Source organism: Gouania willdenowi, chromosome 6 (assembly GCF_900634775.1).
Source record: "Gouania willdenowi chromosome 6, fGouWil2.1, whole genome shotgun sequence".
Lineage (NCBI taxonomy): Eukaryota > Metazoa > Chordata > Actinopteri > Blenniiformes > Gobiesocidae > Gouania > Gouania willdenowi.
The window spans coordinates 55,493,935-55,608,597 of record NC_041049.1 but is presented as its reverse complement, the minus strand read 5'-3'; the positions used below and the strand labels follow the sequence as shown (position 1 = coordinate 55,608,597).

Sequence of the window (114,663 nt, the reverse complement as noted above, 5' to 3'; positions counted from 1 at the left end):
CAACATAGGTTCTATTACAGCATGTGTAGAGTTGAGTGACAAAAGCAGAAGCTGATCTACAGTATCTCACCAAACTGAGTACACCCCTCCCATTTCTGCAAATATTTAATGATATCTTTTCATCGGACAACACTGAATAAATGACACTTTGATACAATGGAAATTAGTCAGTGTACAGCTTGTATAACAGTGTAAATTTACTGTCCCCTCACAATAACTCAACACACAGCCATGAATGTCTAACCGCTGGCAACAAAAGTGAGTACACCCCTAAGGGTAAATGTCCACATTGGGCAAGAAGATGAGTGCACGTGCTCAGCGTCTTATCCAGAGGTTGTCTTTGGGAAATAGACGTATGAGTGCTGCCAGCATTGCTGCAGAGGTTGAAGGGGTGGGGGGGTCAGCCTGTCAGTGCTCAGACCATACGCTGCACACTGCATCAAATTGGTCCGCATGGCTGTCGTCCCAGAAGGAAGCGTCTTCTAAAGATGATGCACAAGAAAGCCCGCAAACAGTTTGCTGAAGACAAGCAGGCTAAGAACATGGATTACTGGAACCATGTCCTGTGGTCTGATGAGTCCAAGATAAACTGATGTGGTTCAGATGGTGTCAAGCGTGTGTGGCGGCAACCAGTACAAAGACAAGTGTGGCTTGCCTACAAACAAGCACGGTGGTGGGAGTGTCATGGTCTGAGGCTGTATGAGTGCTGCTGGCACTGGGGAGCTACAGTTCATTGAGCAAACCATGAATGCCAACATGTACTGTGACATAGTTAAACAGAGCATGATCCCGTCCCTTCGACCCCAAACACACTTCCAAAGCAACCACTGCCTTGCTAAAGAAGCTGAGGTTAAAGATGATGAACTGGCTAAGCATGTCTCCAGACCTAAACCCTACGGAAGGTGGAGGAGCGCAAGGTCTCTAACATCCACCAGCTTCGTGATGCCGTTATGAAGGAGTGGAAGAGGATTCTAGTGACAATCTGTGAAGCTCTTGGGGAACTCCATGCCTAAGAGGGTTAAGGCAGTGGTGGAAAGTAATGGCGGCCACACCAATGTGGACATTTTCACTTAGGGGTGTACTCACTTTTGTTGCCAGCGATTTAGACATTAATGGCTGTGTGTTGAGTTATTGTGAGTAGACAGTACATTTACACTGTTATACAAGCTGTACACTGACTAATTTACATTGTATCAAAGTTTAATTTCTTTAGTGTTGTCCCATGAAAAGAGCTAAATAAATATTTGCAGAAATGGGAGGGGTGTACTGACTTTTGTGAGATACTGTATTTCTAAAATAGTATGAAATACATGGGTTTGTTATTTAATCATCTTTAACCATCATAACTTGGAGAATGTGCCGGTATCTCTTTTTCCATTTTCACTGATTGTAAAAATGCACGTAAGCTCATTTTAGTTATTCTCGAGAGCACGTGTCAAATCCATGGCCAGGAGGCCAAATCCGACCCTTTGGAGCATTCAATTCGCCCCGCAGGAGAAAGTAAAAATTACAGAGAAAACACAAATCATTGCGCAAATGAAACTCAACAATATTCACTCACAGTTTTCCCGGTGCTTATATCGCAGTCATTTTTCATGTTAAACTGTTGAAAAAACTCAAAATTCTTACAAAATCCTTCAATTTTCCTCAAATTATTACATAATATTTCCCTTAATTAAATAGAAATTGATCACAAAATCTAGGAAATGCAAAGTGAAGATCGTGTTGGGGACTGATATCTATCACTTAATGCTTGGATATTGTCAGTTTCTTACATATTTTGTATTTCATGTATACATACAGTAGAAGTGCAAGTTATGGCACAATTAGTCGTTTTCTCCCATAAAATATGCGGCCAACTTGAGATCAAACTGCTCTGTATTAGGCCTCTGAACTGAAATGAGATTGACACCCCTGCTCTCGAGTTAAAAAACAGGATAGATTGGGTGAAGCGATGATAATAATGATGGTCAGAGTTGTTGCTGATTGGCTTATGCAATATTGTAGTGTTAAGATTTGTGTCATGCCAATAGAAAAACCAAAGCCTGCATCCACCTCTTAAGAAAATGTAGAAACCTGTCACACTGCGCACAATAACTATAAATCTATTCACCTGAAGTGATGAAAATCGTGCACATCCAATGCGTCTGAATTCTAATACGTTGTTGTCGTTTGTCAGTGTCTGTAAATTTGAACATGCAGACATGTGAATGGAGGCGTCTCAACAATGTGTTTGGACTGTAAACCATGAAGAAAATGCACGGAAAAGCTGAATTACACAAATACATCTTATCAGGCACCAGATCATCTGAACCATCTCAAATAACCTTCGAAAACAATGTTTGATGCAATAAAGTGTAGTGAATGTAAAGCTATTCTTGAATATCCAGTATTAAGGCATTAACTTTAACTCATTAATAATAACTATACATCACGTGATCTAAATACCAAAAAGGGGCTCGGTAAGATGTTCTGAACACAATACTGTTTGGAATTAAAGGTGTGGCCAACACAAAATAACACAGGAAAACAACTAAATAACAAAAAACAAAAAAAAAAAAAAGTTGTTTGTTTAGGACTTCAAATTGCTTCTTCCAAACAGCAGGAAAAAGAACTTGAATTGTACTATGTCATAAAAAACCTGATTTAGGATTTATACTTCAAAATGCGTCCAAACATTTCCTCTTTAATAATGTGATGTCATCATCGTACAGCATGCATATAAAAAGGGAATTTGCTCATAACGTACATTCCAGGTATTCATACTGATTTCCAACAAGAACTTTTTGGTCATAATTCTATTGTTCTTTCTTTAGAGTCGTAATACATGCACGCATTTTTGCCCATTTCCCTGTTTCTGGAAAAGTTTGCAACATATCTTCAGTCTTGGCCACACCTGAAGCTGTGACATTTAACATTATGCACTTTCATCTGTGGTACTATGCAGTGTGTTTATGTGGCATATTGTGCATCTTGGTAGGCAACATGGCTTTGCAGGTGCATCTTTATATGACTGTCATGAATAAAGATCAAAACCTGGGTTTGGTGCCATCCTGAAACGTGGTCATGATACACAGCGATGGCTCACAAACCTTTCAGCTACAGTGTTGTGTTTTCTTTGTGACATCCAGTCAGACCCATAGAGGGTGTGTAATAGCTGAGGTGTCCTCAGTGTAGGATGGCCTTTGATCCAAACAACTGTTAAAAAGCTATGACCCACTTTGCTCTGATTGGCTCGGCATGAGTGTGACATTTCTAACCCCCAAATACTCTGTTCTGTTGACATTTCATCAAAACTCTGGTAAATGACGGCAGAGACCTTCACGGAGTACATTAAAGCAATTACATTGACCAATTTCAGAAGTTCAGTCCATGCTCACATGAAACTTTGTGGTAATATGATAGCTACTGCGCAGTAATGGTCGGGGCCAGGCAATTTTAGGCAAACATGGAGATGTTGCATGTAGCTGTGTCTTGAACTCACAATCTCATCATCTACAATGACTCCAAAATGTTCTTTTTTTAATGAACATTGAAAAAGTATTTAGCAAAAATTTGAAGGTACTGTATATGTTTACAGTACCGCTAACAGTCAAACATTTTGATGCACTGTAGGCTCAATTTTCCATAAATGAAAAATCTGTGTGGATGGTTAATGTAGGATGTGCTGTAGCAAGATTGGGGTCAATTGAGGAAACATTTTGGGCAGAGCTAGGTTTAATAGGTTTTACATGTAAAAAACAGAGTGCTAAACTTCATGAAGTAGGTTTAAATATACAAAAGTTTCTTCAGTATTGCGACTACATTTTGTTGAAAATTACAAATCTGTAGCACATATGGTTGATTATTTGTGAATTTTCAAAATTTAGAAATTTAGCGGCTTGCCGTAGCACCACCTTTTGGACAATTGGCCTGTTTGTGCAGCTGAGGTAATCTGAGTCACGGTCTGAGTTTACCTCCGTACTGAGATTCTCTTACAATCTCAGTACGTGACTGCTACATACTGAGATGTACCCGTGCTGGATTAGACATGCACAGAGATTGTTGTACTGATTCTAAAAAATGCTTAAAACATCACATCAGTCGACCATCAATTAAAAAAATAAACCAATGATAAAAATATAATTGTCATGATTAGATTTATATGAATACAACAGCTTATTAATGTAAAGTTACATTAGATTAACTGTTATTTATTGCAATGTTTATTATAATCATGTTTTTTTTTTTGGAGAATAAACTATTCCTATTTGTATTGAGAAATGGGAAATTAGTGAAAGGAAGAATACATTCTTAAAAAGTATATTATCCAAGAAAAGGAGCTCTTCAACATTAGCTTTGAAAATTAGCTTTGAAATTGAATTTTCAATCTCAGCACAACGGAAGAAACAAAACTCACAGCAGAACTAGCAAAATTTCATTTTCCGGTAGTGCGCATGCTCATAATCGATCTCAGGACGAGGTAAACTCAGACCGTGACACCAGGGTGGGACTGGGCTTTTGTGCAAAATTTGGTGATTGTTTGCATACAGGAATTACATGCAGGAGAACTATAGAGGTAAATTTGTGTCTTTATTATCAAACCCCAAAAAATATTTTCAAGAAGAAAAGTGTTCAAATGCAAAAAAATTCAATTTGAGACCCAAATAATTGCATTTGACTTATTTTTTGATTGAAGTAAAAACAATTATTAGTTGTTGTTTTTATTGAATAATAAAGACACAAATCTACCTTCATAGACAACAATTTTTTTTTTCCCCTCAAATTTTTTAAATAAAATTTTAAGTTCAGTGAAATAATCTTAGTTGTACAAACACAAGCTAGGAATTATTAGTCACCCAGTGTTTCAGCTCATCATAGTTTTTACTTTTAACAACTCACTATAACAACTCTCTGGTAGCATCAGCCTGCGAGACAAGATAAACTTCCCTTTCTTTTATTGAGAAGCTTTGAACGTCATTCTAATGCCAAACCAACAGGGGGCAGAGTGAGTCGTGGTCCTGCTTCTAATTTCACATCTTGGCAGTGGCAAACAAACATGTCATAAAATGTCCAGCTGCAATATGAGTGCTGTAAACTCTCACTTTCCACATCCTGCATCAGCAGAGCAAAAATGTATGGGGCCCTGATTGTAAAGTTGCGCATGCTAAAATAAACAGCAACATTTAGCAACAAACCATGTTTAAAAAACGTATGTGAATTTTTTTTAAAGTTACTTTTGACCAGATTTACAGCAATATTTGTGAATTTTGTGACGTTTTTTTCTTGTAAAAAAAAAAAAAAATCAATATTAAATCTAAATGTTAAATAATAAATCTAAATGTTAAATAATATAAATCTATATGCTAAATCTTAAATCTAAATGTCACGGGTGAAACAAAAACTTTTGCTTATGTGCAAATTAGCTTTTATGTTGGTACTATTGCGGAATTTGCATATTACCTTAATATTTAGTTTCACCCATAACATTTAACATGTAGATTCAATATTTGGATTTATCATTTCAATTCAGATTTACTATTTAGATTTACCAATTAGATTTATATATATATTTAATATTTAACATTTAGATTTAGACTTAACATTGACATACTTTTACGAGAAAATAAATGTAACAAATTTCACAAATGTGACGGTAAATCTGGTCAAAATTAACATGAATTAATGAATACATTTTTTTAAATGCGGTTTGTTGAAAAATGTTGCAAAAAGTTAATGTTCCTTCTAGCATGCGCAACTTTACAATCGACGCCCCATAAAAGTGAGGCGTGTTTCACTTTTTACCATCAGGTAAAAACACATGCTGTAAGCATTTCATTACAAACAAGTTTTCCCCATAAAATTCATATTTCTTTACATATACAATAGCTCTGTGTGTCTTTTTTTTTTTTTTTTTTTTTAAACATACTACATATAATAATAAACAGGCATTCTATCTTTCTAGAAAAAGTGTTGGTGGCAATAAAAAGTCTGTGATGGGTTTTCTCTTTTTGTTTTTACAAAGATTTACTTTTTTTGTTTTTCTTTCTTTTTTTTTTTACCAAAAAAAGACACTTGTTTAGTTTCCTGGGACCGACGTGCTTGCAGTAATGTGATTCTAACCAACCAATAGGAGCATTACACAAAGACACATAGGGTCAGAGTAAAGGCTGTGAATTATCCTGGTATTAAACCTGCTGTCTCTCAAGGTACTGTCAACAAAAACATAATCCTAAACACACTACAGCTAAAATAGATCCCATAGAAGGAGGGTGTAAAAGTTGGCTACATAAAACTATTCACTGTAAATAAAAAGCTCAGTTGAACAGGATGTGCATGGCGAGGGGAGGCAGAAGGAGAGTCTGTCTCTTGGTCCGTGATGTCAGTTTGTCTGTGGGTGATTTTTTACCCAAAGGATCAAATCTCTCTCTGGCTTCCTAAATTGAATTCTCCTGCTAATCTCTCTCCTCACTGTATCTCTCCTCTCCTGCTGCTGCCCTTTTAACTCATGCCGCCTGACTCACTCGCCGTTTTCCTCCCATCTATTATCCGCTCAAGTGATGTATCTGTAAACTCTTGATGGCTCCTTCTTCATCTCGTCCTGGCTGATGGTCACTTTCTAAAAGCAGTATTACTTTTTCAAATAGGATAATAATAATTAAAAAAAAAGCAGCTCAATTCGTCGATTCAAGCCTCCTCTTCTCCGTTGGAAACGGCCAGCCTGATGGCGACTGACAGGTGATCGGTAAGGCCGGCCAACTGCGTCACAAAGCTAAACTCCTCAATGTCCTGCAAGAACAGAAACAGATGTGCACATCAGACGTGCTGAAAATCCAACAAACACGTTCACAACAGTACCATCATATTTAATCTGAAAAAGAAAAGTCTGCTTCAGGGTTTGATGTTTTAACAAGTTTACCTTGTGGGAAGAGAAATGCTCCTAAAATACGGCTTTAACTGAGGCAAATGAAATATGAGTCGCCAAAAAACAACTAACATTAATACTCAATGTGTTTATCTGCTCCTCTAATTTTTCAATATGTACAGCTGGATTACACCATAGATGGGCAACTTTTACCACAGCAGGGGCAATACAAAGGTGATTGTCTGATCTAAGGTCCACAACTTTAAAATAATGAATATCAGAGCATTAATACAATGAAGAACTAAAAGGTTTGCGTATTTTTCATGTCATTATGCATGTTTTAGGAGTAATTAATGTGTATTTTTGTTGTCCTTGTTTGTATTTTTCTCTCATGTTATTTGTTGTTAGGGTGGTTTTGTGTGTTTTTGTTGTCTTTTAGGATTTTTTGAGTAATTTTTCTGTATTTTATGTGTTCTTAGAGTTATTTTGTGTATTTTTGTATGTTTTTAGATGCATTTTGTGCATTTTTGTGTATTTTTCTGTCATTTTGTTTTTTTTTGGAGTAATTTTGTACTTATGGGGCCGCTCAAACTTAGGCGTGTGGCCCCCGGGCCACTAGTTGTACATGTCTAAACTACAGTGACCTGTAGCTTTTTTCCTCTACTTTAACTGTGTATATGAAATTACTATACAATTTTTAGTTTCCGCAAGTTTTGTGTAATATCTCATAGCAAAAATCCCTTTATAGTATAAGCTTAAAAACATTGGCTAAATTAATTGTACTTTATTTATTTAATAAATTACTCCACTGAAAATTAAGATTTGTAACCTGTGTCGACAAAGATGAGATGTGGGTGCAAAAAGTAGCAGAAATGACTTTTTCAGAGAGTCCTCAGGAAGACTTTCATATGTTAAAATGAAATTGGGATCGTACGACGACCATCACTTGCTGTGAAGCGTCACTGAAGCCGTACCAGTTTCCAGTCTGGCTGCATCCCCTCGTCACTGTACAGGATGTAGTCGATTCGCCTTCCGTTGCCTTTCAGTGGGATCTTCCTTCCTTTGTGGCCGCTGGCCGGACACTGGCTCTTACTGGGAGGAAACACCAGGTACTCCTTCCTGCCCTCCTCATTCTCCATCAATCTGACGCACGCACGCACGCACGCACACACACACACACACACACACACACACACACACACACACACACACACACACACACACACACACACACAGAGAGAGAGAGAGAGAGAAGCATATAAGCCACATGTGACAAACTCGAGGCCCGGGGGCCAAATGCGGCCCCTTAGAACAGTGTTTCTCAAATGGGGTTACGGTATGGAATCGGAACAGTATCATAATGAATGAACTCTTGCATGGTTTTTCACGAATGCACATGCTTTGTTTCGTAGTTGTATTTCAGATTCACAAATGTACATGCTTTGTTTTGCAAGTATATATTTTATGAAAACTTGTAATATAAATCCACAGATAATGCAAATTGCTGAATGTGGATTTACAAACTGCTTGTGTGCTGTGAAACCTCTGTGTATTTGTGAGAGAAATGTGTGTGGTGACCTTTGAGACTGCACTGACATCGTGGGTCAATGAACGTCACCATTGGCTGATTAAAGTGATTGACAGATTCATCAGCCAATCAGTTGTGTTTGCTTTCAGCCAATCATATGGCTTCTTACATTTCCTCCACACTTTTAAACCAATTGCAGAGCTACTGATATTTGCGCATGCGCAGTGTGCAAACAAGAGTTTGCAAATCCACATTCAGCAATTTGCATTATCTGTGGATTTAAATTACAAGTTTTCATAAAATATATATTTGCAAAACAAAGCATATGCATTTGTGAATCTGAAATACAACTACGAAACAAAGCATGTGCATTCGTGAAAAACCATGCAAGAGTTCATTCATTATGATACTGTTCTGATTCCATAGTACGGCCCTACAGGGGGCACTTGAGAAAGGAGGAGAGGAAAATTAGTAAATTAAAGCATTAAAAATATGGGGTGTTATAATGTTTTATAATATTTATAAATGATGACCGCACTGAATATTACCAGCAACTCACAAAATGACAACAAAGACACACAAAATAAAAGAAAAATATACTGAATAATAAAAAGGACAGACAAACAACAACAAAATACACGAAATGACACCAAAAACACACATCAAGAAATAATTATACTTACGTTAACAGCAACACACAAAAGGACAACAAACACACACTAAATGAGCTAAAAATACACAAAGATCACTACAAAATTCACAAAAATAACAGAGAAACATACAAAATGACATCAAAAACACACACACTGAGATAGAATAATTTGAATAATACCAACAACACACAAAACGACAACAAAAATACAAATAATAAGAAAAAAACATACTGAATAATAAACAGAACAGTCAAATAACAACAACGTACACAAAATGACACCAAAAACACACAAAATGATGATGGAAATGATCTCGATTAGAAAAGAAACAACTTGAAAATACAAGGGTTAGTCTTGGTCCCACATCAGGAGGGAGATAAAAAATGATGAAATGATAAAAACTATAGAAATAAATCTATTCAGGAGGCAATAAATATTGTTTCATTCCATTTCTTTACAAAATAAGATAATTCAAAATGTGTTATCACTCATTCATTCCATAATTATGCTCTATAGTTGTTTTTAAATCGTTTTCTTAGTAAAATGTTGTAGTCGGACAAAGGGGGTACTTGGATTCAGAAATAAGAGAAAGGGGGTGCTTGAGCCAAAAAAGTTTGAGAACCACTGCTTTAGAAATCTAATTGGGCCCGCAGGGAAAAGTGAATATGACAGAGAAACCATCAATCGCTCTGTAAATAACCAAATAATTCAGTTGTAGAAAATTCAGTCCCTCCGAATACATGCATTCATATAACTCCACAATATTTGCTGGTGCTCGCTATTTTCCTGTGACTATATGACATGATGGCAGTAATATATGTTTTTAATCTCAAATTGTAATTTATTTTTATTTTTTTTCAAAACCCTGCCAATTTTTCCTCACATTTCTCATAAAATGAAATAAATATTGGTCAAAAGAAAATTGAAAGTGAAGTTCCTGCAGGGACTGATGTCTGTCACTTATTGCTTGGATATTGTCAGTTACATATTGTATTATTTATTTGTGAAAGTGAAAGGGGCACATTCATGTTCAACTTGGACCTAAAATCTGTGGCCCACTTGAGAGGAAACTGCTCCGTATTTGGCCCCTGAACTAAAACCAGTTTGACACCCCTGCCATGAGCTAAAGAAGTCTGGTAAATAGTGGCAGATGGAAATCTGGGATTTCTTCGACTCACTTTTGTAAACTTTCAGGGGAACTGAAGTCCTCATCATAAAGGCCACTGGGATCCAGCAGAGTTCCTGTTCAGAGACACACAGGTAAAAAAAAAAAAAAAAAAGATCAGATTATCGAGAGTCGCTGACTTCTGTTCTTGTAAATTAGTTTGTCTAATTATCTAAATTGTCCTTATATTATCTTTATTACAGTTCTCTGTTCTCGACCTGGAACCTTTTTTATTCCCATTTACAAATTCTTCATGTTGTGCATATTTCTTTATACTTAGAATTGCTCTAACACAGTTAAAACATCCCTTTATTGATTGACTTTTACTAATTCTCCTCTGCATGCTGAGCTTCTTGCATAGCAAAAGTACTACTTGCTGTCTGAGAACACTTGACATGTTTCAACTGAGTTAAACCTCCAAACCACAAATGCACTGCCATAAAATGGTTAGTAAAAATGGGCACTTAGAGATTGAGTATTAGAGTATGTGGGATGGATAATGTGCCTAAAAGCACTCAGAAGTTATGAGGATGGAGTTGAGAGTGAAGTCCTGTACATTCAGCTGCTTTAGCTTCATTTAGAGAGTAGGTGAAGAGTCTATCTGCATTAATGGCTGCTTAACGTGACCTCAGGTTATTTATTGTTTCCAACACATACAGTAAGAGGGGAAGAAAGGCAAATGTGTCTTCCTCCCAGGGCTGAGATCAATTACATTTTTCAGTTACAATTACATTTCCAATTACCCATGTTCAATTACAATTACGTTCTCAATTACCAAAGTTCAATTAGAATTAATCACAATTACTGAGCCTGAAATAAATCACCTAATAAAAGTGAACCTTCCTGTTGTGTTAGCCTTCTGCTAGCCTCTCTTATGGTAACGGGTTCTAAATCAGCTGTAAAATACACTAAAAACAAATATCTATCATCTGATTTATTTCCTATCTATTGGTTTCCTGGTTAGGCTTCATAATCAATGACAATATAGGTTTTAATATTTATGGCGTGGGCGTCAGAGCCTTTTTGTGTCAGTATAACCCTAGATTTCATTTTTTTTAAATTATAAAATGTGTGAAAGCTTGATATGAAACATATTTTAATAATTGTTAACTACATATGTGTAGAAATGCAACATGGTTTTCCAGTTTTGCATTAATTTATAATTGACCAGGTTTATAGAATTTTCACATCAATTACAATTAAGTAAATGATCCAAACTCAATTACAATTTTATTGTTATTACAACAGCAACAGATTTTTAAGATTACAGTTACAATTATAATTACGCCATAACTGTAATTAATTACCAATTACACGATTGCAATTCTAAATGAGCCCAACCCTGCTTCCTCCCATCACATCTTCTTTCATTCCCAACTTTTTACTGCAGCCTCTAGAAACTCACCACAGTGTCTGAGCTTGTTGGTTTGTGGTTCTTTGATCTGCCTTTGCAAACATGGTATAAGTAGAGATGAGTGAGTGATTAGCATCCCACAACCCTTTAACTCCCACAGGATGTAAATCATCCTTCTACAGAAGAGTATTAGGGCCACAGAATAAAAAAAACATTTGGAGGCTAAAAAAAAAAAGCGTCATGCACTTCACAAAGAAAGTCGAAAAACAAAGTCGAGATTTTCTTTTTTTTGGAGGTGAAAAAAAAAAAGTCGAAATTCAATGTCGACATTTTTTACGGGCTATTGAAAAATATCTGAGGTGAAAAAAAAAATGAATGCGAAGTCGAAATTAAGTCGAAAATCGATGTCAACTTTTTTTTTTCATTATGCTAACTGCTTGTAGAAAATGCCTACCAGGCAGTTTGAGGAACTGGTTAAACTATACTTTAGAATAATTACAGATGACTGTTACCTCAAAGTGCAAAAACTGCCACTCTGCTTACATGCTTACTCGTTAGTATGATGGTCAGTATCCCCACCTGTCACGAGGGAGACCGGGGTTAAATTTCCTGATGGGGAGATTACATCATTATTCGTCCTGTGCTTTTTACTATATTTATAGAACATGTCATTTGTTTGGATTAGCTTTCTAGGAACTAACAGTGATTCAGTCTGATTCAGTCTGCTGTGGTAATTATATTTTTGCAAATGCAATTTAAAAATCTGCAAATGTGACTTGTACCTGCAAGCTGACTGTAAAAAAATGGAGAAGATTTAGGATGTCCAATTGTGTCCTGGTTTACACAATCCTTCATGGATAGGACAATGGTAAATATAGTTTAACCAGTTTCTCAACAAGGCATTTCGTACAAACAGTTAGCATAATGAAAAAACAATGACATCGATTTTCGACTTTTTTCCTGAAGTGCATGAAATTTTTATTTATTTATTTTTATCTCCGAGGTTTTTTTCTTCTTCAGTGGCCCTAAAAAATCTCGACATTGATTTTCATCTTTTTTTTTTTTCCTCCAAAAAAAAAAATCTCGACTTTGATTTTCAACTTTTTTCTGAAGTGCATGAGGTTTTTTTTTTTTTTCCTCATTTTCCAAATGTCTTTTTTCTTCTGTGGCCCTAATACTCTTCCGTATCCTTCAAAGCTGTGCAGAGTAGAGAATTACTGAAGATTTATAATCTCTAACAACCAATAATGACTACCGGCAGACACAACGCTCCTCTTACATTTATTTTTTGGGTGTGGGTTTTTTGTTGTACAAATTTGATCTAATCCGATTTAGGATTTAGGAATTAGAATAATTAGCCAAAGTGCTGTTTCCTTCCTTCCTTGTCTCACTCATCCAACCCCTCCTCCAACAGCCTCACTGCTAAAGTTGCAGAGAGTCCTCCACTGCCCACCAGAGCAAACCAGTTTACATATTAAACAGGTATTATTTTACCCGTTTAGTTCCTGTCCAGCTATCCTGCAAACAAAGACAGCTGGTCTAATTAACATTAGACCCAAACCATGCAGTGTTTACATCACTAAAGCCCATGTTTCTGCTCAAAGTAAGCTGTATATGTTAGTTGAATCAGTGGACTCTCTCTGTTTCACTCCTGATTTAATTCAGTTCTGCTACTTAATTAGATCAGGAATACGATTACTTCACTTCCAGTGAATAGAGCTTCATTAAACTAGCCGATGCTAAATCAAAGAAATGGAAAGGCTGCAACTACGTTCACCTTTAAACCTCTGTAATCATGGGTGTGTATCGGTTCAGTAACACTTTATTTGAAGTTTTATATGTAAATGCTGACATTACGCTGTTATTATTATGGCATGATTATGTTATTAGCAATAATAAAGGTGGGAGTAAAGGATGGCTGTCAATAAATGTTGTTCGCATTAACCCTAACCCTTCGTTACCCTAACCCCTAACCCTACCAGGGTTGGGGTCAATTACATTTTTCTTTCTTTCTTTCAAGGGTCTTTTTATAAACAGTGTACAATGTACAATGAACTTATGTCGAGCTTTACATTATCTTTAATTTTACCCCAGACACATTAAACAAAACGACAACAAACAATAAATAAATATTTAAATAAAAAAAAAGGTGGGGTGGGGGGGCAAGTCAGCGGTTACTCAGATGCTGTAGTTGTAGACCTACAATTACATTTTTCAGTTACAATTTTGTTTTCAATTACCCATGTTCACTTATGATTACAGTGACTAGCATTAAATTACAAATATTTTTTATCCTCAGAAAGTCAATTACAATTATGTTCCCAATGACTAAATTTCAATTACAATTAATCACAATCGCTGAGTCTGAAATAAATAACCTAATAAAAGTGAATCTTCCTCTTGTGTTAGCTTTCTGTTAGCATCTTTTAGACAATGGCTCCTAAATCAGGTGTAAAATACACTAAAAACAAATATCTACCAACTAATGTATTTGCTATCTATTGATTACCTTTTTAGGCTTCCTAATCAATGAAAATATAGGTTTTAATATTTTTGGTGTGGACATCAGAGACTTTTGTGTGTCAGTATGACCCTCGATTTTTTTTTTTCAAATGATGAAATGTGGTAAATCTTGATATAAAACATATTTTAATAATTGTTGACTACATATGTGTAGAACTGTGCATAGAACTGTAACACGGTTCCCCAGTTTTACATTAAATTATAATTGACGATTTATATAGAATTTTCATGGCAATTACAATTACAAAGTCAATTATCTGAACCCATTTACAATTTCATTACGATAACAAGAGCAACAGATTTCTTAAACTGCATTTACAATTATAATTCATCATTTTCTGACTTTCTGTCCCCTGTATAGGATTTGACATCCCCTGCATGATAGAATATGACAGTGTGCCTTTAGCTTACAGCATATATTCAAATGTTCTATTCCATTTACAATTTAGACAACGACAAAAATTCTGTCTCCTATTTCCAACGGTAAGAATTCTACCGAGTAAAAAACCAACAAATCTATGGGACGCGGACTGAAAAGTTAGGCATATTAAAATAAACAGCAACTCCTTGCTATATTTTGCAACAAAACCTATGTTTAAAGAAACGTATGGAAATTTTTTCATGTTAATTTTGACCAGATTTACAGCAATGTTTGTGTAATTTGTGATATTTGATTTTCTCGTAAAATATAATGTCAACGTTAAATGTCAGTGTTAAATGTTACGTTTAAAGATAAATGTCAAATCTAGATGCTAAATGTAAACGTTCAATGTAAATGTTAAATCTAAATGTTAAATCTAAATGTTAAATGTTACGTTTAAACAGAAATGTCAAATCTAGATGTTAAATGTAAGCATTAAATCTAAATGTTAAATGTAAATGTTAAATCTAAATGTCACGGGTGAAACTAAAAATTTAGCAAATATGCAAATTTACCTCAAGTACCAAAAATAAAAGTTCATTTAGTTTTAACATTTAGTATTTAGATTTAAAATGTATATTTAAATTTAACATTTATATTTAATTGTTAAATTGTTAAATTAAAATAAACATTTAGGTTTAGATTTAACATCGACATTGTATTTTTACAAAAAAAGTAAATATCACAAATTTCACAAATATTGCTGTAAATCTGTTCAAAAGTAACATGAAAAAAATCACATAAGTTTTTAAACATTGTTTGTTGCTAAATGTGACAAAAAGTTGTTGTTTATTTTAGCATGCGCAACTTTACTATACAAATCCCAAACTGAGAGTGTGCAATAGTCGTCTGTGTCTCTGAAAAGCAGGGACTGCCCGCTTGTTTGTCTGTGTTTATGTCAGTGTGCGTGTAACGTGTATTGTTGTTACCCAGAGCCCATGGTTTGTCCTCCCCTGGCCCCAGGCGACATGGGTCCTTGTATTGAGTAAAAAGTGCATGCTGCTGCTCCAGCTTGTCCTCTGGAAAAACAAAAGCACACAAACCAACCATAAATGATCATAAACTCTTCTTGGAGGGGGTCACACAGTTAAAGCAGCCAGAGGTGGTGTGTGTCTCTGTGATAAACGATGAATAAAATGAAAGAACATGAACAGCAAAAAAAGACACCAGTGTACAGATATAAACATAAACATAAAAATGTGTTATAATCCGCTCATATGAATCCCAAAGAGAGAAACAAAACTGCTACTGCTTTAACTAATGTAGCCACTAGGGGACGGCAAATCACAAAATAAAATCTACTTTATCTATACGCAGTGGTTCCCAGTCTTTTTGTCCCATGTACCCATTTGTCAAATCCCCTCTTAGGGCTGGGGTCAATTACATTTTTCAGTCACAATTACATTTTCAATTACCCATGTTCAATTACAATTCAGTTATGATTACAGTGACCAGCATTTTTTCCAGTTACAATTATATAAAAATTCTTTTTTATCTTCAGAAAGTCAATTACAATTACATTCTCAATTATGAAAGTTCAATTACAATTAATCACAATTACTGAGCCTGAAATAAATAACCTAATAAAAGTGAACCTTCCTCTTGTGTTAGCTTTCTGTTAGCCTCTCTTATGGTAACGCTCCTAAATCAGCTGTAAAATACACTAAAAACAAATATCTATCATCTGATTTATTTCTTATCTACTGATTACCTTGTTAGGCTTCCTAATCAATGACAATATAAGTTTTAATATTTTTGGTGTGTGTATCTGAGCCTTTTTTGTGTCAGTATAACCCTTGATTTATATTTCTTTTGGTAAAATGTGGGAAATCTTGATATGAAACATATTTTAATAATTGTTAACTACACATGTGTAGAACAAAAAATTATTAAAATATAATTGACAATTTTTATAGAATCCTTTAGGCAATTACAATAAGAAAGTCAAATATCTAAAATCTATTTGAATTTAATTAGAATTACAAAAGCAACAGATTTTGAAAATTACATTTCCAATTATAATTACACCATTTTTGTGATTAATTATCAATTATGCGATTACAATTATAACTGACCCCAACCCTGTGTCCTCTTCATATCATAAGTACCCGCTCCATAATTTCATATGCTTTTTTATTTGTAAAACAGCGCGCTCTCCTAAACCCCTAACTGTGTAGCTAACATTAACGTAAGAATTAATCTACAAATTCAAAACAATGAATGGAATTTAACATGGAATTTACTGGGTTTTTTTGTTTTTTTTTTTAATACCATGCAACTTTTATGTTATTACTTCAATAATTAGTAAACATGGTCTCCTTTGTAAAATTAGTAAAAATATTTTCTCTGATTGTCAGAAGTGGGCAGCTGTGGCTACAATTGTAGTTTACCACCACTGTGTGTGGAGTGAAAGAATAATGCACATTAATGTAAAGCGCTTTGAGTGTCTATGAAAAGCGCTATATAAAATCCAATGCATTATTATTATTATTATTATTATAAAAATGGCCTCTACAGCATAAAATAATCCTGTTACATTAATTATTTTGTCAATGGAGAGCTCATCCAGAGGAGGCGGAAGGTGTAAAAGATAAAAGGGCGGGGCCTGCCAAATCATTATAAAGCCTGATGATCTGCCCCATCTTAGTTTTGTTTTTGTATTTGTGTTAACCTCGGTCTGTCTATTTTGTGTTAGTTGGTTTGGCCAAGCCAGTACATACTGTACGTCCATCCTCATGTTTCATTATTTTCAGTCAGTTTGTTTAGTTTATACCATGTTATGATGCTGTTATTTTCACTAATGGTATATTTTGTTGACCTCTTTTATAGGCCTAGATATTGAATTTATAGTTTATAATGTTTGCATTGCATTTGGTTTAAACAGAGCCTAAACTATTTTTCTTTAAACAAACTCCTATTTTCCTCATTGCTTCACTGCTTTGTCCCTGACAGCATACAGTAACTTGTTGGGGAAGTTGGTATACATTAGTGTTATGTGATAGTCTTGGTGTGTGAACTTATTTTAGACAAATAAAAGCCATAGATTATCATCAATAACCAATATCATTACTTAACTAGTCAGACACTCAGCACACTACATTTATATATAATTACCTTTTATTGCACATCATACTAATCATATTGATAATTAAATCACCATTACAGAATTTAAATTGTTTCCTTTCCGTACCAGCTTAGTCAGAGAGAGGAATTGTTATTTTTGTGTATTTGTTAATGATCTTGACTGTTTTCTGGTTAATACTGTGTATTTTCTATTGTCATTTTGTGTGTTTTTGTCACGTTTTTATATATGTTTCTGATTTTTTATTGTACTTTATGTATATTTCTGCAATTTTAAAAATTAATATTTTTTTTGTTCATTTACTTTGCCTCCAGTTGCCCATATCTGAGCTTAGCGGCTGCATTAGTTAGTCCTGAAATGTTGAATGTATTCTATTTATTTATCTTTATTTTTTATTTATTTTTGCAATAATGAGAATCAAAGAAGAAATTAATAGTAAAAAGAAAAAAAAGGTAACATGCTTGTATGAAATAACACAAAAAGGTTCATCTATAGTTGACAGTTGTAAAGACCCGTTAATGGCCCACGTCCTGGAGGCAAGAACAGGAAACGGCGCTGTCTAAAGCATAGATATATATATATAAACACTATGACACAAGCGGGATGCGCTAGCGTAGCTCAACGACGGCCATCGTACCTCAGACAACTGACGTTCTGACACGCTCTACGGTAGCTGTTGGAAGGTGAGTGATCAGCTTAAACAAAAATAACTCGATGAAATATTGACGGATTTACAAACTTTTTGCGTTATTACAAACCTTATTATACGTAAGTATGACATAGGATGCTTGTACATGTTGAAATTTCTGCTTGCCGTTAGAAAATTGGTTGAAAATTGAGCAAGTTAAGGTTATTTCTATAGTACATGCACCATTGGCATCGATGTAATGAGCAGGGCCAGCTGTCTGAGGTAAGACGTTGCTACGTCGCTCCCCATTGTCTAACAGCGCGGGTAAGTCATCTGTGATGGTTTGCCTCCAGGCTAAGCCCCGCCCCACAAAATACCTCACAATGTTTACAAACAATCAAAGGGTTTATACCTGAAGAGCAGTTGTCAAAGTTTAAATCTCCTAGGATGACATCGAAGGCCACCAGGTCTTCCAGCACTTTTTCCCCCTCGGGTGATTGAGATGTTGTTTGACGAAACTCGGCTCCCCACTGAAGCAGCAGGTCGAGCTGCTCACAACGTACCGAAGCGTCCCCTGTAACAGACGCCAAGATTCAGTCTGCGATTTATTCAAACATCATGCATGTGTTTGTTGATCTGATAAATTGTACAAGTCAATGCATTTTGTCTCTACAATACACAGATCAAAAAAAATGTGCAAACAGAAAATGTAACTCCTATGTTGGATATGCTGAACCTGTGAAGATCTTCTACAGCTAAGGACACTGTCACATACTAAAAAATGCTGCACGTACAAAAGTGTATCTGTAATTTACAGAGAAATGTTTTTTTTTTTTAATCTTGTTTTGGTCTGTCTATGCTCCATCACAGATTTCCTCCATCTTCTTTCTTGTGAACTTTAAACCCTGCTTCATGCGTCAGCATAATTTACTGCTCATTATTCCTCCTTATGTGAACTTTTAGGAAAGTAAAATGTTGGATCTGCACTTAAACACCAACTATAAACTAGTACAGGGGTTATCAACCTTGGGGTTGGGACCCCATTTGGGATCACGAGACACTGGGAGGGGATTCGCCAAATGCCTGCAAGAAACTAAGGAGATTTTTTGAACAATTTGAGCTAATTTGTGCTTATTTTCTGCAACTACGCCAAACTTGCCATATTTTAACCTATTCTTTGAATAGTTTTGCTTCTTTAAATGCATTCAAAGAGTAACTAAACCCCTGCTTTCTCCTGACCTGCCTCTAGGAGGGAAATTAAAAAAAATGCCTTGATAAGGGGTGGGGCTATTGGAGCAGTTAAGACATGCCCAGTCTATACTATAAAATCTCCAATGAACAATCTATGCTGTGTTAACTAGCTACTCATTACTTAATATACCTTTCTATTCACTCTTCTCTCAATCCAACCTACTCACCACAGATTGTAGAGCCCACAAGTGCTAGTTTTTGGAAAAGGGGCGGGGCTAACAGTGGTTTTTTTATGGTAAGATGGTCCCAAAATGTCACATGATCTTGTTCTCAGCCAATATCAAAAATCAATTGTAATCCATAGAGCACAGTCACTCACAAAATATGCCAAATTGAAATACTTTGACTAAATGTTGAGAGTTGGACCAGGATCAATCAACAGCATTACTTCATACCCTAATACATTTATATTCAGCAGGAAAAAGGGGATTAGTTACTCTTTAAAATCCAATTTCACCACCTTTTCCACAATTTGTGGCCATTTTTATGACCCATTTTCATTCTGTATGTTTACATCTTTAAGATGACTAGATATAATGTATCAAATCATAAAAAACTTCCTAGATAACAGTGGATATTATTCATATGAATGAATAAATGTGGTTATTACAGATTCATAGAACAATGGACCATCATTTTGCTGACTTTACAGATGGGCCCCAAAATGGTCTCCCCTGTATTCCCCCTTATAGATGGCCCTGTCTCCACATGTCTATTCTTCAATGTTCTTGTCTGTGTTCAACCACCTTCAGGTACAGTGTACTCTGGAATCTTTATTTTGGGGGTCGCGGGCTGAAAAGGTTGAGAACCACTGCACGTGCACAAACTTGAACATCGTTAATCAAACCCAGAAGCTTAACTAAGTTTATTCTAACCTTTACTAAAATTAGTAATATAATATTTAGTCATTTATCTGGGGCTGCATTGCCTTCTCAGCATTTGTGCCGTCCATCAGCCGCTGCCTGTAAATCCAACAAATTGCTACTGGAGGAGAGGAGAGAAGAGGTGAGCGTAGAGAGGGAGAGAAGCGATGGACGAGAGCTTGCTCGAAAAATAACAGCTGAATAGTGAAGAGTGTGAGAAACAAAGAGGTGTCAAAATATCGACGGGCGAGTGGGCGGCTTTGGCTGTGATTACTCTCGGCTGCGGTACATGTGAAATATAGTTTTGTTGTTATTCTCTCTTTTTGTGTTACTGGATAGAGACGAATCAATTGTGGGGGTGGGGGTGAGTTTGCTGTACACAAGCTTTGATACAGTATGTGTGAGGAGCCGTGTCTATTTAGAGCTGAGTATTACATTGTGTGTGCGCTTGTAACATAACTCATTTTTATTTTATGGTATTCATTTTGAGTCCATCAAATGCAATGAGCATTAAACCTTGGCTTTAGACACATTTTCTGAGAATGAATCAGCATTAACGTTCCTTGTTTGGTAACATGCTACTTACTAGATTTAAGCAAACCATTATAATTTGACGATGATAACATTCATAAGGTTTACGCCCTGTCACGGAGTGAGCCGTGACGCTCACACAATAACCACAGTTAGTTACTGACCTCAGCATCTATGCAGGGAAAGGCCTACCAGCATATGTGTTTGTTGGTTAGCAGCAAACTCACCACCATGGTCACAGGAGCACTTCCATTTTCAGGAAACCAGAGGGACTAACCCAACTCATGTAAATAGGGGTGTTTGGTGGGCTGGTGTTGGGTCAAACCATTTGTACAGGGGTGTTTGTGTAATTTTTGTTTGTTATGGATTTTAAAAACATTTAAGGTGAATTAATTTACATGAAGTTATTCTGTATGATTGAGTAATTAAGGTTTGTTGTTTTGTGTGTTGCTTGTATGATTATTTGGTTTGTTATTAAGTTAATTGATTTTAGATGGGGTTTGGTTTGTCTGTGGGAGGAGTTACAGTTAGAGGCTGCCTATAAAGGGAGCACAGCCTCAGTTGCTAGAGAGGACCCTGAGTGAGCAGACCTGTTAAAACTGATGGCAACAAACAGAGGGTAAAGTCCATGTTCAGGATTTGCAAAAATATAGCCTGGCATCTCAATGCCCTTTTCTTTTTGTTTTGCTCAAGTTTTTGGTTTTCTGTTTTGGGGGTTTCACTGTAAATATATTGCACCTGACAAGGAAGAAAAATAAATAGAAAAAGCTTGAAACGTATTTCTACTCTCGAGTCTGTCTGTCCCCTCCTCTGCCGGTCATCCTTACCACATTTGGTGTCAGAAGTGGGATGAAGGAGGTGGACTGAAGAAGGACAGGCAATAATAGAGAGAAAAAAAAAAAAAAAAAAATGGAGACCAGGAAGAAAATACCTGAAGAGAGCGCTGCTGAGGTGACAGAGGTCAGTGGGCAACCAACTGCAGGTGAAGCACTTAGTCACCTTGGAAAAATGTTTGAGTCTTTCATGGAGGTCCAGCGAGCCAGAGATGAGCGGATGGAGAAGGAGTCAACCAGACAAGCCAAGCAGTTCCAGGTTCTCAACCATCAGGTGGTTCAGCTACAATTGGACTTGGAAGCGACCAGAGAGAGAGCAAGGACACCTCAACCACCTCCATCCCGCCCCACAACGCCAGAGCCGCCAGCAGTTAACCCCAGGGGTCGGGCCTACGAGCTAAAGATGGCCAAGCTTGAGGACTCTGACAATATTGAGCACTACTTGACCACTTATGAGCGCCTCGCAGGGGTGTATGAGTGGCCGAAGGAAGAGTGGGCCATTCACTTGATTCCGCTGCTGACAGGCAAAGCACGCAGTGCATTTGTGGCTATGGACCCAGACAACACAACAGATTATGACCTGCTCAAAGAAGCTGTGCTGAAAAAGTACGAAATAAACTCAGAGACTTATCGCCTACAGTTCCGTGCCATGGAGACCAGCCCAACAGAGACACCGCAAGAACTTTACATTCGCCACAAAGACCTCTTCTGCAAATGGACCAGGTTCGAGCAGTGCACTAAAGAAGGCCTGATGGAGAAGATGGTGCTGGAACAGTATCTGCGTGTCCTCTATCCTGAATTAAAGATCTGGGTGAAAGAGCACAGTCCAGCGACAGCAGCAGAGGCAGCCAAGCTGGTGGAAAACTTTGTGGCGGCGCACAGGGGCCCAAGGACCTATCGCTACGCTGGGGTGATCGACAAGCAGGCCTGGGGTAAGTCTGATGGTGTTGGTAGGGATGGCTCTGATGCTAGATTTAGTCATAAAAGCAAAGCTCCACCCCCCTCCCTGAACAGGCCCAAACCCTTAGTCTGTTTTGAGTGTGGCAGGGAAGGTCACAAGAGTCCAGCTTGCCCTCTTCGAAAGTCAAAATATAGTAATCTCTGCTATGTGCCCAGCCCCTCCCCACCCCTAAAAATCTGCCAATTTAAAGATCCCATCATCACCATAGAACTTAATGGTAAACCAGTTACAGCCCTCATAGACACAGGATGTTCTCAGTCATTGGTTGAAGCAGAGATAATTTCTCCCAAGGAATGTAATTTTGGTGAAACTGTTGAAGTTTGCTGTGTGCATGGTGATAGGACAGAGTACGATACGGCAGATGTGTATGTGAGAGTTAGTGACCAGACCTTTCTTCTAAGAGTGGGAGTGGTGCCAAAGTTACCCTATCCAGTGCTGTTAGGGCAAGACTTTCCCTTATTACCAGAGCTGGTGGGTAACACAGCTTGGTGTGGTGTAGTTACCAGAGCCCAAGCTAAAACAGAACAGCAATCACACCTCTCAGAATTGCCTTACTTTGAGGCTGATGTCCCGGTTGAGTCTAGACAGCCAAGAGAGACGCGTTGTGAGAAGCGCAGGAAGGATGTTGGTGAGATGATAGAGCATGCCAACATGCAGCCAAACACTGATGCGACACACCCAGAAATAACTGACATAGAGTTAGTGTTCAGTACAGACTTAGCAGAGGAACAACGTCAGGATGCCACACTTGTCCCTTGCTTTAAGAGAACTGCAGATACTTCAGATAATTATTCTTTGCTGGGCAGGGATAAATATGTAGTGGAGAACAATCTTTTATATCGGAAGAGTGAAGAAGGTCTCCAACTGATTGTTCCTAAAAAGAATAGACAGGAAGTTTTAGAACTTGGACACTCAATCCCATGGGCGGGCCATCTAGCTTGCATGAAGACTTTACAAAGAATCAGCAAGAGGTTCCATTGGCCAGGCCTGTATGAGGATGTTAAAAACTTTTGCAAGTCTTGTCCCAAATGCCAGAAGACAGGTGGGAAAGCTCTTGCTCCAGCCCCTTTGATTCCCCTACCAGTTTTAGACACTCCATTTGAGAGAATTGGGGTGGACATAGTGGGTCCCTTGGAGAGGAGTAAGGCGGGGAATAGATTTATTTTGGTAATTTGTGATTATGCCACGAGATACCCAGAGACTTTCCCCTTACGTGACATAACGGCAAAACATGTTGCCACTGCTATGCTCCAGTTCTTTTCAAGAGTGGGTATTCCCCGGGAGGTGTTAACGGATCAAGGCCCAAACTTCATGAGTCGCACTCTCAGGCAGGTTTACAACCTCTTAGGTATCAAACGCATCAGAACGACCCCATACCACCCACAGACCGACGGACTTGTCGAAAGGTTCAATCAGACTCTGATCAGCATGCTCAAGAAGTTTGTTTCAGAGAATGCTAAAGACTGGGACCAGTGGTTGCCATACCTGATGTTTGCATACAGAGAAGTTCCGCAGGCATCCACAGGCTTCTCACCGTTTGAGCTCCTGTACGCACATCATGTTCGTGGGCCACTGGACGTCCTCAGAGAATCTTGGGAGGGAGAGATGCCGAACAAGATGGATGTCATCTCCTTTGTGATGAAGATGAGGGAGAAGCTCTCAACAGCAGCAGGACTGGCACAGCAGAACCTGCGGGAGGCCCAGAAGAAGCAGCAGTCTTGGTACGACCGTGCAGCCCGTTCCCGCACATTCCAGCCAGGTGATCGAGTGCTGCTGTTGCTGCCCAGCTCTGACAACAAATTACTTGCAAAATGGCAGGGTCCGTACGTCGTATCAAGGAAAATGGGGCCAGTGACTTATGAAATTGATATGCCTGATCGTCGGAAGCAGCACCAGGTGTTCCATGTCAACATGCTGAAGGTGTGGAACGACAGACCGGAGCCTGCAGCCACATCAGTAGCAATGCTTATCCGGGCGGTCCAGGAAGAGGATGATTGCAGTGAGCAGTACCTGCCGGGCCAGGAAGGGAGGACGGAGCTAGACCTGAGTCACCTGCCAGATGCTCAGCGGAGTGAGCTTCACAACATCCTGCCTGATGATCTCTTCATGGAGCGGCCAGGAAGGACAACGCTGGTGGAGCACCGCGTTGTGCTGACGGACCGGGGGCCAGTTCGACAGCCATGCTACAGAGTTCCTGAACGTCTTCTTCCAATATTGAAGGGGGAACTCGACATGATGCAGGAGTTGGGGGTAATTGAGCCCTCGAGTAGTGAGTGGAGCAGTCCCATCATTCTGGTCCCAAAAAAGGATGGAGGCCTGCGCTTTTGCCTGGACTTCAGGAAGGTCAACACCCAGGCAAAGTTTGACCCCTACCCCATGCCGAGGGTGGATGATCTGGTTGAGCGCCTCGGCAAAGCAAAGTACCTGAGCACGCTGGACTTATGCAAAGGGTACTGGCAGGTGCCATTAGCGGAGGACAGTAAAGAGCTGACTGCTTTTAGGACACCATTTGGGCATTTCCAGTTCACTGTACTTCCTTTTGGATTGCATGGGGCACCCGCTACCTTCCAGCGGTTAATGGACAGAGTCCTCAGGGGGACGGAGGGCTTTGCAGCTGCCTACTTGGATGATATTGTTGTGTACAGTACCAGCTGGGAGGAACATTTACGTCACCTCGGTCATATCCTGTCTTTGATAAAAGAGGCAGGCCTGACCATTCACCCCAATAAGTGCACCTTGGCAAAGGAAGAGACTTCTTACCTCGGCTACATATTGGGTCGGGGTGTCAAGTGGGCAAGGTGGAAGCCATCATGTCTGCAGAGCGACCTACCACCAAGAAGCAGGTACGCTCGTTTTTGGGGTTGGTGGGTTGGTATAGACGCTTCATCCCAAACTTTTCAGAAGTAGCACTGGTACTGACTGAACTGACACGGAAGAAGCAGCCCAACAAGGTTATTTGGACTGAGGACTGTGAAACAGCCTTTTGGGCCCTAAAAAACTCTTTATGCCAGGAGCCGGTGCTGATCAGTCCCAACTTTGATGAGACATTTACACTTCAGACGGATGCATCAGAGCGAGGCTTGGGCGCTGTGCTGCTGCAGGTGAGCCATGGACAGCTACGCCCTGTGGCTTATATTAGTCGCAAACTCCTACCAAGGGAGTGTAACTACTCCACCATTGAGAAGGAGTGCCTGGCAATCAAGTGGTCCTTGGACTCTTTCAGGTATTACCTGATGGGTCGTAAGTTTGTATTGGAAACGGACCACAAGGCACTGTCATGGTTGGGGCGTATGAGAGACACAAATGCACGTATAACCAGGTGGTTCTTGGCTATACAGCCTTTTGACTTTCAGGTGTTGTACCGTTCTGGGAAATTGAATTGCACTGCAGACTTTCTCTCCAGAGTGCCACAGGGGGCATCTCGAGAAGGGGGGGGAAATGTCACGGAGTGAGCCGTGACGCTCACACAATAACCACAGTTAGTTACTGACCTCAGCATCTATGCAGGGAAAGGCCTACCAGCATATGTGTTTGTTGGTTAGCAGCAAACTCACCACCATGGTCACAGGAGCACTTCCATTTTCAGGAAACCAGAGGGACTAACCCAACTCATGTAAATAGGGGTGTTTGGTGGGCTGGTGTTGGGTCAAACCATTTGTACAGGGGTGTTTGTGTAATTTTTGTTTGTTATGGATTTTAAAAACATTTAAGGTGAATTAATTTACATGAAGTTATTCTGTATGATTGAGTAATTAAGGTTTGTTGTTTTGTGTGTTGCTTGTATGATTATTTGGTTTGTTATTAAGTTAATTGATTTTAGATGGGGTTTGGTTTGTCTGTGGGAGGAGTTACAGTTAGAGGCTGCCTATAAAGGGAGCACAGCCTCAGTTGCTAGAGAGGACCCTGAGTGAGCAGACCTGTTAAAACTGATGGCAACAAACAGAGGGTAAAGTCCATGTTCAGGATTTGCAAAAATATAGCCTGGCATCTCAATGCCCTTTTCTTTTTGTTTTGCTCAAGTTTTTGGTTTTCTGTTTTGGGGGTTTCACTGTAAATATATTGCACCTGACAAGGAAGAAAAATAAAAAGAAAAAGCTTGAAACGTATTTCTACTCTCGAGTCTGTCTGTCCCCTCCTCTGCCGGTCATCCTTACCACACGCCCGTTAAAATAAAGCAGAATGACCTGCTGAATCATACGTACTGTACATTGAATGGAATATCTGTGTGTTTATGTATTAGCCTGTGATGGAAAGGTGCATTGACTGTGGTACCCTCAGCATTTTTCCTTCTGTTGGTTCCATGGTCAATTCGTGAAGCAGATTGGAAAATCATCATCAACCACTGGGTTGTAGACTCACCTTTTTATGACAAAATGTATAGACTCTGGATCAGGGTTAATTGGGGTCAATTACATTTTTCTGTTACAATTACGTTTTCAATTACCCATGTTCAATTACAATTCGATTACAATTATTGACCAGCATTTTCTCTAATTACAATTTATTTTTATCCTCAGAATGTCAATTACAAATATGTTCTCAATTACTAAAGTTCAATTACATTTCATCACAATTACTGAGCCTGAAATAAATAATAAAACAAACGTTAACCTTTCTCTTGTGTTAACACAAAAGATGTATTTCTCACAAATATTGTTCACAAATCTGTCTAAATCTGTGTTAGTGAGCACTTCTCCTTTGCAGAGATAATCCATCCCACCTAACAGCTATGGCACATCAAGATGCCAATTAGACAGCATGATTATTGCACAGGTGTGCCTTAGGCTGGCCACAATAAAAGGCCACTCTATAAATGTTCAGTTTAATTAGCCAGCACAATGCCACAGATGTCGCAAGTTCTGAGGGAGCGTGCAATTGGCATACTGACTGCAGGAATGTCCACCAGAGCTGTTGCCCCGTTAATTGAATGTTCATTTCTCTACCATAAGCCATCTCCAAAGGCATTTCAGAGAATTTGGCAGTACATCCAACCGGCCTCACAACCGCAGACCACGTGTAATCACACCAGACCAGGACATCCACATCCAGCATGTTCACCTACATGATTGACTGAGACCAGCCACCCGGACAGCTGCTGCAACAATCGGTTTGCATAACCAAAGAATTTCTACACAAACTGTCAGAAACCATCTCAGGGATGCTCATCTGCATGCTCATCGTCCTCATCGGGGTCGAGGTCTGACTGCAGTTCATCGTCGTAACCAACTTCATTCGACAAAGGAGAGAGGCGCGTAACTGCAAAGAAGCACTTAATTCCAGACGGGAGCACAGGGTCCTTAAACAATATGTGTGCTGTAACATCCAGTAAATACTGACTCAGCAGAATTGTTTCACACATACATCATTAAACATGAGAACACTAAAAAAACAAAAAATAACTAAAGTGGAAGCACAATGCCATCATGCTCTAACACTAATTTCTTGTACAATGTACAAATCTATATAGATAAAGTAAAAATCCAAATCCCTGATTGTTGCTCTTTACTTTGGCCTTCTGTAATAATGAAGAACTCTTCTTAGAAGCCTAGAATTTCTAGCATCATCATACTCAGGGTAACACCAAAGCAGCTTGATAAGTGTCAGACGTATGTCAGTGATGTGTCAGACATTGCTGTGTTGATAGACAAGCAAGCAGCAAGGCCGTTGTAGCATTGTGCAGTTCATTTATAAACTTGTGCTGTTTGCAACACAAAGCATTTTTTTTTTCAATGTACTATGCTACGCAATGTTTTCTCCCTCCCACTCAAGCTTTGTTGTCAAATTTTCCCCTCACCCCAATCGGCTTTAGGTTGAACATATCTTTAGAAACAACCCTGGCAATGCTAAATATAGACCTGTGAGACGTGTGGGCGAAGCCCAGAATAGCCCAAGAAGAAAAGGGGGTGGGAGATTTGTCATGTGTAAAAAATGAGGATGGCATCAACCAGAGGTTTTAAATAGGACTATGACGCTTTAAACAGCTTGAGGCAGTCACCATGGTAACAGTAGGAGGAGGTGCACGGGGGCCTTTGTACGCCACTTTGTATCTGCACACAGAAGTGCTTGTGCACACTCTGCAGAGATTATGTAGGGCTGTGTGTCGCAAGGATATGAGAATAATACAACAATACACAAATGCATGAGTGTGTGTAGATATACACATACCTTCTATGGCATGGAGGTGTGTACAAGTGATGTATCCCACTACCCTCTGGTCCTGATGGGAGGTGCCCACATGAACCTGAAGAACAGAAAAAAACACTTTTGACTAAGACTTAACTTAACAAGATATGTTTGTAGAAGGAAATTAATATTATATACTATATCTCTGAATTAAATAATGGATTTTTACACCTCAAGAGTGCCTCAGATTTTGGCTGTCGCTGCTACATTGTATTGTTTTTTTTGACACACTGGAGAGGCAGACCACTGATTTCCTTCTTCAAACAACTTTTTTATCCACGTTCCGAAGAGCACCTGAGGAGCACTTCACATTGCCGTGTTGAAAACAGGACCCAGGACGCAGAGCTCACCCACCCGTGCTTTAAGATATATTTGTACTTTGTACATAAACCATGTGCAGCGTAAACAACAATTAAACTGTACACTGCAAGAAGAAATGGTATTGATCGCTGTGGGAGTAACAGTCATTCAAGCAGATATTCAATCACAACAGTGGAGGTGGGAATAGGACATAGGAAATACAATATTGATTGTTTTCATAAAATAATTGTCAGGGTTATATCATTTTGTCTATTAGGTTACAACAGCTCAATTACAAGACTCTTTTTTTCCCATTCTTAAGTCTGTAAACTCTTCATAAAGCATTTCAAATGTAATGGATAGTCACTGTAGGGTGAAGTTCACATCAAATTGACCAAGGTCACAGGAGCTGGAACGAGTGCATGCTACTCGTACTAGTCACATGCTATTTCTTTATGGTAAGCTTTGAGTCAAAATTCACTTCTCATCACCATCCCCAGCATCCTCAGCAATTAGATAGCAAGAATAATCTTAAAGGTTGAACATATCTTTAGATATGTTCAACCTTTGCTGACTTCTGAATTGGAGTCAGCAATCCAATTCAGAAAGATGTTTTCTTATACTTGGTGAAATTGTCCTTCTATGCTGAGAGCAGTCAACATATGTATTCAGAAAAAGAAACAAAAAGAATCAAACATCTGTAGCAGCTGCAATTCTGTAACAAGCTCACCAATCTCTGCCATTTGTTCCGAATGGAAAGACCCAATCAGATGCCTTCATGTTCCGATAAATATTGGGAGGAGATCAAACAAAGCTAGCTTTCCAACAATGTGGACTGCAACTTTAAGGCACCTGACTACACAATGAAACATTGAAAGCACGTTCCTAAAAGAATGAAGGCGTAAGTGTGGGATATAAAGAAGACCAGAATCTCATGAGCACAGGTCTGGGATGGAGTGTAGGGGTGGAGAAGAACAATTCTAGATTTGATTCTGGACTCGACCAGGAACTATTTGGGATGGATGAGAGGTATGATGTGCTGCCAGGGCTTGGTGTCAGTGACGACTTTAGCAGCTGAATTTTGCACATATTGAAGCCTGTCCCAGGCTTTTTTGGCAACCTTAAACAGGACTGTTACACAAGTGGAAGCAGGAGGAGATAAAAGTCAGCGTGCAGAGATGTAACAAAAGCTGAGAGATAAAAAATATTTAGAACACTAGCATTTTGAGGTGAGAAGCGGCAAACAGACAAATGATTAGGGTCTTTTTATTGCTGCTTTAGTGCTGAGCTGTAGGGTGATGTTTTCTACTGACTTTTCCTCAATGCTTTTATTTTTGAAACATGGAGTGCAGCGGTGGTTACTTCTTTTCACACAAACTGGATGAAATGTCAATAGATATGTTTAAAAAAGTTGAAATTGAAAAAGCGTTGTTGTGAAAATGGATTGTTATTATAAAAGTACATCCATGATGCGAAAGTTAAAAACAGTTGCCCACCATCATAGAACTGCAGGCCTAAGAGATTTTACCAACACAATAGCAAAAAAAAAAAAAATCCAGCTGTTACAATGGACAAAAACAGCTAGAAATCAATCACTTTCCATTACTTCTGCCTTAAAAACCCAAGTCTAGTTCTATGAATACTGCAGTCAAATTAACTAGTAAGAACTGTTAAGCATCAACAATGAAGTACACTTCGTAATCACAGGTTTATTTTCAAAAAGCTCTTCAGATTTGTAACTTTAAAGATAATCTTGACGGAAATAAAAAAAAAGTAAAACATGAAAAGTGGGAGGTAAATCACTTCATATAATCCCTGTGAGTTGCTAAAGGTGGGATTCATTCAACACATCCACACGTGACATACTATACATTTTTTAGTGCCTAGGTTTGACCTCGATCTCTCCTTTGCTGGTGCAGCAGACGGGGAGTAGAGCGTATATAACAAAAAGATTATTTGAAATTTAATAGGACACCTTCAACATCACAAGTGAAGAGTCCTTCAGCTGAACAGAGACGCTACGCAGAAGAAAATCAAGGCTGAAATCTGTGGCTCTGAAGAGCCGGTGGGTGGATGCCGACTGATGAAGAGGAGGACTAAAAGGGTTTCAGAGAAATAGAAACTGGTGATTGTGGAAGAAGAGCTGTCTGGGGGAAGCAGTGATACAGAAAACCAGCTAGGCTCAGAGAGTGTACAGCTCTATATGTAAAAGGAGTGTATGTCTAAAATATACCCTGCAATTTTATAGAGAGATGCAGACAGCACTACATTTCAGGATACTGCTGCTTTCTTCATGGTTTCACTTCCAATCTTTCCATTCTGGTAATATCCAGTGTGAGGACCCTTAGACCAGCCAACATCTGGTCAATTGATCTGTCACTCATGGTGCACAATAACTGCTTAATGTGGGTACATACATAAGGATTTTCTAAAACTGAAGAGACATTTTAATCTGTTACAGATTCTATCCAACCGCCAACCTTCCTCCAAATTAGAAATCTCACGTGATCAAACAAGCTCTAACGAGGTGATCTAATGCTCTTTAACTCCGCAACTCGGAACTCGAAATCTTTCAACCTCGTACTTGAAAAAGTTTGGAACGTCACATGAAGTTCAGAATCAGAATCAGAATCAGAATCATCTTTATTCGCCAAGTGTATGTTGTACACACGAGGAATTTGACTCGGTCAACTGTGCTCTCTCCAATAGTGAATGGAGCTCCAGCTCGTAAAGTCAGGGAAAATATCTAATAATATAGCGGTCAGCCATGTTTGAGACATTTCAACATGCTGCCGCTGAATCCAAAGAGTAAAATATTCAAAAATTTGGAAATTCAGAGATCAGAGTCACGAAAGACAGCATTGCGTGTTTCTCGTCAGCTCTTTTCTTGATTGGCTATATTCCGTTCTACATCACAAATTACGGGATCATGAGTCAGGAGTTGTTGGCTTTTTCTACACACAGGAGTTTCGGTCAAAAATATTGAACAGCTTTATTATAGATGAAGTTGGCGTCGACCAATTTCAGAGCCAATTTGCCGTTTGCCATCCTTGGTGAGGAAAGGGAAAATACGGACAAAAACAGCCCAATTTTGCTTAAGGACTGGTCTTTGTGTGGCAAACCAAGCCAAAATTAGCAAACTCAAAACACATTAAACTAAAACATCAAGACAAGGTTTGAAGTAAGTGTCTGCAGCTAGGAGATTGTAGCTGAGCTCTGCAACTACTGTAATAAACAAATACATATTTGAGTCAAAATGTAATGAAGAGAGGGAAACAGTTTGTTTGTTTTTATGCTTGCTAATGATGGAGACAGGTGAGATAGGCTGTTTACTGTTATCCGTGAGTATGTGGGTTCAAGCCCTGTGTGGGTTCCTCTTTTAGTCGGTCCCCGCTTTTAGGCTTCTAGTTCATGTTTTGATATCTTTCAGTCAGACTTACAGTATGTCTCTCTGTGCTTTCAAGTATTCCTGCTTGTGTCTTTACTCCCATTCTTGTCATTGTGTTTGTGTTGTGAGTGATTAGGCTCTCTCCTGTTTGGCACTCAGGTGTGCTTTATTCCTAATCAGCCTCTCTCACTATTTAGCTGACTGCTAGGACACAGAATGTTGGCTGTGTCATTAGCCTGTTAGCTAAGAACATAAAATTGAAGGCTGCAGTAAACACAGGATCACCAAGAACAAGTTGGTGGTCTGGGTCCTTTCAATGTAGTCACATTTAAATATCACAGCCTATTCATCTATTGTTACTCAGTAATCCAAATCCCTCCACAGTCACTAGCTTTCTGATTATTGTCTCATGTTTAATTGGACTGAAATCTCTGAGGAAAGTTTTGTTGAGCTTATGATGTGAAGAATAAATGCAGTTCTCCAGGCAGAAATTATCCTGTAAGATGATCTCTGCAAATTGAGTAACCTTTTTTAAATTGGAGCTGGAGTTTTTGTTGGGTCACGGAAATCATCACACCTATCTGTAGCTGTGTTTCCATTACCCTTGGGAATGCACAAAGTCTAAATAGCGCAACAAAAACTGATAATGGAAAAACCTTGATTCCGAAAAAACACTCAAATATTGCTAAAAAGTTTTTACGCTTTCATGAGGAGGAATATCAGACATTTCGATATTGAAACGTGTCACAAAAGCACTATGAAAACTATGAATTTTCGCAAATACGCATCACAAGACGTGACATACCTGGTCACATGACCACTTCTCTCTGAGGAAACATGGTTTGGTACATGATTTCACGGGGGTTACGAGGCTGCTGCCCAAAACAACCTTCAATGGAAACACGTTCAAAGCGCAATTATACTTTGTCGACATTTAGAAATATCGCTTTTATTTTGCGTAAATCTGTAATGAAAACCCAGCTTATCACGGAGATTTCCAGTGGCCTAAGTCCGAGAAGTTTATGGTAAAGCCGGTGCCTTTAATAGCTTTAATATGAAATATAAAGCTCTAGAATAATTTATGATTTTACTCTATAGCGTTTTTCAATCTGCTTCCTAATACAGCCTGATTTATTTATTTATTCAGTTTATTTCCGACATGGTTGCATTCACAGAAGTTTTGTTATTTCTTTTTTTTTGTTTTGTACATGTCGAAAAACGAGACATTAACAGCGGGTTGTTGAGCTGACTGTTTCCTTATCATTCATATTGTTTTCATATCAATAATCCTAATGAATGTCTATCTGTGACTCGTGCTCAGATACTTGCATGAAAGGTAAACATTTTCAAAGTGTATTCCTCTAGAAATCAAACTTTTGTGTGTATATGTCAGGTCGCTGAGAGTCCAGCAAACCCTAAACTGGATGTCGGAGGAAAGTAAAAATTATGTTTAATTTAACACTTAAACCGTTTATTGTTTGTCACTTTGTTTTTCTTTTTACCAGGTATAAGCATGATTTCTTTAATGGAATAAAATGGTGTTAAAAGCATAAGATGTCAAAACTAGTGCCATGTGCCCTTTAAATAAATCACAAATGCTACCCCTGAAACTAACTAAACAAAGTATTGATTTTTGAAGAATTAAACGTTTGTTGTCAACAGCTGTTGTTTTACCCTCTTGGTGATTTGTTGTTGAAATAGCAGGCTTGCTTTCTGCAATCGGTGCAAATATTTAATCAGCACACAAGACTGCAACTTTGCTTGGTGACTGGTATGCTAAATCAGTGGTTCCCAAACTTTTTGTGCCCGAGGCACACCAAAGGACAAGTAAAAATCTGAAGGCAAACAGAAAACTAGGTCTACTTTTATTACCTGAAACCATTTTACTTATGTTTATATCAATTATAGATATTACAATTTCAATTTTAATTTAACAAATTTTCTTCTCATATAGACAACTTAATTAACCCAGCAAATTCATTAAGCAAATTAATTACACAATGATGAAATCACATTTTAACAGTCCAGTCCTTATGAGCTCACCAGTAGCCCTTTTGGTTTCATTCCTATTCCCATGCGTATTGTGCAGTGCACATTTCTGGTGTTCTCAGCTCCGTTGTGCACAGCCAAAGGCTGGTGCGCTGCTTTTCCCCTGCATTCATAGGGTGACTTTCTCATCAGTGATTGCACAAAAAGTCCCATACTTCATAATCTGCTGTTCCTCTGAAAAGTATTTTATAAACATGGGTTGGCATATACTGTAGGTAAATTGATTGCCCCTTAATAACACAGATGTGAACCTGAGTCTGATTTCTGAAAAGGGAAAACACTTAAAGGTTCCAAAAACCATGGCACATTTTCCACACACCACAGGCTGCTATGCAAATAAATTTTTTTTGTTTTTGTTTGATCATTGCTGAATAAAACTCAGATTGCATCCCTTATTTTGATCTTTATCCTCATTTCTTGCCCTCCTTTCTTTTTCTGCCCCTCTTTCTATCTGCATACAGTTTGTATTAATATTTCAGGAGCTTATTTATGCATCAATAGGTGTGTGCACACCACAAAAACTGACACGAGGCCTGTGGGGGGATTCATTTGTGTGTATCTGTATGTGTGAGTGTGAGAGAGCTTTCACTCATGCATGAGCTTTCAGCGTATCTGGAACGTGGTCTGCACACGAGAAGAAATTTAGACTGAAGTTTTGTAAGGTAATGAAGGCTTGACTGAAAGCAGTCAAATGAAAGTAACCCTTCCTCGTTTCTTTTTAAACTATACAAAAACATTGAATTACAAGATAGAATTGTACAAATTTAAATTGTGTAATTAAAAACCTGCTCTAACGAACTGAATTTAAATTTACCATCTGATGTTGAGTGAGCTCAATTTTTTACTGTTATTGGACTGTTGTATACTGCTCAGTTGTGCCTTTTTTTGCTTTTAGTGTCTGGATAAAATCCCTAAGGCACTGAATAGGAGAGCCGTTAGAGTCAATAAATCAAGGTGACCTGGATTTTGACAAGAGGTCCTTTTGGTCATTAGGAGCCAGGGGTGGATTTGGGGAGAATTCTGCCACTGATTCCTATTCTATTTAATCTAGAATTGAGCCCGTCCCTGATTTTCAAGCCTAATCTGTAGTAATGGGCATAAAAACACACTCACACATGCACGTACACAGTTTTTCCATTCACTAAGCATGCAGTCTAAAATAATTATAATGAGGGGATACATTTTGAAACTGAAAAGCTTTAATTATGCAGCCAGCTCTGGCCAGCCCTTTCCTTTAGGGAAATATTATTTAATTAATAACTTCTCTCTCTCTCTCTCTCTCTCTCGCTCACCTGTCGAGCGTTGAACCTCATCTCTAGTGGGTTCAGAATTATGTTGCTGACAAACTGTCGCTTGCCGATAAAATACATCCATTGCGGAACATAAGATGTAAGTCAAAGGTGGCAAAAGTACTAGTCTTCAGTTCTCAAGTAAAAGTATCGATACTTGAATGAAAAAATGATAAAAGTAAAACTACTGAAGTTGCTCTCTTATTTGAGTAAAAGAAATAAAGTATATGCTACTAAATGTACTTAAGCAAAAAAGTAAAAATTAAAACAAATGTCCCTTCAATAATAAGACAGGAGTTTTAAAGCAGCAAATTCCATATCTTTTATTTTTTTTAAGAACTTGTAGAAAACTGGAAATATCTGTTGCCCTGGAGGATTTAGCACTCATTATAGATAAAATGTGTCAATAAAATGTTTCAAGAAGTGTGCCATGGTTTCAAAAAGCTCAAAAAATAAAAACAAAAATGAATAAAATACATCTAACATTATAAATATTATGGATGGACGATATTATCTGCTGACCAATAATATCGGCCCATATTAGACATAAAATGTGATTTCAGTTGACATCGGTATCAATTTTTCCACTGATAATAAAAAACAATATGTGCTGTTGCTTCAGACAACATGTTAAGAACAAATATGACCCTTTTTTAGTTACTAAAGTTGAACAACAATACATAATCATCAACATCCCTTGCCAGATTGGTTGTCATTAGAACCCACAACTTTTCAAAAATGTCCTAAATCTAAGAACTATCACATCAGAATATGAAATCTTAAATGCTTTCTAAGAAAAGCTGTTCTCTTTGAAGATACCTCGAACAGAGTAAAAAAACGGCACAAGGGCAGTAACTCCGGAAAAGATAATTGCGCGCTTCTCATTTTCAAACTCCATCAAGGTATGGATACCCTGAAGCCACACACCAAATTTGGTTATCCTGTCTTAAACAGTTTCTGAGAAAAGCTGTCCCCTTTAACTCAGACGGAAGGACAGAGCGCAAACCTACAGAATATCTTCCTTTCACACTTTGTGGCGAGGAATAATAATGATTCTTATTTTGCACAGATTATGATGTTTGTGGAATACATCATGTAGGGCATCACAACAAAAGTAGGCTGAACCTGTCATTTCCACGGAGATATGTGATCTATGTATATATCGGTATCAATTTATATCAGAAATTCAGTGTTGGACAATAATGGCAAAAAGCTAATATCGAACATCCCTAGTAAAGATATATTTTTTACTCTCGTTCCATCGGGCTACTGAAAGCTTTGATGAGATGGATTTAGCCCAAAGTCCTCGGTCAAATATAATGCATTGCCTGACATACTAAGATCATTTGAACTGCCAGACAAAAAGCCGACATATAATAGTAATGAAGAAATGTTGAAACAAGCTTAGTTTTCACTTCTCCTATCCCTATTAAATGCTATCTATACTTCAGTTGTGATCAACGCACATCTACCAGATAAATTACAAACAAAAAACTAAAAAGACTACAGAATAAAGGTCAATGCCTTGCAGTAACTCCATATCTTGTTTAAGTTTGATGAAATCAGATGTTGCGTAGGTGCCAAAGAAACCTGATCTATTGGAAAGTCCTTTTTACCACAGAGTTGGAAGAAGAAAATGATTCAGTGGACAGTGACAAGAGGGCAATACTGCTAAGGAAAAAGCGATGAACTGCAGAGGCATGAAAGCAGGCAGCTGTATGAGTCGTCATGCGGACAGCCTAAGTGCAGGAAAAACCTGAACAAGAGTGGGAAAACATAACAATGCTACTCTAAAACCTCTCTCAGGGCTGATGCTTTAACTGAAAAGGACACAGAACAAGTTTCATCAGCATCTCAAATGTCTGATTACACACTAATTGTGAGTCTCTACTTGTAGTTGAAGTAAGAGATGGAACCACCAGACTGTCATCAGGGAAATACAAAAAAGAAAGGTTAATCTGCTGAAAGACTGAAACAAACCTGTGAACTAAAAACCCAACTTATTAGAGCAAAATGATAAAGCAAGATTAACGTTTTTTTTTAAATTGAAAATTTGAATTTTAAATTTATAAAAGCAATAGATAAAAATCAAAAGTATGAGTGATTTACTAACTGGTTAGGTGTTTTTTTTAAATCCCTTTATAATGGTTTTGCTACAGTGATATTCATTCCTGTAGCCTCATTCAAAGGGCCATGATAGACGTTATACTTTGTCAGACTGTATGTGTAAAGCTAAATACACAAAATTTGTTCTCTGCTTTTAACCCCTCCCTGAGGAGCAGTGGGCAACCATGGTGTAGTGCCCGGGCGCAAAATCGATGCCGTAGACGCACGTAGCACTCTACGTAGGTGTAGACCCCTCCCCGTAACCTGACGTGCTCCTCTTAAAAATCCTGACTACATGTCGAGGCAAAGTGGAACATAAGGACTATGATTGGTCTTCAAACCTCAGTCCCTGTCACTGCCTTTTCTAGTCAACACCGCCATGTTTCAACTTTTTGCGGAGCGATACGAGAGTTGTTTCTACGGTGGATTGAGTCAAAGAGAGAACTGCGACATACTAAAAGTGCTAGAGTTTTATTATTTCCTTTCATGACTGCAGCACACATGAAGCACCACCAAATGGAGTCAATCACAGACAAAAGGTGTGTGTTTAGCGTTATTATCGTTACTCTGTGTTGTCTCTGTACCTACAGTGTGTTTGTGTGTGTGTTTTGTTAACAGTAAACAATAACTGACAAGCTGTGGAGGAGACAGAGGAGCAGACATGACGTTATGTTTAAAGCAATCTTTACAGCGGTGCCCCGCTCCCAACTCGTTGCATCCTGGGGCCATTGACCAAGTAATCTCGCTGCTCCCTCACCACTCTTCGACGGGGTTGGGATCCCCTCACCCCCTGCGTGACTGTGGCCAACCTCTGAGTCACGTTGGCAGGATAGCTTATACCAGGCTTTAGTGTTAATATAAGGGACTGATCAACATCCCACAGTGATGGTATATAGATAATCCAGTATATAGCTAATCCAAAGCGCAGTGTGCACGCTCACAATCAGTTCCATTTTTAGTAGCCGTTATAACGCCTCGTATCGCCGTTGATATGATCTGACGTGTTTATGACCAAATGCAATGCAGCAGTTGGACAAAACAGTGGACTATCATCTTAAATGAACTATTCCTGTGGTTAGAATAGGCGCGGATGACAAGAAAGAGACGTAGCAGCTCTAGTGAGCATTTGAAACAGATGACTGACTCTGCTGCCGATGTGATAAACATATCGTGGAGCAGCGTTTGTCGGAGTCACAATAAAAATAGCTGGATAAATAGCCATGTGTATTACTGTAATGTGCAATTTTTTGGCAGGAAACATCAACAAGAGTGTGTGGCTAGCAAAAGAAAATCACTATGGTATAAACCTGTGGCATGAAATCGGCGTCTACAGACACGCCCACTCATGCATATGCATGAAGGCCCTAAAAGGCCTGTTTTTAGAAGCATCATGAAAGTGACTTTTCAGAGTGCTAAAACTCCAGAGAACAGGTGAGTTTTGGAAAATAAACCTCAAGATGGAGATGGGTGTAAAATAGCATAATACTGGACCTTTAAAGCTTTATCAGTAAAAACAGAATGGTCTATATCCACTGATAGGATATGTTCGTCCAATGGTACTGTATCATCTGAATAAGCCTCTTACAGGCAACCTGTGTAAACGACTTTCAAATGGTTTGTTGTATTTTTGCATCCTCCTTTTTATCACCCCCCTCTAGCTTGTGTGCATTGGCTATTTACATTTAGACATAGACTTGCCAGTTGGCTCACAGCCATTCACTAGATCAGCGACACCTGAAACGACCCTTATATACACACACACACACACATACACACATGAAACAGGGGCAGCTTGTGAAGTTGCTGTGATACTCAGCAGGAAGGCCTGAGAGGATGAGACTGTCAGCCAGCAAGCAGTGATGGAGTGTGTCTTTATTAGATCTGTGATGTGAAAGGGCATGTAGGGACTCACAATAAATACAAGCAACACACCAACAAGTCTGGAATGAATCCAGAGTTACATCACCAGTGGTTGAATGCAGTTTATCCATCGTTCCTTCCTTTATATTTATCTTATTCAGAACAAGGCTGGAGTCAGGTCAATAGAACGCAGACGGCGCAGGTCATTTCCACTCCATCACAGTGTTAATAAGGTCATCACAATGTCAATAGCCCTTGTAAATATTAGCGTTACAGTGAAAAACAAACACTAAATAGAACATGCAGACTCGCAGAGGACTGTATTTTCATATTTTGATGCAAGAAATTAATTTGAGTACTCAGAGAAAACATACTGAGAACTTGTGCCTTTCCTATAGAAGCCCATTCCTTCCAATAATAATAATAATAATAAAAAAACTAGGAAACGTAAAATAATAATTTCTTTTTTCTTTTTTAATCTAGATACTAAGTCATAATTACAGTATTAAATACTAAGTAATAATTATGAGATGCTAAGTCATGACTATGAGACACTAAGTCATAAATATGATATAGTAAGTAATAATTATGAGATACTAAGTCATAATTATGAGATACTAAGTCATAAGTATGACATGCTAAGTCACAATTGTAAGATACAAAGTTATATCTATGAGATACTAAGTCAAAATTATGACCAGGGTTGGGGTGAATTATAATTGTAATCGCATAATTAATAATTAATTACAATTATGCCATAATTAAAACAGTAATTTGGAAAATCGGTTGCTGACGTAATTGTTATTAAATTGTAATTGAGTTTAGATAATTAGTGAGGATGCATTGGCATCCTCACTATTGTATTCGTTCCCCTTTATTATTATATGTTATTATTCTTCCGTCCACTCAAACTCGTCCCACAGTTTTCAACCAATTTCAACAATTGAGGTATCAAACTTTTCAGAAAATTCTGCACTTCTCTGCTATGTTCCAGCTTTTTCAAACTTTTCAACCTTTTTCAACCTATTTCAAATTTTTCAAACTTTCTCAAATTTTTCAAACTTTTTCAAAATTTTCAAACTTTTTCAACTTTTTAAAACTTTTTCAACCTTTTCAAACTTTTTCAACCTTTTTCAAACTTTTCAACCTTTTTCAACCTTTTTCAAACTTTTTCAACCTTTTTCAACCTTTTCAAACTTTTGAAACTTTTTCAACCATTTCAAACTTTTTCAAACTCTTAAACCTTTTTCAAACTTTTTCAACCTTTTCAAACTTTTTGAATGCTAAAACAATGCTATTGCTAAAGCTATGCCAATGCTAACCCGATGCTGATGCTAGCGCAATGCTAATGCTAGCACAATGCTAATGCTAGCACAATGCTAATGCTAGCGCAATTCAAATGTTAGCGCAACACTAGCGCAATGCTAATGCTTGCGCAATACTAATGCTAGTGCAATGCTAATGCTAGCACAATGACAATCTTAGCACAATGCTAATGCTAGCGCAATACTAATGCTAGCACAATGCTAATGTTAGCACAATGCTTATGTTAGCGCAATGCTAACGCAATGCGAACGCAATGCTAATGCTAGCGCAATGTTAATGCTAGCACAATGCTAATGTTAGCACAATGCTAATGCTAGCATAATGCTAATGCTAGCACAATGCCAATGCTAGCGCAATACTAATGCTAACGTAATGCTAATGCTAGCGAAATGCTAATGCTAGCGCAATGCTAATGTTAGCATGATGCTAATGCTAGCACAATGCTAATGCTAGCGCAATGCTAATGCTAGCGCAATGCTAATGCTACACAATGCTAAAGTTAGCGCAATGCTAATGCTAGCATAATGCTAATGCTAGTGCAATGCTAATGCTAGCACAATGCTAATATTAGCGTAATGCTAATTCTAGCACAATGCTAATGTTAGCGCAATGCTAATGCTAGCGCAATATTAATGCTAGCGCAATGTTAATGCTAACACAATCCTAATGTTAGCGTAATACTAGCGCAATGCTAATGCTAGCACAATGCTAATGTTAGCGCAATGATAATGCTAGCAAAATGCTAGCGCAATGTTAATGCTAGCACAATGTTAACGCTGACGCTAACGCAATGCTAACTTTTTCAAACTTTTCAACCTTTTTCAACCTTTTTCAACCCATTTCAACCTTTTCAAACTTTTTCTACTTTTTTCAAACTTTTTCAACCTTTTCAACCTTTTCAACCTTTTTCAACCTTTTTAACCTTTTTCACCTTTTTAAACCTTTTTCAAGCTTTCTCAGCCTTTTTCAACCTTTTCAATCTAACTGGTTTTAGCGATTGTTGCTAAGTTATTACAACGTTAAGGCTATTGCTAGCTTAATACTATGCTAATGTAGTGCGACGTGGGCCAGCACATGCATCCTCACTTGCATTTTCTTCCGGAAATGCAAAAATTCTAGTTTACTTTGTAATTGTAATTGCCAGGAAAATTCAATAAAAATTGTCAATTATAATTTAACACAAAACTGGGGAACCATGTTACAGTTCTATGTTCTACACATATGTAGTTAATAATACATAATTAAAATATGTGTCATATCAAGCTTTTCCTCATTTTACCATTTATGAAAAATATAAATCAAGGGATATATTGATACATAAAAGGCTCAGACACCCACACCAAAAAAATTAAAACCTACATTTTGGTTATATATATATGTATAAAGTGTGGGAGTGTTTAGTAATTACAGTTGTGTGGGCTTCCACCACAAAGACACATCTGTACCACAAACAGATAATAAGCCTTTTCACACTCATATTTCTAACCTAACAGCGTTTTTAATGTTATTCCAGAGGTCGTTAGTGTTTTAATAGTGTTTATATTATTAATATTACACAAATTAGGTGTCCAGGGTGTCCAGGGTTTTCCGCTGGTGCCGATTTCAGCCGATCCGAGCACTTTCAAAACCAATGGAAGTAGCTCAGGAGCAGTATGGAAGACAGTAGTCGGGGAGCCAATGTCTCAAAATTGGGTTGAACCTGACATGGTGTGCCAAACTTTTATTTGTGTTTTTTTTTCTGTTAACTTTAACCCTAAGGACCAATAATTGCAAGGTCTGCTCTGCTGGAAATATTGCAAAAAAAATTGTGGCCATTTAAGTGTATACACCCTGTAGTTTTATCAGAAAGATATGAAAATCAACTTTTTTTCCCTAAAATTCTCAGTGGGTTGGGTAGGCTGTCAATAAATGCATTCCAGATACAAAGAACACATGCGCTGACCACATCATCAGAAAAAATAACTTAAAATACATTTCTACATGATCAATTCAAGGCAAAAAAAACCTAGGCGTTTTCTCATCTTTTTCATTGGCAATCAACTATTCCACCAAGTTATGGCATCAGTCAATATGCCATTCTTTTCAACAAGCTGTATACTCATTCCACAGAAAAAATGGTAAAAATCCAAACAAAATCATTGGATCTGTGATGATTTAATTACCAACTGGTGATCAACAGACTCAGACCCTCAGAACTCTCAAAATTCTGAAAGACATTCTTGACATCTAACATGGTTGCTAAAGTCCACATTATTAAACATCATGGCGTCGGAATCTTTTTAATCTCATCATAACCCTGTTCTGCAAATGGTAATGTGTCACAAAAAAACACAATACAACAAAGTAACTTTCATTTTTTTATTGCTGAAGAAGACCAGTATTAAAATCAACTTTTGATTATGTATTTTCTGTATTTACTTTATTGTTGTTGTTGGTTTCTTTTTCTGACTTGTGTAGTTGTTTTAACAACTGTAAAGTATTTTAGAGTTTTTTAAAAGGGCTTATAAATAAAATGTATTATTATTATTGATGGGACAAGCGAGATTTCCAAGTGTGAAAAGGACAGTATGAGTTCTCACTGTGAAAAGGTAAATTTACGAGGTACGCCATTCACTAACCAGGTCCATGATTATTTTTATTAAGCTATTATTTTAATTAAATGTACAAATTAGAAGGAATTGCACAGCTGAAACAGTTTTAAAAGTCAGGAAAAACAGAATTAGCAGCTAACTCTGTCTTTCTGCCTCGGAGAACGTTACTACGTTTACGCAAAAATCTTTTCAAGAAATCAACGCTAAAATAATCAAAATCTCTGTCAGACTCGCTTCCTACACCATCAGCCAAGGCAAGTTTATCCCTGTTAACCTTTGACCTAATGCGGAATAACTGAACCAGTATGAGAGTGTGAAAAGGCTTATCGATAGACATGCATGGATGTGGGTGTAAGCAAGTGTGTAAAACAAGTAACTACAAGTAACGCTAACATTTGATAAAGATTTTGTGATAAAAGAGAAGATGAACAATGCGTAGTGGAAAATAAAAATTAAATCAATCAAATTTGATTGGCCTGCACCAAAAATCCCCAATATAAGCAGTCTATTCTCGACTCCGCTCCAGCACCTCCATTAAGATTTTTTTTTGCTTTTATATGATTTTTGAGGGTCTTCTAAATAATGTCATATATTTTTTAATTCCTAAATATGTAACAAATGAACCCGTTTTTGTAAAGCCTATTGCTACTGACACTTGTTTTCTGTTTCTGTAATATCACTTGAACAAGCCTTTTCTAACATTCCACACTGCAAAACAAGTCACTCAAACAAGGAATGATAGTCAGCAAGAGTAGGTATGAGAAAAAACTGACCCAGTTATTATCAACCAATGGGTTACATAAATTTAATATTAAGTTAAAGAATATTCTACAATTGTATAAAACGAGAGAGAAAAATTAGAAGACGGGGAGAAACATATGTTCTTGTGTATGTATGTATGCTTCGTGCTGATATCTATCTGAACAATATCGGTATCGACTAATAACCAAAGCTGCAATATCAGTATTGTATCGGAACTCTAAATTATTTTTTTTCCCCTTTAATTGTACAATGACTTTGAGTGTTTAGTTTTGCTTGTAGTCCAATCATCTACAATTATACTCATAGGGTTGCAATGGCAGTGTTGTGAATAAGGGAAAAGATCAACCCCATTCTTAATTCTCTGTACCTTCTTCTAAGCAAAAGCACCAAACTTTTGGAATACCACCCCATTCTCACACTCTGAAGAAGGTTTTCCAAACAAATTCTATGGCAACCTCAACAGTTATTTCATTTAATGACAATGCTCTATTTCATAAACATGTACATACGTATGCAGATTAAGACTAGCCCAAAACAGAAGAAAGACTTACTTAGAAAAAAAAGAGACATACCTTGGCAAAAATCACTCCCTTGGCTGCCAGTGCATCCTCTGATCTCCCATTAGGGTAGCACTCATATCTGGCATCCAATATCGGGTAGCGGCTGGCCAGCAAAAGCCCACTGTTAAGGAATTTGAACCTGGAGCAGCAACCCTTCCAACCATAGCGTCCAATGTCACTCAGAACATATGGAAAGTAGCGGTGCAGCTGCCGTCGCAGTCGTGTTGTTGCTCCGTGGTCAAATACCTCCTGCAGAGCCAGAAAATCCAAGTTGGCAGGGAAAAAAGCCGAGATCTCATGGTCGAATGTTTCATCTCCATGCCGGCGCTTTCGTCCAGGGCGCTTAAAAATGGATGTGCGGGGAACGTGCGAGAGGGTATTGTTTGAAGCGATATACGCCCCACCGTCACTTCCATGGTAACGTGTAAGAGACTCCCGTGAGGCAGTCATGCTGCCAGTGTCTACACAGACCTGATCCCCAGGTCGATGATTCCCAGTCTCAGCTTCCTCTTCCTGGGGGTCAGGCTCTGGAGCACTGATGCTGATTTGCACCCCTGAGGTATGAAGTGGACAGTCAACCGTTGGATTGGACTGCATCTCGTCCCCATGTTTGGGGCAGTCATGGTGAACAGGGCAACTTTGAGTAACTGAGGAATGCATTGGGCAGTCTGGAGTCTCACTAGAGGTGTGAACGGGGCAGTCTGAGCAGCTTTTTGGCCCTGCTTGATGAAGAGGACAGTCCGCTAATGAAGTGTCTGCTTTCTCATGGTGAACAGGGCACTCTGTGGATCTCTGGACTCCTGCACAGGAGTGAGCTGGGCAGTCTGTAGCACCTGTGGAGTGAATGGGGCATTCTGTCAGGGGTTCAGTTTCAGTTTCAGCCGGACCATTGGTAGTATGTGTCTGGTCGGGTCTCTGGTCCAGTGAAGAGGTGCGGCGGAAACCGGTTGCAAGGCTGCTGAATGATGTTGCACTAAAATGAAATAAACAAATAACAATAATAATGTGTTAACATGTTTACTCATAAAAAACAGTTCTGGCCACATTAGTTTCCTGTTTGTTGCCCGCACTGGAAAAGTCAGAGAAACCATGAATCATTGTGTAAAAAAAAAAATCTGAATTCTTTGACATATAGCAACTTTTTTTTTAACAGTAACGCAAATAGTTACTTTCCTTGGTAATGAGTTACTTTTATTATAAAGTAATTCAATTACTAACTCAGTTACTTTTTGGAACAAGTAGTGAGTAACTATAACTAATTACTTTTTTTAAAGTAACGTTCCCAACAATGCTTATTGCTTTGATATTATATACATATTTTATCATTTATTTATACGTGGAAGTGCAAACTAGAGGACAATGATTAAATTACTTTTTTTCCTGCCTAAAATCTGCCCACTAAAGATAACTGCTGCTGTACAATATTAATTTCTTATATTTCAAAAAATCTACACTGTAAATGCTCATATCAACATGTATACACAAGCAAATTTAGTGAAAAGGTGTACTATATATTTTATTATATATTATTTTCAGAGGGGCATCTCCTCACCTGATTGAAGTGTTTGTTGGTGAGTCGATGTAGATTTTAATCTGAGGTCGACTGGCACCATTGCGAATCCTCCTTCCCACCTCCATAGCTCGTCTTTGGGTGTCTGAGAGGTTGTTGAACCTGGCCAATGAGTCAGGCAGCAGACAGACATTTGCACTGCAGAAACAGAAGCTCCTGCCCTGTGGCCTCCATTCACCATACCCAGTACCAGCTTGTCCACCCTGGCTTTGCTCAGCCTGGTGCTTTTCAATTCTGAAAAAAAAAAAAAATCCAATTAAAAGTAAAAAGGTCTAGGCATCGTTTTATGGATTTTTTTTTCCTGAAGTAAGGGTTTACAAAGATTGTTTTTATGTTCCTTTGTTAACTTTCTATTTAAAGCAATGCACAAAGTGAATTGAGGAGAGTTTGAAAAGAAATGTTTAAAGAACTCAATTCAAAAAGGTAAAAAGAACAGGGCTTTGCCTAATGCGTGAAGTTTTATTGTGTGCAGTATTCATATGAGCATCGTGACTCTTTCAAATAATCAAAAAACTAGGAAAAACCTGTTGTTCTCATGTGTAATGTTTGTGTACATCTTACCAATATTTGTTGTTCAGGAGTATGTTTTTCTTTAATGTGAAATATTTCCAGTCTGAGCACTGTACCGAGTGTAAATCCTCTCTCTTTCTTATAATGTTGGTGAGTAATACCTTCAGAAAGCAACCAATCTGCTTTTCCTGTAAGAACTTCTGCTTGATTTGAACAGCGGATTATTTCATGCCTGATTGCTACCTTTTATTATCTTAAAATGTCTGTTTTCAGTAACAATTTATTGCCAGATAATCATAAGAAGGTGGTAGAAAATAAAGAGAGACTGTTGAATGAAATGGAATAGGATAGGCTCGGGAAGTATCAAGTAAGTATCACCCACTGATCATTCATTGCATCACCTCGATCATCATGAATCATGCAACAAATGCAACATTTACAGATTTATGGTGGTTGCCACTTGGGTGGGTGTTTGGATTTCAAGACGCCTGCAAAGAACTGGCTCAGCCTGGTAGATGGAAACTATTCACAGAACATACAGTCCTGAACAAACTCTTAAGACCAAGTTTAGATAAAACAAGTATTCTAATAATGTGCTGGTGGATCAAACCATCATGTTTACAAGGCAGTAAAGTCACACATGTTCCATAAATGTCAAAATATAAGCTTTAGAAATTAACTTGATTTAAATACGGTATTTTACCATGGCACATGAATAACTCCCAATTAATGCTAACTATATACCTTCCTTGAAAATAAACTGTTAAAGTATGAGTGGGAAGATTTTATGTATCAACTATTAATATGAAAGCAGTCCTGCCAACCAATGTGAGTAACTGTATAACATAAAAAACTGCCTGACATGAAACAAGAAACATATTCTTGTCATGTTCTCATAAAAGTCATAGGTTAATGATGCTCGAGCCACCTTTGTAGTTGCTACAGCTTTACCTCTCCATATTTAGATACATAAAGAGGCTAGTAAATAGAGACTCGTCTAAGAGTCTAAACAAGCATGGAAACCATAATGTACCACAGATCTTTATCACTTTACTTCACATTTTAAAATTACAATTACTCTTTCAATTATCCACGTTCAATTACAATTCAATTACGATTACAGTGCGAGGGATTTCCCCCAATTATAAAAATAATAATATTATTTTTTATCCCCTGAAAGTCAATTACAATTGTGTTCTCAATTATTAAAGTTAATTTGCAATTAATCACAAATACTGAGTATTTTTGTGTGGGCATCTGAGCCTTTTATGTGTCAGTATACCCCCCGATTTAAATATTTCTTAAAAACATGATATGAAATATATTTAATTGTTAACTATGTATGTGTAACATGGCCCCACAGTTTTGTGTTTAATGAAATTTTAATCACTGAAACAGTTGATTACTAATAGTTTTAATTGGATTTCCATGCCAATCACAATTACAAAGTCAATTATCTGAACTCAATTACAATTCAATTATGATTACAACAGCAACAGATTTTTTTAATTACAATTACAAATGTGATTATGTCATAATTGCAATTAGTTATCAATTATGCAATTACAATTATTTGAGCACTTACCTTTGGTAGGTGTACAGGTAGGGCTGCCGTACAGCCTGCACAGGAGCCCAGATGATGAAGCCAAGTAGGGCAAAAGGCAGGGAGGCGAGGAAGAGGGTAAGGTACAGCGGTGCTGAAATCAGGGCACACAGAGTGAGGAAGGAGCAGGGGTCCAGTGAGCGCTGACGCTTTTCCAGGGAGGTGGGAATGCATGATGCCAACATTCGGTCCAGAAGCCAGTAACAGGGAAAGACTAGGCTCCATGACAAACCGTCCAAGAAGTGCAGACAGGCACTGGAGTAAGGGGTGATGTGGAGGACCATCTCTTTCTTTCTTTTTCTCCGTTCTTTTTCTCTTTGTCTTTTTTCTATCTATTTTTGAACTCACACTATTCTCACTCCTACATTTAATTTCCAATACAAACTGGAAAATGGTACCAACGGTAACCCCCCTCCCCCCAAAAAAGATATGAAAGAGTGGAAAACAAAACTTTGAATCAAATGTAAATCCTCCCTGTGCCTTTGGAGAAAGGGACACTACATGGTTTGAACAAGTTCTGCCTTTGCTGAAATAAGGTGCTCCAAGCCTCACCACCACTCTCTTAGCAATTACACCCACCACAGGGGGGTTCAGAAGGTGTAGTCTGGAGGCAGGGGGTTGCCATGTTGGAAACTTGGTAGTTGATGATGGCTGTATGATTGGAAGGGCTCAAAAGGCCTGTGGAGGGGACATCCATCAAATATCACGACTTCCTCTGGACCTAGAGAAAGTGAGCAGATCAATAAAGAGAAGAAGGCAGAGAGTGTTATGGCCATTTTTATATTCATCATCATATCGTCAAATGTATGTTCATGTGTACAATGTGTCATGTTTTAATACATGATGACTCCATTACTCTTTACACTTTTGAACAGCTGAATCATGATTAAACAGTACAGATCGTATTGTACTCAGTGCAGCACAGAGTCTCTGCCAAGGCCAGAGTCTCTGCTCACATGCAGATATACACGAACGCACACACTATCAAGGAGAGATAAGAGTGGCGCCCGATCTTCCTCATAGTTATACACGTCTTCATCATTCTCCAACATTTCCACTGTGGGAGCATCTGACTCCCTCCCTTTCTGTCTCTCAGGGACCTTTTCTTATCTGTATAAAACCTTAAGCTGAAACTGTTAGAGGGAGCGGCTCTGCCTTCGGACGTCCGCCGGGACGGTCAATAATTTTTGTTCCATCTTTGTCCTTTTTTTACTTAGCTTATAATAAATCTTTTTTATAAAATCATCAATGCTCCGACTGGACTCCATCATTCAACCAGAGCAATAAATCATGTCTCCAAATGCGGTCAACCGCAAATTTAGCCGTAACAAGAGGTAATCAATGATGGAAGCAGGACACTGATCTAGACAAACTTTCTAAAAACTCATAATGTTGATTACATTAAAAATGGACAGGTGTAAAAATGTGTAGGCGCTGGCGTGTAAGGGGCATACTTTGTGTAGTTTGGCAGATAAGTGCATCGTAACTCACTCAGTGCCATTGCCGAGATAACTCGTCATTTCAAATCCAAACGCTCAGTGCCATTGAAGAGATAACTCGTCATTTGCGTTTTTTACTAGAAAAACCCTGGCAGAGGTCCCTCATCAATATCTAAGCTGTGGGGTGTTGTAGTGACCAACTGTGCCATGAAGATGGCAACAGTGCACCTTTAGATGAGAGATTAGCCACTGATGCTACCCAGCAAAGGAGGAAGGGGGGGATACAAAATACCCCCAGCCTGTGAGCCAGATAGCAAAATAATAGGTGACACGTAGGAGGTAGCAGCGCACCTTTGGATGGGATGAGAGATCATCCGTACTCAGCAGAGCTCAGAGGGGGAGGAGGAAAGGCGTTTACGTAACAGAAAATGGCGCTACATATGAAAAACGAACGAAACAAGCCAGAAACAAAAAAAATTTTTGATGAAAGTAGAGTCTTCAATATTTCAGAATCTGGTGTCAGATATCAGATAGTAGACAATATTCTGTGAGTTAAAGAAAGAAAATGTAAAACATTGTGGAGAACCTATTTCACTGAAATGAATAATGATGGGACTGATTCCATTTCAATAACATCTGGTTCAGGAAGCTCTAAACAAGCATTCTGACCTGCATGTAACCTCATATATTTGTAAATATAGCCTATCCTTTATTACGACATTATAGTGACTATGACACTAAATGTGATGAAAAAAAAATAAAAAATTAAAAACTAAAATAATGAACATGAAATGTTAAAAACAAAGACAAACATAGCCACGGAGATCTCTATCAAACTCAAAAAAATTGTGCATCTATACTATATCGTAGTACGATCTATGTTGTAACTGATTTATTTTCTGATTCTTTGGTCAACAACACTAAATAAACTGGTAATCCTTCTTTTAGAGGTCAATCAATTAAGAAAGTGTCTCTTCGTACGATTGCCGTATGGACAACACTTGGTGCGATTGGTACATTTACCGAAGTACACGTAGCTTCTTAGGGTTAGGTTATGGTTAGGGTTAGGTTATAACTAGGGAGGTAACGATTCACTCAACCCCCGATACGATTCGATTCACGATACTGGGTTCACGATACGATTCTCTCACGATTTATTTTACAAAATGGGACTGTAGACAAATGATGACTGAAAAATATTCCTTTCTTTTTTGGGGGAAAAAAATAGAAAATACTATACTATTTTCCTTTTATTTTTAATTGTCAAAAGAGTCCCTTGATAAACTATTCAAAACAATGCAATTTAACAAAAAATAAATCTTGAATGAAATAAATAAAGGAATAATACAAATGAAGAAGAAGCTTATTAATTTCAATTCTGGTTCTATAGTAAACAATACAAAACTGCATAATAGTTCTTTTTTTCTTTTTAAGTGCAACTGAAAATGTATTTTATGCCTTAACAATTGGACTTTAAAAGAAAAAAAACCGTCATTGCACTGATTTACGTCAGATATTTGTTTGGACCAGCAGAGGGCACTGGTAACCCAGTGGTCGGTTGGCATGCAGCTAATGTAGCAGTGAAGGAGAGATGCTATGCTAGCGGACAGAGCTAATAGAAAAACGTGACTTTTACAGATATTCATGTAATATTACAGATATTCTTTCGGTGCTAAAGGGGCAAGGAATAATTTATGAACATGTAACATTAACATGTAAGAGTAGAAGGCGGCCAATAGAAAATAGTAGCAGATTCCGCCCGCCGGTACACTGCTGGACAAGAGAAGGGATAAATATAGAGCGCCCTCTGCTGTTTAAAAACAGTACTGCGATTCAATTTTCAAAGCATCGATGTCAATCGTGATACCTATGAATCGATTTTTAACTGCCTTACGATTAATCGTTACATCCCTAGTTATAACCCTATATCGCAACAATTTTTAGGGTTACGTCTTAGTCACGTGACCTAGAATGCGGGGCGCTGTGTACGGATAGAATGTTGGTTAATTAATACGGCAACCGTATGGATTGCCACTGCCATCAAATAATACCATCGTCCACTCAACCAGTGGCTGCTGGTGAAGAGGGGGCGCTAGGGCGCTGCCCACCACTCACCACAATTGTTAAAGACAAAAAAAAAGGATAAAAATACTACAAAACAAATTCGTATCCGTATTTAGATCAGTGGCTGCTGGCCAATAGAGGGCGCTAGGGCGCTGCAGCACCACTGATTTGTTTTTGCTTTTCTTGTTTTGTGTGTCTTTTTGCCATATTTGATTTAAGTTGAACTGAACTGAATATTGTGCCTATGTAGACTTCCCATTATGTATCTATCTACTGTATAAAGCAAGAAATCTCTGTCTGTCTGTCTGTGTCTATGTGTTCCTCAAATATCTCTGCAGATCTGACTGCCATGAGACTTTCAACATAGCTGCTGCTTGGTTCAGGGTGTGCAACGTCGGATTTGTTTGGACTGCAATGATACTGTTAATAAATAATTTCATAAAATTGTCCACCGGGGTGGAACTACCACAGTCACGTGTGCGTGAGAGCAATCACTGGAGAGCTGGGACTGATGACATCATCACTGTAGAGGTAGGACTGATGAGACTTTGCTGGCTTTGACAAATAAAGTTAAGATGATTTCATGAAAAAGCTATTTAACCTCCCACTTTTCTATAGCAATACATACTTCCTACGGGCATGCACTAGTTTTCTTAATTCCTCATGAACCTGTTGCTATAATCCATAATGGATGAAAAAATAATTTAGGCGCTACTAGATTTCCCGATAGAAGATATAATGTGACTATTGGTGCACACACATACACGCACACGCACGCACACACACACACACACACACACACACACTGTATGAGCTGTGATTGATGGCTTTTTATCTTTTTGTTGTTGATGCTTACAGTAGGAAATCCTCAAACAATCTGAGCCTCTAAATGAGTTAAGTTTCTTCCTTTTCAACACTTCAATTTAATAATCATTGTGAGTTGTTTGTCTGGAGATATTTGAGAATGATAGGCACTGCAGCCAATTAGCATGATTAATACGGTGTATTTCAAATGGTTTCACCAAGTGTCGTGTGAGGTATATGAATAGTAATTAAAATATTAAAGAAAGCCCTGCGACCCTGAAAAAAGGAGCAAGCGAGTCAAAAAATGGATTGTTAATTAAAAAAAGAAGATGAAGTTTTGCTTCTTCAACTTTAACCGTTTGGCTGAGTTTATTATCACATATTTCAGTTTCAGTGGGAGAGAGGCACAAAAGAGACATTCAAAAACATCTCTACCTGTTGCTTGATTGTACATGTTTTATTTTCGAGATGAGTTCAATGGCTTCTCCAAGCATCAGTCCTCTGTCTTTTCATTTGGCCCACTACATGTTTACAAAGACTTAATAAAATATAGGAAAAATTACTCCGAATCTCTCAAAAACAGTTTCAGGTTGAAACATTAGTAAACACAATAACAATATGAATTTACATTAGGAATTATTATCAATAGTAGTAGCAAAAATTACTGACTGAAGGATCTTTTGTGATGGGTAATATGTTGTTGGCCGAACACCTCCACACATTATTGAACCCACAATGAGCATCCTGTTTTACATTACAGACAGATGAAAACTCACTGCTGGTGCTCAATCTGACGATGATCAGTACTTTACTCAGAGAGCAGCGTGGGAGTCATAATTAGGTGGAAACAATGACACTCCAAAGTAACCTTTTTGCTTATTTACATAGAAGATTGATGTGTGACACATTGTGGGGGATTGAAGCTGGTTTTCTTAATTATTTTCCACGTTTCAATCAATGTCTACTTTAGAAATATATCATGAACTATCAGCATTATTAGGGGTTCCAATTTTCAATTTCAAAACTTCCTCAAATATGTTTCAGGGTTAAGCATTTCCGCATCATTGTACACTTTTGTTTTTGTAACAGGAGGTATGACAGGTGGGGCGCGATAAGCAGGAGGACGTTTTCAATGTCATGCTAATCTTCTTAAAAACCTTTCTTCAGAAATTAAAAGAGCATTAGATTGTTAGACTGCATTAGATATGGACCGGGAACAAAATGTAACGTGGAACTAACATTCAAAAATAATTATTTACATCGGTATGTACTTCACATGGAGCAGAACAATAAACAAACTTTCATTAGCTGACTTAAAAAAATATTTCCTTTTGTGTCACAGATTGCAAACACTGATTCTTTATTTCCTGTATTTTTGACTACTGCACTTTCACATTCACTTTAGTTTTTGATTTTTGATTTATTATGAAAAATGTTACTTGTTCTCTGTTATGTCGATACATTTGAAAATGTGTTGTCAGGCTTATTTGTGGGGCCATAACCTGAGATTTTGAACAGGATTAGAGGCAGAATTGGAAAAAATGTCTGTTACACTTTCTAGACATTCAGTCACCCGTTTTCTTGTGAAAAAATAGCATGTAAATACATGGTGAGGCATTTCCGTGTGTAGTCAAGGCCCAATTTAAAAATTTTATAAGATCGCTTTTTCATCATCAAAGTACTCATTTCCTAACCATAATCTTTACTGACCTAAAAGCAAACAGGCTGCATTTTCCATTGGGCCACTTTTAAAAACAGTGACAATGTTGGTATTGAATGACTTATTATCCATTGCCAACATTCATATTCGCATCGTGTCAGCTCAGAAACTATGTTGTGCTGTTTTGTTTTTATAACCACTTCCAAAAATCAAAAGTCAAAATCAATGATGTCTGTCTGGATAAACAAAAACAAATACGTATACGTACACAGTGTAGAAAATCTATAGAATTGTATTTACAAGCTTGTTTGAAGCCAATCAGCAGCGTCTGTGTCCTCACACGCATGAGTGCAAAAAAAAACCCAGCACGGACAGCTTCTCTTGAATAACGCTCAGTTATCCCAGTGGGAAAATAATTTTGAAGAAGTCAACCTACGTACAACTTCTACAATACTTTTTAAAATGGGACACAAAACAAGCATAAAGGAACTACACAATATGAGTAGATCAATGCATAAGATCTCAATGATTAAACTACTCAGATAATTCAAACAATGACACTTTTCAGCAGAGGTGTAAAGAGTACTGATATATCATACTTAAGTAGATGTACTGTTACTTGATTGAAATTGTACAAGTACAAGTAAGTCAGACATAAAATACTCAAGTTAAAGGCACACCGCTGACTTTTTGACCTTTAGAGTTGACCCATATGAGTTATTTTAAATGATTCCTCAGGCCAATATACAGAGCTTGACAGTATCAATGTTCCGAGCGGGGGTCAACCCATTTACAGCCGGCACTATTTAATAAGAGCCTTAAAAGAGATGGATATAATGAAAAGAGTGAATGGACGGAGGCATAAACATGCAGACTTTCACACGGACTTATTAAACACACACAGACCTAGGTAAACGGAACAGGCTTCACCGGACGGGTGGCACTAGGACCCGGAGGCGGAGTAAATGCATTCCTGTACTGCATTCACAGGCTGTAATATCACCAAGTTTATAATTTTACCTGTTGTTAGAGCTACTATCTTTACCAGGGAGCAACTTTTTATTCACGGTGAGTGTTTTCCAGAGATTTACTGGGCTTTTTACTGGTGATTAGTTCCTATCTCCCTTCTGTTCCACCGGACCAAACTGAAAACTTAGCCAAACACACACACACACTGCAGCTGCATTCTGAACGCATCTTATACAAACCCCGCGTAAACAAACAGAGCAAGCCGTGGAAACAAACTAGTGTGGGCATTTAGGAATCGATAAAAAGGATCAAAATGCAAACATCTTCGTAACAGTTCTGGAACCGGACGTTAGGAACCAGTTCCTATTTGGAACCGGTTCTCGGTGCCCAACCCTAATCGTGAGTTCTTGTAATCTATTAATTTCCCCTTTGCTTTTCAGAGGAGAAGGAATTGAGTGACGAGTGACATAACACACACACACACACACACACGCACACACACACACACACACACACACACACGCGCACACGCACACACACACACACACACACACACACACACACACACACACACACACACACACACACACACACACACAGCCTGTAGGGATGTGTCTAGAGAAACAGTGACAGAAAAACCAAATAGATCTGGGAGGCAGTGAAGCTGTGCTGCACAAGATCAATCTCACTCTGTCCGTGTTGATGCACCATTCACATTTCACATTCACTCTCTCTCTCGTTTCTCTCAGCAATCATAGGCCAGTCATATCTCCCTGGATGCTCCAGGGAGGACTGTTGTCATGGTGACCCAGTCACATGTTCTTAGTAACTGTACTACTGAGTTATCACTGTACACACACACACACACACACACACAAATGAAGTTTTGTAAAATGCAAGCGTACAGGAGCGTGTCAGGTGTTTTTGCTGGTGTTTCATGGTCCAGTGAGAGCTGTATTTGATCAAATGTTTACCTTTTTTACATGTCTTTCAGTGAATGTCTGTTTTCTGAACAGTGAAGAATTGCATTTGCACATTTAATCAATGTGACACTGTTAGGACTGCGATTGGGCACCGGGGAACGCTGCAGTGCAAAGCTTCAAATCCCAGGAGCAATCAAGCTTCTCCATTAGATTGAGCTACTTGTCAATTTATATATAATCAGCTAGAGGAGAGACTCTTCACCGACTCTAGCAATGCACAAAAACACTATCAAACTATCAAAATCTCCTTTTTTTCTACAATAGGTGGTTGAGGAAAATGTGGTGAAGTACAGTCAACAAATATATCCATTTATCACAAAGTGGTGCTGCAGATGCTTCACCGAGGCATTGAGCCACTACAAACAACAGTCGGCCAATGATTGCACAGGCACAGCTCTACACACAGTCACACATCTATGCAAATGTACACACAGGCAGTGTCCATCCCAGCTCTGCTGTGCCAGATCTGAGCGTGTGTGAATGGCTGCCCTAATGGACAGTTTGGCAATTTCTTCCCATTATTGTAATACGTTGACTACCACCATGCTTTGCCTGTGGGAGATGTGAACGGCTTGTATTGCCCTATAATAGCTGTCAAATATTCACTCAGCTTTTACTGAGGCCATAGATAAGGATATGCACGAAGTCATTAGCCTAATTGAGAGGCTTAATTGTGCACATTAGTGCACTTTAAAGGTTACTTTTAAAACCATATTCTAGCTCGACTGTGACTCCACTTAGTTTCACCTTGAGCTTCATGCGCTGTCAAACGTAGGTGATTTAATAAAACAACATTTGGAGGGGATTAGAAAAGCAGAATAATTATGTTCTCTCATATAAGGAATAAAAAAGATTATACGTAAATCATTTATTTTATCAGTGTGTGAATCTTTAAGCAGTAATCACATATAGGATTTCAAAAAAACACTCAATCAAAAGGAGTGGGCTTTTATATTAGCTGTATAGTTGAATCTGTTGTTAATTTTGTTCACTAAATAATTTTCGTCGACTAAGTTCTTTTAAAGAGTAACTAAACCCTTGCTTTCTCCTGACCTGCCACTAGGAGGGAAATTCAAAAATGCCTTGATTATAGGCGGGGCACTTGGAGGAGTTAAAACAGTCTATACAAAATGGTAGGCTAGCATTTTTTGAAAAACTCTGTAAAGAATTAGAGATCACAAGACTTCAAATAGCCTTCACAAATTAAATTGCAAAATTTGAGCATTGCCTTTTATTGCAAGCTTTCATTAAATTAAAATAATGAGATTAATCTCTCTACTGTCATCACTTACATCTGTAGCATTTTCTGCATGTCAAATATACATTAGTATCTCAAGCTTCTGCGAGATCACACCCTGCTAGCTCGTGTCTGCTCTCCGATGTAATTGCGATGGTAATATACAGTAAGCAGAGCCATATAATACCATCACTGTGAGACACAATGGAATCAGGCAGTAATACGATCAGGACCTTCCGCTACCTGCTCTTGTGCAACTGCGCTGCTCTCATGACAACAAATGAACAGGGCATGGCTCAGGCACAGCAGGAGCAGTCACAGTAGGGCCTTTTAAACTTCTGAACATTTGGCATTAAGACGAGTATAAATATTAGATACAAAGAGAAAAGTACAACATGAAAGTGGAACCCTCTTCAAACAATCCACTCTTTCATCATCACAGGAACACAAAGTGAAAGTAAGGAAAATCATCTCTACAACAACCCTTTAACTGAATGACATTATAGCATTGCTGGACTCCTGACATTTTGTTTCATGTCACCCTTGCCTTCATGTCTCACTCTGGCTCTCTTCCAACAGTAAAAATGTCTTTTTCCCTATAAATGATCTCATAAACTGAACCTGTAGCCTGATCTCTGGATTTAACCAGTGCTAATTTTGACTTAATTTTAGTTTAAAATGCAACTTGTTTTAGTTAGAATTTTGTCATCAGAACTATTTCAGTTATAGTCCAGTTTTAGTCAACTAAATGACATTAAGATTTTAGTCAACTAAATCTGTTCCAGATATAATAAAAAGGTATAGTGAGTCTTTGCTACACTTTGACCAAGATAGAAGAGTGTTTGTGACTAAAGTGGGTTAAGGTTTATGTTAAAGTTTATATTAAAACCTTTTGCCGAACAAGCGTTGAAGGTAGAAGGCAAAAGGCTATAGTGCACAGACATATCAAGGAGGACCTGTGTGAGAAGATGAAGGTGTAAATCACGTTGTTCTTTTATTATTAACTCATGCATGCAGTTTTTAGTATCAACACTGCGATGGTGATTGCTGCCTTTATTGTACAGACGTGAACTTTGTACCTAATAAAAACTGAAACACAATCCACTTTGTGTTTTTTAATGTCTAACAGTTGCAAGTTGTCAAAACAACCAAACAACAATACTTTTTCTCTTGTTTCAGCAATGGGAATGTACAGTGTTCTATTTGTGTTCACCCCATGGGAAGCTGTGCTCCATCAAATACAAACAGCTATCTTTAGTATTCAAACAACATCTTAACCATTACCATTGAGCCGAACTGCATTAAAGTTACTACACAAAGAGTTTTTTGTCATTATCGAGAATGTGTGCCCCCCAGGCATGGTGCCATACATAAGGATGCTGCATGAAAACCCAAATTAGCACATTTGTTTAGCTGCATTGAAACAATACATGTGAAGGAAATTGACACCGACAAGCAGGAAGTAGGTTTGTCTTAATTCTTTGTAAGTTTAAAGTTGAAGCTACATTTTTAAGTTAAATTTAAAGCTGCGATTGAATTCCTATGTGCTGAGAGGAAAAACATTTTACTTGTCTAAACCAAACTGAGACAAAAGTTGCTCACGCAGAAGTTAATTTAAAGCCGCTGACAACTTAAAGGAAAAATAAAGAGGAGAAGACGGAAACTGTTCTCAGCAAACAGAGCAAATATCTTTTAAAAGCAAAAACACTGCAAAATGTCTGGAAGGTTTTATCCCTTAATCCATCCATCTGTACCCGTTTATTGCTGCCCTCAGGGTTGAAGGGTGTTTGTTCAGCTCACACTGGGCGTCTATTCAGTAAAACAAACAATAATAATTTCATTTCATGTGTTCACACGTTGAATTGGTATAGATTGGCACAACACTAAACTTTAGATTAAAGGACAGCAACGTTTACACTTTGCCTAATCCTGCTCGTGTAGAGGAGAGAGAAAGCGAGACCAATCGACCAGCAGCATGTTGAAACTGATTGCTTTTTTTTCCAAGTCGGCAGCAAGTTCCACTAAGTGATTCAGCAAGCAGCTTTAACAATAAAACATTTATCGAACAATTTCAGAGTTGCTATATTGGGCATGATACTCAAATACATTTTGATTACAAAAATGCAAGTTTATTGGGGATGTCAGTCCTTGCCCTCATCAGAGTTTGCCCAGATGTCAGATGTGTCATGTGACAGATAACTACTTTTTTTAAATGGTTATCAAAATTATCTCTTCTACCTTTTATGTTTAGGACAACATGTAAGAAGATATCAGAATAATCCTGAACTGTATTGAGACAAATGAATGTACTGGGGTGTCCTGATCCGATATTGATATGGGATATCGGTCCAATATAAGCCTGAAAGCGAATATCGAATTCAAATTTCCAATTTTTTTCTTATTTTCTTTATTTTTTCCCATCCCAATTAATTTTTTATTTGTTTTATTCAATTGTAGAATACTGTAAATATTATGTTGAACGTTAAAATGTATGTAACCAATTGGTTATTAATAAATGGGTCCGTTTTTGTCATACCTACTGTTGCTGACTATTGTTCTCTGTTTGAGTAATATTTTTATAAAAGTGTGTATGATTCATGCTGATATCAGATCTGAATCGGTGTTGGCCGATAGGCAAGGCTGTAATATCGGTATCATATCGGAAATGAAAATGTTGTCTCGGGACATCCCTAGAATGTACGGTAGACTAATCTGACTGTGTGGTTAACTTTACAAGAGGAAAAACTCAATCAAATGTGCAGTATTCTACTGCAAAGGTTTGCCTGTGGACCACTGAGAAAAAGACTTTCTCTGAGAACACAAATACAAATATTAGTACAGGAACAGCAGGATACTAAAAGACATGCTTTCATGCACCAATAAATAAGTAAATAAAGAATCCAAGTATCATGGTTATTTAAAATGACCTTTTCATTTTGTGCCTTGAGGGTTTGTTTTAATGGTGTCAATGTGCCGGAATGTTTGAATCGTTGTGTTTCTCTGTTATAATTTTTGGCCTGTTTGAGAGTTTTTAATATATCTTTCTGGTCATTAAGTGTCTCTTTAGTTTTATTGATTTTTGTTTTCATGTGTCGCATTATTTCCGCTTTGCTCTTAGTTTTTGTCTGAAATAATTTCAAACCTTTTCTGCAGCAAATTTAGAGGAAAATGATAAATGGCACTTTGAAAAGATTCTATAGGCTCCTTAGTGGAACCACTCAATAATCCATTAATTACTGTAGCATTGCTCCGCCTGTGCTACGTCTCTTTTAGCACAGCTGTCTCAACAGGAGTGCCCTGGGACTGAACTCTTGTTCAGCAGTATGTGGCCTTTGCGGATTGAATTGCACATGTTATGGTGGTGGAACTCAAGCAACCAGAAACAGCACGTTTGCCTTTCTGCATGCAGCTTCACAGCGAGTGTCAGCCTTGATATCTCCCATGACAACCAAACCCTCTTCCTGACCCACTTAATTTTTATCATGCGAGGAAGTGACAGCACTTCCTGACTGGTGCATAATGAAAGCCTCACATCTCTTGCCATGTCACTATTCATTTTGGCAGGCTCAGCGTAAATTTCATTACCATTTTGAATGAATGATGAATGAATGAATTCATTAATCTAAACTCAAAGTTTACACATAACCTCAAGATAAAAGATGTGAGATGACTTCAAAGAAAGATAAATAAGGAGCGTATAGTAGCAAACTGAAAAGCAAGCAGGAGCAAATTACCGTTGAAAAAGATGTATCTAAGATTTGAAGATGATAGCGGTGAAGGACGGGAGTCAGCTCCTGGTTGGGAGCTAATTTGTTTTAGTTGTTCAGCCACACATGCGTGGCTCCATCTGCTTGGAGTACAGAGGGGCGGGGCCACAGACACCAGACGGTAACGGTTAGATATTCAGCAATTCACGGTGGATGGAGGTGAGGAAAAAGAGTGAAAGAAAATGAAACATTCGGACACATTTCAATGTCATGGATGGATTGTAGCACACAGTTTAATTTCAGTTATACAAATAAAAGCTTTTTTTTAACAGATTTTTTGCAAATAACTTACAGATAATAGAAATTTCAGTGCTTTAAAAGTTTGAAATAGTAACTGTGGTGCTTAAAAAGCTCTCATTTCATTTGGTTTTATTTAGATATTTGTACATTTAAGTGTCTTTTCATGAGAAAGCTTCATATTCTGTGAGGCTTTAAATAAGAGAAATATTGTTGTGCTGCTTCTATTCATTTTCAGTTCAAATTAAAGTAAAATGTCATGTTATAGCCATACATCCCTCCATTATGTGGTCCTTCTGTGTCGCACCAAGCAACAAACTGAGGCACTCCCCCAAGGACCAGAGCAAAAAAAGTTTAATGTATCCCTGCCCATTGGTCAGTTGACTGTCATCGTCACAGAGAGGTTAAATGCTGCTATGGAAACAGTACAAAGTTCAAGCCACGGCAAACACATGTACATTAGGTGTTTGTTGAGAGAGCACAAAAGCAGGAAATTATCCGTGCATTTCATTCGTTGCAGTTTCCATGCTGTATGAATCTTATAGGAATAGTTCGCTTTTCTTTTAAACACTGCAATTACTGTAATGGGTTGTGTTAGAAAAAACCCAAACTACAGTATATAACACCAGGTAAAACTAATTGCTCAGAGGTTTCAAATAAACACAAGAGCCTCAGCCAATGAAACAAAAACACACAAAAACTTTAGGGCAGATTTTTCCTCATCCTAAGGCTTTACTGTAACAGCTTTACTTAGAGACATGCATTATTAATCAGAAAAAAATGTGATTATAACAATTTGTTCAAATAAAAAAAAAAGATTTGCTCTGTATATAAGACTCATGCACAGGATGAGCCACAAATTACAATGAGCTCCATCCTATTTATTGTTTTTCTATATTTAAATCAATTACAATCCTATGGATATTTATCCCTGGGCACTCGTAATAATTTTTCTGTTACGTAGGGAGAGAATGTTTTATTTTTTTATTTTTTTATTGGCAGCCATGCCAATAAAAAAGAAAATAAATTCACTTTAGAAATAACTGTAAATACCTGCTATCACGCACAGCAGGAAGATAAAACTTTAAAGTGCAATGGCCCAGCACTTCTTTGCCGGCTGGGACTTCTTCAGCACTAAAACTTTATAATTTTTATGTGCTTGCTTCATTTCCAAAACTGAATTCACATCATGGGAGGACCCGTGAAGTCATTTTGAATTATAAATGTGTCCAGTGAAAGCACAAAGAAATAAACATTAACATTAATCTTGAAGAAAAGATTGTGTTTTGCTAAAAGCAAAAGAATAACAAGTCCTTATGTCATGTCTGTTAAGTTTTGTGATTTATACAGTCAATGTTTTGGAGAGCAGAAAATGTTTACTGTAAAAGCAGGGAGGGTTATGTGGATATCAGACCCTTATGTCCTTTGTTTTAAATGACTGTATAGGTTTTTATTTCACTTTTATTATGTTTGGAGTTTGCAACCTTCCTATCACATCTTTTTGTCTATGGGTGGATTTGTAGGTTTCCTTAGTGTGCATTGGTTTTGTATTGGCACTCTGGTTTCCATGAGCTATAACGCCACATAGGGCATATACTGTATGTAGGTTACACACAAGGATTTTCTAAATCTGATTTTTAAAATGTATTTATTTATTTTATTTTTAGAGTATCACAGTGCATTAATGCATACTGTACATACATTTCACATCTGTATTCGTTGCTGTACATCTTGGTCAGGCAAATAACAGTTATGATTGTACTTTGTGTGAGTGCTCTGATATGAATATGTTCTGATAATCTCAACGTAGCACACCACACGCATTATAATTCTGTCCGAGCACCGAGCTTCTTCCAAGCCAAAACTCTCTCGTGATCAAACGAGATCAAACAACGTGACATAATGCTGCATTCAAAGCAACTCGGAACTCCTACTCCTGAATTTTTAAATTCTAATTTCTGAGTTGCCTGGAACACAGCATTACGGGTTTCTCAGTCAGTTTGCTTCTTTATTGGCTACATTCCATTCCAGGTCACAAATCACACTGTCATGAGTCGGGAGTCCTTGGCTTTTTTTAACAAGTTTAATATTTACAATTGCCGGCCCCGACCCATTTCAGGCCAGATCATTGGGACCACTTCCCTCTTAACACCCCTCAGGCCATAGGATAATATTATATGCTAATGTTATAGGACAATCTAATCTGACTTTTGCCATCCTTGGACAGAAAAGTGAAAACTAGAGACAAAAACAGCCCGATTATCTTTATGTGTGTACCCCGCTTACGAAAAAGGTCTGGAAGGTAATTAAATGTAATAATTTATTATTCAATAATTATTTTTCGTTAGTCTATCTTTTTCACATATCATAGCTTAAAATCTTCCAGGAAAAATTAATGAGATTATTAACAAAGACAGCTTTAATATTTTATTGCCTGACTTCCTCTGTGGTTTCTAAATGGGGCTCTAATATGAGAGTGGTGATGCTTTTAACAGCAGAGTGTTCTTGTGGGTAGTTCAAGTGTTGCATGTTGTAGACTGTTTAGGTTCATCCTCCATCTGTTCTTTTATGAATCACTGGCTACATGCTGTATATCATCCTAATAGAGTGGTAACGATTCACTCAACTCCCAATACAATTCAATTCACGATACTGAGTTCATGATACAATTCTCTCAAGATTTATTTTACAAAATGAGACTTTGGACAAATGATGACTAAAAAAATATTCATTTGTTTTTCTTCGAAAAAATAAAATAAAATATTGTACTATTTTCTTTTATCTTTTATTGTCAAAATAATCCCTTGATAAACTATAAACTATGCAAAACAATGCAATTTAATTAAAAATAAATCCTGAATGAAATAAATAAAGAAATAGTACAAATGAAGAAAAATTCTATTCATTTAAATTCTGGCTCTACAGCAAATCTCTACATCCTAATGTAGCAATTATTAAAACACAACCAGCAAAGTCAATGCTAAGAAATCTAAAATGAATTAAATAGAAAGAGTATTAGAGTGGAAGATAGAACATGAAATAAGTAACAGATGAACTGAAATGGGCTGGACTGGACATCTGGCACAGCGAGAAAATGCCAGGTTGGCTGACCATTTGGTGGCCTCTGTGGGTTGGGATTTTCAAAATAAATGAAAACCAGAGGAACAATATAAGTACAAACCTTTGACATGGTCTTACAAACAGGGCTTTAAATTAACACCCACCAACCCGCCAATTGCGGATAAAAATTTACTTTGGTGGGTAACATTGTAGCGTTACTAGCCATTTTGGCTGGTGAGGAACGAAACAAATACCAATGTGTCTGTTTGAATTGGCAGGCTGCAGAAATGATGCGACAAGTTATTATTGCCAGATTGGGCTGATTTCCGCCCAGAAATTTGAGGTTTTTTGTACGTGTTTAGATTTTAAAACGTAATGTATATCTGGCAACACTGCTGGTTGTACTAATCCTACATTTCCCATGAACACTATGTTGTGACAATTGACTACGTGCTTACGTTAGCGTGGTTGGTTTGGCATCAGAGAAGACAAATGGAAAGGAGCAAGACAAACAATAGGAGCTGAAATAATAATTCTCTACAGTACATGTCATTCTTAGTACTGATTACTTTTATTCTTTCTAACTTCAGTGTTCCAGGGATCTAATTTCCACCTGAGTTAAGTTTGTTGATTAAGTTATGAGAATATGCTTTATAAAAGCTTCACTTCTCCGGCACACCCAAAGTTCCATATTGCACCTTTTAGGCATTGTTACAACATTGTTTTTATATTAAATGTTTATATTTTTATCATTTCAATGTATTTCTGCAATCAACTAAGATAAAAAACTATTTAAAGAAACATGAACACTTCTATTCTGTGGCACTCATGACGGTTTATTTTTGCTGGAAAAAAATTTGGGACGTGGAAAATCTGGTTGGCTATTAACTTTAAGAATCTACAAGCCAAGCTGGCTGGTGATCTAAAAAGTTCATTTAAAGCCCTGGTTATAATGCAAAGGAGGTGTTCCTTTGCTTATTACCTGGTAATAAGATAAACCAAAGACTGCTTCTGAAGCAATGCACACGCTATCCATTCCCAAGGTGCTAACTAATTCAAAAAACACTCAAATGAAAGAAGATCAATGGAGAATATACTGTTATTGCTTTAACATCTATGTGCAACTCAAAGAGCTTGTGAGAGAGGCAGGCAGGGAAAGCCACAGGCCACAGGAGACCGACAAAAGGAGCTTAAAGATGGACAGGATGAAATAGCCAGCACGATGGCAGTAACTTTCGTTTGTACTGAAAGCTAGGGCTGGGCAAAAAATCGATTTATCGAATTTGTAGATAAAAACAATTTTTATTTAACAAATTCAAGTTATCTGATTTCTTAATCATAAAATTTAAGCTGCTGTGAAGTTGCTGTTGCACTTTTGCTTAAACCTGAGTTAAAGCTTGAAATTGTTGAATGACAGAACTTCATTTACTTTTTATTTTGGGATTGTTCTATGCATTTCAACTCTTAAGGACAATCACAGCAATAAAGTTGCACTTTTGACAATATATCTGATATCTGCAGTCATTTTTAAGTGCATTGGAAAAAAAAAAAGACAATCGAATCTAAACTTCAATTTTTCTTACTGAGCCTTACTGAAAGCATTAGGAATAAGGAGATATAACTTGTATACTCAGTGCAGGGTTGTGGTCAATTATAATTGTAATTGAAAATTCATTACAATAATGCTGTAAATGTGATTTTAAAAGTAAATTGTAATTTAATTCTGATAATTGACTTTGTAATTGTAATTGCCATGAAAATTTAACTGGGGAACCATGTTACAGTTATATGTACAGTTCTACAGATACTGTATGTAGTTAACAATTATCAAAATATGTTTCATTAGTTTTAACAGTCTTTTACTTAATGTTACACTTATTTAACTTTTTTTCTTTCTTTTGTGTTTGTTTAATGTTTATTCTTCTATTTGTGATATTTGCTTGAGCGGCTGTAACAAAAGCAATTTACCCCTGGGAAAATAAAGGAATTCTGATTCTGATATCAAGCTTTCTCACATTTTACCATTAAAAAAAAAAAAAAAAGAATAATCTAGCGATAGACACAAAAAAGACTCAGACGCCCACACCAAAAATATTAAAACCCATAATTCCATTAATTCAGAAGCCTAACAAGAGATGTTAACAGAAAGCTAACACAAGATGAAGGTTCACTTTCATTAGGTTATTTATTTCAGGCTCAGTAATTGTGATTAATTGTAGTAGTAGTATTTAAGAACGTAACTGTAATTCACTTTCTGAGGAAACAAAAATTGTTATTTAATTGTAAATGGAAAAAATGCTGGTCACTGTAATCATAATTGAATTGTAACTGAACTTGGATAATTGAAAATGTAACTGTAACTGAAAATTGTAATTGACCCCAACGCTGACTCAGTTTAATGAGTATGTCTATGCACAGTTATCTGATGTTAGATCTGCTCCATGACACACATGTCAGGATGTTCACTTGATTTAGTTTCAAGTTTAGTTTAGGTTTAAATTGCTTCTTATGGCTGCACGATGAATCATTTATAAATCATAACTGGAATGTTTTCATAAGAATCTTAAAAGAAACGAAAATAAATTGTTGAACTAAGGTCATCACGGTGCTGCTTTCTATTATGTCTCTCGGCTGAGCGTCTTTAATTTCGCATCCTACTGCAGTGTGTGAGCTCACCAGTTGGTGACTCATTCGGAAGTTGGTCACCAGCTGATTTTGACAGAATCAAATGCATCGTCCTAGACTATAAATGCAGCAAACTGAACTTTTCCTTGACAAAAATATTTTTAAACATCACTGTTTGGTTTGCAATGACATAAGGTACATTTATTTGTTAAACACAAAACATTTGTCAGTCGTCAGACAGGTTAAAAGGAACTACTCCAGACCAAAAATGATAAAGTCAATGTAAGCATGGCATGATGGGTACACGACATGCCTTTTTTTAAAAACTTAAATCCTTTTTTGTGTCCTCAACTGGTTCACAACAGCCACTAACAAATGAGAACTGGTTCACACCATTGATAGAAGAGTGGAATAAGTTAATAACCCCTTTGAAGATAACATTACTTTTAAGGTTGCAGGAAACAATATTATTTTAATCAGGCATTTTAATACATAGTGTAGGCCTCATAGATCAATATTTTGAAGATCATTTGCTAAAGAAAGTTGGTTGAAATTGCTTGAAAGTTTGTTTTGATCTCCACTGTAAACACACTCTTATTGACATTGTTGGTAAACTTTGACGCATTGCATTGTGGGAATTGGAGACGAATGCATAGAAGGTTTTTTAGCTCATTTTGAGGACAGTGCTTGACATTTGCTTGACACCATTTTTGTTCTAGTTTGTTCCCGGTATTCCCTGTAATATCAGCTCACTTCATGAGACATTCAATTTAAGCCGAATTTGGATCTTTTCGTGTAAGCCCGAAATAAACTTCCGCCATTGTTTTTACCACAGCTTTGAGTTTTGGGGATTAAAGGCAACAAATCAGGCTAAGAATGAAGTAAAAACACAAGACTTCACATAACAATGCAATGCGAGACGCTTTTCCAATAATGTTAATACAAGAGTGTTTACAGTGGAGATCAAAACACAATTCAGAGCGACAATTTCAACCTTTTAGACCTCTGTTGCTTGTGGCTCAAAAATTTGCAAATTCAATAAACCCACCATTTGTGAAAAGAACTTCTGAGTCAAAACAGTTGTCTTTGAATGAATGAGCAGCTATGTTAATATGAATGTAAAAATTGTCATGTGGATGTAGCATAAGGTATCATTGGAAGGAATACAAATGCTTGAAATACACGTTCCTTGAGTAAGACAGTCAGGAGATCGTATAGTTTCATAAAGGATTATGGATTAATTAAACTAAAAACAATATCGTCTCTGAATCAAAGACCCAATAGGCTTGGAAGTCCCTTTAATGAGTAAAACTAGGCAGATCAACCAAGAAGAGGCAGGGACTGGAGAAAGTTTTAAGAATATACTGTAAAGGATGACTTTGATACACATTAAAGCGATAGTACCAGACACTAGTTTTTTCCACTGTTTTTGCAAACAAATCCTGTGCATTTGACACATTAAAAAATTCAGAATTGAATGAGGATGAGGGAGGAAATGGAAAACCAGGTTAACGGCCCATAGTGTAGAGCTGCAGCCTAACCGACCTCAGCACCTCACTAATTATTGCACAGCCTGGCCGCCTCACATCCTCTCTCCTTCCTACCCCACAGACTGCGGTTCATACAGGTAATAAGAGGCTGAGAATCCTCACATTTACTCTGTTTTGCCAATAATTCCCTGCTCTTATGAGCCTGGGACCTACACTTTGAGATATTTTTGTGCCATGTGTTTGGGCAAACCACATCTTAAACAAACATGACCCCACCCTAAGTACAACTTTCAGACCTCACATTAGAAGTAGATTAAAGCCTTTGAAGCAGGAACTCAAAGCTGTTTTACATCGACACTTTCTTTTCCATTGTAATAGAAAATGTTTTAGACTTGCAACAAAGTGGTGTTGATGTCTGTGTTGATTTCATTAGATAGCTTTAATTTTAACATTCTGCTCATATGGGATGATCTATCTTTGGTATGAAACAGGCTTTAAATTAACACCCGCCAACTCGCCAAATGCGGGTAAAAGTCAACTTTGGTGGGAAACATTGTAGCGTTACTAGCCATTTTGACTGGTGAAAAATGAAACACCACTGCTGCGTCTGTTTGAATCGGCAGGCTGCGGAAAGTCATAGTTGCCAGATTGGGCTCTTTTCCGTCAAGAAATCTGAGGGTTTTTGTTTGTGTTTAGACTTTAAAACGTAATGTGTATCTGGCAACACTGCTTGTTGCACTAATCCCACGTTTTCCATGAACACTATGTTGTGACGTATCCTTTAACAATTGGTTACATGCTTATGTTAGCGTGACTGTGGTTATCGAAGAAAACAAACATAACGGTGCAAAACAAACAATAGGAGCTGAAATTAAGTTGTAAAATTAACTGGGAAAAACAAACAAACACGGAGATATTTATCGGGTTTAAAAAAGCTGAACTGCATGAAAGGAAGGCTGCTGCCGACACAGGGGAAAATGTAGATGAACTGAAAAGAAGAAGAAATTGGATGTCGGGTCGTGAGTGGCTGGTATTTGACCATTTGTTCACCTTTAAAATGAGCACTATACAGATTGTGGGGAGTGGGATTTGTTTACATTAAGCATGCATGCTAGTAAAACATGTAATTCTTAGTACTGATTAGTCATTACTTCTATTCTGTCTAACTTCAGAGTTCCAGAAATCCAATTTTCATCTGAGTTAAGTTTGTTTATTAAGTTATGATAATATACTTTATAAAAGGTTCACTTCTCCGACGCACCCAAAGTTCCATATGTCTTTCTGCAATCAACTAAAATAAAAACTGTTTAAAGAAACATTCTGTGGCTCATAATGTAGTTTTTTTTGCAAGAAAAAAATTTGTCTGGTGGAAAATCTGATTGGCTGGTAACTTTAACTTTACTGGCCATGCTGGCTGGTGATCTAAAAAGTTCATTTAAAGCCCTGATATGGAAATACTGTATGTCTGTTTTACTGCCTGCATGCCTAAATCTCCTTCTGTTGATACTTTTACCGGCCGTTGTGCTTTAAAGGCTCTCTATCATGCTAAATCAACTTTTTTGAGCTTTTAACTTTGTTACAATTTTAAATCCTTGTCAAAAACACCCCCAAAGTATTATTGGGCTTTCTTCCTGCATCTCTGAGCAATCCTCACAAATCCTGCTCTCTGAGCTGCTGCTCTGTCCTCTTCTGAAAAACAAGCGAGAAAACTTTAGTGACATCACTGAAGTCTGAACCGCCCCCTCCAGGAAAGGCCTACTGCCGGTGTAAGTACCAAATGCAAGCATATCCAACTGCAGCCACGGCGACAGTCCAAGGAACGCCCCCTACAAACCACGCCCACGCAAGCAATTTTTCAATACGCAGAGCCGTTCCATTTTTAGTATCCGTTATATCGCCTCGTATCACCTTTGAGTTGGTCTGACGTGTTTGTGACACAATGCACTGCAGCGGTTGGACAAAATTGACATTTGACAATTGATTATCACCTTAAATGCACTATTCCTCTAGTAAATAGAGTAAAGGAGGAGAAGAAAGTGACTTAGCAACCAGTGAGTGTTTGAAGCAGCTGAATTACTCTGCTGTTGCTGCTGCTGGTGTGATAAATACACAGCCTGAAGACAAACTCACAATCACAATAGCCGCTTAAACAGCCATGTGTTTTACTGTAATGTACAGTTTTTTGGCCGAAAACACTAACAACAGTATGTGGATAGCAATAAGAAAATCACTTTGGTGATCACTGATTTGCCTCGCAAGAGCGAGGCATGAAGTCAGTCTATAGACACGCCTACTCATGAATATGCATGAAGACCCCAAAACAGCTCGTTTTTAGAACTGCTCAGAACGTCACTTTTTAGAGGGCTAAAACTCTGGAAAACCGGCAAGTTTGCTGGGATTCTTAGAACAAATGGAGATGGGTGAAAAATAGCATAATACTGGACCTTTATTGTATTGTGTGGTGGCGGTTGATTGACTAAATCCATTAAGATTGAGACATTTAAAACCAGTTTAAAACCCCAACAATCTTTAAGAGCTGCCTGGCAAAGACTTTAAATAAAATATTTGAAAGACACAAGTTCAGCTGTTGTTCACAGCATCACTGAATTCCTGAATTGGTATTCAGATTGTAGCAACAGGACAATTTATAACACCTAGTAGTGAGAGATTGGAGGTGTGCGACAATATAATGCTTGAAATGATTTATATAATCTCATTTATGTGTCAGAAAGCCTAAGTGAGGTTAATGTGTATCTAGGATGTCAGTGTGTGTGTGCGAGTGTGTGTAGCAGTGGACACATGACCTTGAGTGGGTTGTCTGCAATTGGCTCTTCAGGGCCTTTTCATATTCCCTACTCTAAAGACGTTTTGACCACCATTCTAATTTAATTCTACACTAAACATTTTAATGTAGAAAGATTTAGAGCAGACTTACTAGAAGCTCCTCAAAACTAGAGAAAAAAAAGAGAATTTTTGTTACCACTGATACCTTGCCTAGACTTTTACTGTAAAGCAGGGTTGGCATCAATTATAATTATAATCGCATAATCGATAATTAATTACAATTACGGTGTAATTATGATTGTAATTTGAAAAATCTGTTGCTGTCGTAATTGTAATTAAATTGTAATTGAGTTTAGATCATTGACTTTGTAATGGTAATTGCCATGAAAATTCAATAACAATTGAAATTAAGGGGTATATTCACACAAAAAAGCCCACACCAAAAAAATATTGAAATCTATATTCTAATTGATTAGGAAGACTAACAAGGTAACCAATAGATAGGAAAGAAATTAGATGATAGGTATTTGTTTTTAGTGTATTTTACAGCTCATTTAGAAAATTAGTAATTAAGAACGTAATTGTAACTGACCTATTGAGAGTAACAAATAATTGTCATTTAATTATAATTAGAAAAATTGCTGGTCACTGTAATTATAATTGAATTTGAATTGAACATGGGTAATTCAAAACATAATTGTAACTAAAAAATGTAAATGACCCCAACCCTGCTGTAAAGGTTATGCTGTTATAGCATTTATTTATTTATCGTACATTTTCCAAATAAATTAGAGTAGTGAGTGGATCAAAAAAGTAAACATGGCACCACTATATCTGCTACTTCAAGTAAGTCTCTAATAACACGAGCAATTGAAGCTAATCCAAATCCTCTAGAAAACTAAATGCATGTGTAAAATGTTATGAAAGCAAAGCTCCTGTACATCTCACAGAAACAGATCATTGGTTGTTATCTGGACTCTGCCAGGCTGGAGGCAAGAGAGACAACCCATCCATGCAACAAAGCTGGCACGCCAACCTGCCAGCATGAATGTAAGGGAGGACACAGACAGATGGAGGATACAGAGAAGAAGGAAAGGCAGAGGGACAAGAGTGATGAGGGAAAGGGAGGAGAATGAGGGAATGGGGGAGAAATGTGAGGCAAACATACCCACATAATGGTAGGATGAAAAGTCCATTCAATTTGGCCTGCAATTAAAGGCAGTATGGGCAGTAGAGTGAGGAAGGTGGAAAAGAGACTGGTAAGGTTGATACATGGTGTGCTCTCTAATCAGCTCTCGAGGGTCCAATTTAGCCTGTAATCTTATAGTTCTGCTGAATGTACTGGTTAATGCTGTTTCTTAAACAGTACATACTTTTTCTGTCCCAAGAGTGGTTAGACCTCGAAGTTGGCCTCCTGAGCTCAAAGCGTGAGGCAATTTTCCAGTATTACAAAAAAAAAACAGGCTTCTAATCTAAACTACTCTATTAACCCTATTGAATTTAGCACATTTGATACAATTTAGTAAAGTCATCTAAAAAGGGAAAGTGTAAATTGACGTGGAAATGGGTAAAACCTAGGGGTGTTGGAGAAAATTGATTGGGCGATGTATAGCAATATTACGTTTGCACGATTCTCGGATTGATTCAAAATGCATCCATATCAAATTTTTTTTCTACCTTTATTTAACCAGGAAAGTCTTTTCCACTGCAGGAGACATTGTAACTGCACAAAGAAGTGCACTGAAATCTGGGCATGTTGACCAGTTTGTGTTTTTTCAATAAAATCTAAAAAGAAAATACTAACTTTCTACATTTATTTGTTGTTCTAGGCGTACACCTCAGTTAAGTTGCACTAAAGTCATGTTGCACTAAAGTCAAAGTTGGTTTAAAAGCCACAGGCAGATTGTATGTTATTTTTTATTTTAGGTTGTTGGCACATGTCATGTTACAGCCAATGTTTTGAGTGTAAAATATGCCAATAAAATATATTTCATACATAATATTCTCACGAAGGTGTACACATTTACAGATTAGTGGATTCTTAAGTCATATATTAAAAAAAAAAAGTAACAATCTTTTTATCCTTTAATATTGGGATATATCGTATTGTATTGTATCGTGACCTACAGTATGTATTGGGATACAAATCGTATCGCCAGATGCCAGGCAATACCGTACACACACCTAGTAAAACCTAAATGGAATTGTGGAAATTTTGAAACTGAAAGTCGAGGCTCTATTATATACATTAACTTCCATACATTTTATATGACCATTTACTTAACACAAATTCAGATTGATGTTTGATTTGTAACATAAAATCATATCAGAGACACGTGGCCTATTGTGAGTAGTGATATGAGGACGTAACCCTTGTGCTAATGAAGGTCTTTTACTTTTACATTCTTGTTTTAATACACAACAAGCTTTCAGGAAGGTTCACATCTGCTCTTTTATCAACAATTATGTTGCTTTAGACTCAATGTAAGGGTGACCGTGGCTCAGGTGGTAGAGGGTTGTCTTCTGATCGAGAGGTTGGGGGTTCGACCCCAGTACCTGACTATGTGTCGAAGTGTCCTTGGGCAAGACACTGAACCCTAAGTTGCTCCCAGTGGTCGACTAGCGCCTTGCATGGCAGTCCTGTCCCACTGGTGTGTGAATGTGAGAGTGATTGGGTGAATGAGCTGGTATGTAAAAGCGCTTTGAGACTGCTTCAGTGTGGTGATAAGGCGCTATATATATCTAGTCCATTTAGTCCAATGTATGCATTGTAAACTGCTAATAAAACAGTAAATGTAGAATTAGTTGGCTTCTATGTACAATCACCATATCAACCAGTTTAAACAGATTACTTTGACTTATTTTACAGAGCAGCGCCACAGAGACCAGATGTGGTCTTAAGTAGGTCGTCCCGATAAAACACAGAGAATCAGTGGGACAATCCTATAAAACAGCTAATCCCAGAGATTGGCTGTGCGTCTGATCCACACTGCTCCAAACTGGGGACAACTGACACCACATCACCAATCCAACGTTGTTGAGCACTGTACTCAGTTATCCAGTGTTGCTAATGTCCAGCCACCTGCTCACAGGTACGGAAACATGAGCCCAGACTGTCTTTTGTCTTTGTACTCCCATGGGAGCTCTCAGCCAATCACACACCTGCCAGCTCTTTTCAACCATATGCCTTCTATGTTTCAAACAGAAACATCCATCCATCCATTTTCCGACTCGCTTGCTCCTTTTTAAGGTGGCGGGAAGGGGGTTGCTGAGACCTATCTCCAGTTTTCTTCATGTGCTAGGCTGGGATACACCCTGGACAGGGTGCCAGTCCCTCACAGAGCAACACACACACACACACACACACAGACAGACAATCACTCATACACATTCACTCTTATGGGCAATCTAGAGAACAATCTAGAAACAACGGACCTTACCGGAAAAAACAATATGAAGCTTGGAGTGAGCTAGGGCTGGGCAATACATCAAGATTCTAGAAACATCATACAAGTATATAATATTATACTTACAATACAGTCAAACAGTGTCCTTCTTTACAATTTTTCCATATTTCTGAGATGTATATTTTATAGCTTATTTTGTATTAAGATCGTTGTTTTAAGTGTGGCTGCTTTCATTAGTTCTCAGAACAGCATGAAACGCACAGTTAGATGGGTTTCTAAATGCGTTCTAACCCAGGCCTTCCCCTAAACAAGCCACACTACAGAACTCACTCATACGTGCTGTTCCTTAGAGGAGAAAAAGCCAAAAGTGGCACATTTTGTGCAGCTGTTTGTTAATAAATGTTTCTGTGTGGGATTTTTCATCAGAACATTTAACCCAGAATTCTCATTCTGGTAAGACTTTATTTTTTTATTGAGATAAAAATATCGAGATTCATATCGTATGTATCGCCATTTTGAGAAAACATCGAGATAACACTTGTGTTACTGGTGTCAACAACATGTTTCCTCTGGCATCTTTAGTTAATAATGAACATATATATATGGTGTAAGGAACAGGTCACATGCCATGTGAATAGAGGAAAGGTTATTCCTTTTACCTTTTCCCTCCCAACCACTAAAACTAACAGAACTAATGCAGTTCTATTATACAAATATATCCAATAGAAGGTCTGGATTGAAGCAGTTAATTTGACTCATGAGGAGATGTCAAGAAAGTGAGACAAGATTAGTTTTTGGACAATGTTTAAAGATGTCAAAGTCTCTCACTAGGAGTGTTTAAGCATAATTAGGATTTCAGGGAAAGTAATATTTTATCACCTTTTACCCTGTGATAAATGTTAACATGAGGTACGATGTGTAGTTTCTTGGACAATGAGCAGTTTATGTTTAATTTGAAAGGGCTGTAGGGGAAAAAAAACTAAACAAAACTAAAAATGTGTCAAAAAATGGTATTCCCTTCCCTTCCATTGGTGATCAAATTCATGCACCCACCTAAGATGGTCTATCACTGTTTGTATTGGCATTTAAAAAAATCATTCATCTCTAAATTTTCAGAGCAGAACCATAGCTGGTCTGACCATTAATCACTGCTTTTTATAATTGGCTCTGAGATTCCCAGCAGGTAGTGGTGGCAGAGACAAGCCCACCTTCCCCTGGCAGAACAGATCGTGTGGTGACACTTTCTTTAGAAGACATGCGGAATATGTCAAAAAAAAAAAAAAAAAAGAAGAAGCAAAAAGCCACAAGTTGGAAATCTATCGTCATAAAATAAAAACAAAACGTAATTTAAAATGTTAACCTCTTTCACTTAGAATTTTCCCTTCAGATCCAACAATGACAATCTACAACTAATTCTGAACACATTACTGGATCAGAGGGCGAGGGGTATAAATAAAGAAAATAAGGAATTGGAATGAGGAAACAAGTCTAGTGGGATATAGGGAACAGGAAATGGTAGAGTAGATAGAAGGGTTGAAGCCACACCTACAGTAGATGTTAGACTGTGTGGAAAAGGTAATCCAAAGCACTCCATCAGATTCACCTTTAGTCTCAAACTACTGTATTGTAATCTGGTAGCACTGCAGAACGCTCCGCCAATGACTGAGCAGTGCTTCAGTGTGGAGCATCTATTCAGTGTAAACCACAGAAACCATTGAGAGGACATAAGTGAACAACCCTGCAACCACATTTACCTCCACAGTGAGTGACTTACTGTAGTGTGTGTGTGTGTGTGTGTGTGTGTGTGTGTTTGTGTGTGCCTGTGTGTGTGTGGTGGGTACATTCAGAGGGTCTGTGCTTGCATTTTCATGGATCCTGAAACTCTGAGTGTGTGTGTGTTTGTGTGTGTGTGGGGGGGCATTCAGAGGGTCTGTGCTTGCATTTTCATGAAACTCTGTGTGTGTGTGTGTGGGGGGGGGGGGGGGGGACACAGAGAGGGGGGAAGGGGAGCAAATACATGTGTGTTAGTGGTGTGTGTGTGTGTGTATGTGTGTGCGTGTGTGTGTGCGTGTGAGGGTCAGAGAGGGAGGAAAAGGAGCAAATACATGTGTGTCAGTGTGTGTGTTGAGGGGACAGAAGCATGTCCGACTATTGGCTCATGCAAATATAAGTCAAATGTTTCACCCAGGCAGGCACCAGGCAAGGTTTAGGCGCGGCACACACACACACGCGTGCATTTCCATACACGCGCACGTGGCCTGATGCTTAACGATAAAACCGTGCATCTCCTGTCACACACGACTAACACAGATGTGTTTTCTTGAGCCTTACTTTTGACACATTAGCGTGTGATAATAAATAAAGGTGTAAAAGTCTCCACACAGAGACAAAGAAACAGCTGACTTACTGTCGGTCTCCCCCATATGGTCTCCGGCTCCGTGCCCCTCTACTCTGGGCTCCTCGTGCCGAGCGCAGATCAATGAGGAGGAATTCTAGCGTTCACGGACCAGCAAACGGACACGGACAACCAACCGACGCGCAGACCGACCGTCTGACCACCCGAAGGGTCAGAGGGATAGTAGAGTGCAGGACGACTGATAGTCTGCCCTAAACCACGGGCAGAGTTGTCTCTTCAGCACCACGCCACTTTGAACAGCTCCGCTGACGTCACTGCAAAGCTACAACGCCACGCCCACTCCTCTAACGACCGCCCCCATAAGGGGGGTGGGTCAGGAGGGTACAATATTATTTTTTGGGTGTATTTCTAGATTTTACTTGTACTTAAGTTCGTTTTAAAAGAAGTAATTTGTGCATTTATACACCCAACCGTTATTAAAATCATAAGTTTTTTTGTTTTAAAATGATCAACGGACATTGTTTAACTACAAAAATGAAATGACCTGACAATAATTAAATGCATCACATCATAGCCAACCAACCAGACTTAATATTATGCAACACCTCAAAACAGCATTGAATGCCGATTATTTTCTCAATTTTATTTATTTTTTAATTTTTTAATTTTTTTTAATTTTTTTTTTTTACTGTCTGCACATGCTGTCGAAAGTCAACATTACATGAAGTGCAATCTTTTTTCTCAGTTTCAGAGTTAATAGATTTAGCTATAGCCTGAGGAATGCTTTTCTTTTGAATGGAATTAATTTGTTAATTTATTTAAAAGTATTTGTACATTTTGGAAAAACCTTTTATTTTACACCTATGCCTTTGTGGAAAATAAATTAAGTTCAAATTGTGGAAGCTTTGGTCTTTTCCTTTTTAAGTTTATACATGAGATGTTTACTGTATGCAAGAGAACCGTGGCAAGATTTATTACCAAAAATAAACACGGGGTGAAAGTAACTATGAATTTTACTTTGAGTAATATTTAATTGAACTACTTTTTTACTTTTACTTGAGTATGTATGACTTACTTGTACTTGAGTACAATTTCAATCAAGTGATAGTAGTAGGATATATCAGCACTCTTTTCACCTCTGATTATTATTATTATCAGTATTTACACAAACTGTAATGACAAAATAAACATTCCAAAATGTAATGAATTTAACAAAGTTAAATTGTAATATCCCTTATTGAAAGAAAATATTGTTCACAACAATAACAACGCAATCTCAATTCATTTTTCATTAATTAATTCATACAACACACTTCTCTTCTTTATACCTGCTTATCCTGTACACAGCGTTGAAGGAGTTGGTGGAGCAAATCCGAGCTGACCCACATAAGAAACACGAACGTCAAATAAATCAACTTTAGACATGATTTAATTGTTGCTTGTAAATAGTACACTAAAAACTAGGAAACAAACACATACTGGCTTCATGATCGCCGTCTACTGGTTCCTAAATAATGGAAATTTGTATAACATCCTACAACTTCCCCACCTCGTATGCACATGCACTGCCAAACCACATTTGAAAGACTGCATTTAAAGCTTGATTATCTTGCATGTATGTTTTATAATAAATTAGGTAATAAAAAATTGATATTTAAATGAATACTGTATCTAAATACTTGTATAGTTATCTTGTTAGTTTTTTTTGGTTGAGCATACAAGTGTGTCATTGTCAAAGCCAAACACTGGGATGGAGTCATTATGACAGATGGTGTCATTCGTTCAGAGTTTTAGTTTTTCTTGCAGGAAGTCTGAAGATCACACGTCCAGTCGTTTATTGCAGAGTGTGTCAGGCTGTAAACTTTGTCAGTTTTAATCATAGGATACAACAACGTGTTTAGCCGACAGAGATCTGGCCTGGTCCAACCATGGTCTCCGTCTTCCTTCCTATTTTTATTTATTTGTGGTGGCACTATGCTGGGGTTGAATGATTTGTATTTTTGATAAAATTGAGTTCTTGCATCCCTCTTTTTGTGCAGCATTTTTTGTTTTGCTCACATATTTACGAATCTGTGACCGCATCAGATGCCTTGCAATTGGAATTTGTGTCAAATCATTTTATCAGTAACAGTTTCAATGGCACATTTGAGAAAATACCTGAGGTACTGCATTGAAATGGAATGCTTTGGAGTTAATGTGAAATGTGGAATAGGAAGAGATTTACACTAATAGTGAAATTTTGTAGTAATCCTCAGGGAATTAATTTTACGCCGTGTGTGTGTGTTGGGGGGGGGGTTCAGGCCAGCTCTCGTCGTGACATCATTTAGAAATGTTTGCTTCCAACAAATAGCTCTGTCACACTTGCAAGAACATTTCTACTCCCTCTGTTCACTCTTATCCTTATAGAATCTGAATAATCTGTCTACATTTGTCACGACACTGGCACAGCAGATTAGCACCACATTGTACCAACATCATGACCAAAATGGCTTTGCTTTCATCTTTTATTTTACTCTCCTCCCTGAGCCCTTTAATTTTGTATTTCCTTCCTCTCTCAGGTGGAGCACTGCCTTATCTTTTACATCTTTTTACATACAAAAAAAGAGAAGCTAGTTTACCTTTTCTTAGGAAAGGCTGGTGATGGTCATAACTATGCAATAAAATAAAGGGATTCTTATGTAGTTGTAAACAACAAATGCAAAAAAAAGTTTAGTGCAGCACAGAGAAATATACTGGAATCTCATTAGCTGTATGATATGACTGACTATTCAAAAATATTGCCTATAAAGCTATTTCAATTCAAATGTGACAAAAGCTGTGTGCTGGAGCTTTGAGCACATATTCATTCGATCGCAGGTTGGTTTACTACTGCTAGCAAAGAATTACTACAAACTTGAATGATTAAAAACTCAGGCAACCATGGCACAACTGGCTCAGGCATCATCTGACATCAGAGCGATTTATTGTACGGAAAAGACAAGGAGGAGGGCGGGCTTAAGAGTTTCACCGCTTTGTGATATTTGAGCCATGAGCCTGAGGCGTGACCTCTGGAGTGCTCGGCAGTCCTGCAGACAGAAGCAGCATAGATTAAGGAGAGTAGAGGAGTGCTTTAACAATGAATTTGGGACACGAGGGACTGCGTAGTTTTATTTTAGTTGTGTGATCTCTGAGTCAGATTGTGTCTCAGGAGATTTCCCTTCCAATACAGCTGCAGCACCTGGCTTCTGTAAGTGGCAGAAAGCTTTGAAAACCTCTACATATAGATTATTTTTCTTAAAGTCTTTTAATTCAATTACAAAAATAAGTGGATTGCGACCAAAAGCGATTCAGTAGATCAAGAATTAGGTATAAAGCTTGTGCTATTATTGTAAAGGTTACATTTTGAGTTGATTACAACATTTGATGGCATTAACTTGTTATTTGTCTTTTTCTAATAGCACAATGTTTAAAGTATTTACCCTCCAAAAAGGAATCAGATTAAAGTTTAATTTTAATGTCCTCTTTTTTGCTTTTCCTCTGTTTTGTTTTTAGATTGTGGACATAATCTGCTCCTAAATTCCTAAAGTGTAAGCATCACTGTTGGTTGTAATGAATTTCGAAAATTAGTTCAAACTAATTAGTTCTCTTTACATGTATGTTAGATTAATTGGATCATCGAAATTGGCCCCAAGCAAATACTCATTAACCAGGATGTTGAAGGTCGCAAAGATGAATAAATGAACGATTGCAACAAAGAATTACAAGTCAAACAATAAGCTGGTAATGTGAACTGTTTTTGCTGTACTTTAGTCAGTTTTCTACCAAAAACACCAGTCTAGGTTGCAGAGATATGTGATAGTTCTCCTGAATGATTCTATATTATATTTTTTTTAGGTTAAATTATACAGCACATGCATTAGCAATACACATTGTTTTTTTTTAAAAAAAAAAAGACATATGAATGAGAGATTACAAAAAGAGGTCATGTTATGACAGTGTGCATTGTGGGTAGCTTTTTTGCAGTCTTTCTTGTATGTACAGAAGAGAGCCTTGTGTCAGGGAGCAGAAGGGAAAGTTCAAATTGTATGGTTTCTGTGGAAAGCAGTCAGCGGGTGGTCGAGAATTCAATGTTGACGGCTGACTCTGCCAAGAAATGTATTTCATGAAATGCGTCTCCTTTTTATTGCTGTGTAAAAAAAAAAAAAATCCATCTGAGTTTCATGGTTGAGTAGTGAACCTGGACGCACCTGAAGAAATTATATATAAAATATTATATTTTCATTTCCTGAAGAAAATGCAAGTGAGAATGCAGGTGTTGGCCCGCGTCGCACTGCATTAGCTAGCATTACCACAGCATTAGCTTAGCATTAGCATTTACCTAGTATTAGCCTAGAATTAACATTAACCTAGCAATAGCATTAACCTAGCATTACCAATAACCTAGCAATAATATTAGCCTTGCAATAGCATTAGCCTAGATACAACATTAACCTAGCATTAACACTAACCTAGCTTTAGCCTAGCATTAAGATTAACCTAGCATAACATTAGCCTAGCAATAGCATTTAACCTAGCAATAACCGCTTTAGCCTAGCATAAAGACTAGCCTAGTAGCATTAACCTAGCATTAGTATTAGTCTAGCATTAGCATTAACCTAGCAATAACATTAACCTGGCATTAACACGAACCTAGCATTAACATTAGCCTAGCAATAGCAGTAGCCTCGCAATAACACTAACCGAGCATTAACACTAACCAAGCAATAGGCTAACATTAACTTAGCATTAAGACTAACCTAGCATCTTAGCAATAGCATTAACTTAGCAATAGCATTCGCCTAGCATTAACACTTACCTAGCATTAATATTAATGTGTTCCATAATATGTTTTGTTATATTGTTTTAATTCTGTCGTCCAATGTAGCATTTTAATATTTGGAGTCAAATGTAAAGTGCATTTCAAATTAAATGTATCATTATTATTATTATTATTATTATTATTATTATTATTATTATTATTATTATTATTATTATTATTATTATTATTATTATCAGCCTAGAATTAGCATTAACCTAGCATTAACGCTAACCTAGCATCAGCATTAGCCTAGCAATAACACTAACTTAGAATTAAAATTAACCTAGCAGTAGCATTGGCCTAGCAATAACATTAGCCTAGCACTATCATTTTGCCTAGCAATAACACTTTGCATTAGTCTAGCATTAAGACTAAGCTAGCATTAGCATTAGCCTAGCATTAGCCTAGCATTAGCCTAGCATTACCCTAGCAATAGCATTAGCATTGCACTAGCTTAGCAATAGCATGTGTCTAGCATTAACACTAGCCTAGCATTAGCATTAGCCTACCATTACCCTAGCAATAGCATTAGCATAGCAGTAGCCTAACAATAGCATGTGCCTAGCATTAGCACTAACCTAGCATTAATATTAGCCTAGCATTAGCATTAATCTAGCAATAGCATTCATCTAGCAATAGCATTAACCAAGCATTAGCAATAACCTAGCATTAGCCTCGCATTAGCCAAACAATAACATTTGCCTAGCATTAGCACTAACCTAGCATTAGCATTAGTCTATAATTAGCATTAATCTAGCAATAACATTAACCAAGCAATAGCATTAACCTATAACTTGCTAAGAAATAACCTAGCAGTCCTTAACATTAGAAATATGGTTGCAAAAGGTTGAAATGCTTTGAATGTATTAGCTGAACATGTTAAAGGTTGAATGGGTTGTAATTTGTTTGCAAAGATTTTAAGGTTAAAACTGGGGCAGCTCCACTCTAGCTTAATGAGTTGTCCACTCTAAAAATGGAATCAGAGCTGAAAAGTCAATGCAGTTTCACAAAAAAATGAACAACTCAAAAAGTTTAAAAGTACGAGCATAAATCTTGGAAACTTTCTGAACGTTTTGAAAACTTATTTGTCAAAATCAAATAAACAGCGTAGAAGGAGTTAACGAGGAGTTTGCTTCTTATTAGGAAACACACCCTAACTTCATTCTTCCACGACATCCAATCACAGCAACAAATCTCTGTCATACAGCGTCCAATCTACAGCTCTCCTGAGGATCAGCACATTTTCATTCATCTCATTGATGAGGACTCCCATCAGCCATTAGCGGGAGGCCGCTTTAGAGATTAAACCTGAGGCATTGTTCATTCATGAACAAAGTCCCACTGAGAGCAAAGTCTTCCACAGGAGCACGTTTTTGTAACAAAACCATTATTAATGTCTCTGTGTTGTTACTGTGCGAGGTTAACTTTTAGATATTTTCTGATTACGTTGAAAGAACTTTGAGTAAGTTTTTGTAAAAAACATTTCTGGATGTGCCGCAAGTTACTCAAACTATAAAAAGTTGAATTTCACTTTATTATTGTTTTAATTTTTTTCTGTTTTATTTTAGGACATTCTTATATCTTCATTACATTAATTAATAATCTCTTTTTTTTTTGCATTGTTTTACTGTATAGTATTTTGTACTTTTGTGCACAATTAGGATGATAATATAATACATGTGTTTTACTTGTACTTGTAAGCAGGGGTGGAGCAGAGAGTGAAAAAATGAGTGTGTTTTAAGGGCAGGGCAACCGTTGACTCCCTATTTAGTTTAATAAATTGATTTACTACAACCATGATAAAGCTGTTGTAATTAAGTCAGTGATGCTCAACATGTGGCTCTTTATGTCTTAATTTCAATTATTATTTCCCCAGATAACCTTAAAAGGGGGAAACTTTAAAATCCCTTTTTACTTTTTTCTTTGGCCATTTTGTAACTTCCTTTGTCCCATTTTTCCCTCTTTTCCAAAAAATTTGACACTTTCTTTTTTAAAGATTTTAGCTTTCTTTTGCCAATAAATATCCCTTTTTCCTAATTTTTGTCCATGTTTACATATTCTTTTTGACAGTTTTATCAAATTTTGGTTGATTTTTTGCCACTTTTCATCCAAATAAGCTACACCTTTTGCCCAAAAAATAATTCCTTTTTCCTCTACATTTTGCCTTTTTTTGTTTCACATTTTTGCCCTTTTTCACTGTTGTTTGCCACATTTTGCTCATTTAAGCTGCCTTTTGCTATTACATACCACCTGTTTCCTCTTTTTTGTCTATTTTTTTGCCACTCTTGACTGCTTGTGGCTCATTTTAGTCACTTTTCACTCTTTACTTGCCACATTTTTGCCACTTTTGGTAAAAATTTTGCCTTCGGTTACTCATTTTTTTGTCATTTTACTTACACTTTAATAACTGTGAACTCCTTGTTTACCTTCTTGGAACAGCAGCTTTGTCAAATGGCTGGCTGTGATTGGCTTGATCACCATTCAATCAATCAAACTGGACCAGTATGATTTCAACAATTAATCCTTTTGTGAAAAGTGAGGGGGATGAATTTTTGTTTTTATGAAAGTGCTGGTGTCGCATCCCCCGCTTCCCCAATGGGTGAGACGCTCCTGGTTGTAAGTAAAGAGTTGGATTGAAGGTTCTCCTTTGTGGTTGCACTTCTATTGAGTATCCAGGGAACTGGTGTGTCCTTTGAATCACAATAGATATGTGCTTTGGTGTGTAGTTACAGTACAATGTTTGATTGGTTGGTAAATGCTTTTCAGTGAACAGGCTGAAGCCTTGTAAACAAAGTGACTGCATGGTGTGATAAGAGCACATCAGTTAGACTAGCACAGTTATCTTTGTAACAGCAGGATGGGGCTCCTGCACAGACAACATGCTGCTCCGCTGCACTGCAGAGAGCTCAATGAGAACATGATCCAAGAGAAAAATGATTAGATCATAACTGCTCTTCCCTGCAACTAAGTTAATGCTGAGTATGAAGAGGGATTAAAGGGCTAAATCTTGACAAAGTTTTTGTTAAAATCACTACAAATCAATTATTCTGACACTATACTGTATTGGGGATTTGTTTTTTGATTTTAAAAAAAACCAAAAAAAACTGCCTTATATAATATTTATAATGTAAGGTGTTTTTTTTTTTTTTTACCCGGTTCTTTTGTTGAGCAGCTCGAGGACAGATTTCCAGTTGTGAAAGTAATGAATAACAAGTACTTTTGTACTTTTTCAAGTATATTTCTGTAAAAGTAATTTTACCAATCGTCGCTGAGTAAATGATTATATTTTGTTTTTAAATGACCAACGAACACTGTGAAACTACAAAAGGTGAAATGACCAGACGACAATCATTTTTTTTTTTTTTTTTTTCTCTTGTCTGCACATTCTGTCGAAGGTTAACACTACAAGAAGTGCAATCTTTTAACAGCAATGCATATTTTGTTATTGCAATTAAATAAATTTATTTATTTCATTGCATAATTGTGACCATCACCAGCCCTCCCTAGGGAAGGGTAAGAAATACTTTATTAAAGGGAGGATGTAAAAAAAGAGAGGGCAGTGTTACACCAAGGTGAGGGGTTGGAGAGGGGTGGGGAAGTTAACAGGGAAGAGGAATACAAGATAGGAAATGGAATGGGTGGGGAGTAGTCGATAGATTTCAAGTGATGCGATGTGAAATTGTGGTTGTGTATATTGTGCTTATTGTTGAGTTATCAAGCCAGTTTGGTGACCAGTGTGCGGCTTAGGAATAATGGTGGTGGCTGTGAGCAGAGGAAGAAGTGAGTGGAAATTCCATAGAACAGGTATTTGGGAACAACGTGTCTGTGGTTGAGCCCAGTATGAGTGTTATCCCACAGCCCAAGGCCAGTGCATCCATGACAAATGTATTTCCAAGAACCGCCACTGCAAAACCCACGAGCCGCCCCCGGGCCCCGGAAGCAGCCAGGCCAGCAGCAAGAGCGGGAGACCCGGGGGCCCCCGGCGACCACCACACGGCCAAGCAGCCCCCCGAACGCCCCCAAGATCCCAAACCGAGAGGCAACCATCGCCCCCCCCATACACACCCGAGAAAGCCCCAAGGAGCCAAGGACCCAGCGCACCACGCCACCAATCCAACCCCCAACCCCCAGACCCCCCACCCCATCCCCCCCCACCCCCCCCACACCCCCGCGCCCAACCCCCCGAGGGGAGGGCCCAGAGAGCTCCCCGCCCGAGACCCCAGCGGAGGAGCCAAAGCCCACGCCCAGCAGACGACCAGAGCCACGCCGAACGGGCAGCCGGCGGGCACCCGCCGCCGGGCCCAGAGCCAGCAGGGACCCGACCCCAGGCCAGAGGGACCCGGAACGAACGCAGCACCAGGAGCAGCCCGCCCAGGGAGGACGACCACACCCCAAGCCGCATAAGGCACCAGGGGGCCGCCGGGAGTCTCCCCGTCGGCCCCCAGGCACCCCAACCTAGCCCCCCATGGCGCCCCAAATCACCTATTGTTGATGTCGCCCGCGCCACGGGCTTTAGTTTTTTTATTTATTTATTTATTTTATTTTTTTAAAAGCCAGGGCCCCCTCCAAGGGCCAAGCCAGACCGCCTTGTGCATCCCCAGCACCCTGCCTCACGGGGCACTGCCCAAGCAGGGGCCGTACCATTAGGTATGCAAGGGCGCGGCACGCGGCACCCGCCCCGAAAGACCCCCGCCAGGACCGGCCCGGCCAGCCAGCCAATCACCCCGGGCCCCAGGAGCACCCCCCGGGACCAGGACCCCCCAAGGGCAAGTCCCCGGGCCAAGCCCCCCGGGACGCACCCCCCACCCCCGCCCAGGACCCGGCCACAGCCCAGCAGGACCGCACAGCCCCGGACAGCCCAAGGCCAGCAGCCCAGGGCCCGCCGCCCCCCGGGCAGCGCCAGCCACGGAGCAGCGCCACCCACCGGCCCGCGAGCAACCGGCGATCCCCACCGCGGGGACGGAGGCACCCCAAAGGCACACATCAAGTGCGGAACCGCAGCCCCGAGCCAAAGATGCCCCGGACCCACCCACCAGTCCGCAGATGGCAGGACAGACCCACCAGGCGGCCGACAGCAACCTCCACCACCGGAACAGCTAGCGCCGCCCCCCAGTAAACAGCATCGCTCCGAGGCACCTAGCAACCCCGCCCCAACCCCGGTGAGGACACCAGCACACCCCCAGCACACCCACCCCCCAAACCGGCGAGGCAGGCCGCCCCAGGCCCGCACACCGCGGGGCCCGCCCCCAAGGCCACCAGCCGACGAAACAAGCACCAAGCCTCACCCAAGGGGAGGAAGCGTCCCCGCGCTCCACCAGGCCGACACCGCCCGGAAAGACCCCGCAAGGAGAGACCCCAGCAAAGCCCCCCCGAGACCCACCGCCACGCCCGACCACACCATCCTGATGTATTTTCACTCTATGTAGTGGCCCAGCCACCAACAGAGGGGCCAGGCCCCCACCGGAGAGGCCCAAATATGTGAGCCAACCCACCACCCTGTTATGGTGCCTCTCCATTCCCCAATGGAGAGGCACTTCCCTATCCCCTGTGTGAGTGTGTGTGTTCAGTGAATGTATGGGGTGTAATTAAAAGAAGGGGGATGGAGGGGAGCGGTGCTCCCCATCCTACCTCTGTGGATATACGTGTATGTGGTGTAATAGGCCGGAGGGTGTAAGTGAGGGTACACCCTCCGGGGGGTGGCATGTTGAGGTGTGATTAAAATTGGAGGGATTAGTAGGGTAACTAGAGGTGGGAGTGCCGCCCCCACGCCACTACATAGTGACACAGGTGGCGGCCCCCTCCACCCCCAGTCCCACCATCCAGCCCCCCAAGGGTTGGGTATGGGTGTGTGGTGCATACGACCAGACGACAATCAAATGCATCACATCATAGCCGACCAATCAGATTAAACGTAATGCACCACGCCAAAACAGCTTTGCTTATTATTAATTATATATAAAAATAATATAATAATATTATTATTTTATTTTGAATTGTTTTATTTTATTAAAAAAAATTTTTTTACATTTTGACAAACCTTTTATTTCATACAATGTCTTTGTGGAAAAGAAATCAATTCCAATTGTGCAAAATTTATACATGACAGTTTAAAAATTACTGTATGCAAGGCAGCCGTGGCAAGATTTATTACCAAAAATAAATGCAGGGGGTGAAAGTAACTAATAACTTTTGCTTTGAGTTCTATTCAATTAAGCTACTTTTTACTTGGACTTGAGTATTTTAATGTATGACTTACTCGTACTTAAATGAGTATATTTTCAATCAAGTAACAGTACTTCTACTTGAGTAGGATATATCAGTATTTTTTTTCTGTCATTTTTACTTTGTCCAAAGGGCCTAAAGGTCCAGATTTGGGCCCCGGGCTTTGAGTTTGACACGTGTAGATTATTGGTTAAAATGTCAAAGCTACAGCTCAAAACAAGATTGTTTCTGTCAAATCTTACTTGTTGAGTGCTACACAAGAATGAAATTCAATCACCATGTTGCTGAGAAAGATTTTCCATCCGGACATTTTCGGTGAGCAGTGAAACCACATAATAACATAAATAAACACTGGAAATATAACTACTCTGTAACAGCTGTAGATGAAGAAAGGTGGCATAAAAAAAACCCCCACTGTGGATGTTTGAATTTCTAATTAAAAGTGAAGTCAAACTGGAAACTTTCTGTTTGCCAAAGCAAGTTTGGCCACGTCAGAAGCCTCACCAGTTTATCTGCCTAAATTCACTGATTTATTCAAGCACGCCGCAAACATCAACAACAGGCAAATATTAGTGTCACTGTTTGATCAACAGAAACACAACTGTGAGTTACGAGTCTCAAGGTCAGTGTGAGTGACAACAGTGATTCATTAGAGGACATGCAAGGCAACACATTGTGATCATAAATTTGTCACAATTATACAGTGAAAGGAGGCTGTGTGTGCTCGCGGGGCGTCCAGACATGAGAAACAGCTGTGGCACAGCAGCAAACAGATGTAAAACAGAACAAGCTCAGCAGTAAAACTGTCCACCCAGTGTGTGAATTAACGGGCACTTGAACCCACGCATCTCTTTCCATCCACCCTGTCATTAAACGCAGGGATGGTGCAGCGTTCCCAGATTTTCCTTTGGTAAAAATATCTGCAAGCTCTGAGTCGCCTTGTCATTAGAAGATCTCTTATAGCAGCAAGCCCTGTCCCACCCAGTGCACACACACACACACACACACACACCTCACCACACTGCCCTCTGCCATCAGCCCAAACCTTCGAAGTTTAAATTAAACATCACCAACTTAAACGCTGAGTTGCTTCTTTTTCAGTAGCTGCAAACATCAGGCTGCCCTGTAGTTACAGGCAGCCACGTTGAACACATCTGTGAAATTATGCATCATAGGGAACATAGCTTATTTTGAATTTGTTACAAATAAGGGCAGTTCCTGGGCTTGCAGTAGCGTTTTTTTTTTTTTTTTGCACATATGCTATTCTTCTATTCTTCCCCACCTTTTCTATTTCCTGTCTTGAGTCTCTCCTCCCTGCTCCCTTTCCCCTCCCCTTCCCCCTCCCCCTCCACTTAGGTGTAACACTGCTCTCCCTTTTTATATCCTCCCTATAATAAAAGATTTCTTACCCTTCCTTAGGGAGGGCTGGTGATGGTCACAATTAAGCAATAAAATAAATCAATGTATTTTATTGCAATAACAAAATATGCATTGCTGTCTCATAATGATTGCACTTCCTGTGGTGTTGACCTTTGACAGCATGTGCAAAAAAAACAAAAAAAAAAAACAAATAAGTTTTAGTGTGTAGTAGGAATGTGCGATATTTTGTTGTTTATGATTTATCGTCAAAAACATTCTCACCGGTAAGAATATGTCATCCCACGATATAAACGATCAATTCCCATGTCGGAAATTAGCGAGGGCCACGGGCCATTTGTCCCTCAATTTAGCCAAGAATGCCCCCAATAAAAACATTGTTCCACGGGCTAAAACTGCCCCTGTTTGTTGTCAACAATCTATTATTCTCTAGAGCGGAACACTGTTTATGGAAGCTCTACACGGTGTGCACTGATTTTTTTTCTTCATCAACTTATATTTTCGAGCATTGGTTCCCAAACGTCTCACAGTCCAGTACCCCTTCAGACATTTAAAGTGAAGCCATGTACCCCCTTACTCCTGCACACATAAAAAAACACATTAACGTAATGTGATATACAATGTAGCCCTGGAATTTGTCTAATCTGTAAGCACACAAGAAAATGTCTCATTCAGAATGATCATGTTTGCTTTATTTAATTATACTGGCATTGAGAGGATGATTAGAACTCTGCAATGTTTGGCTGAATTTGAGAAAGTTTGAGTCTTTAATTGTTATTCGTGCAAAGTCTCTTTATGTATTTTGTTTTCCTGTTTGTCCAAGATGAAAATCCACTTTCACACAAGTACATGGTGAGAAAGAGCATCAAGTACATTTGGCTAGCACAAAGCTAATGTAGCTCTTGTCAAATTTTTGCTCTTTTTTGATAAGATTGTTTTTCTGTCACTGTGATGGACTGGCGCCCTGTCCAGGGTGTACCCCCGCCCAGCGCCCTATGAGAGCCGGATATTGGCACCGGCAGACCCCCGCGACCCTGTTAAACGGGAATAAGCGGGTATGAAAATGGATGGATGGATGTTTTTCTGTCACCACTAGAGGGTAGTCTAACAAAGGCCAATGTGTAACTTGTGGCAATGCATGGAGGCTCCTGACTGATGCTCTATTTATATTCTAGTTTCCAAACACAATTTACTGACATTTGTAGCCCTTTTGTGGTAAAATAATTATCTAATATTTGAATGTTTCAACTAAAATATTCAAGATCTTTTTTTGTAAAAAGGAACTTTAAGAGTTCAAAGTCTTCATGGTATTTCTTATTGGATATTGTATGGGGGATGATTGAAGTGGCAAAGATAAAACCTTGGAGTTTTTCCATTATTATTTAACAACATTTAGACAAACTGAAGAAAATCCGATCGTGTAGTGCGGAGATGGGAATTTCTATCAAAGAAGGAGCCACAAAAATGTGATTGTCTGATCAGAGGGCCACATTATCAACATTCTTGTCAGCATTTGGAATAAAGACCAGTCTGAGCACAGGAAAGAACACATTTTGTCTTTGTAGTCCTTTTGTAAGGGCTTTCTTGGTGTTTTTGAGTTTCTAGACACTTTGTGTTTTTGTTTATTTTCTTGTCAGTATGGGGAATTTTTGTTGGCTTATTGAGTCATTAAGTGTGTTTTTGTTATATTTTTGTGTTACTGTGGTAATTTTGTGTATTTTTCTGTCATTTTGTGCATTTTTTTTTGTGTCTTTGAAGTTCTTTTGTATATGTTGTTTTTTTTTGTAGTGGTTGTTTAGTGTGTCTTTATCATTTTGAGTACTTTTGTTGACAATGTGTGTATTTCGTTGTTGTTTTCTGTGTTTCTGGAGTTTTGTGTGTTATGGTGAGTTGGGCCGCCTGTTGCCTATGAATGGTGTAGATAGGTTTTTTTTTTATTTTTTATTTTGCCTACAAATATTAAACATTAGGGCTGATCTATAGAAATTAGAGCAACAGCATGAATATGGTTTGAATGAGTTCATTTATATGGTTTTAGACAGTTTCAGATGGCTGATCTGTTGCTTGTTTGTGAGCCAAAAGTGGTTAACTGCACAATGGTTGAAAGAATGAACTAACAGATTGACGTTTCCAAGTATTTCCACACTTCACACAGACAGATGCTGATAAATATATGGTCACCACATTACAGCAACCACTGTAATCAGAATCAGAATCAACTTTAATGGCCATTAGGGATGTAACGATTCACTCAACTCCCGATACGATTCGATTCACGATACTGGGTTCACGATACGATTCTCGCACGATTTATTTTACAAAATGGGACTGTAGAGAAAAAATTTTTTGGGGAAAAAAACGAGAAAATACTGTACTATTTTTCTTTTATTTTTCATTGTCAAAAGAATTCCTTGATAAACTATTCAAAACAATGCAATTTAACTAAAAATAAATCTTGAATGAAATAAATAAAGGAATAATACAAATGAAAATGAAGCCTATTAATTTAAATTCTGGTTCTATAATAAATAATGCAAAACTGCATAATAGTTCTTTTTCTTTTAAAAGTGCAACTGAAAATGTATTTTGTGCCTTAACAATTGGACTTTAAAAAAAAAAAAAAACCGTGATTGCACTTATTTACGTCATATTTGTTTGGACCAGCAGAGGGCGCTGGTAACACAGTGGTCGGTTGGCATGCAGATATTTTGCAGTGAAGAAGAGAAGCTATGTTAGCAGACAGAGCTAATAAAAAAACGTGACTTTTACAGATATTCAAGTAATATTACAGATATTCTTTCGGTGCTAAAGGGGTAATGAATCATTTATTAACATATTTAAGAGTAGAAGGCAGCCAAAAAGAAAGTATTAGCAGACTCCGCCCGCCGCCTACACTTGTGGATAGCGCCCTCTGCTGGTTAAAAAAGTACTGCGATTCAATTTTCAGAAAATCGATATCAACCGTGATACCTATGAATCGATTTTTACCTGCCTTACGATTAATCGTTACATCCCTAATGGCCATGTAATCTATGTTATACACATAATGAATTTGACTTGGAATTTGACTGTGCTCTCTCTAACAATGTAAACATTAAATAATAACAATCAACTAGAAAAATATAAACAGTATTTAAAGAATAAACTCACAAAACACAACACGGGGTCAAATCAGACATTCAGACAACTGACAGAACTTCAAAAACGCTGCAAAGCCTTCTCTGAATGCGAAGACTGAAGTCAAAATATAAAATTAGGTGTGATGTGGGTGAGAATCTACAAAGGAGAGGAAAGCCTGGTATGAGGGAGGGTTAAAGACTGGTGTAAATACACCCTTAAATTAGAAAGGAAGGCCAGATGCAATCTCCTGCTGGTCCCTGAGGTCCCTCCTCCCCTCCTTTTCCTGTTCATTCCTCCTCTCGTCTGCGACAGAGAAATATACAGAGGCTCATTCACTGTTATTTCAAAACTCCTCATTATGTTAAAAAAAACAGCCATTGTGGCCAAAAAGTAGGCTACAGTTGATGTGAAGGAGAAACTCATTTCATTATTCTGTACAGTTTAGTGCTGGTGTATTTTCACTCATCTGGATCAGATTTACTAAGTATTTAGGCTGCGCAAATATTTCTTCAAGGCAGAACCTCTCGGGACTCCTGCTAGCAGCAGCAACTTTTCCATCTGTGTGTTAACGCCAACACCACCACCAAGTGCGTTCAACCCTTCATGGGTTCAACCCTTCAGTGAACCAAGGAAAATGTATCTGCAGGCTATAACACATTCCATACACAAAGCAACTATCGTAAATGTGCTTTGCATACTTAAAGTACAACAGTTAAATATAAATCGTAAAAACTTTTCTGAAGTTTGCATGTTTTTTCTATTCTTGCAGGAGTTTTATAATCTGACTTCTTCTCACATACCAAAATAAGAGCACTCAGAGTGAAAACCACCACCAAGCGCCAAATCTTCTCTTTGTCAGATATTGGTCGTTACCTGGATCAGTGATCCTGATCATGGTACCATGATCATTCATACTTTAAAGGCTTGAAAGACATTTCTATCCCCATTAATGATACATTAGGTCCAAATGAATGGGCACACCCATTTTTTCGTAAAATCGTGATTAAATGCGCAAACCGGATCCAATTCCAATGACACTCGGTGAGGTATATGAGGAACTAACCAGACAAAAGTGAATCAGACTTCATAAATATTGGTCAATTACAAACCAAAATATGAATTTTAAAAATGTTGCCATTGATGAGACATAGGGCCTAATGAATTTTTTATGAAAATCCCAAGTCTAAAGGCATATGGTATATATTTGGTTAAAGGTTTGTGAAAATCCGTGAAGTACTTTTGATGTACCACAATCGTGCTAACAGACAAACAAAAACAAATAAATGCTGATACAAATATTACCTGCTTGGCGGAGGAAAGAAATTCATAGTTAAAATTACATTAAAAACTCTTTGACACGAGAACAAATTTCAAAATATATTTAAATACAAAAAAAATCTGAAGATTTCTAAGGGTTTAAATGTGAACATACAGTACATGCAAAATCTCTAACACTTTAATGTACCAGTAGTTCTATTTGTCTTAAGATATGTACAGTAGGTGTATTACAGGACATTGGTGTGAATGCCAACTTGTTTTATACAGTTTAGTTCATACAGGACACTTTAATTCATATTTTCATGTATGTTTAAAAAAAAAAGTCATAACCACAAACACACGTTTACTAAATTTGATAAACTTGATCAATTTTTAAAACTTGAATGAACATAGCGTAGCCTATACACACTAGGGTTAGAGGATAAGGCAATACTGATATACGTACGTAATAATAAACTTTCTTCAAAGAGCACTTTTCAAAACACTTTACAAAGTACTTTCCAGAGACAGCCATACATGATAAAATAAAATATAGGGTATTGGCCAAAGATTAAAACAGTTTAAGAAACAGAAATAAAAACAAAGTTTTAAAACAAAGTTAGAAGTTACTTAAAATCAGAAAAGGCTCTCCGATTTTAACAAGTCATTTGAATATTGTATGTATATTATATACTGTATGTATATATTTAAATATATTATATATAATACTAGCATGTATGCTAGTATTTGCTACTAAGCAAAACCATGTCTACCTCCATAAAGAAAGGCTGGTGTGACAGAGCTCTACACTAACTTTTTCAGCACCTTTTTTTTTGACATTCACACCCTTTTTTGCATGCTAATGAATAGTTGACTTAACTGGCGTACCGTAGTTTTGTATAAAGTTAAGATTGACAATGACTTGAGATATTTGCAAAATCTTTTCAGGTTTTAGTGTCAATATTAGGTTTTTCTGCAACAAGCAGTGGCGGAAATAACAGATCGTTTCTTTTATATCATTTTAAAAGAAGACGTAACCATTTTTTTTTTAAATAACAGCAAAGCATAACAACAGATTACATGTATTCTGTTTTTTTTTATTTTGCATAAAGGCTGTGCTTGAATTAACTTAACAGTAGCATAACTTCACATCTGCATTGCTTCACCCCATGGAATTAAATTCAGAGGGTCCAGCTCTTATAGTGGGGTCTCCTAACCCTCTTCCCCTGGTCAGGGGTCTGCAACCTTTACTCTCATGGGAACTATTTTGCCTCATCTCACCTGGATTAATGTCCTCCTGGAGCCGAAAAAATACCTTCTCAATGAAGACAATACAGTGAATTAAATTAGATTAAATATAATAATGTTTGATTTCATTTGATTTGATTTATATTGATCATGTAAATGGAAACTTAAAAACAGTTTGAAATAAAAATAAATAAATTGACATCAAGAAATAAAACAGTATCTTTCATCTTCAAATTCTTACACATCTCAGTTCACATGAACACGATGTTACATAAAGAAGATTTTTTTTCTTTTAGTTAATGTATTTGAAAGGCTACAAAAAGTAACTTGAATTTGATAACACATGATCATATGATCAGCGAAAGGTTAATTGCTAATTTCTTGCCACACATAAAACATGCATATTTAACTGGCACATCAATGGTTCAATGAATCTGTCCCCACATGATTAAAATCTCTTTTTTTCTTCCAGAATAGTGTTTTTGTTTGTTTAGTTATCTTACCAGGGATTTTAAAGGAGCAGGAAAGTTGATGGTCTGTAGACGTTGCAGGAAGTGAAGTAGGAAGGTGCTGAGTTATTGCACAACGTGATTTATTTTAGGTTAACAAATTGTTATATCTTGATTTTATTTGTCATTAATCATTAATAGCCTCTGTAAAAATAACTATTTATTTCAATAGTTTTTTTTTTTTTTTTTAAAGCTATAGGGAGCCATTGCAAAAAAGTCAAAGGGCCACATTAGGCCCCAGAGCCGCAGGTTGCAGACCACTGCCGTGGGAGAACCACAGCTGAACATCTGGCCTGACATAGTCCAACAGTTGTCGTCCCTCCATGCTGATTCTGATGAGCTCTATTGCTGAGCTCAGCACGTTCTTCCTTTTTACTGCTGCCCTCAATGTGAGCGCTCACTCAGTGAAGGGCTCATTATGCCTGGCTCCGTTTGCGGACCGCACTCACTCTAAAGGAGCGCATTGGTGTATATACTCGGCGGATTCATCGTTACATTACCTGCAGCCAAGTTGCGTGAGCTCGCACCGTCTCCTCACCCGCAGCGCGTAGCGAGAGAGAAAAAAGTGCACTCTGTGGAACGTCACAAAGCGCTCAGCCACTCCTTCTAAAATGAGGTCATCCACATACGCACTTGCACAGATAGATACAATTTTCACTCGCACACACTGAAAATATACTCGCATATGCAACCATTTTGGTCGCAGTCTCGAGCCCTGTGTGACCCCTAGCAGATTAACACACAACATTAAAGGCCTATTTAAACCACTCCCGTAAATCCAGACTACTGGAATCTTGTTACCTCACAAAGCCACTACTGTATATCTTCTACAGTTGCATTACATTCCGATGACATACACAACACAAATAGCCAAATGTGTTTTCGCTTTTGTTTAATATTTAAATACTATAAGTATTAAGTAGAAACTTGATTAATGTAATGTGCACTACAATCATCAGCAATGCTTACAGTAGCACAGATTATGCCATTGAAGCACAGCTGCAGCACTAATGCTGATGGAGATGGAAAGAGGGCAATGGAGAAGATTAATGCTCTCGAGACATGTATGTGAAGTAATGTGCATGCTGGAAGCTGATTGGTTGTTCCACCAAACTGCCTGTGTAAAACTCTGAAAAACATCTGGTCTGCTTATCTGTAATGTCATTATGAGTTCATTGCATGACTGTAGTTTAACACTCGGTAATAGTTTTAACTATAGACAAGGCATTAGCAACAGTTTTATGATTAGCCACTTTTTGATGCTGTAATGCAAATGATTTTCTGTAGTTCTTATTCATGTATTTCATGTATTCATAGTTTAAACTTACTTCACAGCCTCGAGCCCCAAGACGGCGAACCCAAAGACCCACCCCCGGGACACCCCCATCCCGAGGGCCTGGCGCCTCCAGCCAGCAGACCAACCAACCTCACATACACCCACCCAGCACGACCTCAGGGAAGGCTCCAGCACGGTCAAGGCCCCATAGCTCACCCTTCCCTTCCCCCAAAGCCACATGCCGGCCCATGCAGTCCCCCAAGTGAGTCCGGGAGGTGGGGGGCGACCCGGCCCACCGCGCCAGCGGCATCTTCAGCGAAGGCATGCCTCAGTCAACCAGGCCAAACCACCCCCAGCGCCACCCCATCCCTGACCCCCCCGTCCCGGAGCCATGGGGGCAGGAGAGCAACATCAAACAGCCCACGGACCATGAGAGCACCCGAAAGGGATGTACGCCCACGCAGAGGCACCCAAAACACCCCGGCATCCCACCCAAGCCACCCAGGTCAAGGCCACTCCACAAGCCCATGGAGGTCCAGGTCTACAGTTAGATCAGTGTTATTAAAGAGTGGTGCTGGCAGTTGCTTTCAGGCTAGATCATCAGGCTAAAAATTAAAAATCAAAATTTAATGCAATTAGAAAAGGAGCAAAGCAGGTTATTTTATTTTTTCTGAGAGCAGACATCTTTTCCATGGAAATAAGTTCTATGAGGAGATTTCGCCATTGGTTTATGTTTAAGGATTTTTCATCTTTCCAATTCACTAATATTGTTTTTCTGCTATGGCGAGTGCCTCAAGGATGGATTGCGATTGGTTTGCTGAAAGATCAAGCATAGTCAAGTCTCCTATCAGACATAGATTTGGTGTAAAAAAAAAAAAAGGTGACCTGGGGCGCTCTGGGGTGCTGGGTCGGTGCGGCGTGCAGCGTCCCCTCGTTGCCCAGGGTGGCCGGGGCGTGGTCGTTGTCCTTGGGTGAGCTGTTCCCGGTACTGCTTCAGTTTGGGGTCCTTCTGGTCTGGGGTCTGGTCCCTGCTGGCTCTGGGCCCGCTGGCGGTCGTCCGCCGGCTGCCCGTTCGGCGCAGCTCTGGCCATCTGCTGGGCGTGGGTCTTGGCCCCTCTGCTGGGGTCTCGGGCGGGGGGCTCTCTGGGCCCTCCCCTCGGGGGATTGGGTGCAGGTGTGGGGGTGGTGGGGTGGATGTCGGTGGGGGGCCTTGGGGTTGGGGTCAGTGGCGGGGTGCGCTAGGTCCTCGGCTCCTTGGTGCTTTCTTGGGTGTGTATGTGGGGGGCAGTGGGTGCCTCTTGGCTTGGTGTCTTGGGGGCATCTGGAGGGCTGCTTGGCCATGGGGCGGTTGTCTGGGCTCCCTGCCCCCCGCTCTTTCTGCTTGCCTGGCTGCATCATCGGGTCCGGGGCAGCGCTTGGGTTTGCAGTGGCGATTCTACCTTGAATCTCTCCTCCCTGCTCCCTTCCCCCTCCATCTCCCCGCCACCCCCTCACCCAGGTATAACACTGCCCTCTCTTTTTATATTCTCCCTTTAATAAAGTGTTTCTTACCCTTCCTTAGAGAGGGCTGGTAATGGTCACAATTATGCAATAAAATAAATTCATTTATTTAATTGCAATAACAAAACATGCATTGCTATCTAAAAAAGATTGCACTTCTTGTAGTGTTGACCTTTGACAGCATGTGCAGACAAAGTAAAAAATAAAATAAAAAAAGACATAGATTTAGAGATAGAGGAATCCTGCAGTCCAAAATGGAGGACAGTTTTTCAGTAATTAGAAACCAAAACTGTTGAACTGGGGAAAAAATCCATACGGCATGTAAATATGAATCAGCTGTTCCCTGGGTGCACTGTTTTTGCAGTGTATATTAGCACATTTTAATATTATTATAATTTATATGCTTACCTTTAATGAGATTTCTGAGAGGTTCACTCTGATGCAGTCATCCAGGTGGGCATTAGTGAGTTCAGAACTTGGACTTGATAAAATTCATGTCAGAAAAGGCAGATTCGCACAAGTATGTTGAGCCAAACAGGGTAGTATAATTCATGGCTGCTGTGCTAATGTTGGGGTGCTTCTTTGCATCCATAAACTTCCAGAAATCAATTGCAGACTTATGTGACTTCCATCTTCAAATCAACAGCACTGAGACTGAACATCTCACCCATCTGTTCAGAAATGTCAGATATGTCCACATCCATGAAAGGGTTTAAAATGAAACCTCACAAAGTCTGTGAATCAGTGACAGTTCTTCCAGAAATAACTTGAAACTTCGATGTTGTTTGGCCTTTGCTTGGATAGAATTTATTATCTTGTCACAAATAGACTGTTGGTGGATGATGCAATGATTGTTCGAATATTCAGGGTTTTTTTTTCTAGTTTTAAATGAAGCCATTATGCCTCCCTGTCATGGCCGGGCATCCATCAGTTATTGACTGACACCAATTTTTCCAATGGCACATTCTTTTCAGTACAATATTTCTTCACCACATTGTGAATGTCCAGACCACCTTTTGTTTTCAAAGGTAGCAATGTGAGAAATTTCTCTTTAACGAAGAAGTCATCAAACACCATTCTTATGAAACTGAGCTGTGTCGCTTGAGTCAACTGATTCATCACATTGAATTGAAAACCAGACCTATGTCATGTTCCAACTGCCCCTTTGCATCCTCAAGAGCACAGAAACTCTCCTTGCCATCGTGTTCGCACCCAACTGCACCTTTAATATACCAAACAGAATTTCAGGGCCATTTTTGTGATCTTTGAACAAAGAATTAGCCCCAAGAGTCATTGCATCCTTAATAAAAACCCCATCTGTAAAAGTTTTTTTTTTTTCAAAATGATGGGCCACTTTGAATGACTCTTCAGTTGCAGCTTCAGCTCTCCACTGGTTTTGTGAACAGTGATTGCTGCTGTTGCAATCATACTTTCAGCTCGCTCACCTTAGCTAACCGCAGGTTGCTTAGAAGGAAAATGTCGGTCAAACTTCTTGTGAAGTGTGGTAAAGTGCCGCTCCACATTGCCTTTCTTCCCAACTGCAACGCTCATCCCGCAAATCAAGTACACACACCTGTCTTTTACACTTGCAAAGAAATACTCAGTCTCCCACTCTTGATGGAAATGGTACGCCTTCTGTTTTTTATTCAATGGCCATGCCTCACCAGGGCTCACCAGGAAAAAGTTGGTCACACCAGTGCCACCACTGGTGCGACCAACTTTTTCGGTGTACAGCATTGTCATGCATGCTGATGAATAGTTGACTTGCGTACCGGAGTTTTGTATGAAGTAAAGATTGACAATGGCCTGAGATATTTGCAAAACGTTTTCAGGTTTTAGTGTCAATATCAAGTTTTTCTGCATTTCTTTTATATAATTTTAAAAGAAGACAGAACAATTTTTTTGTATAACAACAGGTTACATGCATTCTGTTTTTTTTGTTTGCGTTGCGTGACTGTGCACCGTCTCCTCGGCTCACCCGCAGCGCGGAGCGAGAGAGAGAGAGAGAGAAGTGCACTCTGTGGGACGTGACGAGGTGCTCAGCTGCTCCGTCCAAAATAAGGTCACCCATACACACTCGCACAGATGCGACCAGATAAAATTTTCACTCGCACACATCGAAAATATACTCGCATAGGCGACCATTTTGGTCGCAGTCTCGAGCCACTCATTGTTTAGTTGTTTGCTATAGCTTCAGTCCCGTTAAAATAAAAAACGCTTTTGTTCTTTAGTTGCGTTCACATTTGGCTGGAAAATGTTAGAATTAGCCGCTGGTAGCTGCTTTTTTAAAAGTCTTCGTAGGATCAAGGGAGTGCAAGGACAGATTAAGTTTATTCCAGAGACAGGGCGCAACGGCTTTAAGACCTGTCTCCTCGGGTTTTGTGACAGGTTTGAGGGACCATTAGCAGGTTTTGTCCTGAGAACCTCAGACTCCGAGGGTGAAGTGTAGGACTGGATCAGATCAGTGATATAATTTGGAGCCTGTTTGTGAAGCGCCCTAAAAGTCGGGACTAGAATTTTAATTTTCACTCAAGTCAACAGGGAGCCAATTGAGAGACTTCAAAACAGGGATATTATGGTCTCTCCTGTTGGTGTGGGTCAGGAGCTTCGCTGCAGAGTTTTAAAATGACTGTAGGCAGGTCAGCTCTTTATTTAGGCAGGTGAACAGGCTGTTACAATAGTCCAATCACAACGACACAAAAAAATCATAAATAATAGTCTCCAGCTCTTTTTATAGATAGATAACTAGATCTAGAGTTATAGTTAGTAGATAGAGTTCGCTCTGAGTGAGCTTTTGTTTATGCATAGAGTAGATTCTCTTTATTTTCTTATATTTTGGATTTGCTTGACGAGCTACTTATTGAGGCCCTGCGATCCCACTGTTGGAAATCCCTGCTCTGCATACATGCTTTCATATCATTTATACACAGGGATGGGTATCGTTAAGGATTTATCGATACTACTACTCTTATTGATAGTCCTCATCGATCCGGTACTTATCGATACCTTGCTTTTTTTTTTAAATCAATGGAAAAACACAAATGGACAAAAAACACAAATAATGAACATCAATCTATTTATTTTTGAAATTTTTAAACAATATGGGACAGAAAATAAATGAACAATTCAAAGTAAATAGATCGAAATAAAACACTACAAATGTATAAATAAAGCAATAAAAAATACAGTATTAATAACTTTTATACTAACAAAACACTAAACCAACTATCTAAACAAGACAAATATACATATCAAGCATATTAAACATAACTAAATGAAAAATTGTGCAAAAGAATAATTAGTGAGATGCACCTCTAATGGCTGCGCCTGCACTGGCTCGTGACAACAAGGCTAACGATGTTGATTTACCCTGTTATGCCATATTAATTTGCAACATTTTAGCTATAAGATAAAATATGATCGCAAGTTACTACTCGAACTAAATGTTGTGCGGGGAAACCTACGCAGCTTAGGACTACTACACCGATTCGACCCAACGGCCCACGAAGCAGAGCCAGAGCAGAGCCGTGACAGATGGCAGAAGCGTGGCTGCCGCAGAGGACTATTGGCTAGGCTAAAGACTAAGACGTGGAGAACCCTAAACGGCGCACACTCAAACAACGTATTTGCTTCTGCTGCTCTGGTTCTGCAGCAGCACACACTTTTCTGACTAGAAATCGCAATAGCCGCTTAAATAACCATGTGTTTTACTGTAATGTGCAGTTTTTTGGCTGAAAACAAGAACAGTGTGTGGATAGCGTCTACAGACACGCCTACTCATGAAGCGAGGTGAACAGGTGAGCATTCTCTACAGTATCCCCTCCCATCAGTCAGCTTCGCATGCGTGTTCTTAAGGAGAATTGGTGGGCAGTATCAATGCTTGTCTGAGGCTTGAGGATTAACGCGACCTTAAAAATACCTTTAACACAAACGATAAGGATGTAGCTTGTCTGTCCAAGGGGACCGACAGATGTGGCCCTGGCGCCGTTTTGATTCCGGGTTTTGGTACCCACCCCTATTTATACATGGAAATTAAAAGTAGCACTGATGTTGAAATTGTTCGATTCCTCCACGGCCACTTGAGATCATACTTGTCCGTATTTGGCCCCTGAACTAAAATGAGTTTGACACCCCTGCTCTACATCCTACCATGTTGTGCCTGGAAATGAAAAAAACCTGCTGTTATACGCTGGGATACGTCAGCTGAAGAGAGAAGTAAGTATGGACAGAACATGCAGCTTTCAGGAAGATTAACTGAGTCAGCTGATGTCATTACTGGCAATCTTCCATGCCTGATAACCGCAGCATGTGATAATGTGCATCTGTGCACCACTGATGGACTCTGGTGTGGCATCATTACCTATTTATGAGAAATGATGTGTAAAACTGAAGCTGTCAGGCAGTCATTGCTGAAATAAAGGGCTTGGCTTCCTGTTAACATCAGCTCTAATAAAATCATCAGCCAGGAAACATTAGTGACTCTTCACAAGAACACAGAATATTATCTCTGACAACATGATTTCTGCCATGTAGTAAACCAGTGGTTAAGAAAGATGGAAAAAAAGAAAATCAATCATCCATTCATCTGCCTATCATTTTTCAATACCTGATTCAGCCAGATTAAGGTCAGTAGGTTGCTTTTATCTTACAGGATGTAGACTGCACCCAGGACCAATCACAAGACTATTACATATGCAGCATTAATGCAAATAATCACACATTCAACTCACTATTAATGTTTAAACCTGTTTTATAATAACTTGTTTTCAAAAATTTATGGTCAAAGATTGAATTTTTTTTTAGGTTCATCTTTTCAGCAGGTTGTAGCACAACCGTGAAACCTAAATGAAGAAAAACTAATGTAAACCCCCAAAAAGAAGCAAAAATATGATTTAGATGCATTTACTACTTATTTATTGATATTTATTTATTTAGAAAAGGGACAGTACATATTAATGAACAAATGAAACATGTAAATATGTCAGATTTTAGCCACTGGCTAAGTTTCATCTGTTGTCTATGGACAGGCTGATGGTACCATTGATAGCATACGACATTTTAGACAGGGAGGTGGAAAATATCTATAGCTCAGTTTGGTGTGTCTATGTATATGTAATGTATGGTATATTTCATATTGATGTTATGATTTTTAGTTGTAATTGAGGTTTTTTTGGGGTTTTTTGTTTTTAGTCTATTTTCTTGTCAGGTAAGATGAAAAAGTATAGTTAACGTAAACTATGAAAATATTATTTGCTAAGATAATTTACAGTAAAATCTTACTTTAAATTAAGTGTTACAGTTCTTTGAATCTCAAAATTTGTGTATGTTTTTTTCATCCTTATTAAATTGTGTTGATTATTTAAAAAATCAATTCCTTCCAGATTTATTATTGTATCTTATTTTTATGTATTTATTATAATTTATCTTGTAAAATCATTCAATTATTTTTGCAGGAAAGTGAGCAATTTTAGCACTTAAAGAGCATATTTTAAGACATAAATATGAACCTGGAAGCTCAATAGATTTCCCATCATGACACCATGCCATTATAGATCATGTACATCCAGCCCAGCCTAGGAACATGGAATCAGCCTGACCGCACATGCAGACCTCTGAGTTTACGCTTTAACCTGCTCTTTGGCTTCTGCAGTTTCTCATCTCTGTCATTATGTGAGCTTGGATCAGGGAGTGTCTCACTGGCAGCCAGTCAGAGGGGCTGAAATCAGGTCACAGCAGTGCAAACATCTGTCCTGGTCCACATCAGGGAGTGATTACATCGCCTCCTACTGTGGACATCTGGTATCACCACAAAACTGCTGCTGCTGCATATTTATTTTACACATGATTCTTCTTCTGATCATATACAGATACATTACTGCATCAGCTATTACTAAATAATAGTGAATATTCATCCCTATCATCTATGGGGCGCTGATTATAAAGTTGCACATGCTAAATGAACAGCAACCTTTTTCAATATTTATCAACAAACCATTTTTAATAAAAGGAAGATTTTTTTTATTACTTTTGACCAGATTTACAGCAATATTTGTGAAATTTGTGATATTTACTTTTCACAGCAATTTGAAACATGGCTGCATATCGATAGTATCTAGTTTCATATAGCGTTATATTTGTGCCACAATTCTGCTCTCAATTCAATTGAACTTCATTTATATCACGCATATTACAACAAGTCATCTCGAAGGGCTATCAAAATATCAAATTTGTAAGAAAAAACCCAATAAATCCACATGAACCAGCATCAGCAAAAGTGAAGAAGCAACTCCCTTTTAATGGGAAGAAATCTCCAGCAGAACCAGGTGGCAGCCATCTGACTTGACTGAATGGGGTTAGTGGATCGAAAGAGGAGAACAGAACATGACAGAGAAATAGAACATCAGTGTCTCAGACTAGTAGAGCCGTGAACCACAGATCAGGAACTGCCAACTCCAGCTTCAAGACACCTGAAACAGAAAAGAGAGAGAAGGGCGAGGAGAAGGCACAGACTGCAGAAAAACACGATACAGGAATACAGTGGAATGAGACTAAATATTTGGTGTAAGTAGCTCATCTTTCTTTTTTAGCTTGTTAGAAAGGCGACAAATCTATTCCCGATTGGTAATTTCTATCTCCGACAGTGGCTGAGGAGCGGGATATCTATGGTCTGCAGATGCAGCCACCTTGTTCGCCAATTGCCGATCACAGAGGATTCAGATGCATCAGATGTACTGGATGGTCTTACACATACCAAAAGAGTTGATTATTTACTCATCTTTCTTTTTTTAGTTCGTTAGAAAGGCGACAAATCTCCCCTAGATTGGTAATTTCCTTGTTAGCACAGTAATAAAATGTCTATCTCTAACGTTAGCTGAGGAGCGGCGTCTCCACGGTCTGTAGATGCAGCCATTTTGTACGCCAATTGCCGATGGAGGATTCAGATGTATCAGATGCACAAGATTGTCCCACACATGTAAGACCATCCTGTGCACATGTAAAACCTACTTTTAGGTTTAGGGCTTTGTTCCTAGTGGTTAGGTTATTACATGGAATATGCTTTAGGTTTTGAGTTTAGCCTAAAAATGGAGAGAGTAGCAACCTCTAGTACTTAAACTGGGAGCTGGTTCCAAAGGCAAGGAGCAATGGCTGAACACTCTGCCTCTTGTTCTACTTCTAAACATGTGTGAAACTTCCAATAGACCAGCAAACTGAGAACGAAGTGTTCTGCCTGGGCGATAGGGCACTAACAGGTCTTCAGATATACAGGAGCTTGATCATGTAGAGCTTTGTAGGCTAATAGGGGGATTTTAAACTCTATTCTAGATTTTACACTAAGCCAATGAAGGGAAGCCAATACTGGAGAAATATGCTTTCTCCTGTTTGTACCTGTTAGTATTCTGGTTGCAGCGTTCTGAATTAACTGGAGACTTTTTAGTGAGTTACTGGGACATCCTGACAGTAAAGAGTTACAATAATCCAGTCTAGATGTAACAAATGCATGGATTAGCATCACTCTGGGATATTCCTGATTTTAGAGATATTCTTCGCTCCTGGATTATTGCACACTTCATATGCACATTATTGTCTTTGACCACAATTAATTTAAAGTAGTGTTTGTATCGCCACCTTAAAAATGTCAACTTTTCATCGGACTGCTCCACGCTCGTCATCTCTGCTGCTTCATCAAATCTGTAGTGGTTGTGTGTGTGTGTGTGTGGTGCGTGTGCTGGCACGTGTAAAAACACTGGCTCTGATTGGCTACCATGAAACATGACGCTGCCTTAGCCAATCACAATCGCTTACCTCATTTTCAACCCACCTCCTCGTGCTGGCACATGTGTAAAACCACTGGCTCTGATTGGCTACCATGAAACATGACGCCGCCTTAGCCAATCATAATCGCTCACCTTGTTTTTAACCCACCTCACTAGGGCTGCGAATTGAAGCCAGGGGTGCTTTCGGATAAAAGTTTATTCAATCAATGCATGTAACGCACCGCGTTTAACGCTCAGTAACGTAATTAGTTAGATTATCCCGTCACTTATTTTAAATGCCGTTATTCCAAACACTGGTGATTGCAGAATCTCTCCTGGTCAGTTCCAGGCCGTACTGATAGCATTTACCAAGGTCTCTTTCTCTGAGCCTCTGTCATTGTTATGATTACCACTATCAGCAACATACAAAACCCTGAGAGCACAGAACAATGACAGACTCATTGAACACACACACTGAAAACCTTTGAATCCCAGACCGTTCTGCTTCCAAAACCCATTGACCAAATAAACCCTGTGTCCGCATCTGACCAGCAACCCTAAAACTTGACTCCGTCTCATTTCATTCAAAACCACCATAACAGATACAGTGGCAGGAAATCTTGACTTTCATCAGAGAAATTACACAGATACAGTACATTGCTGCACATTGGAATCCCATAACCCATCACTTGTTTTAGCTTTGCACACACCATCTCCCGAAATACAGTGATCTTATGACATTTCCAAAAGACATGTGAGTGGTCTACATCAGATTTTCCACAATCCCTCCAATATTTCTGTTGTCTGTTTACTCTTCAATTTTGGTGTACTAAAGACACGCACCAGATTTTTCCAGGAGAACTCGCTCCAGATCCACGAACTAGTGGATGTTTGGTGTATATTACACATTCTAAGCCAGTCCTCGTCTTTAACTCACTGAGTGCCACTGACGGGATAATTCGTCATTTCAAATCCGAAAGCTCAGTGCCATTGACAAGAAAACTTGTCAATTGCGTTTTATCACTGAGATTACTAGAATAGGGCCCTATAACGTGACTTGAGATATTTGCAAAATGTTTTCAGGTTTTAGTGTCAATATTAAGTTTTTCTGCAACAAGCAGTGGCTGAAATAACAGGTAATTTATTTTATATAATTTTAAAAGAAAACGTAACAATTTTTTTTAAATAACAGAAAAGCATAACAACAGGTTACATGTATTCTGTATTTTTTATTTTGTAGAAATGCTGTACTTGAATTAACTTAGTAGCATAACCAACTTAGCATCTGCATTGCTTCACCCCATGGGGTGAAGCAAACAGTATATTGCATCTTCAAACACAATGTTATATAAAGAAGATTTTTTTAGTTAATGTATTTGAAAGGCTACAAAAGTAACTTGAATTTAATAACGAACTATCATGTGGTCAACACATGCTAATTGCTCATTTCTTGCCACACATAAATCTGTCCCTGCACAATTAAAATCTCTATTAATTCCAGAATAGTGTTTTTGTTGGTTTAGTTATTTTACTAAGGATTTAAAACTTAAGGTTAGCCACAGGTGCAGGAAAGTTGATGACCTGTAGATGTTGCAGGAGGTGAAGTAGGAAGGTGCTGAGTCATTCCACAACGTGATTTATTTTAGGTTAACAAATTGTTATATCTTGATTTTATTTGTCAATAATCATCAATAGCCTCTGTAAAAAAAAAAAAAAAAACTTTATCCCAGAGTTGTAGGTTGCACACCCCTGCCCTGGGAGAACCACAGCTGAACATCTGGCCTGGCATCATAGTTCATCAGTTCTGGTACCTGCATTTTGATTCTGATGAGCGTGTACGCTCTATCACGGCGCTCGGTGCGTTCTTCTTTTTTACTGCTGCCCTTTAGGTGAGAGCCCACTCAGTGAAGGGCTCGTTATTTCTGGCTCCGTTCATGGACCAGATAAAATTTTCACTCGCACACACTGAAAAAATACTCGCATATGCGACCATTTTGGTCGCAGTCTCAAGCCCTGAGTAAGCAAAACATTCAACTGTGAGCCAAATAGCAAAATAATAATTTTGCCATTAAAAGCCTTGTCTCAGTGTTTATATATATATATATATATATATATATGAGGAAACTAATGTTCAGATGTTCTAGATTTCAATAAAGCAAAAAAAAAAAAAAAAAAAAAAAACAAATTGCTTCAAAGTCAGGTTTTTTTTTTTTTAGAAATGGCCTGTTTTCTCAGCTTTTATTGTAGCTCTTGTGTAACACTTGCTCTATTCAATTGCTGATTATAGAAGAACGAAATAAACTACAAACAATTTTTTTTCTGATGAATGTAGAGACTTTAATCTTTCAGAAACTGGTGTCAGATTTCAGATTGTCATAGCACAAAATATTCTGCAACAATTATTTTGTGCACATTTGACTTTATAGCATTAAGAATAATTGATCTATTACATTTCTTCTAATTTATTTGCATGCATTTTTCATACACAGTTAAAGACCTCTTAATGTTTTTATCATTATGACATAACACATGATGGTAAATGAGCCAATCAGAAGCAGCCGCTGTTCGGGAAATGCAAACATACCATTCACATTTACACAACTACATGGGGCTGCACGGTTTTGACAAAAAAACCTAATTGCAATTTTTTTTTTCGACAGATATTTTATACATTTAATGCATATGCGTTTTATTTTTGTTTTCCAAATTCTGTTTTCACATCAATTTTTTTAAATTTTTTTTTTTTAGAAATATTATTTTTTTCAGAAAAATATTAGTTTTTAACTCATGTGAGGAAACAAAATACTAATAAATAAAAAATAAAACCATAATTAAACAAGTGTATGTCATAAAGTAAGATACAATTAAAAGGAAGATATAAGTTGTACTGTGAGGAACAAAATAAATACTAATAAAAAGAAAATTATAATTAAAATAATGTACTTAAAATATTGAGGAAGACACACTAATTAAAAGGTAGATATAAGTTGTACTGACATGGATTATTCTGACTTCTCCTTTTTAATTATTCATGTCCCTCAGGATCAATGGTTTGCTGAATCTGATCTGGTTTATTGATAAAATTTTTGATCAACTTAATTTAAATTAACTAATTTCGATACGAAGAGGATGAAGACAATACTCCTGAGGGAGATATAAAGGATGGATACCTGGTCATCAAGCTGCATCCCCCATACGGTGAAGGAAAAGAGGAGATTAACGTATGTTAACGCAGATGAACAGCAAGCTTTTACGAGCTTGGTTCAGAGCGTCTTGCTCCCTTTATTCACAAAACCTTGTGACATGAAGACTCAACGCAATTACGAGTGAAACTGCAATAAAGAAAGCAAAAAACAAAATAAAATGTACACAGTTAAGCACTTGGTCTTCTTGCAAAAATATAAACATTTAAATCACTACTAAAAACCATTAAACAAATGCAATGTCATGTAGACATGCTTACAAGATGGACAAGTAACAATAATTATTCTGCGGTATTATTCTACAATACAATCCAATAGCAGATATTTCAAGCCACAAAAACGAACTCTTTACACACATATAAAGTATCTAAAAGTTATACAATCAGATTGCTTTCATCAACTGAAACTACTGTGCCACTGTTTGGAAGCAGTGGGGAAAGTGGAGTGAGCTCTCCACCAAACGGCTCAGATGATTGTGTTCATGATGAGAGGCTACGAGATGTGATACCTGCTTGGAACACTCTGGATCTGTACGAGGAGGTTGGGAGACTTACAGGGAGAACCACAGCGTGCTGAGATCAGTAGCAGCTGGCCCTCACTCCCCAGAATAACAAAGAGAGACTGGGCCTGTCTGTACCACAGAGAGATCTGCCAATGAATCCAGGCCTTTCTCCAAACGCACAACGGCCCAGTAAAGGCATGGCTCAGGATTGCTGGTTTGCTACTGACACAGGCACAAGGTGGCCCAGTTCCATTTTAAAGCTGGGTCATTTGCTGTGCCAGATGCGGTTTACATCTGCTATCCACATCAAAAACATATTCCTACTGACTGAAGGTATTGTTTTTGATCAGGACACAGTATATTTAGGTAAGGACTGTTGATAACTGTTTGGTTGTCATTGCAGCCTTCCACAAAGCTGTCACAATGTCAACAGACACCATGTCAGCTGTGAGAGAACCTAGTCACTGCCAAAAACTATAGCAAGGCAAGGCATCCTTACTTAATAAATATACGTGTCTGATAAAAAGAAAAAAAATAAGTCATAATGAAATAACAACACCAACAGAATTAAAACATTTCTGCACTATATAGACACGGTTATAAAAAAAAAAATAATCCAAAAGTGTAACAATGGTGTTTTATTGAAAAAAAAGTCACAAGCCATTTATAAAATCCCTTTCAGTCAGGACATGTAACAGTATGTGCTTTAACATAAAAAAGCAAAATAAAACAGTGTCCAACAGTTAAAAAAAAAATAAAAAGAAATTTAAGCACCACGTGAACTCTTAATTCTGAATACTTCAGAAAATGTATTTTACTTCAATTAAAAAAAAAAAAAAAACTACCAATTTAAAAAAAAATGTTTTAAGAACATCTACATTCAAAATCGATAAAAAGATTAAGTTTCTTTGCTATTTTGGGGAGGCTTTGTATGGAGCGCCGATTAAAAAAACGAGTCATATCAAGTCAATAGAAGAACAGGCACTCATCTAAAAGACAGCTGTGGGCGTTAGGGTCTGCTCACTAAACAAAGTATTAAATCAGGTAAGTGGATTCGTACATGTAAAATCAGCAGTGTTTATATAACACTTAAAAAGTCAATTTTAACACTGAGTGAACATATGGTCCCTATCTCCGAGAGTTAAAGTTACACTCAACGTAGTGTCAATTTTCAGTCAATTCAACTCTCGTAAGAGTTAATATTTACTCTATACTACACTGAGAAGGGTTAATCAAGTTTTACACTACAAGGGAAATAACACCCCTGTGTAATTTAAATTTGACACTGGATGAGTTAGGTGTTAACCATAATTTACTCTTCTGAATTAACTCCTCAAGTTAAAACTACACAACACTCAGTGTTGATTAAGAAATTACTCTCAAAACTTCATTTTTATGAATATACCTGCTTTGTTACTCCCCTTAAGTGTAATTCTTAAATACATTTGTATTAGCATTTTTTTATTTACTCTTTTCATGCCCAAATAAGATTCAAACAACTTAAAGCTGGAAACAAAATTAAATCAGTTTTTTATAAACATTTATTAAACACAAACATTAAATCCCAAGGTTTAATGCATTTTGAACAAGTTTCATTTTTTTTTTCAGTGCAATAGCATTCTGACAATGCAACATGTAAACATTTTTGCCAAGGAAAAAAAAAAGACTATTTTTCAGACAACACAGGGATGTAATACATCTGCAACACAGACGCGTGCGACACAAACATGTGCAACACAACGAACATCTGTAACACAGATATGTGCAACACAAACATCCATAACTGACTTTCGAGTATTTCAGTTGGACTTTAAAAAAAAAGTTCCCAACAGCCAGATTCTTTGGCTATCTTACGTGCGTCATCCTTCAACTAAATATCCTCCAGAGAGGATGTTAACCATCTGTCGCCGTGATGGGTCAGTCAGACCTTGGTCTGGTTGTATTCCTTGACAATCCCGTCTCCACCAGGTTTCTTGGTCATTGCAGCTTCAACTATCTGTAAAGGGACAGACAAAAGTAATTTAGAATATAGTAATCTTGGACAATTGACAGTAAACACACCTAATAATATAAACAATCAAAAAAAGGGCGACCCCTAACAGAAGCTGTAACTTACTTTTTTGGCATCATCATCTGCCCTCTGCCATTTTCTGGCAGGGCTGACATCTTCATCCATGTTGACTGTATCATTACAGCTGCAGGTTGAAAGTTCCAAGATGTTTGTGTCATCAGATGCAAAGCTTTCAAACAGCAGATGAAGTTGTTCCTGGTGAACAAATGGAGGAGGCTGTCCCCTGGAACCTAAACGTTGTTCAGGAGAGAAAATTGAGAAAAAAGTACATTTGTTGGCTTTTCACAATCTAAAAGTGTAATTTAGTCAATTTCATCGGGTGCTCAAGGGTTCGTGGGAGTTCGCCCAACCAGTCCACATGTGCTTTGTGGATCTGGAGAAGGCGTTCGATCATGTCCCTTGTGGTGCCCTGTGGGGGTGCTCCGGGAGTATGGGGTCCGGGGCTCTTTGCTAAGGGCTGTCCGTTCCCTGTATGACCACAGCAGGAGCCTGATTCGCATTGCCGGCAGTAAGTCAGACCTGTTCCCAGTGCATGTTGGACTCCGCCAGGGGTGCCCTTTGTCACCGGTTCTGTTCATTACTTTTATGGACAGAATTTAGGTGCAGCCAGGGACCGGAGGGATCCGATTTCCGGATTTCATCTCTGCTGTTTGCAGATGATGTTGTTCTGTTGGCTTCATCAAATCAGACATTCAGCATGCACTGGGGCGGTTTGCAGCCAAGTGTGAAGCGGCCGGGATGAGGATCAGTACCTCCAAATCTGAGGCCATGGTTCTCCACCGGAAAAAGGTGGCTTCCACTCTCTGGGTCGGTGTAGAGTCCTTGCCTCAAGTGGAGGAGTTCAAGTATCTCGGGGTCTTGTTCACGAGTGAGGGTCGGATGGAGCGTGAGATTGATAGACGGATCGGTGTGGTGTCAGCAGTGATGCGGTTGCTGTATTGGACTGTTGTGGTAAAGAGGGAGCTGAGTTGGGGTGCAAAACTTTAAATTTACCGATTACCGATCGATCTACATTCTTACCCTCACCTTTGGTCATGAGATTTGGGTAATGACCCAAAGGACAAGATCTTGAATACAGGCGGCCGAAATTAGTTTCCTTCGCAGGGTAGCTGGACGCACCCTTCGAGATAGCGTGAGAAGCTTAGTCACCCGGGAGGAGCTCGGAGTAGAGTCGCTGCTCCTTCATGTCGAAAGGAGGCGGCTGAGGTGGCTCGGGCATCTGTTTCGGATGCCTCCTGGTCGCCTCCCTCGGGAGGTGTTTCAGGATGTCCTTTTGGAAAGAGGCCTCGTGAAGGCCCAGGACACGCTGGAGGGACTATGTCTCTGAGCTGTCCTGGTGTCGCCTCGGGGTCCCCCCAGAATGGCTGGAGGAGGTGTGCGTGGATCGAGAGGTCTGGGCATCTCTGCTGAGACTGCTGCCCCCGCGACCCGGCCCAAATAAAGCGGAAGAAGATGGATGGATGGATGTTAATGATTTAGATTTATGTATTCCAGTGATTATATCTGTTTTGTCTCTTTGATTACGTTCATGTTTGTGTTTCTGTTAGATTTAGATTAAGTAGAAATTAGGTGTTCTAAAACTGTTCTTGTCCTGTGGGACTTTGAAAAAAAGTTGGCCTGACTGAGAATGTATTTTATTAACTGGATTATTGAGTGTAAAAACATATAATAGTATTGTGGGGGAACAAAGGGTAAATAATATTCAAAAATATAAATTTTAACATGTTGGTTGCGAGGTGGCATCTAGAATTGACAAAATGATAGGTGACATGTAGAAGGTAGCAGTGCACCTTTGGATGAGAGATCATCCGTGCTCAGCAGAGCTCAGAGGGAGAGAGGAAAGGTGTTTACGAGATAGAAAATGGCGCTACGTATGAGAGTTGACATTCCCGGCAGCACACAGCAGTGCACACTAGAGCATGTGTGGAACTCATGGATAGTGTGGCGATGGTGAGATAAATGATAAAAAAAAAAAAAAACGGGGAACGCAGTGACACCCATCATATGTTGTACATATGTACAATGACAATAAAAGCTTCTATTCTAAAAGGGAGTTTTTTTTTCTCCACTGTAGCTGATGCTTGTTTATGTAAAATTGTTGTTTTTTCTTAATTTTATATTTTGTTATGAGCACTATGATGTGACTTTTTCTTTTAGTTGGCTTTTTATAA

At 38.5% G+C, this 114,663-nt stretch overlaps 1 protein-coding gene across 1 annotated transcript; it reads right to left on the bottom strand.

The window, feature by feature from the left end:
• Positions 1 to 6,000: 6,000 nt before the first annotated feature.
• On the bottom strand, positions 6,001 to 77,920 carry smpd3 (sphingomyelin phosphodiesterase 3). The gene is made up of 10 exons (XM_028448777.1): positions 77,668 to 77,920; positions 48,717 to 49,455; positions 46,604 to 46,855; positions 45,064 to 46,024; positions 28,803 to 28,878; positions 18,611 to 18,772; positions 15,418 to 15,507; positions 10,204 to 10,267; positions 7,819 to 7,987; positions 6,001 to 6,768 (listed from the first exon to the last, which is right to left on the bottom strand). The coding sequence occupies exons 2-10, from the start codon at positions 49,016 to 49,018 to the stop codon at positions 6,667 to 6,669; spliced, it is 2,178 nt and encodes a 725-aa protein (XP_028304578.1). The 5' UTR covers positions 49,019 to 49,455; positions 77,668 to 77,920; the 3' UTR covers positions 6,001 to 6,666.
• Between the last annotated feature and the right edge of the window lie 36,743 nt (positions 77,921 to 114,663).

Bases quoted from the DNA above. Each gene is read 5' to 3' on its own strand.
- smpd3 (XM_028448777.1), bottom strand. From the start codon at position 49,018: ATGGTCCTCCACATCACCCCTTACTCCAGTGCCTGTCTGCACTTCTTG. The intron at 10,268-15,417 runs GTAACAACAATA...GTCTCTGAACAG, and splicing joins GGACAAACCATGGGCTCTGG to GAACTCTGCTGGATCCCAGT. The intron at 7,988-10,203 runs GTGAGTCGAAGA...TGCGTGCGTCAG, and splicing joins TCCCCTGAAAGTTTACAAAA to ATTGATGGAGAATGAGGAGG.